The following is a 138,025-nucleotide window of genomic DNA, read 5'->3' as shown; positions in this document are numbered from 1 at the left end:
GAATGAATCCTCAATTAAACCAGGTTAAACAGTTAACCCTTAGTTTGAAAGAATATGTAGTTTGTGTTATGTATGTCTTATGTCATAACCAATTTATAACCAAATGAAGGACATATTCCTACATTGTTTTTATTTTTGTTGGTGGCTCACACTTTGATTGTATGCTCATTTTACAGTGTGGCTTTCACATCACTAAAATACACATGTAGAAGCCATCTTATCTTTCAGCAGCCCAAGTGAAGGTTTTCTCTGGTTACTATCATTTTCACATACTCAACATACAGACAAAATCATTCTGTTTTGCTCTCAAAGTTGTGGGAAACGTGTTTGTTTTTCACAGAGGTATGCATGATTAAAAAATGTTATCTAGCATGTGAGCCATGATAACAGATCTAATCCTCCATAGCTGGCAAGTAAATGCTGACAGTAGGCCTGAAACAGATAAATACATTCTGGTTGTGCTTAATCAGCAAACACAGAGCAGGTCAGATTTCAAATTTATTCCATCCAATGGCACGTTGACGCAAAGTATTATAGATATATTTTTTTATCCTTTGTTACGGATATGGGCTTTGCAATGCCTAAATATCATGGGTAAAAATCAAGAAGGCCCTTAATGAGAATGTTTTAGTCTTTTTATGGTGACTTTGGTTTCATAGGCTTGTATGTGTATCCTAAATGGGTCGGATCACAATCAGATCTTCAGTACAAATGTCAACTTCCATTCCCAAACAACATTCATTCATTTCAACATTTTGCAATAATTCATTTGGAACTAATCATAACCAAAAAGAAGGGGAAATATTTGCAACTGGTGTTTTTTTTATACCTGCAGGGCTTAATTTGTTCAGTGGTGAATCCATATTTCTCTATGACATTTAAAGGAGCTGCATACGCAACAGGACCTCCAGGTAGAACATCAACCTGGAGTGTGGCATGAGGAAGACTGAAGCCAACTTTGCGGCCCTGGGGCCTGAGAATGGAGAGAAGGGTTGGAAGAGGAGAGAATGGAGAGAATGGTAAAGGAGTGAAGGGTTGTGGGAGAATATGATGGAGAGAAGGTAAAGTGGTTGAGGAGGTGGCGATGGTGACAAAAAAACAGCAATAACAACCTGTTTTCCTAACTTTTACAGGAAAACATAGATAAAAGCAATGGTAATGATATAATCGGTTATGGCTTTATCTCCAATGTGTCACATTCCACGGCTGAGTTTTAACAGAATTTGTGTTGCCTTCCTTCTCATTGTGTTGACCTGGGCCATTGAAATGGCCTCCAGTCCAGTGGCTATTACAGATGCAGGACCATAACATTCCACTTAGAAAATGGTTTTATCCAAAGTAATTTACAGTTCAGCGAGTACACATTTTTTATTTAAAGTTGAAATACGTAAATGGGGAAACAGTGCCACAGTTTGTTTTGTTGATGAAACCGAGGAGAGGAGTGACCGGCAGCATAATAAACAAACAAATCGCAGTACATAATTCTGCTTTTCTATCGCATGTGTAATGATGTCCGAGGGGGGAACGAAACACTGTTTGTTGTAGCTTCTTTGTTGTTATAACATCCCAAACAGACGTGGCATTTACACCAAGTATGGATTCCATCTTGAAGTATATGTGATCCCTACGGGGATTGAAACCACTACCTTGAGCTTTCTAGAGCCACTCTCTTGCCAACTATCAACTCAAGCCACTGAAAACAGGCTACTGTACAGTACAGTGTAGAATCTCACTATTTTGATCACTCCCTGGAAATTAATTGTATTTTTGTACCTGTTTGTGCCTGTCCTGTCTTGACTTGCCTAGTTAAATAAAGGTTCAGTTTAAAAAATATGTAAAAGTTGGCTTTGTTAGCACTCCAAGTTGAGTTTATCACTGTTGGGAGAGGCACTAGTTTCAGTTTGTTTTAGGTTGAGATTGACTATTTCTGAGTTAATCTCAGAGCAATCACTGCTTGACTAAACATTGACATGGTTTATCTAAACATATCTAAACAACGTGGTCTCAGGGCAAATAGTTAATTAAATCTGTGGCACTAGGTTACATTATGAATGGAAGCGGTCATACATAGAATATTATCCAAACTATAGAATGTATAGTATCCTACGTTTTACCCGGTCGTACAATAGCATATGAATTGGACGACGAAATGTATCATACGTCTTGGTAGCCAGCAGAAACAACACTTTAGGCTTAGTGTCTTGCTTAGCAGTCATTCAATCTTCTCAGTGTAACAGTTGGGATAATGGGACACTTCGGAGTACAAAGCACTTCTCATCCCTGGATTGAGGTATGTTTTCAGAGCCTTATCTCGCGGCGGCTCTGTGGTGTCTTACTTTAAGCAAACATCCTCTCCGACCCAGTAGTACAGCTTTAAGCAAGCCTAAGGTGTCGGATCTGCTGGGTAACATCTTGGAGGACGTATATTATTCTACAAATTTCTCTGAGACCAGATTGTTTGTTGCACCATAACAACAAAGGAGAATTATGGGGAGAATTTACGTTGGCGGATAATTTACATAGAAAGTTAGAAGAAGTAAAACGACAAAGGGCAGGTGAATTCACGTAGCAGGTTAGGTGAATTGGGTTATATTTAGGATAAGGGGAAGGGTTAGCTAAAATGTTACAGTTGTCACCCGACCTGACTCGAACATGCAAACTTTGGATTGCCAGACAATCATGGATTACACCCACCATCCGTATTACACCCACCCATCCTCACCGACCAATCTCCTTACTCTTGTTTCTGTCAAAAGTAACTAGATCATTAGTAGGTATCATACATCCTGGAGGTGCTGAGAAATACACTACATGACCAAAGGTGGACACCATCTTGTCGAACATCTCATTCAAAAATCATGGGCATTAATTTGGGATTGGTTCCCCCTTTGCTATTATAACATCCTCCGATCTCAACAAACCATTTCTGTATGGACTTCGCTTTGTGCTTTGGGATCATGAGTGGTGCAGCGGTCTAAAGCACTGCTGCAGAGAAACATACAGTGATTGTTTCTATTTTTACCTACATTGTAGAATAATAGTGAAGACATCAAAACTATGAAACCACATTAATTCATTTAAACCATCTCTCCTCTACTGTAGTAACAACAGATCCCTCCACATGCCCATGTTTAGAATTGAAGAAGTGGTCAGAAGTGAGTCTTAAGTGTTTTGGATCAAATAAATGTTTGTATTTTTGATTATTTGAATGCTCCAAAACATTCATTACATGTTACTTAGATGAGATGAAGGTGCCATCCATCCCAATTCAACAATCCTAAACTGGTCCAATATGTCCATGACTAGATCTACCATTTTGCATACACCACCATACCATGAGACACCCATGTCTTCATCACTGGGAAATATAAACGGTTGAGTTTGATATGATCTAAAAGCTTACAAAGTGTTTTCAAACTATTTGATTATTTATTGAAAAAAAATCTCAAATCTAAAAAGAACCTTTAACGTCGATGATCGAAAAAACTCGTAAACTCTAATATTTTTTCATATTCACATATGTTGTGTCAATTTCACACGTCATTTTGTATTGTGCCCACTATCTGTTGAGACACAACATGCTCTGGAATTTCAATCATAAAAATAGAATTCATAGAATGGACCTACCCCAGCTGGCACATTTGTCCTTGGAAGTACAGTACCTGTATTTGGTTGTGTGAATGAAGCCATTTTCCTGACTAAACATTCTGAGATTGGAAGTGAAAATGTTGCCTGTTTTAGGAACTTACAATTTTTGGTTGCAGTGAGGTTCTGAGAACGTTTTAATATGGTTCCCTGAATGCTCTCCTGGGAGGTTATATATTGACGTTCCGAGAACGGAAAATGTAGGTTATTTGAAGGTTTTTTAATGACTCCCCTAAAACTTTCACTGAAAGTTTCAATAATATTTTTCATAACACTTCTAGCTTATTTAAATGTCATTCCCATTTTAGAACATTTATCAGCCAGAACATGACACCCACCCTGTATTCAAGAACGCGTTGTGTCTTATCCGACGGCGGGCACAATACTAAAACCTTAGAGGACGTAAAATGGAATCTATGCTATAGCAGATACGAATATGAAACAAATTGGAGTTTTAAGATAATTGACGATAAAAAGTTTTTTTTTAAAAACTTTATTCCCACGAATGATCAAATAGTTTGACAACCCTGTTTGTAAGCTTTTAAGTGATAAATCTCAACCCATTACATTTTCCAGTGATGAAGACATGGACGTCTCATGTCTTAATTTCTTGTTATTTTTTAAAATGTCGGTTAATGTGTATATTGTTGTTGTATTGCTAGATTTTGCTGCACCGTTGGAGCTAGAAACATAAGCATTTCGCTGCACCTGTGATAACATCTATATAACTGTGTACATGACCAATAAACAAAACAAAAACAAATATTATTGTATAGTGGGGTATGCAATATGGGTCAACTTTGAGAACCTGTATCTCTTGAATGTTTTGGCATGCAGGTCCAAAAAGTAATTTTCTGAGAATTTCTACAATTAACAAAGGTTTTGTTCAAATCAATACGGTTGCTGTCAAAACGTGATTGAAATCAAATGCATTTACCCGTATGATTTACTGTACATGTCATTGGTTCCACTGGATTATATAGCAATGTGGTGAAGTGTGAACAACAGAGCAACTAGCAAAGTTTGCCGAAGTGTGAAAAACAAACAACTTTCTCTCCTGCTACTCTCCTCTCTTCATCTTCGTCCATCACACACACACACACGCGCACACACACGCACACACGCGCACACACACACACACACACACACACACACACACACACACACACACACACACACACACACACACACACACACAAGGAAGGAACACAAGCATTTCGCGACACCCGCAATAACATCTTCTAAATATGTTCATACAACCAATACAGTTTGATTTGATGTGATGTGTCACATTTCCCATTGACAGTAAAATGACTCTAAAAGGCAACTGATCTATCGAATCCTTTGAACGATCAACTGATCAGTTTCCTCTTGGGACCATGGGCGCTGATATCCACACCAGTCGTGTTGTGTCAACTTCTCTCACCTCTCTGAGCTGCCCTGTCACACCAAGAGGAAACGTTTAGGCTGTGGGGGCAGGGAGGGCCAGGAGACTCTGTCACCTCGGTTACACCACACAAAGTGCAAAACCTTCCAACCCAAACACCTCAAAGGGCTCCATGGGATCCAATGAGGCTGTTTCAGGAGTTGTTTGGTTTGGCGGTTCCCACCTAATGACAGCCCTACCAGCTTTTTGCCCTGCTTTTGTCTTGGGGACAAGCCTGGCAATTACCATGTTGAGTGCACACCAACCTCCTGTAAAAGGCTATAGGATCAAATCAAATCAAATCAAACTTTATTTATCACATGCTCCGAATACATCAAGTGTAGACTTTACCTGTGAAACAAGTGTAGACTTTACCTGTGAAACAAGTGTAGACTTTACCTGTGAAACAAGTGTAGACTTTACCTGTGAAACAAGTGTATATTTTACCTGTGAATTGCTTACTTACAAGCCCTTATCCAACAGCACAGTTCAAGAAGAAGAAAATATTTACCAAGTAGGCTAAAATAAAAAGTAGTAATAAGAAGTAACACAACAAGAATAACAATAATGAGGCTATATACAGGAGGCACTGGTGCCGAGTCAGTGTGCAGGGGTACAGGTTAGTTGAGGTAATTTGTGTATGTGGGTGGGGGTGATATGACTATGCATAGATAATAAACGGTGAATGTAAATTGTCCGGTGACGATTTTATTAATTGTTCAGCAGTATTAAGGCTTGGGGGTAGAAGCTGTTGAGGAGCCTTTTAATCCTAGACTTGGCGCTCCGGTACCGCTTGCTGTGCGGTAGCAGAGAAAACAGTCCATAACTTGGGTGACTGCAGTCTTTGACAATTTTATGGGCTTTGCTCTGACACCGCCTATTGTATAGGTCCTGGATGGCAGGAAGCTTGACCCCAGTGATGTACTGGGCCGTTCGCACTACCCTCTGTAGCGTCTTATGGTCAGATGCCGAGTAGTTGCCATACCAGGCGGTGATGCAACCAGTCCGGATGCTCTCGATGGTGCAGCTGTAGAACCTTTTGAGGATCTGGGGACCCATGCCAAATCTTTTCAGTCTCCTGAGGGGGAAAAGGTTTTGTTGTGCATCTTCACGACTGTCTTGATATGTTTGGAACATGATAGTTTGTTGGTGATGTGGACACCAAGGAACTTGAAACTCTCAACCCGCTTCTCTGCAGCCCCGTCAATGTTAATGGGGGCCTGTTCGGCCCTCCTTTTCCTGTAGTCCACGATCAGCTCCTTTGACTCACATTGAGGGAGAGGTTGTTGTCCTGGCACCATACTGCCAGTTCTCTGACCTCCTCCCTATAGGCCGCCTCATCTTTGTCAGTGATCAGGCCTACCACTGTCGTGTCGTCAGCAAACTTAATGATGGTTTTGGAGTCGTGTTTGACCACGCAGTCGTGGGTGAACAGGGAATACAGGAGGGGAGTAAGTTCACACCCCTGAGGGGCCCCAGTGTTAAGGAGCAGCGTGGCAGATGTGTTGTTGCCTAGGGCAGTGTGGATTGCGATTGAGATTGCGTCATCTGTGGATCCTAATCAATGTAACATATGACATGACTTTTATACCACCTCAAGGGACCTGAGCTTCTAAATCATCTAACCTGAGAAAATCTGATCATCTTGCTTATAATAAAACAGGGAGTTACAGGCTATGGACAGTGAAATCAGAATAAAACAGGGAGTTACAGGCCATGGACAGTGAAATGAGAATAAGGGAGATAATCAACATGATTACTATCACATTGATTTATTTGGGAGTTATATCAGCACATATAGGATAGTGGACCCTACGTGGTCTTGTCAAGGGGTGTGAAGCATCAAAAGTCACATGGAATCAGGTGATAAATTGTGGTATTTACAGGTGCAGAAGGTAAGCTGAAACGTTGGAATATGGAACTATCGAATATAAGAAGTGGACGAACACGAACATGAACATTCAATAATAATCAACAATAATCTAAGTGGCCAATTCACTGAACCTAGCTGCTTCTAAGGCAGATTGCCTTCAAACTAGGCAGAGCGCCAATAACTTTGACAGTGTCAATAATTCATCACACAGCTGAGGTTAAGAGAGCCTTGGGACAATATGTCACTCCTGCCTAAACTCTCCTGGAATGAACAACCCGAACAGGTTAAATGCCCAACCCCTAACACTGGGATAATCCTAAATGCACCTTCCCAGTAAACAATTCTTGGGAGAGAAAACGTTTTTGTAATTTTACCCGTAATGTTCCCCTGATGTTTGAGCGTCCAGTTTTCCTTTAGTTATAGGAACATGACATGTATGTCAGCAAAAACCTCCTGAGAACCTATTTAGCATGTTTTGGCGTTCGAGTCAGGAGAACATTCCATCAATGTCAAACAGAACAAACCCAGAACGTTGGTTACCATGTTCTCAGAATAGCCCATATTAGTGTTCTAGACACGTTTCATGTGGCATTGCAAGAACACGAACGTGTCGAATGACGTTTAAAACACAGGAAGATGTGTCATGGTCCCCTGGAGGTCTTTTCAATTAGCGAAGGTACATAAAAAGGGCGTCCTCCATGTGCATTAAACAAATGCCTTGTTTGCTAAGTTATCTAACTGTATTGTACATTGCTCTTTGTTACCTTTTTTAAATTTGTATATCTCCATTAGCACAGTATACATTATCCCAACTGTGTACAACAAATCCCATTGTTATGGCAGAGACAATCTTTTTATAATCTCTTTATAATTATTTATTTTTTCTATTGTGTTATTGACTGTATGTTAGTTTATTCCATGTGTAACTCTGTGTTGTTGTTTGTGTCGCACTGCTTTGCTTTATCTTGGCCAGGTCGCAGTTGTAAATGAGAACTTGTTCTCAACTAGCTTACCTGGTTAAATAAAGGTGAAATAAAATATATAGATCTTTTTTAAAATGTCCATCCCATCTAATACCTCCCACACCGAGACAATACTACAAGCAGTCTTCAACTGGGGATATTTAGCCTACCTGAAAACAGGAAAAAATACACCATTGTATTGCAGTCTCATTATTTGTGTATCAACCATAGATTAATGTATCCTACCCCTCTAGTATTGTTCTTATGAATGGCTGCAGGATATGGTTTACAAACAGTATTGTTGGATTACAGGTTATACTGTCAAATGGGAGGAAATGCTGGCCTGGGTCCTTGGCTGCTGCTCTCCTGAGGAGATTGCGTTGGGAGGGAGTGACACTAAGAAGTGTGATTTTGGGTTGAATATACCAACTGATTGAGTATACCAACTGCTGATATTAGGCAATGGTTCACAAACGTGTTTTGAGCTGTCTGGTGACTAGCCAGTATTTCTAAACAATTTATATTTAGCCAACCCAGTCCGGATCGACTGCCAGCCACTGAACAAGACACTTAAAGTGGTTAAAGTGGTGACTAAAATCTCCAACACCTAATCACAACTAATTAGGTTAATATCGGGTTAACATGTCATGAGATGCGTAAACACACATTTATCACTTTTATGTTGGCCACTGCAGCCACTTCCCAGTATTGTGTCCTTGGCGCTCCAGCTACTGTAGGGGGGACACAATGTATGAACAGGCTCACCAAGGGTTAATAGTAGTACCTACCTCAGTGCTGTGGAACCGTGGGAGTTCAGACTCCTATAGCTGCTCTGGTTCTGTTTTGGGCTGCGCAATCACATAAAGGAAGTTAGTGGGAGCCAGTCACATGGGACAGCTTCCTTCTTTTGTTTACTGGAAGATTGTATCAACCTTTGTGGCTCCTGGATGCTGTCCTGTCACACCATGCCTGCTGCCCCATATTATGCCCCTGCATTTCTCTGTCCATCGTCACCCTCTGTCCCTCTCCCGTCACCCTCTGTCCCTCTCCCGTCACCCTCTGTCCCTCTCCCTAAGCTCTCATAAGACTCCTCTCCCTTCACACTGCATTCTTGGTCCCAGCACTTCTCCATGTCAACGCTAATGAATGTATATTTTCAGTTGCTCATGTCTGAAATACAAGCTTGGTTGAGGTTGAGGTTAATGTTGCTATATGGTTGTTTCATCATGAACAATATGAACGTGTAGAGTGTGGTATCCAAAGGGAGTCACTGCTAAGTGAGAAAGGTGATTTCTCTTTCATCTGAGAAATGTGTCAGAGTAAGGACACTAATAAGCAGAAGAGTGCCTCTCCCACTGACCATGGTTCCCAGGAAGTGAGAGCACCATTCCCTTTGTTACCTCAATTAAGTGATAATGCTCGAGAAGCCGGTGTTTGGAGGATATATTGGCACGGGTGTTGTTAGGTCCGAGCCGAAGTCGAAGGCCAGCAAACTGTGCCAATATATCATCCAAACACCGGCTTCGAGGATATTATCACTTTTATGCAATGGGTTACCAATAAAATAGAATGGGTTACCAACATATTCAAATAATTGTCATTAAAAACTTTATTTTGATTAATTTATTCACACTATTTCATCCTTCCACAAGATATAGTCCCGGCACAAGTCTAGGGTTGCTTCCCAAGCCGGCTGGTCGTTCTATCCGTTCGGTTGCCAGAGACGTGACCCAGACGTTCAGTCTTTTTGTGCTGAATCTGTGGACACGACCCAGTTGTTCGTTCTAAATGTTCCATTTCCGTATTGGCTGGCAATGTTTTTATCCCTTGGTTGCTAGTTAGCCAACTACGGCTAATTTACAGTCACATCAAACAGTGCAGCCAGAATAACAACAGTAGTGGCATTTGCATTTGTTTAAGCTGTTTTCTAGTGACATAAATCTGGTTACATCCGTAACAATGAACTAATGAGGCGAGAATTTCGCCTAGCATAGAAAATGTGCTCTCTCATTAAGACACTGTTGTTCAGAGGAGCTAGCCAACAACACAGCTAACACAATCACTCCAAACTGAAGCAGGGAAGACTGCAAACAAGCTGCACTTCGTTTAGTTTGACCTTTTTTCAATTGACATTTCTTTGTATATATCCATAAAAATGATGCCAGTTGATAAACACTACCTGCCTGTCTGTTTCATCCCGACTCCCGACATGTTCATTACTATGGGACAGCTGGAGATCGAATTTGAATATTGAAACAATGTTGCAAATGTCGGAGAGACAGACAGCAGGGTTTATACAAATCTCCGCTGTTGAAAACGAAATGTTAGTCGAAAAGAAATCTGAGATAATGTCCAGATACTTTTTATTGTGGAGATCAACTTCATAAATTGCCTGGCTGGGCTGATGAGACAGTGGATTGCACAGTCAGATGGAACAGAGTAAAAAGGCTTTTTAAAGTCATATATTTAGCCGGTGGTAACTTGTGGTATAGACACGGGTTGGAAAGCAGATTTACCCAATCAGCATTCAGGATTAGAACCATCCGTTGTATAACAGTCAATAATTACTGGGATTTTATTCTCACAGTTCTCACCTCACGATACCAGCGTTTTACCTGTGTGTTCTTTCAACTGCTGGGGTGGCAGGGTAGCCTAGTGGTTAGCATCACAAACTAGTGGTTAGAGCGTAGGACAAGTAACCAAAAGGTTGCAAGTTCAAATCCCCGAGCTGACAAGGTACAAATCTGTCATTCTGCCCCTGAACAGGCAGTTAAGCCACTGCTCCTAGGCCATCATTGAAAATAAGAATTTGTTCTTGCCTAGTTAAATACAGGTATAAAAAAAAATGTATATTACAGCATCAAAATATGACAAGTTAAAACAACAAAAATATGTTTAAGTCATTTTTCCGACTGTCTCTATGAAATCAGATTATATAAAATGTTTTTCAGATTCAGGTTTATTTCATTTTCATTGCACATACTGTTTAAAATAAATCTGCTGAGGAAGGATTCTGTATTTGCTGAAGAAGTGTTCTCAAGGTTTTGACTTTCCCTGTGTTGGTCGGATGCGCTCTGTCCGAGACTCTAAATTCCCTCCCTTGAGCCCTAGATAACAGATATATTTCACAGGGTAAAGTTTGGCTTCCCAACATCCTATTAAAGCCACTGTGTGAGGTGCAGCCAGGAAAAATTGGCGAATTTATTGAGTTTGGGAAACATGTGGCCTTTTCTTCACAAGGATATCCCCTAGGACATGGTTTCTCCCCAGTACTTTATCCATATTTCCTTTTCTATCTAGTTCTCTCTTTCACTCCCTCTCTCCCCATCTTTCTTTCTCTCACTTATCCTTTACTTCCCTGCTTGCTGAGCCTTGCTCCCCCAGTCTCTATCTAGCATATATATATATATACATATATATATATATATATATATATATATATATATATATATATATATATATATACAGTTGAAATCGGAAGTTTACATACACATTGGCCAATTCCTGACATTGAATCCTAGTAAAAAAGTCCCTGTCTTAGGTCAGTTAGGATCACCACTTTATTTTAAGAATGTGAAATGCCAGAATAATAGTAGAGAGAATTATTTATTTCAGCTTTTATTTCTTTCATCACATTCCCAGTGGGTCAGACGGTTACATACACTCAATTAGTACTTGCTAGCATTGCATTTAAATTGTTTAACTTGGGTCAAACGTTTCAGGAATCCTTCCACAAGCTTCCCACAATAAGTTGGGTGAATTTTGGCCCATTCCTCCTAACAGAGCTGATGTAACTGAGTCAGGTTTGTAGGCCTCCTTGCTCGCACACGCTTTTCCAGTTCTGCCCACACATTTTATATAGGATTGAGGTCAGGGCTTTGTGATGGCCACTCCAATACCTTGACTTTGTTATCCTTAAGCCATTTTGCCACAACTTTGGAAGTATGCTTGGGGTCATTGTCCATTTAGAAGACCCATTTGCGACCAAGCTTTAACTTTCTGACTGATGTCTTGAGATGTTGCTCCCAAGGATGAACCAGACTTGTGGAGGTCTACATTTGTTTTCTGAGGTCTTGGCTGATTTCCCCATGATGTCAAGCAAAGAGGCACTGCACTTGAAGGTAGGCCTTGAAATACATCCACTGGTACACCTACAATTGATTCAAATGATGTCAGTTAGCCTATCAGAAGCTTTTAAAGCCATGACATAATTTTCTGGAATTTTCAAGCTGTTTAAAGGCACAGTCAACTTAGTGTATGTAAACTTCTGACCCACTGAAATTACAGTGAATTTTAAGTGAAATAATGTGTCTGTTAATAACACTACACACACTAAGTTGACTGTGCCTTTAAAAAGCTTGGCCAAATGCACCAAAAGCGTTGTCTTGGCTGTTTGCTTAGGGCCGTTTTACTGTTGGAAGGGGAACCTCTGCCCCAGTCTGAGGTCCTGAGTGCTCTGAAGCAGGTGTTCATTAAGGATCTCGCTGTACTTAGCTTGATTCATCTTTCCCTCGATCCTGACTAGCCTCCCAATCCCTGCCACTGAAAAACATCCCCACAGCATGATGCTGCCACCACCGTGCCTCACCGTAGGGATGCTGCCAGGTTTCCTCCAGACGCGACCCTTGGCATTCAGGCCAAAGAGTTCAATATTGGTTTCATTAGACAAGAGAATCTTGTTTTTTCATGGTCTGAGAGTCCTTTAGGTGCCTTTTGGCAAACTCCAAGTGCTGTCCTCCCTTTTACTGAGGAGTGGCTTCCGTCTGTCCACTCTACCATAAAGGCTTGATTGGTTGAGTGCTGCAGAGATGGTTGTCCTTCTGAAAGGTTCTCCCATCTCCACAGAGGAACTCTGGAGCTCTGTCAGAGTGACCATTGGGTTCTTGGTCACCTCCCTGGCCAATATCCTTCTCCCCCGATTGCTCAGTTTGGCCGGGCAGCCAGCTATAGGAAGAGTCTTGGTGGTTCCAAACTTCTTCCATTTTAGAAGGATGGAGGCCACTGTGTTCTTGGGGACCTTCAACGCTGCAGAAGTGCTTTGGTACCCTTCCCCGATCTGTGACTCGACACGATCCTCTCTCAGAGCTCTACGGATTATTCCTTCGACCTCATGGCTTGTTTTTTGCTCTGACATGCACTGTCAACTGTGGGACCTTATATAGACAGGTGTGTGCCTTTCTAAATCATGTCCAATCATTTGAATTTACCACAGGTGGACTCCAATCCAGTTGTAGAAACATCTCAAGGATGATAAATGGAAACAGAATGCACCTGAGTCTCATAGCAAAGGGTCTGAATACTTATGTAAATAAGGTATTTCTAAAAACCTGTTTTCGCCTTGTCATTATGGGGTATTGTGTGTAAATTGCTGAGGATATTTTTGTATTTAATTCATTTTAGAATAAGGCTGTAACGTAACAGAATGTGGAAAAAGTCAAGGGGTCTGAATACTTTCAAAAGGCACCGTATATTATCGCCTGTCCTCCTCTGCTGTAGGTCTACAGTATCAGGCAGAAATGTTATGTTCCACACCCATTTCTTGGGCCATGAGTCAAGAGGTCCTCACAGATTTATTTTTTTACTACTTTTACTTCCCATAAAATGTAAAAATAGATTGAGCTCACATCCATCTCAAAATATGTACTTTCTCAACACTAAATGATACTTTGCACTGGTGACACTAGAGGAACTTTCTCTCAAACATAACTCATCTCCCTGAAGATTATCCAAAGATCTCCCATAAGGCTACCCAAATTGGAAAACGAGTGCACCATTTTCACATTATGGTCCCTGAGGTGTTGTTTACCAGCCAATGAGCCAAGAGAACTGGTGGTCCAGGAAATGGCTCAACAAAAGACTTCCAGGGGTATGGGAGTATCTGTCTGCCCATGCAGCTCAGTATTCTGTGTCATGATGAGGTAATTCACCCAAATTGACAATATTCTGACTTATTGCACCACCTCCTCCAGGCCAATCTGAATTCCAGTTAGGAGAGTCACCTTTTCCTAGAAACACTCCTCCTCATTCTTTTCACTTTAGTGGCTTACTAATATCCTCCCTTTATGGATATATGGCCGTGCATAGTGCAATCAAACATTTATCTTATCATTACTTCAGGATAAAATCCCGCATATATTTTCAACATCAACTTCTGCAATTTTTATACTAGAAGATGAGAGATCCTGAGTTTGATATTCCTTCATAGGGTATGCTGATGTAGTCACGATTAGAGTGTTGTTAGAGGCTAAGGATCACTGATCAGCAGGACAGACTGTCTCCAAGCCCCATGGAATTCTGGGTAAATATCTGCGGACCAGTCATGGGAATGAAATACATGTCAAGTCTCAGAGCGGGGACAGTAGCACTGGCACCAACACAGCAAGGCCACAACTGTGTGTGAGTGAGGGACTTTCCTTCTTTCTCTCTTTCTTTCATTCTTCCTTTACCTTCTCTCTCAATATTTGCAGCAAAACAATCGACTTAAGACTGATGGATTCTGGTTGTTTTAGCAAAATATAGTGTTACATCAAGTGTTTTTTTTACAAGACTGAATAGTCGTGTATGCCTCAATTGTGTGTGTGTGTGTGTGTGTGTGTGCGTGCGTGCGTGCGTGCGTGTGTGTGTGTGTGTGATCTAATGTTTGTTTGGGGAGAGGGAAGGAAGGGTGAGGAAGATTAGTACTCTCCTATGAGCGCTGTGTAATGTCGGTATGTGAGCACTGAGTACTATGGTAGTAGATTGTGACACTCTGGCTTAGAAAGAGACTTGTAGATCAGTGTTGTGCTAGCTGGACAATGGACCACCAGAGGGTTTTTACTACACATTGAAGACAGCATGTACATATCTTCCTTTCTTCCATAGCCAGGTTCCTTCACTTCTTGTGCTAAAAGTCCCTGTTATCATGTGGTCCTATTCTGCAGCTCACATAGAGAGCCCGCCCAGATCAACAATATCCATATTTGACCTTACAAATGTTTTTTCATACTGTCCTCTCTCTCTCCTTCCCCTCTCTCTCTAAACCTCCGTTAGGCAAAATGTTCCATATAATATGGTACCATCAACACTAAATCACCTCCAACTTCCTCCTCTCACTAACTTCAGAATTTCTTCGATGTGTCCTGAATGCCTAACATGTGAAAAACAGTTATTTAAGGCAAGTTTCAGCTCAAGCCCTCATGCTTTTCACAGGGTTTTCAGATGTCCACCCCCTACTCTCTCCAAACAATGCCACATTTAAGAGTCAACACATTTCAGACCTATTTTGTTTGTGTCTGGCACAAACTATTGTCCTATTCATGATATGACTACTTCTACATAGTGGGAAACACACAGAGTAACAGGGAGGAAATAAGTCTGCAACGACGATCTGTGAGAAAGAAGGAGAAACAAAAGGTTGATTGCACCTTGGGCGTTATACCGTGATCACACACAAATGGGACGATTGTAAAATGTAATCAACGGCCTGATAAAGTGCACATCGGACAAGTGAAGTCTAAAGAGGCCATCAGCAGTTAACGATAACAAAGCTTCTCTCCGCCATTGGTTACGCAAAGAAGCTGAGGGATGGGGGCTGGAGAAATGTAACCACTCTCAAATCATAGACAGAGCTAAGGACTGACCATGCATGATATCAAAACTACAGTTTCAACCATGTTTTGAGGCTATGTAATGTTTGTTTATTTTTTACTTTGTTTACTTGTTTGGATTAAAACAAGTTTATATTTTGGGTTATTATGACAGTTGAACTCAGCTCACGAGGCATTTATATGTTATATTGTATTCCAGAATCAATGGGTGCATGTCATTAATTTATTAATTTAAAGTCCAAATATACATAGTAGCTACTGTATATTTCCCCTTTAAGTGCAGTGCAGTTCTTCAGTACTTTATTTCAACTTGCTTTGGATGATAAAATGTCCCTGTTATCATGAGGTCCTATTCTGCAGCTCACATAGAGAGACCGTCCTGGGATCAACAATATCTCTGATTTATTGCATGCATTCGCAACAGCCTTGCATGAGTTTACTAGTTCTTTATGTTGCCTATGAATGCATAATAAAAGCAGTATTCTAAGGATTTTGATTGATGTGCGGTGAACACTTTTTTTTACGATATCTGACGAAGATCTCAAATATGTCTCCCTGGTGTATGGGGGTTCTTTCGTCTCTTCCTCAAAACTCAAACCTGGCACATTGCCATTTTAAAGGTCCAATGCATCTATTTTATCTCAATGTCAAATCATTTCTGGGGAACAATTAAGTACCTTACTGTGATAAATGAAGAAAAATAGCTTCTTAGCAAAGAGCAATTTCTCAAGCAAGAATTTTGCTATAACTGTCTGGGAGTGGTCTGATTGGGGAGAGGGAAACTGAAAACTAGCTGTTATTGGCAGAGAGGTTTGGAACTCTCTTTCTTATTGCTCTTTAACTAATTTACCCCATCGTGATGTCACCATGGAAGGCCAAAACTTCCATGATGCACCCCGACCCAAAAGGCAGTGAGAATCTAAGGATATATGGCTTTCTTTAGCCAACTTCAGCAGTGCTCTGAGGATGCTCCACCCTTTCTGATCTTTTGGTGTGTTCAATGGTACTGTACTGTGAGTATTTAACTTATGCACTATGTAGCAGCCTCCTTGGGGTGGAGATGATCTTTGACTGTACATTATCGTCCCAGTAATAATGTAGTGTATGTGTCCTCAAGAGGTTTATTAGAATAACATTGAAAATATCTATTTGTACAAATGTTATTTTGGGAAAGTAGAGCTTTTGCATATGCACAATTGATGCTTTGTATCATGGCATCTGTGTCCAGTGTCTTCTATAGTCTTTTGTGTATCTGTCATTTATGGGCAACAGAATATCTAATTTGGTACTGCTGTTTTATTCTGTCAACATTGACCATTTTAAAGCCCTACTGTTTATGGAACTTAAACAATTAGAATTGTTTCACAATGTGTTGGTTTGTTAGACCCAAATGAACTGACTTATTCTAACTTGACATACCTCTGGTCAGAACATGGCATGTTCATAGACACAAACAGTGTCTCCTTCCTGTCGTGTTCCATTCATACCAGTGTCCCATCAGGTCAGAGGTAGAAATCACTTCTCCCAGCGTTCTGTGCAACAGGAAATGGCCTCCTATTCCCAGGCCGGGCGTGGGGCGGAGAATCAGCATTGCCACAGGATGATGTTACACTCACTGTAGTAGGGGAGAACCAGGATGAACGTAACACTTTTAGTTTTTTCCCTAATTACTCAGCGATCAATAGCGATAGAGACTCCATATTTTATTAGTTGTGATTTCATTTCAGGGGAAATAAGTTGAAATTAAATAGACCGAGAACAGAACTACCACAACCTTACTTTTGTACTTGCCAGCAGGACAGGAGTAACAGCCTTGGGGCGGGAGTAACGGCTAGCGAGAAGCGCACAATATCTGTCTTATCTCCTTGTTTCTGGTTTGTAATGCTTGTTACTTTCAACAAATGTACTATCAGCCATCATTTCATGTATCGAGTTAAATAATTGATGCTTTTGGTTCATACATAAATGTATGAAAATGAGCCATGAGTCAACAGCGCAATGTTGCACAACCACAATATTTAGCCTTATGAATATTAATCAGACTAAAATGGATGACATAATAGCTGTATTAACCATCATTTTCTCATCTCACTTTAATGGGAATGTAGTAGGAGATGTTTTTCACCATTTTCTTTAACTATTCATGCTTAATTCGACCAATCAGGTGCGCTCCAGCTGCCCTTGTCAAGCGCACTCTTGGTGTCTTGATAGAATAAACATCTTTATTCACTTCACAAACTCATCTTGTCTCTCACATTTCCATGGCTTGACATAAGGTAATAAGGACCCCCAGAATTATAAAGATATTTTATAATTACGTATTTTAACCACTTAACTGCCGATGAAAGCTCATGTGAGAAGCTGATCCATCAAGTGAATTGATTAAGTCATAATTCGAATGATGTCATATATCATTTTCAAACATTCAGTCACTTGTTGATATTTTGCTAGCATTATAAAAGCAATGTGAACTAGAGGAGACAACGGCCTGTGCTGAAACATTCATTTCCATTATATTCCAGGTCATCAGTTTACATTGTGTTACTTTCCCCCCAACCGTCTCTCCTGTGACTTCTCCCAGACTAAAACCCAGAGCTAGCATGACACTTGAAGCCTGTGCTGTCATTTAGTCACTAGATGGGATAAGAAAATTACATATGTTTGGAACCTTATTAAACAACAACTGCGAAACATGGCTGGACTGGGCTGTTTTTTTTTTTGCAGGTAGGTCATCCTCCGCGTTATGAACATGCTGACTTCACTACGTCATTCCAGCTTCTGTGATATCTGAGAAAATGGGCTTGTATAGTACTTTCGTCGCGGCTTTCCCCTTCCCCTTTCAGTAGAGGGATATCAGTAAGACTTGCAAGCTTTGGTTCTGAGGGTGGAAATGTGCTATAATGGGGAGAGGGATGACTAGTCTTTCCTAAAGCACTGTGTTCATTTGGTTCATAATTAAATGACAATAAAAACGTAATACTATACCTCACGCTCTCTGACTATACTGTATGTACTTAAAGCTGAGCAGAAAAGAGGTGCACTACTCTCACTCGTGAAGAGAATTACAGAATCTCCCATATGTGTTCAATTGGGTTGAGATCTGATGAGTGAGACGTCCATGGCATATGGTTTACATCATTTTCATCAAACCATTCAGTAACCACTCGCGCCCTGTGGATCGGTGCATTGTCATCCTATGGGGGCATAGCCATGGTAGCCAAAATTATGGCCTGTCCAGCATTTTTACACATGACCCTAAGCATGGTGGAATGCTCATTGCTTAATTAACTCGGGAACCACACCTGCTTTCAAAACACTACAGTATGTGTCCCTCATTTACTCAAGTGTTTCCATTATTTTGGCAGTTACCTGACCTTGTTGATAGATATACCTGTCCCTGAGATCTGGATGTTCTCCTCTCACCCAGGACAGGTAACTGCTGCCTTGATCTTTCTATCTCTGAGAAATCTCAGCCGGACTCCCATTTTCACTTACCTGACATCTGCCATCCTGTGTCGTCTCAGCAAACGGTTTACAGCCCCAACACAAAGGGAAAGAGCTGGAGGGCATTAGGACTTTGTTTACCATTTAACCCGATATCTCTTCTTCTTTCTCGATCAGCACAATTCTGCGGGTTCTGTAACATCGCCACATTCCACATACAGTCAGAAGCCTGGGAAACAGTTCCAGAGTGGAGAAAATAATATTTACATTTCTATTTACAGTTTTATTTCCCCACAAATGTCCGCTGTGACCTCGCACAAAGAGTTTTGGGTTACTCTCCTTTATGAGGCTCTGCCAAAAATGTGTGTTTGTTTGTTTAAGTGCTGGGTGTGCCATGTTGCAGTAGACCAGATTGAAGCCTTCACACTGTTTTGAGTTACTTTCATTTGGCTGGTATATTGGTAGAAGAGAGTGAACATATGTTCTAGTTTGAGCGAAGAAAGATAAGTCATGCTAGTTTTGTCAACCTGCGCTGTGACTGCCTCAGGTCTCAACATGTTGCATGGAATCTTCTATACTGAAAACTATAAACACCGAATTAGGACACATTTTGCATAACAGAAATTCAAGAAAATAGTGTCAGTTATTCTTTGACTCATTAAGTCCACCCAGGGAATGGAGTAAGTCTGCAAATTCAAAGTTCCCTCGACAGTTACTTGACTATGTTTAACAGTAAAGATAGGCCTATACATGTAGTATACCTGCTTTTCCTTTAGAAGACACTTATTTGCTGACCATATGATCAGACCGTCCTTACCTCCTCCATTGCGGCTCCTAATAATTTCAGTTTCAGGGAGCCATACTGCTAGGCCTGCCAGCCGGCCATTCAGAGCCGCTGAGTTATACAGTACTGGCTGGCAGGGCAGGTCAGGGTCGCCATGTGTTTGTCCCCCAGGCACCCTCCCAGTGTCCCCAGACAGGCACCAGTGCTCCAGTGTTTGACCGGCCATCCATGTGGACATGTGCTGGACAAGCGCTCCCGACAGTGAGACCGTAACACTGGGAAGAACTCACCCGTGCGTCTGCCTATCTAGTCCCTGGGAAACAAAGATCCGTTTGTACTTTTGGACTCATGGACTACTCATTACCCCAGCGCAATGCTCCTCCAAAGACAACCTCCACCCTTTTGCCGGCCTGTTTGGTTGTGTCCTTTCATTCATTGCCACCACATTCAGCTCCTCTCCTAATTTGTGATTTGTGCTTTGAATGGATGGAGGGTCAGGGGTGCAGAGAGAGGCAGAGACAGGCCAGGGAGATGGTCCCTCATTTGGGACTGAACGGCTGCCAATCTCCCAGCTGCCTTTGCTCAACTGGAGGATTACAAAAGAGAGACTGACTCCCGCCTTCTTCTGGTGCTCTTCCTGTAAGTCCCCCTGTTTAAGATCTGTGTCAATTAGCCTCCCTGGTAGTGTGTGCGTGTGACAATAGCAAGTCCATCAGCCTTGCTCACCTGTTCCTCATACATGAGAGGGTAACAACTGGTTACTGATTCCCCAGCCTTTCTCCCTCCCAAATGCCCCCCTCTGTCTGTCAAAGCTTCTGCTCTGGGGATCTGTGGTGTAATTTATCTCACCACACTCTGTGTCACACACCCCTTCATTTGTCACGGAGCTTATGGAATGGCCTGCTATTAAATTCTAGTACTTTCCTATGGTTTCCATGTGTGTAGAATTGAGCTGTACAATAATGCTTGATGATTCATCAAATTCTACATTAAAGCTCAATATGAAAAAAGACCCCATGAGAAAGCGACAAAAGCATTCTTACTTAATTTGTCAATCATCCAATAAATAGTTTGCATAGTCAATTTACACACAGCTCTGACACGCACACTTACCCCAACAGACATGCCACCAGGGGTCTTTTCAAAGTCCCCAAATCCAGAACAAATTCAAGAAAGCATACAGTATTATATAGAGCCCTTATTTCATGAAACTTCCTTCCATCTCATATTGATCAAATAAACAGCAAACCTGGTCTCAAAAAAACAGATAAAGCAACACCTCGCGGCACAACGCCTCTCTCCTATTTGACCTAGATAGTTTGTGTGTATGCATTGATACTGTATGTAGTTCTGTCCTTGAGCTGTTCTTGTCTATTGATGTTCTCTATTATGTCATGTTTCATGTTTTCATGTTTACATGTGTGGACCCCAGGAAGAGTAGCTGCTGCTTTTGCAACAGCTAATGGGGATCCTAATAAAATACCAAAATACCAAATACTAAGTATCATCCTCCACGAGTGAATCTCACTATATCTTTATATTCCCATCGTGGACACTTTCCCATCAGTCTCTATCAGTTGAGCAGTGGATCTCGTGAGCATTCTTGTCCTTGAGTAGCATCTGAATGAACACATTGTTCTCTGTGTGATCAAGTGTAAATGTGCAATTGACTCTTGGCCATGAACGATAGAATCTACGGAAATATTCATGTTTTCCCCTGATTGAGTTTGCCTTGCCAAGTGGAAGTCGCATGCTGATGTCATTACATGTAGTTGGACAATAAGGAAACAGGGCAATAAAACATACAGTACGAGGTCAACAAGATTGCCGTCTCCAATACTACAATCATAGCTATTTGCAGGAAATGATATTATAGGTTCCATTAAAAATGGATCGCTTTCCTAGTCCATTATAATGTATTAGATATCTCAGATGATCAAATTGTATTTGTCCAGCTCAACCCATTATGTAAACGTTAATGTGCTTGTTATACTTCACACTGTTTTCTTTATTCAGTGCAAACAACATATTTAGACCCAGACCTGTCCAAAATACATACCCCAAATCTCTCTCACTCGCCATCTGTCCAACACATCAGAATGACATGAATGAGTGGCATGTAAACCAAGCAGGAGAAAAGTCGCCACATGTTACCAGTCATGTAATTCCACCGATTACACTCTCCACTGTCCTCTCCACTCTGTGACTGCTCTGTACATTCCAGAGGATACATTTCACTGATTTAGAATCAGTTCATGGGGTTGACTGGTGCAGTCCAGAGACCACGTGCCTCCCTCACAGCACTGACAGGCCCTATTGAGGCATCTCAGGTATTTCCTTGATTATTCTCTTCTCTGTTGTTTGGGCGCATGCTATATTTGTGAAATCTGAGTTATGTGGAGTATTTCGTCATGTGTCTGTCTGTTCATTTGATGTGGGCTGATATGTTATCTTATATTGTTATAGTGTGTCAACTGTGTTATCTTATACCCTTATAGTGTGTCAACTGTACCATATAACTTGTTATAGAGACACAACTTACATGGATCAACTTCAGAAGTGACCTTCGCTTGTTCATGCCTCTCAAAAACAAAGCCTGCTTTTGAGAATTGACCCCAATGAGCACAATGGGGTTTGGGACTTCAGCAGTTCAGTCAGACCAGAATCAAACTGATTTAGGCTACACATTTATTTCATTGAAATGATCCTGACCTTTCACAAAAAAACAAAGCCAAATCTTGACCCATAGACATGACTTTTTTTCCTGTCGTATTTTTTTGAATAGCCTTTATTTGACCATTTTCTTCTAACATACTGTATACATATAATTCCTCTCTGTAAAGACAGGCACACATAGGTGCTGGAACCAACAGCATGTAATGCAACGCAGTAAATAAGACAGAGACTGGACTGGAAGTAGTGGAATATGGAGTAGCTGCCTGGCTGTGAGAGTGTGAAGGAAGGCCTGCTGTGAAGTTGTGAACTTTAGGAGCAGCGGCCTGGCTCTGCCCAGTGGCTGGCAGACACACACATGCTGCAGACAGCTGCAACTCACACGTACAGATCTGTGCCAGTGACATCTCTGCTGCCTTTTTGTGGTAAATAGCATTGCCAACAGCTGCAACACGCTGAACTGATGTTTTGAAGTAATGTGTGACAGTCAATGATACAGTAACCAACAGTGTGTGGTGCATGTACAGTACCAGTCAAACATTTGGACACATTCAAGGGTTTTTATTTATTTGTACTATTTTCTACATTGTAGAATAATAGTGAAGACATCAAAACTATGAAATAACACATATGGAATCACAAAGTAAACAAAAAAGTGTTAAACAAAATTAGATTATTCAAAGTAGCCACCCTTTGCCTTGATGACAGCTTTGCACACTCTTGGCATTTTCTCAACCAGCTTCATGAGGTAGTCACCTGGAATGCATTTCAATGAACAGGTGTGCCTTGTTAAAAGTTAATTTGTGGAATTTCTTTCCTTCTTAATGCGTTTTAGCCAGCCAAACCTGTAGATTGAAATTCATTCCAGGTGACCACCTCATGAAGCTGGTTGAGAGAATGCCAAGGCAAAGGGTTGCTACTTTTTAAAATATATTTTGATTTGTTTAACCCTTTTTGGTGACTACATGATTTCATATGTGTTATTTCATAGTTGTGATGTTTGCAGTATTATTCTACAATGAAGAATACTTGCTAAGACTGTGATATGTGGTTGTCTCACCCAGCTACTTTGGGCTCCTGAGTGGCACAGCGGTCTAAGGCACTGCAAACTCAGTACTTGAGGTGTCACTACAGGCACCCTGGTTTCAATCCAGTCTGTATCACAACTGGCCATGATTGGGAGTACCATAGGGCGGCGCACAATTGGCCCAGCGTCATCTGGGTTTGGCCGGTGTAGGCCGTCTTCGAAAATAAGAATTTGTTCTTAACTGACTTGCCTAGTTAAATAAAGGTTTAAAAAAAGGTATATACATCTTAAGATGAATTTGCAAGTTGCTCTGGATAAGATTGTGTGCTCGGCTAAATGACTAATACTGTTTGTAAATGTAAAATGTAAGAATGTTTTCCTGCAACATATCCAGACAGAATGGTGTATTTTACAGCTAGAGAGAAGGGGAGAATATAAACTAGTGTATATGGGTTAAAAGTCTAACTGTTGTGTCCTCACCTTTGGTCTATCCAAACTGTTCCCTTTCAATTGCTACCATGATCATGCATCTGCTTTTCAAATTTCGTCTGTAAGAAACATTTCCATTTAGCCCTATCCACGTAGGCCAATTCTGACGAGTGTAAATGGTGAAGTAGCATGGCTGTGTTAAAAGCTCCCCCAGTACTTGATCCCTAGAGGAATGAAAGAGTCAGTGGGAAACAGCCATCTGTCCCACCAGGTGTTCTGCTGAGATCAATGGGAGATGAAAGGGCTCTATAACTTGACAATTATCACCTACGACCACTGGGGACTATCAGGAGAAATGACCCATATGCTCCTCTCAGCCTCTCACAGGCCGCTATCAGGCGTCGGGTCCTCCTCCGCGACATCACTTTCCAATGATATCCTCACATGGCGATTACATAGAAGTCATCAGGTTGATGGGAAATGGGTAAGAAGACAAGAGGAGGGTGAGATGGACCACAGAGAGGAGAGAGAGAGAGAGATGGGGACAGGGAAGGGGGTGGGGGAGGCAGCAAGGTTCCCATGCCCCAGGGGCCCCAGGGGAGTAGTGATGGCAGATGTGTCGTCTGGGGTCCAGCTCAGGCCTCCTGCTCTGGGGATGGAAGTTTGCAATCTGGGCTGAGACCAGAGGATGACAAGAGACTGTCATCCATCACCCTCAGAAGACCTTGCTCTATAAATACATAAACAGAAGATCCAGAGCAGCGTCTTATAGAACACCACTCACTCGGGGCTCATCCACAGTTTGGCATCTTGTCTCCGAGAGTTTAAACATTTTTTTTACTAGGAGGTCACCACAAATCCCAGGTCAAGATGTCATCTAGTTTGTTAATGTATCATACTATTTCGGGTAGCTTAAGAAAAAGAGAGAAATATCTCAGTCTTGACCAAAAACTCTAGTGTCTCACCATGAAAATAACTTATGAAGTAAAATCAGCTCAATGGAAAGGCCAGGAGTCAGAGCTGAGGGATGGAAGGGAGAGAGGGAGAGAGAGATACAGGGGAGGAAGGATCCTTCCAGAGCCTCACAGAGCCAGTTTTCCAGGAGGCTGTCAGCATGAGACAGCTGTGAGGAGAGGCATTTATCTCCTAATGCACTGTATTATAGAGTCCTTGGAAAAAGCCTCGTCTCTGTGAGGGTGGATGAAGAAGATCCGGAGCGGATCCCTACTTTAAATAGATTAGGACTGCCAGCAGTCACACATCTGCAGCCCTCATTATCTCCCTTTGAAGCCCCATGAGTGGCTGTCGACACCGATCAAATATGGCAAGTGGTGCAGCCGGGCCGGGCTGCTGCTGTGCCAGGGAAATCATACAGGGTTTGAATATCTGCAGGTGACCGTCTTTGAGGCATCCTTTCTTCTCAAGCCCCTGATGATTTGTAAATAAACATCTGAAAGCGCTGATAAGTAGATCGCTTGGTTTCTCCCTTTGGAATTACAAAAAAAGGAGGTGTGGAAAACAACACAAATTAAGCAAGGACTTCCTGTGGATGATTAACAACTGTGGATTATTCAATGACAATAGGATCAGGAATAGCAGCACAGGAAATTACCTCAGAGGCCTAGAATAATGGGAGAATCTAAACTGCATTTCCTTGACTCCTCGCGTCCCATCTCCTCACCCTCTTCTTAAAACCCATTGGATGAGAAGGTCAGACGGGAGGGATCTTGGACCTTCTCATCCAATGGGTTTTTAGGAGGAGAGGAGAGAGGATGTGAGGAATCTCCCAATGTCTGGAGAATTCACTTGAACTCACTTCAGAATATATTTTTCACGTGGTTAAATGTAATGGGGAAGAAATCTAGATATATCTACAAGGGACAGAGTTTTTCCAGATCATGTGATCTGACCAGACTAAACTTCGGACCCTAGGGTCAGGTCACAGCCTATTGATATATAATGTGTATTATTAGAACTTCACCATTTGCCCAATTGACTCTGAACTTTATTAACCGAATCACGTTTTGACACCTGAAATTGAAAGAGTAAGGTTTTACCTATTGGCCCCTCTTCTTGGAGGAGACTGCTCCTCGTTCGGCCTACTAGGATCTCGGTTAATGTGCATCTCTGAGGGAGGTCAACAAACCTATTGGGAATGAATGACTAACTACGAGGTAGATCAATCAGGCTGGATAAGTCTTTCTTTTTCCACGCCACTGGTCTTCTCAATGAGCTGTGAAACAGACAGATACAGCACATGAGAGGAGGTGGATTGCATTGTTAACACTATGACACTTACACTCACTTGGCTGTAAATAACCCCATTCGTAAGCTCATCGAGATCATTTGTACAAGTGTCTTGAGACAAAACCAATTCGTCAGGAGACATTTCAAAAGTCTGAGGATTCTCTGTGTGTTGAAAATTCATCTATTGTGTTCCCAGAAAGCTGTATTTTCTTTGTTGCTATTTAGAGGCAAGACATTAAACCCTACCCCCTACAGCAGGACTTCCATCCCTATGGCTCCTTGGGGAGTACACATCCCTGACACACACACACGAGAGAGAGAGAGAGAGAGAGAGAGAGAGAGAGAGAGAGAGAGAGAGAGAGAGAGAGAGAGAGAGAGAGAGAGAGAACATCCTTCCTCTAACTAACCAACCCCCCCACCATTCACATAATATAATAACACAATACGGACACAAATAACTCTGAAACAAAACAAGACAGGTCAAAGTATTAACAAGCTGTTATCTCCCAGTAGACCGACCAAACTGATACCATTGTTGTTAGTTTGGGTTTGGTACCACACCCTCGCCCACACGAAGCCATGCAAGCGAGATCTCCAGGCATAGCTGGAGGACAGGGCACTGACTGAGAGACAAAGGGCAGCTTTCCACCACTGTTTGGCCTCCTCTCATGGTGCTGCCTCCTGGTCAATAGTGTAGGAAAGGCATCCTCATTAAGAGAACCACTGCCCCCTAATGGGGAGAATAGCACATACACTGCCTTCAGAAAATATTCACAACTACTTTTCCCACATTTTGTTATGTTTACAGCCTGAATAAAACATGCATTAAATTGAGATTTTGTGTCACTGATTTACATACAATACCCCATAATGTCAAAGTGGAATTTTGTTTGAAGAACATTTTAGAAATTAATACAAATGTAAAAGCGGAAATGTCTTCAGTCATTATAGGTAAGTATTCTTTGCCTTTGTTATGGCAAGCCTAAATAAATTCAGAAACAAAAAACACCCAGTCACTAAAAAAGATACAGGCATCCTTCCTAACTCAGTTGCCGGAGAGGAAGGAAAATGCTCAGGGATTTCACCAATCACCATCTACAGGGCGATCCTGTAGAGGGTGGTTGTAATGTGAGAAAACTGAGGATGGATCAACAACATTCAATTACTCCACTATACTAACCTAAATGACAGAGTGAAAAGGAAGCTTGCACAGAATAAAAAATATTCCAAAACATGCATCCTGTTTGCAACATGGCACTTCATCTAACACAACACATCACTGAGTACCACTCTTCATATTTTCAGCCATGGTGGTGGCTGCATCAGGTTATGGGTATGCTTGTCATTGGCAAGGACTAGGCAGTTTTTTTTAGAATAAAAAGAAACGAAATACAGCTAAGCACAGGCTAAATTTAGCAGGACAGTAACCTAAAACACTAGGCCAAATCCACACTGGAGTTGCTTACCAAGACTACATTGAATGTTCCTGAGTGGCCGAGTTACAGTTTTGACTTAAATCGACTTGAACATTTATGGCAAGAGTGGAAAATGACTGTTTAGCAATGAGCAACTTGACAGAGCTTGAAGAATTTTTAAAAGAATAATAGGCTAATATTGTTCAACCCAGGTGTGGAAAGTTCTTAGAGGCTTACCCAGAAAGACTCACTGCTGTAATCAATGCCAGGGGTGCTTCTACAAAGTATTGTAAATTAGATACTATTTCTGTATTTCATTTTCAATAGATTTGCAGAAATTCTAAAACCATGTTTTCACTTTGTCATTATGGGGTATTGTGTGTAGATGAGTGAAAAATAATCATATTTAAAACATTTTGAATTCAGGCTGTAACAACAAAATGTGAAATAAGTCAAGGGGTATGAATACTTTCTGAAGGCACTGTATCAGGGCTGACTCAAGCAGGTCAACTAGGACAGTACATCAGCATAGGGGCAAGGGGTTGCAGGGCACAAGGTGAATGTGTCATGTTGGTATGAATGATTTGGGAGACAGGCACAGGAATGCGTAATAGGGTTTTTTATTCAGCCCAACTTACGGCGTGCCGTGTAAAGGCATGGGGACGAAGACCAAACAAACACTAAACAAAACACAGGTTGGAAACTCAAAACAAAAGGGCGAGGAGTACCTCGAATAATGATTATCACACGGGACGAGACCCGTAATCATCTGCGCAATCCACAAGGGCACGAAAGCCCAAACACACAGCACAGGTACTCACACTGTAATGCCCGGGGTGTAGTGGAGGAAGGAGTCAGACGCAGGAGACAGAGAGTTTATAGTAGCGCTACTTCTTTATTCACCAACCTGGTGAAAACAGACGCCACTCAAAACAAATGCCCCAAATACACAGGGGAACTAAACAGTCCCAAAAACAACTCACGTACACGAACAACCGTGACTTACAGGCGTGTATAATGAGTACACATAGAACAATCCCGCACACCCAGCAGGTGGGCCGGCTGGCTAATAAAGCCCAACTAATAAACCTAAGAAGGAGTCGTGACACACATGCACCAACAGACATTGGAACAATAATCAACAGCCCACAGGAAACAAAAGGGCACACTTATACAAGTACTAATCAGTGGGAATAAGGGACAGGTGTGGGTAATGAAAGTTCCGGAGGGGTCTGTGACAGAATGTAACAAAAAGGTCACAGCACAGCATTCGTATTGGTTCAATGTTCATGTGACAACATTTTAACTACAAGAATTGAACATCCAAACTGTCAAGTTTTCATCCCAACTATAGTAACAAATTTAAAGATGGATGCACTATGCATAAATCGCTCCGCCATTTCCTGGTTGCAAAAATTCTAATAGTGTGCATATGTTTATGTGACAAAACAAGCAAGTATAGTGTAGAGCAGGTATTGCCAAACTGGGGTACGCGCAGCGCAATGCCATCGGGGGTACACCAAATAAAAATGTGATTCACATTTTAAAAAATAAACTAAAATAAAAACGAGGCTATGCATTTAGGTGAGGTTTTTTTCTCGCCCGAGTAGCCTCGTTTCACTGCCAAAAATACTATTAAACCATCTAGTGTTCAGCGAAATAACAACACAATGTCAAATACAGGTAATCTAGTCAAAGAATTAACATCCAATCACATTAACCGTTACTCTCTCATGGGAAACCTTCACTCTTGCGCAGAAATTTAGAAACGAAACATGACAATTTGAAAAGTAAGCCACGGGAGATTTTTGAGCGAGAATAAATACGACTTTTGGGTAGTAAGACGTATAAAAGCAACAGATACCATTAATAAGAAGGGGCTAGAAGCATCTTATAGGGTGAGCTACCGAATGGCTAGGACAGGCACGTCCCATACTATTGTGGAGGACTTAATTCTTCCTGCTGCCGTGGATATGGCTGGGACAATGCTGGGGGAAAAGGCCCAAAAAACTTTACAGACAATGCCTTCATCAAACAACACTGTTTCACGGCACATCAGTGACATGGCAGGAGATGTTTTGAAACAATTACTGCTTCGCATACAAGCCAGTGAATTACATGCATTACAGCTGGATGAGTCAACAGACGTTACGTTTATGGGGGGTCAATTAAGGAAGACCTCTTCTGCAAACCATTAGAAACCAGAACAACAGGGGAGGCTATTTTTTAAGTATTGGACAGCTTTGTGACATCAAATGGACTTTGGTGGTCAAGATCTGTTGGTATCTGTACTGATGGCGCAAAAGCCATGACAGTGGAGTGGTAATGCAGTTGCTCTCTACCCCGCTTGGGTACACTGCAGCATCCACCGAGAGGCTCTTGCTGCCAAGGGAATGCCTGACAGCTTGAAAAATGTTTTGGACACAGTGAAAATGGTTAACTTTCTTAAAGCAAGGCCCCTGAACTCTCATGTATTTTCTGTATTATGCAAATGATATGGGCAGCGACCATGTAACGCTTTTACAACATACAGAAGTACGCTGGTTATCAAGGGGCAAAGTATTGACACGTTGTTTTTAATTGAGAGACGAGCTTAAAGTTTTCTTTGCTGACCATCATGTTCACTTGTCTGACCGCTTGCATGATAATAAGTTTCTCACACGACTGACCTTTCTGGGTGATGTTTTTTCTCGCCTGAATGATCTGAATCTCGGATTACAGGGACTCTCCGCAACTATATTCAATGTGCGGAACATAATTGAGGCTATGATTAAGAAGTTGGAGCTCTTTTCTGTCAATACAACCCAACATTATGTTATGTGCATCCTTTCAAGCACACCTTTCTCTGAGTCATTCACAATTTTCGATGAACAACTAAGATTTTTTTCAAGTAAGATGGCTAAATAAAGAGCAAAATGATTGATTATTATTATATTATTATTTGTGCCCTGGTCTTATAAGAGCTCTTTGTCACTTCTCACGAGCCGGGTTGTGACAAACTCACACTCATTCTTATGTTTAATAAATAAATGTATTGTATAGTGTGTTTGTGGTAGGCTTACAATGATGGTGCGCTGACCCTGGTGCTAGACGGGGGTACGCAGTTGGAGGTTGAATGTTTGAAGGGGTACGGGACTATAAAAAGTTTGGGAACCACTGTTGTAGAGAATCATTGAACCATCTAAACCCCTGTGAAAAATATTTTCCATAACCAAAAATAATGTACTTTCAGCTATTTGAAGCTAGTGTACAAAACCGAAAGTAAAAGACGCAAAAACAAAACTTAAAAACGGGAAGCATAGAAATAGCTGACATAGAACAGATCTACCACATCAATTTGCTTTCAATGAGAATGACAGATCTGTAAAACACATTTCTATGTGACTTCTGTAAGGTCTCCCAAAAAGTTGCATAATGCAGCTATATCAATATTTTCTTAGTATGGATGATCAGTTATTGTAGAGTGGAGCCGCTGGTTGTTTAGTTTTGTAAGGGTGCTGGCTACAATTATTCATCAGTACCTGATAAGATAAGACTAATAACAAAAGGGAATTTGAAAAATGTTTTGTGTAAGAACAAGCTTCAGAAATAAAAGAGGGGCGTGTCCAAGAGGGTTGTTTGCTTCCAGTGCCCTGGCCTACAAATGACTCTAGCTTTCTCTCAAGTCTAACAGCTAACAATCAAAATATCCTCACCTTTCAATTGTTCTCACAGTGAGTGTTTAGCCCTGTGAGGTGGGCTGGCAAGCACATGATGCATCCTGGTTTCTGGGTAGGCTACACACTCACTCCGCCTGCCTGCAGCTGTGTCAACAACACAGTAAGCTGGGAGACTCCCTAACTGCAGACAGACATCTTCTATTAATCTGCAAATGGAGTCTCAGAGAAGCAACATGATTACAAACATAGCTGTAGAAATGTGCATAACATATTATTTCATATATCATAACATGAAATACCTGATTTGATTGACCCTTATGAATTGTGAGTATGTACTGCATGGAAATCCAATAATAACACGTCATGAATTGTGAGTATGTACTGCATGGAAATCCAATAATAACACGTCATGAATTGTGAGTATGTACTGCATGGAAATCCAATAATAACACGTTATGAATTGTGAGTATGTACTGCATGGAAATCCAATAATAACACCTTATGAATTGTGCCTTTGTAGCTCATGATTATGTTGTTACAACGTTTTTAGTTTTTCTACAACTTGTTTTGAAAAATGCAATCATATCACTAGGTCTTGAATAAAAACTTCAACATGTTTCATTTAATGTCATTAGAATATACAGAATAAAGTGCTTTGTGTTAAACCATTAGCCATCTATGATCACTTCTTCATTCCTGGTGATCTCAGCTCCTTGGCTCCAGTGATCAAAGAGTGGAGACTTTTAATTGTGAAACATCCTGCCGGTGCGCTCCACTAAGTCCTCCACTGTAAGTCACCATGTGGAACTAATCTCTGTAGCCCTTACTAAAGCGTTTGGCCACAGCAGAACAGGGGTCAAAGATGACCAGAGGTTGGCAGGGTCCCACCCATAGAGATATAACCAAAGATGACCAGAGGTTGGCAGGGTCCCACCCATAGAGATATAACCAAAGATGACCAGAGGTTGGCAGGGTCCCACCCATAGAGATATAACCAAAGATGACCAGAGGTTGGCAGGGTCCCACCCATAGAGATATAACCAAAGATGACCAGAGGTTGGCAGGGACCCACCCATAGAGATATAACCAAAGATGACCAGAGGTTGGCAGGGTCCCACCCATAGAGATATAACCAAAGATGGTGGATACAGGCAATGCTACCAAATACTAATTGAGTGTATGTAAACTTCTGACCCACTGGGAATGTGAGGAAAGAAATCAAATCTGAAATCGATCATTCTCTCTACTGCAAGTGGTGATCCTAACTGATCTAAGACAGGGAATTTTACTAGGATTAAATGTCAGGAGTTTAAATGTATTTGGCTAAGGTGTATGTAAACTTCAGACTTCAACTGTACATCCACAGGTACACCTCCAATTGACTCAAACGATGTCAATTAGCCTATCAGAAGCTTCTAAAGCCAGGACATAAGGTATTTTCCAAGCTATTTAAAGACACAGTCAACTTAGTGTATGTAACTTCTGACCCACTGGAATTGTGATACAGTGAATTATAAGTGAAATAATCTGTCTGTAAACAATTGTTGGGAAAATGACTTGTGTCATGCACAAAGTAGATGTCCTAACCGTTTGTTAACAAGAAATGTGTGGAGTGGTTGAAAAATGAGTTTTAATGACTCCAACGTAAGTGTATGTAAACTTTCGACTTCAACTGTACTTTAAATGTGTTCAAAACCATGTGATTTGAAAAATAACTATTCTTATATTAACACAAAACCATTTGTTTTGTCAGTAGAAAGCATCGCACACACACTGTGCAATCTGTAGATCTAATCGTGTTCCCCTCACTCTCCAATAACAAATAACAGACACAGACACCTTAAAGGCAGCAGTGTGTGTGTGTGTGTGTGTGTGTGTGTGTGTGTGTGTGTGTGTGTGTGTGTGTGTGTGTGTGTGTGTGTGTGTGTGTGTGTGTGTGTGTGTGTGTGTGTGTGTGTGTGTGTGTGTGTGTGTGTGTGTGTGTGTGTGTGTGTGCGCGCGTGCGTGAGTGAGAGTGAGTGAGAGTGAGAGTGTGAGAGAGAGAGAGTGTTTATGTGTCTGAGTCAGAGTGCTGTCACCATGGCTGGTTATGGCAGTTTGGCCAGCCCAGTGCCCGAGGCTCTAACGTGCGCCTGTTGTCTTTCTGCTGGAGATGCTATCATGTGTGATTAGTGTACAGGGTCTTTGCTGGCACATGCTCTCTCTGAGAGCACACACACACAAACACACACACACGCACGCACACACACACACACAAACACACGCACATACACACACACACACACACACAAACACACGCACACACACAATACTCCTGAGGCCTGCACCTGCTCCTCTCTTTGCCCAGTGTAAACAGAGTAGGGGCAGAGCCAGAGTGAGGAGGGGAGTGGGGGGATGGATAATGGGATGAAGCAATACAGGCAAATTCAAGTTGAGGTTCACTGGGGGCCCCTTTAATTTAAATAATATCTGAACAGTAAATGCTAATTAAATATTACACCCTCGAATTTGAGGTAGGAGTAATTTAATTTAAGAAGCCAAGTTTAGGTGTTGATGAGTTTGAGAGTTGGTGATTTTGGGTGGAGCAGTGTTCATGCCAGGTGAGCCGTAGACCTGCCTGGATCATTCCGACGCAAATTGGGAATGGGAACATGGAATGAAGCAAGCAGGGAATCTGAGTGGATTACACAAAGCAAAAACATCCCCTCTGAGGGAGATATGTCACAGTGATTGAGTATAGGGATCTCTAACCTGTGCCTCCACAGCTCACGAACCCTATACTTTCCTAAAGACACCATCATATACTACACATTGCCTGACGGTTTGTTTCCAACAAACTTCCAATAAGCAACGATGTTGTTTTTCTCCCTGTTTTGACCCCCTTTTGGTGATATAAATGATAATGTTCCTTGCCCACTCGATGTGCGTGCACAGACATGGCCCAACCTACCCTCAGAAAAACCTACCCTCATGAAAACCTACCCTCAGAAAAACCTACCCTCATGAAAATATGGTGGATATTGGATATGGATATAATCAAAATCAGCAGGCTGTGTTTTGGTTTTGATTGGCTGGTAAGGCAGTGTTAAGTGACACAGAGCTCTAAATTAGACCTGCAGAGTTCTCACTGTTTTGAAAGGAATACCTTCGGAAGGGAACACAACTTTGTTGTGACAAAGTCAACTGTATATCAACTGTCCCTTTGGGTTCAACAAAACAAAACGTAAATGCGTTTCTATTCAAAACAAATTGTTGATAAGCTGGTTTTCACAAGGTTCGGCTGCTATTCTCATCCACAGGGCTCAACAAAATGGTTCTAACGTTGTAGTGTAATAGAGCACAGAGTTTTTTCCTGACCATGTGAGCTGACCTGACTTTTCCTGGGAAAACTCTCAGCCCGTAACTAGGGCCTTCATGTTCAGGACTATTGTAGGAAGTAGAGATCTCCAATACACACACCTCCATTCAGACACCCAACACCTCACTGCGATATTTGAACTGGTCACAAGGTAAATATCATCCAACAACATTCCCTCTGGATATTTTAACATGCTCCATTCACAAGGGTCTACCTTGCAAAGGTATTTGCAAAGCAATGTGGTTGGACAGGTTGGATTTCATGGGTTTGATTGATTTCAGTGGTCCTGTCAGAAGTGTGTAGTCCTATACACGTATGGTGTCACATTATAGGGGTCATATCTGTTTTGAACACAATTCATGTAGGATACTCTCAAGATGAGGTTTCTTTTGTAAAAGCCCATATGTCTGACTACTAATGTCACACTGTCCAAGTTCATACACATACAGTAAGTATTACATGATTCAGAAGTGTGTCTCTTTACTTCTGGTCAAAGCCCAGCCAGTCTCACCACTCAAACTCCATTATAACATTTAATTTGATAAAACGATTCAACAATACTGGGCCCCAGTCCCACACTGGTCTAGAGTTATTAAGCATATGTCTCATTTTCCATTTCAGTCCACTAATACTATAAGAAGTGCATACAAAAGCACTATTTTCAGCCCTGGAGCGCTTCTCTTCTTAAAGTCTAATGAGGGGATCAAATATAACTGACACCGAGAGAAGACAAAGAGAGCGTGGCCCTATGTGAAGGATGGGGAGAGGGAGAACAATAACGAGGGCAATGTGCCGTGACTGCAGAGGTAGGAGCACTGAATACAGATTGGCCTGTAATGAGGGATTAAACCGGGATTACGGGCCTTCATTAAGATGTTTCTGATCCTCATTAGACTGAATATCATATCAGCGCATCGATTCCCGCTCGCTCTGCCCTCTCAAGAGAGAGAGCGAGAGCGAGAGCGAGAGAGAGAGAGAGCGAGAGCGAGAAAGAGAGAGAGAGAGAGAGAGAGAGAGAGAGAGAGAGAGAGAGAGAGAGAGAGAGACCATTACACTGCTGTACAATAGAGAAGTTTAATGAACAACTTTGTCCTTTTCTCACCCTTAAACGGATGGAATGTAGTGGGTGTGTTTGTGTGTCTGTATGACCACTGATGTATTTACTGCACTGCTCTGTTATTGTTTTTTATCATGAGAAACGGGTAAAAAGGAACTGTACATTCTGGCCAAGATAGAAACGACATCAAGTGGCCAAAGTCAATGTTTACACCGCATGTCAACTTTGAATAGGAGTCAAGCAAATGCTGCTAATGCTAACATTACCAAAGAATCCAAACCATTCTGCCGAGGTTTACTACATGGCACTACAGACACAATGTTTGAAATTCCAATTAGTATCGTCACAGTCTAAACTATGGTTCCAGACAAAAATATTTTGATTCCAAAATCTATACAAGATCTACAATATGATTCAAAGAGTGGATCCACAGTTCCAATGTTTTATCAGGGAAGGTCGATCAGTTGTCTCTTGGTGAGGGGCGACACAGTATATGCTCACATACCAGTGCATACAGTGACAAGAAAAGTATGTGAACGTTTTGGAATTAACTGGATTTCTGCATAAATTGGTCATCAAATCTGATCTGATCTTCATCTAAGTCACAACAATAGACAAACAGTCTGCTTAATCTAATAACACAAATGATTGTAATTTAAACATTTAAACATTCAGTGTAGGTTGGAAAAAGTGTGAAACCCTAGGCTAATGACTTCTCCAAAAGCTAATTGGGGTCAGGAGTCAGCTAACCTGGAGTCCAATCAATGAGACGAGATTGGAGATGTTGGTTAGCGCTGCCTTGCCCAATAAAAAACACTCACAAAATTTGAGTTTGCTATTCACAAGAAGCTTTGCCTGATGTGAACCATGCCTTGAACAAAAGAGATCTCAGAAGACCCAAGATTAAGAATAGTTTACTTGCATAATGCTGGAAAGGATTACAAAAGTATCTCTAAAAGCTTTGATGTTCATCAGTCCACGGTAAGACAAACTGTCTATAAATGGAGAAAGTTCAGCGCTGTTGCTACTCTCCCTAGGAGTGGCCGTCCTGCAAAGATGACTGCAAGAGCACAGAGCAGAATGCTCAATGAGGTTAAGAAGAATCCTAGAGTGTCAGCTGAAGACTTACAGAAATCTCTGGAACATGCTAACATCTCTGTTGACGAGTCTACAAGACATAAAACACTAAACAAGAATGGTGTTCATGGGAGGACACCACGGAAGAAGACACTGCTGTCCAAAAAAACAGTGCAAAAGTGCACCTGGATGTTCCACAGAGCAACTGGCAAAATATTCTGTAGACAGATGAAACTACAGTTGAGTTGTTTGGAAGGAACACACAATACTATGTGTGGAGATAAAAAGGCACAGCACACCAAGATCAAAAACTCATCCCAACTGTAAACTATGGTGGAGGGAGGGAGCATCATGGTTTGGGGCTGCTTTACTGCCTCAGGGCCTGGACAGCCTGTTATCATCGATGGGAAAATGAATTCCCAAGTTTATCAAGACATTTTGCAGGAGAATGTTAGGCTATCTGTCCACCAATTGAAACTCAACATAAATTGGTTGATGCAACAGAACAACGACCCAAAACACTGAAGTAAATCAACAACAGAATGGCTTCAACAGACGAAAATACACCTTCTGGAGTGGCCCATTAAGAGTCCTGACCTCAACCCGATTGAGATGCTGTGGCATGACCTCGAGAGAACAGTTCAAACCAGACATCCCAAGAATATTACTGAACTGAAACAGTTTTGTAAAGAGGAATAGTCCAAAATTCCTCCTGACCGTTGTGCAGGTCTGATCCGCAACTACAGAAAACGTTTGGTTGAGGTTATTGCTGCCAAAGGAGGGTCAACCAGTTATTAAATCCAGGGGTTAAATACATACTTTTCCCACCCTGCACTGTGAGTGTTAACACTGTATGTTCAATAAAGACATGAACACGTATAGTTGTTTGTATGTTATTAGTTTAAGCAGACTGTGTTTGTCTGTTGTTGTGACCTAGATGAAGATCAGATCAAATTTTATGACCAATTTATTCAGAAATCCAGGTATTTCCAAAGGGTTCACCTACTTTTTTCTTGCCACTGTACATATACAGCATACAGAAGATTCAGACATTGTGGAAAACCTTTTCCGTGAGCAGACCCTGATTACTTTTTCATGGTTAAACTGCATACGTGTCCCTTGAGCTTCCAGATCATTTTTTATTCCCACGCCTAACCTAGAGTCTTGTTGCAACATGCAGCTGCCAGTTTCACCAGGGCTCTCTATATAGCAGCTCTGTAAAATGGGTCGGAAACACTGGGAGAGAGAGGCATGTCTGAACACAGTCCTATTTGGGAGACCTTTGGGTCCACACCAACAGGCTATGTGTAAGTGGTATTCTCAAACATGTTTGAACTGTGCAAGGATCATTCTCAGTAGGGGAGATGAGGTAGCCTGGTCCCCAGATCTTTAGTGTATATATAATAAGCTCTGGTACAGATGATCCAGAAGTTCATAATCATGGAGTGACATCATTGGGAGGCTTTTTAGTCTTACAGTCATGAAAGAACATTGTTTACAGTGAACAGATGCCCTGGATTATGGAACCCTCTCTAGTCAAGATTCCCAGGTCCTCTCTAACCTAGCCATCTCGCTTTCAACTGTAGGAGGGAGCCATAAAAGGTGACGATGTCAAACACGAGCTGAGTTGCATGAAGCCAGCTGCAGCATCCATCTGCTCTCTACCAGGGGGAGACTCAATGTCAGAGCGCTTGCTGGGATTTCAGATAAAGCACTGTGATTCAATCACAGGAGAACACTTCTGTGCTGCAGGATCATTGAGCCAATAAACATTTTAAACATGAGCAAACACAGGAACTTAGCAGTTCTCAAACAGCTCAGAAAACGGCCTTTGTATTTAATCTGGGTAAATAGCCTCGTCGACCACATGCTGAATAATCATGGCCTCAACAGTCTGCAAACCTGCTCTCTTCACTCTACCCACTATTTCATTGGAAATGGGATATGCGAATGTGTGTAGATGACGCACAAGTCAATAATTGAGCTAAATCAGATGTATTTCATGTTATTGTGAATCAAGTAGCCACACTTGCTGCACTTACAGTACACATCCCTATAATGACACCTTCTGGTTAAAAGTGCAATTGCAAAGGTCGTCTCTGGCTGCAACAAATTTTACTTAATTAATAATGTATTCAACTTTCTATAACGCTTTTCATTACAGAATCTCAAAGCGCTTACTGGGAAAAATAAACAACAATAAGTCATTTAAAAAATAAATATAGGCTACAGTAGCTATGTGTGAATACATTGAACAAACAGACAAGTCTATTTGGATTTATTTTATTGTAAATTAAAAAAAGATACATAATCTATATTTTACGAGGGGGTTGACTGAGACCAAGGTCTCTTTTACAGATGAGCCCTGAATGAAATAATTAACAGAAAATACACACATCAAAATATAAATACAAAATGCGAGCAGAAAGAAAAATTTGGTCATAAAAAACAACAACACATTCATCAGTAATAAGGTCTTTAATAACCAGCTTTCTGAATTCCCCTAGAGGCACCACAACATCACGTTTAAGAACATTCTGAAGATTGTTCACTCAAAGCTGACGTACCTAACAGTAGAGACCAAAGGAGTTTCCAGAGTCAACCATCCCTGAGACCGGGTGTGGTAACTCAAACGTATTTGACTAAGGTGTATGTAAACTTCCGACTTCCCAACTGTAGGTTGATACACTGCTATGCTTCCATTTATAAAGAGTTCCACTGTACCTAACATCTTTACTAAACTTTAGACATATGAGTTACCACACCCAGTCAAGTTTACATACACCTTAGCCAAATACATTTAAACACAGTTTTTCACAATTCCTGACATTTAATCCGAATACAAATTCCTTATCTTAGGTCAGTTAGGAACACCACTTTATTTTAAGAATGTGAAATGTAGTAGAGGGAATGATTTATTTCAGCTTTTATTTCTTTCCTCACATTCCCAGTGGGTCAGAAGTTTACATACACTCAATTAGTATTTGCTAGTAATGCCTTGAAATTGTTTAACTTGGGTCAAACATTTCAGGTAGCCTTCCACAAGCTTCCCACAATACGATGGGTGAATTTGATCCCATTCCTCCTGACACAGCTGGTGTAACTGAGTCAGGTTTGTAAGGCCTCCTTGCTTTCACACACTTTTTTCAGTTCTGCCCACACATTTTCTATGGGATTGAGGTCAGGGTTTTGTGATGGCCACTCCAATACCTTGACTTTGTTGTCCTTAAGCCATTTTGCCACAACTTTGGAAGTATGCTTGGGGTCATTGTCCATTTGGAAGACCCATTTGCAACCAAGCTTTAACTTCCTGACTGATGTCTTGAGATGTTGCTTCAATATATCCACAGAATTTTCCTCCTCATGATGCAATCTATTTTGTGAAGGGCACCAGTCTCTCCTGCAGCAAATCACCCCCACAACATGATGTTGTCACCCCCCTGCTTCACGGTTGGGATGGTGTTCTTCGGCTTGCAAGCCTCCCCCTTTTTCCTCCAAACATAACGATGGTCATTATGGCCCAACAGTTCTATTTTTGTTTCATCAGACCAGAGGACATTTCTCCAAAAAGTACGATCTTTGTCCCCATGCTCAGTTGCAAACCATAGTCTGGCTTTTTTATTGCGGTTTTGGAGCAGTGGCTTCCTCCTTGCTGAGCGGAGTGGAAATTGCTCCCAATGATGAACCAGACTTGTGGAGGTCTACAATTGTTTTTCTGATGTCTTGACTTTTTTTTTTTGTTGATTTTCCCGTGATGTCAAGCAAAGAGGCACTGAGTTTGAAGGTAGGCCTTGAAATACATCCACAGGTACACCTCCAATTGACTCAAATGAGGTCAATTAGCCTATCAGAAGCTTATAAATCCATGACATAATTTTCTGGAATTTTCCAAGCTGTTTAAAGGCACAGTCCAGTTAGTGTATGTAAACGTCTGACCCACTGGAATTGTGATACAGTGACTGTCTGTAAACAATTGGCTTTCATAGAACTAGACTGCTCAACCAGCGAGCTGTGGACTGCCATTTCTGTTTTACCCTTAGCTCTGATGGTTTTCCAAAATATATATATTTTAAAGTTGTAGTTAATATTGTGTTGATTATTTTCTTGTATGTGAATTGTGTAAAATAATTCAGCATCGGCTGCCATTGATACTTTGTAATGTCGAATTAATGTGAAATAAACCATTTTTAGAGCATTCTTGTCCATTTTAATATTTTACATCCTAATTTTACGAGCGACCTATTTATGTACAGTAAACTCATGACATGAGATCAGGGTGGCTCGCATAGTTGTACGACTACTATTACTAGTTACCAGTAGGTGGCGCTACAATGCAAGCAACGTGTGTTTTGTTTTCTCTTTTGCGGTCTCGAAGATGGTGAACGACGAAATGGGTAGAGTGGAATCGGTCAGAGTGGCAATGAGCGGTATGATGTTGATATCGTGAGTGTCGAAAGCGCAAAAGGAGAAAGCTCTGTGGCTCTACAAGATGTTGACGTATGACGTGGAAAGCTGTGATTTTCAGAGTAGGGCTCCGGATAAAGGTGTCATCACGTGTCTCGTTTGACATAGAGGCTGTGGGGTTAAGGGATAACGTCCCAGGAGTGGTAGACGCACGTCGCTTGAATTAAATGATGGATGGAAAGAAGGAGCAAAGCCTATCGGTTTGATTAAGTGGTTCACCCGATTTATGTCAAACGTGGAAATGTGAGGTATGCGGTGACAACATATGTACAGTACAGAAGCCGCTGCAGTGTTACAATTCTAACAAATTTGGACACGTGGCAAGTGTTTGTCGAAGTAATAAATACTGTATGTAGCAGTTGAAGAGTCCGATGAAGCATGTTGTTATTGTGATGGGAATCACTTTCCGGATGTGCCAATGAGATTGCAGTAGCTAGGATCAGGGCTATCCAGCAGGTCGCCTATGTGGAGGCGGTGAAAATAGCTGAAGGAGTGAGTAGAGATGAAATGGTAGTGGATGGCCCACAGTCTGCAGTGAATGCCATGCAGGAGACGGATCCCGACACACTAACAGTGAAGAAGGTGGACTTAGTTGCGTTTTATAGCGCAAGTGATAAATTGCACTAGTCAAATGAATACACAAATCTAAGTTATACATCATTGTGAAGGCGGCAAATATATTTCTGGATCTCCAGGACTATACAGCCGAAATGTTACAGGTAGTACTGAATGAAGAGGTTCAATGAGCCTGTGTAGGAATCTGAAATCCGACCGAAGGAGTAGTGTTTTTGGTAATTAGTTCTGAATTAGTTTTTGGGGTATTTTTTTACTGCCCCTTACAGTAGGTGGCGGCAATACACATTATGAATGTAGTCTGCCAATAAACATCAACGAAGAAGAAAAACCATGTCAAGTGATCATAGAGAAGTGGAAAGTTTGGTTTAGCGTTGGGAGCTAAACTAAAAATAGCTAGCTAGTTAACGTTACCTCTAACGATATTCTCACAATGTTGTAATGGACGAAACTTGATTTCGCTTTTCCCCAGGTATCTAACGTTGATTAGATGTAGTGTCATGTCTAATGCATTTGTCTTTCCCAGACTGCCATATTCCTAGCGTTCTGTCATAGGTTAGAATATTAGCTAGCAGAGCTAGCGGCTACAACGTTTCACCGGTGCGTTTCTGCTAGCTATCTAGCGAATGTTATGTGAATTTGAATGCTATATAGCTAATGTTAGCAGCTTACTATGCGCCCTATCTTTTCTAGCAGCACATGTTTACGATGATGGAGCTAACTAGCTAGCATTATCGTAAACGTGCTAGCTAGTTAGCTTTACATGTCATCACAGTAGTTAGCCATTTATCATCCAGTTAACATTACTGCTAACTGAGCTGTTAAATATACAAGTAACTAAGGTTTATTATTTTGTCTGTGGAGTTCTCTCTTCCAGTAATTTAGCTAGTTAACATGAGCCAACCATATGTGCAGCTAACTTAGTCGGGCTAATCAATTCGCGTCATTGCTTGTGTAAGATAAGTAACATAGCAAGTGTCTAGCTAGCTAGTGTAACAATCATACATATAATTAGAAATATTGTCAATCCATTCTCATTAATAGTACAGTAGCTATAATTGTTTTCTAGATGACCTTCCATGCCATGGTACTGACAGACATCTGACAGAAGGTGCAGCCTGGCATGAGGATGACTGAGGATGGGGAGGACAGCAGCCCCTCTCAGCCTGATGGAGTGTTACCTCGTGGAGCTCCTGGTGGGAAGGATCCAGGAGTTAGCAGTGACAAGAGGCCAGTGAACCCCTCTACAGAGGACAACAATCCCACCAAGCTCATCGACACCCTGCAATTCCCTCAGGATGTACAAGACCAAAGCAACAAGACCAGTCTCTACCAGCCACGACCGCCCCTGCTGCCCAAGCCTCCTGCACTGTCGAAGGGAGGGAAGAGCGGTTCGATGGAGGAGGTGAGAAGCAGAAGACTTAAGCACAGCCAGGAGAGTCTGACTGACCCAGCTGAGACTGGTTCCTCCACAGACTCTCTTAAGGAGGACTCGACAGTTACAGGTGTGTTCACCTTGAGCGGTGCTGCCACCTTAAGGAACGGACAGGGCTCCATCGTTGGACCCCTCTTAACTCCTACAGGGTCTCCTGTCTTCAGAGCCAGGGGCCAGAGCCTCTCCGAGTATGAGAGGAGGCCCCACGACCACCACGGTGACCCAGCGGAGCAGCGGGGGAGGCCCTTTAAGGTACGCCTCTCTCCCTTACAGCCATCGGGTCCACTTCCTGCTCTGGAGCAGACCTTGGCGTCGGAGTCCTTAAGGACGGCTAATCGGATTGACAGGGATTGCGTGGATTATGGCATTGTGCCGGGGAGAGCTGGGCCTGAGAGGCTGCACCTGCACAGGAACTTGAGCGACAGCCGGCTTCTGGATAACATGGTGTTGGACAACACCTCTGTCAACTCCATGAAGTCCACCTTCAGCGTGTTGAACCCCATCAGACCCAGGGACGTCAGGAACAGGTAGGACTACACGCCTCTCACTCGTGATATCCTCTCCAGATTACTGACCAGATACGTCCTGCAGAAGCCTTCTCTACCTGTATTGGATACCATACCGGTATCAGAGTGCTATAAGTCTTGATAGCTTTCTAAAGGCATTGAAACTGTAATAGATGGTCTAAATACAGTGTATAAAGTATCCGTTGACTGTTTGATGCAGCTCCAAAATGAAGATGGGCTTAAGTGATGCTCCATCTCATTGATAAAATCATATACTTCCTGCGATGTGGAACATGACATCTCATGGTAAGACTTGAGGTGGGCCTTGAGTTAAAATTGATTCTGCATGAACTACAGATGGGCATTTGAGCTATTGTAACTTATTGTGAGCAGTCACGTTCACCATCAGTGAATTGTAACCAAGAAGACTGTGCTGTAATTATTACCGTGCCACATCTGCAGCTAAGGGCATTAGCATTGGTGTGTGTGCTCTAGCAACACTGGCTGCTTTAATGAAGGCCTCACAGGCTTATGGTATGTAAGTGCTCACTCTGACAGAGGTAATTGTCAGGTGGGAGTGTGTGAATCAGCATAGCTTTTGCCACCATTTGGGGTGCAAAGATGGGTCTCAATACACATGTTGTACCTCAGCAAGGAGCTGTTCAAGGAATCGGGGGATTTATCTGAAATGTTTCAGACAACTATCAGCTATGGAAGAAGCCTATGTTTTGAAATGTGCCTCAGCGCCAATAATATCCAGCGTTCTTTGAATTGTGTGTGTATTCTACTTAATTTGTATAATGGAGCCTACCAGACATTTGAAATGGGTTTGGTTCAAAGTAGCCAAGAATACGAACTGTTTGTTAGAGCAAGCAGGGAAAACCGTGCTGCTTTACCTCCGGTTATGAAGTGTTCATTTCCTCATTGTGTTCCAGGAGTTTTCTGGAGGGCAGCGTGCTGGGCAGTGGTGCCCTTCTGGGCGCTGAGGAGCTGGACCGCTATTTCCCAGAGAGGAGAGTTGGCATCTACATAGCCACATGGAACATGCATGGAGAGAAGGTGGGACCACTCCTACTGTTCAACATTAGACCTAGAGCCTGAATATCTGTACGCAAGTTCTACACTCTCTTTGATAAAACATTTTTTTAAATGACCGCTTCCGTATCATTTTCAGGGACTTCCAAACAACCTAGATGATCTGTTGCTCCCGACAGACTCTGAATTTGCACAAGACTTTTACATCATCGGAGTCCAGGAGGGATGTCCAGACCGGTATAGGACGACTGTGTATGAGAGCAGTTTGCATTATATCAATCGTGTCTTCAGCACTCTATGCTGATATTTTGTGTGTGTGTGTATGTGTGTGTCACAGGAGGGAATGGGAGATCCGTCTTCAGGAGACTCTGGGGCCGTACTACGTCATGCTCTACGCAGCCTCCCACGGGGTTCTCTACCTCACTGTGTTCGTCAGGAGGGACCTCATTTGGTTCTGCTCAGGTCCGTCCCAAATGGCACTACTACAAGTTGTCGGGTTTTTTTTCAGAGGAGAGTGAATCAGTCCTTTCCCATCAACAAATCTCAGAAGGTTGTCTCTAATTAAAATGTTGTAAGAGAGGTAACATTGTAAGGTGATCTCTCTGGCTACCCACTGCACATTTGATGTGTACAGTACGTGATCTGATTTGGCCCCTGTAACCATCGCATCTCCTCCTAACAGAAGTGGAGCATGCCACGGTCACAACACGCATCATGTCTCAGATTAAAACCAAAGGAGCCGTGGGGATCGGCTTCACCTTCTTTGGCACTTCCTTCCTCTTCATCACCTCCCATTTTACCTGTGAGTGACACCTCTGTTGTTCAGGAGGTGATGCTATTGCATGTGAATGTAAACAGGAAGTGGAAAGCCTTTTGGATACAGTCGCACTGCTAACTAGGTGATTTAATAAATGTCCTTATGTTCCAGCTGGAGATTCCAGAGTGTACGAGAGGATTCTGGACTACAACAAGATCGTTGAAGCGCTTGCTCTGCCTAAAGTTCTTCCAGACACCAACCCTTACCGCTCCACATCCTGTAAGTACTCTTAAAGACCAGAGCTGTTTATTGCAGTACTACTACTATATTGAAGTACTGCTGTCACATCTGGAAGAGCATCCTAATTATGTGAGGAGAAATGCTGTAGTTTCCCTCATGCAACAAGTGCTCAATAAGTACATTGTTAATGTTACTGATAATGACTATGTCTTTCAGCGGATGTGACAACACGGTTTGATGAGGTTTTTTGGTTTGGGGACTTTAACTTCCGCCTGAGTAAAGACCGTGTGGAGGTAGAGGCCCTTCTAAACCAGAACCAGGGTGTGGACATGGGTCCTCTTCTCCACCATGACCAACTCTCCAAGGAAATGAAGGATGGTACGTCTACATGGAACAACACCATTCTAACACTAGAGGTTTAGGCAAATAGTACATGTATTAGATTGTGGATGATATCTCAATGTATTGTTACCACGCTCACTGTGACAGATACTTGACAATAGAGTACAAATGTGTTATGCTCTGTTCTAGGTTCCATCTTTAAAGGCTTCCAGGAAGCAGTGATTCAGTTCCTCCCCACCTACAAATTTGACGTTGGCTGTGACGTGTATGACACCACCTCTAAGCAGAGAACTCCCTCATACACAGTACGTGTCACCGTCAGCGATACCCTGTGTCATTCATACAAGCAGGCCTCTTTGCTTTATTTTATTGGCTTGTTTTAAACACACACACACACAAAAAAATGAATGTTTTATTTGACTGTTCCTCTGTGTGCTCTAGGACAGAATACTGTTCAGGAACAGGCAGGTGGGTGACATCAAAGTGATAAAGTACACCAGCTGTTCAATGATCAAGACGTCAGACCACCGGCCTGTCATCGGCATGTTCCAGGTCAAACTCCGTCCTGGAAGAGACAAGTGAGTCCCACCCCTGCCTCTCTTAGCTGTTTACAGCAGCAAGCTATTTGCAGCTTTCAGCTCCAACACCATTAACCTTTCTCGTAGTAATAGGTGTCCAAAAGTGCGGTCAACGAAAAGCTCAAGATTTACAACAGTTGGTTAACCCTCTTTATTTGTTGTTCACTGTCTGGCGTGTTTCTCAGTATTCCTCTGGGAGCGGGCCAGTTTGACAGGAGTCTGTACCTGGAGGGCATCAGGAGGAGGATCACCAGAGAGCTGAAGAAGAGGGAAGCCACAAAGGACCAGGGCAGCAGCACTATCTGCTCCATCTCCTGAACCTGGACCAGAATCAATCTGACCCAGCCATGAGGGACCAAAGGGAACCAGTCTTGTTTCCACTTCCAGCCCAGTCTGTGGGAGAATCTGTTGGTTTTGTCCGAGGCCTTTCATCCTCGCCTGCTTTTGAAAAAAGGTCAAAGGTAATCGAGGAGAGGAAACGTAGAAACAAATGTGCTTGTATGAAATGACTTTCGTTCTCCACTTGTGTGTCATCAGGCAAATTATGTTGACGGGTAGAATCCCCAAATAAATGTGTAAATAGATACACATTTAGCTAGTTGTGCGAGACATTTTCAAGATAAAAGTAGCGTATAGTTTTTAAATGTGTGCATACTTTTCTCCTTTGAGAAAACAACAGCTGATTCAAAAGGGGTGTGGTGGATATTAAAACACTAGCCCAGGATACTATTGTGTAACCTCTGCTGAAGTAAGTAATGAGCAGACTCCTCCGTTCGCCTACTAACGAATTGACACTCTCCTCGACCACTTATCGCTTTCTGGGTCAGGGAGGAGAGGACGGACTTTTGCCCAATTGAGAATCTCCCTGTGAGTCATGGAAGTCACGTAGGCTGATCCATGAGCGCCCCCTACTGAGAGGCTGTTGGAACTGTCACTCATGTGGTTTGGGGGGGGCTGACGGGCTGTTCTCGAAGGCAGGGACCTTGAGTTCAGACAGACTCCAGTCTGCAGACTCGGCAGTAAACTGGTCTATTTATACAGACCTATAAACAAGACTGAACTGGGGAACCTGACATTGAAGATAGAAAGGTAATCAGTCACCCGTGTGTGCTGGTTGGCTGATGTTGCTCTGAGCATACTGTACTTAATACGTTCTTTTTTTTTGTTTTATTTTGTACATTTATTTAACAAGCCAGGTTGATATGGTCCATATGTAATGTCACTTTTTACTTGGTGTAACCTGTATTCAAAGGCCTTGTCAATGCATTTTCATCAAACAGCTCTTAAGCAGTATAAAGCACTTTCTCTGATACACCAAACTTTTGGGGTGTTCTTGGATTTCCTCCAGTAAAGAAACAACTGACCCATGATTTCACAGAAATTGACTTATCCCTATCAAATTTAAGGGGAATTTCAGTTGATTGATGTTGCTTGATGAACATACATTTCTTGCAAGTATGGTGCTTATTGAATTAAGGCATGGTGGCTTTTCTGGCATTGTATAAAAAACATGTGATTGATATTTGTGAAATATCTTGCTTATTAACATATTGTTTAATATCTCGCATAATGGCTACAGAACCATCCTTTGCAATGGTGATGTGGATCGTGTTGGAGCGGTTGAACTCTGGTTCATTGCCTTAATGTCATCTGTCGTAACTAAATTAAATACACTCATGTAACTTAATCCCCCAAAAATTACTTTCCATGTACTGTATTGTGCTAACGAGGGGAAGAGGATTCATTGCATGGAGATCAATGGTTCTGGTGTAATGGTGAATCATGAGTTGTCATTCACTTTAACGCTCAGGGCAAGTGCCTGTGATCTTGTTTGTGATTTTTCTCAGGACTCCATATCTGTGGGTCTTTAATAACATGATTTGTGATGTAACATCACATAAGCTGTTTGGAATGTTATTTCTGTTTTATTTTTGAGATTGTGAAACAAATGTTTTCTTCTGTCATCTGAAGTGGACATTAAATATCCCTCAAAGAAGGGTGGTATAATTGCTTTATAAATGCTAGTTCATGGCAATAATTCTTAATTTACCAGAAACAAATCTCCAATTGGGCTGAATACAGATACACATATGGGTCATCACATTCACTATTTTCACTTTCAAGGACGCAGAGAAACCTTGGTTTGAAATTAAATTTAAGATTGTGGCAGTATTCTGAAACAAAGTGAAAAAGCTAAATACATGATTACAATGTAGAGAAGACACATACCACTATATAGCGATATAGTTTTGGAAATGAGAAATAAATGTAAAGATTTCTCTGGCACCTGAAAGGATATCAGCTCTCACACACACACACAGTATGATATACATTGAGTGTACAACACATTAGGAACACCTGCTCTTTCCATGACATACTGCCCAGGTGAAAGCTACTATCACCTGTTAAATCTGCTTCAATCAGTCTGGAGATGAAGGGGACAGGTTGAAGTATTTTTAAGCCTTGAGACATGGATTGAGTATGTGTGCCATTCAGAGGGCGAATGAGCAAGACAAAATATTTAAGTGCCTTTGAACGGGGTATGGTAGTAGGTGCCAGGTGTATCGGGTTGAGTGTGTCAAAAACTGGCACGCTGCTGGGTTTTCCAAGCTCAACAGTTTCCCGTGTATCAAGAATGGTTCACCACTCAAAAGACATCCAGCCAAGTTGACAATTGTGGAAAGCATTGGAGTCAACATGGGGCCAGCATCCCTGTGGAACACTTTCAACACCTTGTAGGGGGGTGAAACTCAATAGGATGGTGTTCTTAATATTGTGTACACTCTGTATACACAGATGTCAAAACAGTGATATAGTGGGTTGAATGAAAGAATATAGCTTAGAATACTGACAATACTATAACTACACAGCATCATACAGTAGGTCTAATTTCAGTCTGGATAAATGGAAATCAATGTGTACCTATCTTCAAGAAACAGCCTCAATGTTGGTGACACTAATCCAAACGTCTCATTATCTCTGCTGTACACAGGTGACCAACTCAGCCATATGTGTAAGGGACATTTTGACAGAAGTGCTTGCAGTTAGTCAGATACGTCTCTCTTAGTATTGTCACCGCCTGCTGAAGATGACAAGGCCTTGGGTAAGACTCCAGCCTCTGAAATGTCATTAAAAAGTGTCTGTCAAATTTAAGGAAGTATCTGTGTTAAATGTGCAAACATCAGTGTAGTAGGACATTGCTAGGACATTCACACATAGTGTAGTCCAGGGCCCGGTTTTCCAAAAGTATCTTCAGGCTAAATTAATCTTTAGAGCCTTTGTAGGAGCATTGTTAAATCTCTGAGCAGTTTCCCAAAACCCTTGTTACTGAAGTTGTATTTGAAAACGCACATTATTTACCGACTGCCTCGGACCACTCGTAGAACTAAGTGCGTCATTAGATGCTGTTTGTTTTGCCCTCCACGTCACTTCATGAACAGAATCAAGATGTTCATCTGTCTGTGACCACCGATGACCTCAGCAGCGCAGCCTTTCTGTTGATCCTATCACTATATCGACATGCTCCAACGATGGACTTCGCAAACGTTCTCTCGGTGTGGTGTTTTGGGAAACGGCTGTTACAGGAACGACGCATCGTTAACAACACTCATATGCCGAAGGTCCATCGCTGTCGGGCAACCGGGGCCAGGCCTGTTTGCTATCCAACAGAAGGCCGGGAAACAGAGAATCACAACCCTTTATTTTCCTTTTTACCATGAAGGTAATTTGTAGGTCTCCCTCTACAGATCCAGCAATGTAACTCTTGAGCCATATTCATTCACACATACTTGGAATTAAACCCAAAAGCATGCAAACCATCCCAGCCAACATGGGTCAGGTGGGATAGTGAACAGGAAATTAAAACTTCCCTCTGGCAAGAAAGTGTAGACACTCCAGGTAAGCACAAAAAAAAAATGTTTTAAAAAAATCACCTCACTCAAAAATGTTCTTTTACAGTTGGAGATCCAAACATTAATCCTCTCCCAGTGCTTAGCACAGCTCCATTGAGAACATTTTTGTACCAACACCTCATTCAAGGGTTTTTCTTTTCACTATTTTCTACAATGTAGAATTATAGTGAAGACATCAAAACTATGAAATAACACATATGGAATCACGTAGTAACCAACAAAAATATAGCCACCCTTTGCCTTGACAGCTTTGCACATACTCTCAACCAACTTCATGAAGTAGTCACCTGAAATGCATTTCAATTAACAGGTGTGCCTTAAAAAGTACATTTGTGGAATCTTTTCCTTCTTAATGCATTTGAGCTAATCAGTTGTGTTGTGACAAGGTAGGGGGGTATACAGAAGACAGCCCTATTTGGTAAAAGACCAAGTCCATATTATGGCACAAACAGTTCAATTAAGCAAAGAGAAACAACAGTCCATTACAACTGGCTCTCATGAGGACCGCCACAGGAAAGGAAGACCCAGAGTTACCTCTGCTGCAGAGGTTAAGTTCATTAGTTACCAGCCTCAGAAATTGCAGCCCAAATAAATGCTTCAGAGTTCAAGTAACAGACATCAACTGTTCAGAGAAGACTGCGTGAATCAGGCCTTCATGGTCAAATTGCTTCAAATAAACCACTACTAAAAGGACACCAATAAGAAGAAGAGACTTGCTTGGGCCAAGAAACTCGAGCAATGGACATTAGACCGGTGTAAATTTGTCCTTTGGTCTGGAGTCCTAATTTGAGATTTTTGGTTCCTACTGCCGTGTCTTTGTGACACACCGTGTGGGTGAACGGATGATCTCCGCATGTGTGGTTCCCATCTTGAAACATGGAGGAGGTGTGATTGTGTGGGGGTGCTTTGCTGGTGACACGGTCTATGATTTATTTAGAATTCAAGGCACACTTAACCAGCACGGCTACCACAGTATTTTGCAGCAATACACCATCCCATCTGATTTGGGCTTACTGGGACTATCATTTGTTTTTAAACAGGACAATGACCCAACACACCTCCAGGCTGTGTAAGGGCTATTTTACCAAGGAGAGTGATGAGTGCTGCACCTGGCCTCCACAATCCCCCGACCTCAACCAAATTGAGATGGTTTGGGATGAGTCGGACCGCAGAGTGAAGGAAAAGCAGCCAACAAGTGCTCAGCATATGTGGGAACTCCTTCCAGACTGTTGGAAAAGCATTCCAGGTGAAGCTGGTTGAGAGAATGCCAAGAGTGTGCAAAGCAGTCTTCCAGGCAGAGAGTGGCTATATGTTTTTCACACTTTTTGGGTTATTACATGATTCCATATGTTTTACTTAATAGTTTGTCTTCACTATTATTCTGCAATGTAGAAAACATTTTAAATAAAGAAAAACCCTTGAATGAGTAGGTGTTCTAAAACGTTTGACCGGTAGTGTAGGTCAGTGTCCAGTATATATATATACATTGATGTCAGGGTAAACACAGGGAGGTCTATCGGAAGAGGCGGTACATGCGAGGCAGGCGTCCGTCCTTGCTGGACAGGGCAGCTTGGATGTGCTCATAGGAGGGCATCTCAGTCAAGTCTCCTAGCGCTGCTACTGCTGGCTTGCTGCGCAGCATCTTCGTTGTGACCCTCTTGATATCACTTGCTGTAATGTTACCTGGAAAGAGAAGTGAGTGAAAAGTCAGCATAAAGAACTACGGATCTGCCATGACAGTCATGATTTGTCATTTCCCTGCAGGTTGTCGGACACCAATGTTTCATTCTGGGTTTGAGGATATCAATATCCACTATTATGACCCAGGGCACTACTACTCACTGATGAGGTCACACAGCTCGTGTGGCAGCTTCCTCTTCCCTGTGGCTAGAACCTGTCGGCCGACATCTTCAAAGATAACCGGCCGCGACTCCAGGTTCATCATCAGCATGGACTTGAGCTGCGTCTTCGCTCTCGCCAACTCCATCTGAGCACAGAAAGAGAGATGCAACGTTTGGAAGTTCAAAGAGAGAGTTCCAAGTTCAGAAATCTTTGTCATTTTAAAAGCCTTACCTCTCCTGCTGTCCCAGCCATCTGAATAAACTCTCTGGTTATAATCTCCACCATTTCCCGAACCTTGACAAAGCAAGATGTTGTAATCAACAACTTTAGAATGGCAGCACTTTCACAACGTCAAAAGAACACACATCATACAAAAGTCAAATGCAGGGGTGCCAGATAACCTTTAGGCTATTGGGCCAGTAACATAAGGATTCTAACTAGCAATCTGAGCCGACAAGGTGCAAAATCTGTCAATGTGCCCTTGAGAAAGGCACTTAACCCTAATTGCGCCAGGGTCGCCATTGATAATGACAGACCCTGGCCCCACTCTCCGAGGGTGTCTCAGAGAGTTGGGATGTGCAAAAAAAAAAACACTTCCAATTCTCACACCCTCAATGGCCAGTTTATTAGGTACACCACTCCATTCACAAAAATGGGTCGCTCCTACAAACAGTCACGTGGCCATGGGTTGCTATATAAAGCAGTCAGAGCCCAGCATTGAGGAATTCAGTTACTGTTCAATTGAATGCTAGACGGGCAGAACGAGTGACCTAAGACACTGAGTGTGGTATGATTGTTGGTGCCAGCCGCGCCAGTTCAAGCATTTCAGAAACGGCCAGCCTCCTGGGCTTTTCATGCACAACACTGTCTAGGGTTTACCAAGAATGGTACGACAAAACAAACATCCAGTCAGCGGAAATCCTGTCGGCGAAAACAGCTTGTTGAGAGGCCAAATGAGAATGGCGGGCCACCAACAGGCAAATAACGCCGCATTTCAACATTAGTGTACAGAACAGTATCTCGGAACGCACAACTCGTCAGTCCTTGTCTATTGCAGCAGACAACCACACCAGGTTCCACTCCTAAAGCAGCTCCAGTGGGCACACAATCACCAACACTGGACAATTGAGTGGAAAAATATTGCCTAGGCCAACAAATTTCAGTTGCTTGCTGTTGAGTCATGCTGATGGCAGTCAGGATTTGGCGTAAGCAGTACATGTCCATGGCCCCAGCCTGGTGGCGGTGGTGTAATGTGGGAAATGTTTTCCTGGCACACGTTAGGTCCCTTGATACCAATTGAGCAACTTGTCCATGCCCAGTTGAATTCCGGCTGTTCTGGAGGCAAATGGGGGACCGACACAAAACTAGATGGGTATACATTATAAACTGGCCACTGAGTGCATGTAAATGTGTGAAATTTGACATATATAAGCCACCACCAAATTATTCTTTTAAAAGACATAACAAAAATGTTTTATTTTTAACAGATATTATATTCCGAGCATATGGCAGCTTAGTATTAGCCCTTTAAACTACAGTGTAAAGTCCTGCCCCTCCTGAATCTCCTCTCCCTACCTGTCTGGGGTCTGCACTGGCATGGATACACAGCAGGCCGCTGTCCTCGTAACTGTGATGGTATGAGGTGGCATTGTACATCCAATGATGCCTGTAGATTTTTTTCAATTAATTTTAAAAATATACAATCGTAATTACTTTCATTAGAATTGAGAAGGATGTATCCTGCTTACCTGTTGAGCACGTTCAGGTAAAGCCGAGTGAACATGCCTTTCCCAGGACCCCCCGCTGAGAAGGACCCGCCTCCACCCATCATCATGTTGAGGACGGCAAATGGGATGAAGTCCTCCTCCTGTATCACAATATATGTATAATAACATCCAGATACAGGATAGCCTAGATAGAGCCTGAGACAGTTCAAGCAAGTGGGCGGGAGATCCTCCACACCAACCAATCACAGTGAGCACCCACCAGGAACGAGCAGCTCTCCAGGCCAATCATGATGTGGGTGAGCTCAGGGATGGGAGTGGGGCCAAGGCTCACATCTGACATATCCTTATCCATCTGAGAGGATCAAAACAGAGATTTACATTCTGATTTAGTAAAACAAACAAGGAAAAAGGAAGGAAAGGAAAAAAATCTTCCTGCTCTTACCCTTACGATTCCACCAGTGTACTGTGCCACAGACAGGTCGACATTGGTAGGCGTACTGGCTCCCCATACTGGCTTCACATCCAGCAGATATTTCCTGGCACAGGCCACCAGTTGTTCATGTTCGATACCCACACCGGCTAGCACCATACGCTCTGGGCAGTAGTAGCTCCGCAGGTACGTATGTAGCAGCTTCTTGTCAATCTTCTCCACGTTGTCTACTGGACAGAAGCGAGGCAACCCAACAGTGTTCCCCCGATATGCTGCCTAGTTTACAGAGTAAGTGTTGTGAAACGTTATGCATCATCATACGAATTTGTCCAAAAATGGCGCAATTGATCTAGGCTCACTGCAGAGGTGGGGCCAAAGTAAATTAGTAACGGTGCAACAAGAGACGTCGTGCAGCTCAAGAATAATTTCTGAGTATCAATCAATAGCACGACTCACTGCGTGGATCATCTCTGTCAGTAAAGGTTCAGGGTCAGGCCTCATGTTCAGATCCTCCAGCTCAAAGCGCACTGCCATCCTAGTCATCTCAATCTCCTCATCTAGTAACCAGAAGCAGAGCCATCCCTGAAGAAAATATACTCCCACAAAAACGTTTACTAGTCTTACTTTCGTAGACAATTCAATTAAGTCAACATTTTCCCCAAATCATTGAAGGAGACATCAAACATGATGACAGACAGACCTGTCACTCAGAGTGTTGACTCACCTAGCAGGCGTGGCTGCAATACAGCATCAGAGAGCAGGCTGACTACCGTGTCCAGTCCCTTCACCTCGGCAGAGACGGCATACATGGTGGTGTCTCTGTGAATAAAACCTTAGGCGTCACACAAACTGACTGAAAAGCTTCATCCCCTTCCAAAGCAGTACAACACTGAAAGGGATAAAGAGTACCATGACTATAGTTCCTATACCTTTCCGGCAGGCAGAGAGAAAACATACTGTGCCTGGACATTGAAGCAAAAAGGAAATGATTCATACCTGGACGTTTGGCAGTCACAGATCCCTCCATGTTTTTCAAGTGTGAGAAGAATTTCGTCTTTACTGCCATACTGGGCTGTGGACTGAAGACGCACAGACACGTACATTCATCGTTTCCCATAAACAAAAACATGGCCATCAATTTGCTTATGCTACAACAGTGACAAGACTGAGGCAAAACGGTGGAACATCTCTTGCACAAGCCGTCTCAAAGCAGATGACACTTACAGAAAAGGCCAGTTTCTCCAAAAAGTGTGCAATTCCACTGGGGTATTTTGTCTCATGTCTGGATCCTGAATTCACTAAAACTGGAAGGAGAGAAGAAGCAAATCATTTGTTCATACTTTATTGATTATGCAGCAATGGAGACTTTCTGAAATAGAATAAGAACATATCAATTATATTCAACTTACTTCCAACAGTGCAGAATTGACCAAACTTGTTTTGAGATGCTACTTTAAGGCCATTTTCCAAAGTAGTGATTTTAGTCTCGCATTGCTCATGCCCGTCAACAGACGCAAACACTGGTTTAGGGATCCCTGGTAACGGTGCAGAGAGTGAGATATTTGGATATCTACTGCCACTGCTGTACTTTCTATATACTGCAATTCCAAACCTGTAAATGCAAAGATGTAAGGTTTAAATGTGCCTAACTAAATCAGACTGTAATCTCAGACTTCTGCAATCCAGTCTGAATTAAAGGACTGCAAAAACATAAAATGTCTTTACAAGCCAAAATGATGAACCACATTACATTTGAACTTACTCTTGTAGTTATTTTATTCAGGCAGAAATGTAAGAAAAATATTCACAGGAAAGTATAATGTACCTGATTTTTTTTTAAACGTCAGTACTGCCGTTGAGATTACGATAACCTGACACATGCGCAAAACCATGTAAACACCTGCAAAACTTCAGTTTTGTGCCTTTAACTAGGCATACATTACACAAAAAACAAAACATCTTCACATCTTGGGAGCACCAACATTATGCAAATTGTCAGCATAATCTTATCATCCTGAAGTCTGCGACTGGTGTGCTCATATTACACACATTTGCTCACATTGCCTCCTGTCTAGACCCATCCCGGTTGTATACATTTCCAGATGAGTCGTGGTGCCTGTGGCTTTAAGAAGTGTCATCATTACCCCTTCTTTGTGGTTGTAGCCAAGCAACAGAGGACAAATTGCACAAATCGCATTGTAGAAAAGATACGACGCAAAATATCTAGCATGTCAGAATGATGTTTATCTGGACCTAAAATGCGGATCGGGAGAGCGAAAGACCCATAATCGCACGTCTTTCTCCCGCTCCCATTCTGCGACCTAAAACGTTTTAATTGTCGCCTACAATTATACAATTCACCTGCAATCCCAGAAATGTGTTGTGGATCCCAAGTAGTTTAAAATCATGTAATGTCCAGCTTTAGTTGATAAGCGGACAAATCGCTATAGACAATAGACAAATCGCTATTCCACCCGAATAAGGACGAAATGGTCAGACAAACAGAGTAAATTCAAATGAGATGTATTCAACATTCTGACTTGTAGAGACCGTTTGGCGTTTTAGACCATATATATTAGAGACGAGTGAGGAAACAAATGTCACACCAGGATTAGAAAGAGGCCAGGTTTAGGTTAGTTTATGGATTGCAGCAATCAACAACAGCATGTCTTGACAGTCAGGGGAACGGAAGTCACACCTAAGTACCAGATTCACCTTTCCACATGTTCTAGGTAGCACCTAGCCCAATATATATATACTCTTAAGGAGCCTAACGTTACCGTTAGTCCATAACAGCCAAATACTCAATCTAAACGCCAATCGATTCTCAATTGCGGTACAGTAGAAAGATACAGCCCTTTACTTTCATCACATCAAAACAATATCAAATGTAAAATATACACTTGCTGTATACTGTTCTAACAGGTTTTAGTACTGTTGTAGCCGGCAGGACAATGTTATGTGTAAATGCTAGGGATGTGCATCATTCCCTTTAAAGACCACTCAAAACTAATATATGCGATTCAGTTTGATTAGAGAACTAATCAATGCGATTTGGTCCGATGACCTAACATTTGTTACATTAAGGCTGTGAAAGGAAGGAAAATCATTACAAACTCCAGCCACTCAAGCCACAGACTACTCTCAGTTTCTGCATGGCAAGCGGTACATCAAGTCTGACACCAACAGGCTCCTGAACAGCTTCTATCACCAAGCCATAAGTCTGCTAAATAGCTAACACGTGACATTAAAGCTTGAAACTTAAACCATTTTTTCATTCTAAATTAGAATCTGCTGCTCATGAGCTGGGCCTCTGCTTTGGATCTGTCTGCGCTGACTGTGCAAGTGTAAATGATAATATATACAGTTGAAGTCGGAGGTTTACATACTCCTAGGTTGGAGTCAATAAAACTAGTTTTTCAACCACTCCACAAATGTCTTGAAAACAAACTATCGTTTTGGCAAGTTGGATAGGACATCTACTTTGTGCATGACAAGTCATTTTTCCAACAATTGTGTACAGACAGATTATTTCTCTGCATCACAATTCCAGTGGGTCAGAAGTTTACATACACTAAATTGACTGTGCCTTTAAACAGCTTGGAAAATACCAGAAAATGATGTCATGGCTTTAGAAGCTTTTGATACAAACAATAGTACGCAAGTATAAACACCATGGGACCACGCAGTTGGTATACCGCTCAGGAAGGAGACGCGTTCTGTCTCCTAGAAATGAACGCACTTTGGTGCGAAAAGTGCAAACCAATCCCAGAACAACAGCAAAGGACCTTGTGAAGATGCTGAAGGAAACAGGTACAAAAGTATCTATATCCACAGTAAAATGAGTCCTATATCAACATAACCTGAAAGACCACTCAGCAAGGAAGAAGCCACTGCTCCAAAACTGCCATAAAAAAGCCAGACTACGGTTTGCAACTGCATATGGGGACAAAGATCGTACATTTTGGAGAAATGTCTTCTGGTCTGATGAAACAAAAATATAACTGTTTCGCAATAATGAACATCGTTATGTTTGGAGGAAAAAGGGGGCGGCTTGTAAGTTGAAGAACACCATCCCAACCGTGAAGCACGGGGGTGGCAGCATCATGTTGTGGGGGTGCTTTGCTGCAGGAGGGACTGGTGCACTTCACAAAATAGACGGCATCATGTGGATATATTGAAGCAACATCTCAAGACATCAGTCAGGAAGTTAAAGCTTGGTCACAAATAGGTCTTCCAAATGGACAATGACCCCAAGCATACTTCAAAGTTGTGGCAAAATGGCTTAAGGACAACAAAGTCAAGGTATTGGAGTGGCCATCACAAAGCCCTGACCTCAATCCTATGGAAAATTTGTGGGCAGAACTGAAAAAGCGTGTATCGAGCAAGGAGGCCTACAAACCTGACTCAGTTACACCAGCTCTGTCTGGAGGAATGGGCCAAAATTCACCCAACTTATTGTGGGAAATTTGTGGAAGGCTACCCAAAACGTGTGACCAAAGTTAAACAATTTAAAGGCAATGCTAGCTAATACCTATTGAGTGTATGTAAACTTCTGACCCACTGGGAATGTGATGAAAGAAATAAAAGCTGACATAAATCATTCTCTACTATTATTCTGACATTTCACATTCTTAAAATAAAGTGGTGATCCTAACTGACCTCAGACAGGGAATTTGTACTCAGATTAAATGTCAGGAATTGTGAAAAGCTGAGTATAAATGTATTTGGCTAAGGTGTATGTAAACTTCTGACTTCAACTGTATATATGGTGTATGTATGTGTGTGTGTGAATGTTGCATGTTTATGGTGTATGTACAATGTAGGCACATGGGCCATGAGGGAGACTTGGCATCTACCACCTAACTACCAATATCAGATTTGGGGAGGGGGGTGCAATGTAGCCTGTTTTTTGTCCCCCCCACTTCAGAAATAACCGTCGCCCACTAATTAACATATCATTTTTGCAGATTAACTGTTTGGGCTAGTAACGCATCAATTTTTTAGTTTACAAATTAGCTATGACATCTCCAACGAATATAAAGCCCAACTTCGGATTTCACCCCACCTCAAAATCGAATGGTTTTGACCGTTTGGAAGTTTAGGGAGCTCCTTTTCTCCTGCTTTGGCCATGCAGTGTGCCTTGCAAAGTGATTGCTGGCGTCGTTATGAAATGATCAACTATATACCTGTATATCTTTACACTGATTGTTTAAATCAGTGCGCAGTTTGACTAGGATAGTAATATTGCCTGGAGTTGATCTTGTTCAGCATGCAAAACAAATGTCAACAGTTACATGCTTAGTTCTACACTGGAGGTGCCACAAAATATGAGGTGTTTTTGAAAGGTAGAAAGAAAGTAATGAGCTAAATGTTTTAGATCTGCTATTCATAAAGTTCGAAACGATTATCTGACCGATGCATGCAACATTTGGATCGGTTGGGGTCCGTGGACCAGTTGTATCTTAAAGACGCTGCATGGTCAATCCGTTGTCTGCATTGGCCGTACAGTGATGTGGCCTCTGCAGAAGTCAGGGCATTCATACTTGTTGTGTTTTGCAGTCTTGCGCTTTGCAGAGCTGTTGTAAAGGAATTTGTCAAGGGAGTTAGTGTTTATACAGGACCTCCCGCCCTCACCTACCGTCAACCAATCAAGTCAATGCAGACCTATACGGAGCTCTCTACATTGTTACAAAAACAATTGAGAGGCCCACTGCGATGTGGTACGGAGTTCAATTTGGCCTCTGAAGGCTCCCCAATTGCATCACACCATCCATACGGTGGGCTATTCCTTGGGTGCTGAAATCCATCGTTTTTGATAACTTCCTTTTATGTGATATCAGAGCTCCAGTCAGCCCACACTAGTCTCCCCTCAACTCCATCATAGAGTTGTGTTGAGATATTTGGAGACTATATGTATGCCCCTTTTTCCATAAACATAGAGATGGAATTCTCAGCTTACCGAGTGGCACAGAGGTCTAAGGCACTGCATCACAGTGCTTGAGGTGTCACTACAGACCCGGGTTCGTTCCCAGGCTGTCTCACAACCGGACGTGACCGAGAGTCCCATAGGCCGGCGCACTATTGGCCCAGCATCATCCGGGTTCGGGGAGGTTTTGGCCATCGCACTCTAGCGACTCATGACTTGACCTTCATATATCACAAAACTGGGGGTGAAATACACAAAATAATAAACTTAAAAATAAAATGTAATTCTCATCGAAAGTAACTCTAAGAAGCTGTATATGTTTTGTGTGTGCGATTTCTATGCTTCCTGTTCTTACTTTCGTTTATGCATCTTTTACTATTGGTTTTGTACACCAGCTTCAAACACCTGAAAATACAATATTTTTGGTTATGGAAAATATTTCAGTGGTTAAGATGGTCCAATGATTCTCTACACTATACTTGATTGTTTTGTTAGATTAACTGAACATAGGCGAACTATTAGAATTTTGCAATCAGGAAATAACCGAGCAATTATAGTGGACCTTTAAAACTTCCCCGACCAGAAGATACTATCCCCGACCAGAAGATACTATTGTCAATAGACTCTAAAGGTAGTAGTTAGCTTATAAAAAAAGAGCTAGGTAGCACCATATGCTAACTATTGATGATGCCAAAGTGTGTTTGTCCAGAAATCCAAGTTGCCAGTGACAGTGTACGTCAGCTACCTAGTTTGCTAAAGAGGAAATCACGACTGTACTCGTATGCATATAACGCCACTGTCAATAATGCTATTCGTTCGCAGCCGACTGCATATTAAAAATATAGCTTTCCACAACTTTGTTTTGTTTGACTTAATCTATCAGTAACACGGATTGCTTGCGCGCTAGCTGATCACAAAAATACATATTTCAGTAAAGTCAATTCAAATGCTTTAGGATACACGTGAATATAAAATATTACGGTATTTTATTTTTGCAAGTACTAAACTGTGAATATTACCTCTGAACACGGCCCCAACTTCTACAATGCGACATGTGCGCCGCCATCTTGAATTCTCTGTGACCACTAATTCAACCGGATGCTATTTCAAAACACTTTATTTTCCTTCTTATTCTTCTTCCTCCTTGTCTTTTTCTTCGATGAGGTTTAACGGCTGTTGGCATACAATAAATGTTGCTTTACCGCCATCTACTAGACTGGAGTACAAATCCCTTATACTTTGCTTGGAAAAAAATAATACAGAAAATCATCAAACACAAAACATCAAACACAAAAAATAACACCACCATTCTTAATTGTTCTTAATTGACTTGCCTTGTTAATATAAAACATTTAGTCCTACCTCAGGCCAACAACCTGAAAGGAAGGGACACCACCACACCCTATAACTCACACACCCAAATACCTCTCCCCAAATACCTCTCTGCAGGTGCCACCACAACCTCAATTATCCCTGCAGTACAGTTGATAACCATTGTTATAAATGCTACAAATTCAAACTTACTGAAACATATATCACCAGGATTTTTAGTAGATCTGTACCAGTATGGTGAACCCTTGGATTTAATAACTGGTTGACCCTCCTTTGACAGCAATAACTTCAAACAAATGTGTTCTGTAGTTGCGGATTAGACCTGCACAACAGTCAGGAGGAATTTTGAACCATTCCTCTTTACAAAACTGTTTCAGTTCAGCAATATTCTTGGGATGTCTGGTGTGAACTGTTCTCTTGAGGTCATGCCATGCCATCTCAAATGGGTTGAGGTCAGGACTCTGACTGGGCCACTCTAGAAGGCATATTTTCTTCTGTTGAAGCCATTCTGTTGTTGATTTACTTCTGTGTTTTGTGTCGTTGTCCTGTTGCATCACCCAACTTCTGTTGACCTTCAATTGGCAGACAGAGAGCCTAACATTCTCTTGCAAAATGTCTTGATAGACTGGGGAATTCATTTTTCCGTCGATGATAGCAAGCTGTCCAGACCCTGAGGCAGCAAAGCAGCCCCAAATCATGATGCTCCACCATACTTTACAGTTGGGATGATGTTTTGATGTTTGTCTGCTGTGCCTTTTTTTCCCACACATAGTGTTGTGTGTTCCTTCCAAACAACTCAGCTGTAGTTTAATCTGTCCACAGAATATTTTTCCAGTAGCGCTGTGGAACATCCAGGTGCACTTTTGCAAACTTCAGACGTGCAGCAAAGTTTTTTTAGACATCAGTGACTTCTTCCGTGGTGTCCTCCCATGAACACCATTCTTGTTTTACTGTTTTACGTATTGTAGACTCGTCAACAGAGATGTCAGCATGTTTCCGAGATTTCTGTAAGTCTTTAGCTGTCACGCTAGGATTCTTCTTAACCTCATTGAGCATTCTGCGCTGTGCTCTTGCAGTCATCTTTGCAGGACGGCCACTCCTAGGGAGAGTAGCAACAGCGCTGAACTTTCTCCATTTATAGACAGTTTGTCTTACCATGGACTGATGAACATCAAAGCTTTTAGAGATACTTTTGTAACCCCTTCCAGCTTTATGCAATTCAACAATTCTTCATCTTAGGTCTTCTGAGATCTCTTTTGTTCAAGGCATGGCTCACATCAGGCAATGCTTCTTGTGAATAGCAAACTCAAATTTTGTGAGTGTGAGTGTGAGTGTTTTTTATAGGGCAAGGCAGCGCTAACCAACATCTCCAATGTTCTCATTGATTGGACTCCAGGTTAGCTGACTCCTGACCCCAATTAGCTTTTGGAGAATTCATTAGCCTAGGGTTTCACACTTTTTCCAACCTACACCCTGAATGTTTAAATTATGTATTCAATATAAACAAGAAAAATACAATACTTTGTGTGTTATTAGTTTAAGCACACTATGTGCAACTCTATTTGCAAATATGTGCAACATAGTTCAGGCAGTAGGAAGCTTTCTCATCCATTTATATGCAGATTATACAGTCTTATAAATGTTCTACAATAAAGCTTTCTTAGTGTCCAACAAGCTTTCTCTACCCTTATCCTTGTTCTGAACACCTCCAAAACAAAGGTCATGTGGTTTGGTAGGAAGAATACCCCTCTAGATACTTCAGTCCCCTCCAGGTTCTGTGGTAAGTCTCGCCAAGTTTAGTGGAATTGCTCCTCATCACAAAAATATGTCTCTGGTTAGATCTACCCACATGAAAAAATAGTATAGTGTATACAATGGTAGGAATGTTTTTTCATCGGACTATACTGTAGTATTCACTGTAGTATACTGTAGAATTTACAGTTAACTACAGTATAAATACTGTAGTAAAAAAATAGTACTATATACTACAGTAATTACTGTAGTGTTTTTGCGGACTGTAGTAAGTTATACTGTAGTTTTTACTGTAGGGTTTTTGCAGACTCTAGTACACTGTAGAATTTACTGTAGTGTTTTGGGGGACATTACTGTAGTATTTACTAAAGGGTTTTTGTTTTATTCTCCAGTAGGAAACCTACTGGAGAAATACTAAATGAGCACATTTTCCTTAACCTGTAGGTAGGTAGGTAGGTAGGTAGGTAGTGTAGTTTTCTCACTTATGGGTGGCGCAAATTGGGATGTAGTGGAGGGGAATGGGCAGGGTATATGCAAATTAAATACTGTAGTATTTACTATAGTTAAAAAAAATTGAGGACAATTGTTGTTGTGGACTATATTAATAATGTAGTATTTACTATAGTATTCTACAGTATATTACAACATTCTTTACAAAGTACTACACACTATGAAGGGATACTACAGCATAGTACAGTATACAACAGTTTACTCCAGAATTATATAGTATTTTATAGTAAACTAGTATTTTTTATATGTGGGTAACTACTGTCCCAGGCGTTGCAGACTTGGGCTGAATCCATCTGGGTTTCTCTGGTTTCCTGGAATGTGATAGGTTCACTGTTCACAGCCGATTGGTTCACCTTTGTGGTGGACTTTATGAAGTCAATGTCATTAGGAAACAGAAAAGCATCTCCCTAGCCTAGATTAGTGATGCAGAACGGTACAATTGATCTCTGAGAGTTGCCAATGGCTGCCCACCACTGCTGGACCTCAAATAATGGTTTGACCTAGAAATAGGCAATTCTGCCATTTACACATGCTTTTATCACATGTTGGAGCAGCTGAGCCGTTTATCAGAACAGTTGCTGCAGTAAGGGTATTCAGACATTCTTGACAAAGCAATGAAACATTGAGCTGATTTTGCCAGACAGAATTGCTATTAGCCTATCTTTCGCTATTATGGCCTTGAGGGAGACAACACTGCTCACTGTGCAGGTGGCTGTGATGTTCTGGGTGGTCTGTACGTTTCCAAGCATTGGCTCTGGCTATGAGCTCCAGGATACCATCCACGCTCTGAAAGAGGAGAATGTCCACCTTCACCACCGTCTGGAGAATCTCACCCGCGCTCTCCGCGAACTGAAGCATCTTCTCTTGGATCACTCAAGAGGTGAGCACTTTAACTTAACAAACTACATGATTGTACAGTAGGTGTGTTGTTCCCACATTTAATATTATGTTCCAATTAAATTCCATTCCACACAGACACTGGAGGACAGCATAAAAGTGATTCACTGCATACCTGGAATGAATGGACACAACATGGTAAGATCATATTTACATGATACAAAATGAATTCTATGTATTCACTACTACACCTGTACCAATCTCCTCAATCTTCCTGGTTATCCAGGTATCAGTCCTGAGACACGTCACACGTTGGAGCAGGCTTTCTGCTGGCCTGATCTCCACGGAGCTGCAAGTCCTATCTTCAAAGTACCTGCTCTCTTCCTTTTTACTCCAATCATTGTCTGGCTGAGCCCTCTGCTTTTCTGACTTCTGAACTCGAGAATACAGAAATCACTATTGTTTAAGCCTGGTCCCAGATCTGTTTGTGCTGTCTCACCAACTCGGCCAACTCCTATGGTCCTTTTCACACGCATGACAATGACCAAAGGAGTATGCAAGACAGCACAAACAGATCTGGGACCAGGCTAACATTGTGTCTTCTAAAATGATAGCTAGGCATAATTGCATGTCCTGTGCATCACAATTCTTGCACCTGACCTGTAGCCTGTTTCTTTTGAATGTCATGCTTTTAACAAGGATCTGTTCCATATTACAGTTTATTGTGATTTTCAGTACAAACACTGAATTTAACTGTGGCTGTAAAACTTAACATTACAATAATAATAGCAACAACTGAAGACCTTCATCCCTTGGTACTTAAAAAAACCCATTAAAAACCTGTCAAATCAAAACATCTAGCTAGTTTGCAGATCTGGCCCCGAGAGACACGGCAGTGAGTAGGTATACTTTGAATTAATTTATTGTTAGACATATTTGAATAAAAAGTCATTTAAAGCTGATGGTTTGTGTACCAATCAATATATGTATGTAGTAATAGTACTGCACGTTTTTGTAGGGTAAGTTATTGCTCAGTAGTGTCTGCCTGCTGGTCCACATGGCTTGATTAGAGAGCCGAGAGCTGAGGGTTTGAATGACACCACTCGACACACCCACACCCTGTCAATGTCGAGGAAAGTCCCTTCATCGCTCACATTATCATTATCTCACAACAAGCCCTCTCACTGGGAAGGTACATCAATGCATTAAAAAAACAAGACAAACAAAGTTCTTATAATATTTGTTTTACTGTGGTTGTTGGTAAATGCATTTACATTATCGTGCAAGAGCTGCAGAAGTTCATTCACAGAATACATATTCCTAGCTCTGGAGACAATTTGGTCTCAGTAAATCAATGACTCATCTTAGTACATTGCATTTCAATTACATTATTATTGCATTATTGAGGCTTCTGAGTAGAGTTATATTTACAATTAACCAATGACCACACCCCCCCCCCATTTACATTTTATATAGTACTTTTTATTCAACTTTATCACATCAGAAACAAATGTAAATGCTTAGCGTCTAGGCAGGTATCGAGTTGCACACCTCCTTTGGTGAATTTCTGTGTTTGATGTCCAGACCTGACAATATCACGTGCCAACTAAATGAGTCTTTGTCCGGTTAATTAAAATCACCCTCCTTGCATAGATTATAAATCGGGCCTATTTGTACTTTCATTTCCATTTTATTGCGCTGAATTGATTGGGGGAAATAAGTCCATTTACATTTGCAAAGACTTACTACAGGTCGACTGAAGTGAGGATAATAGCCATGCCTTTGGATGTGCTAAACAGTGCTACTATGGCCTCAATTCCATGAAGATGAGACCATAGTGTTTAGCCTATCTGCTTTTCTCCCTAACATAGGAAGAAGAAAACTGCTTCTCCGTTTATTCTTACATTGATGCGTCCTCAACCTTAATTGACAACCAGATTTAATTGGTTCAGTCAAGGCAATCACAATCACCTTATTTTCTATGAACATAGGATATGTGTCTCATCAACATCTTACGTGACACAATGGTGTTGTTATCAATTGTTTGATAAAGTGTTCATTTCTGTTTCTCCTTATCTACGACAGCACATTATTTCCAATGACAAAAACTGGCACAATACTGGTTTAGTGTTGCCTTGCAGTCATTCTCATTAGCCTCATTTAAGGCAGAAAAGTCCAGACAGCAATTTCCATGATGCACAGTCCATTAACAGATCCACTTCTATAGATTGAAAGCTATCATAGAACTGCTGGTTTTAGTCACTCAGGCACAGGCAACTCTTTTGAGTTATTACAGTACATTTACAATTTTGTCTTCATACTGTGTGTCCCATATTGTTCATTGATAGTACTTTCAAATTGTGCATTTTGGTATATTAACTAAATCAAACACGTTCATCATTCGTAGTGTTGAAAAGCTACCAGTAGTTTACCAAAGTTACCCGAATCTTCAGTAATTTAGGTAATTAACAGAAAATCTAGGGCAATCTATCGTAACTTTGGTCATTTATCTTTGAATAACTTTTCAAAATTATCCATGAGTTTCTAGTAGACAGACCATATGGTTCAAGAGAAAATAGCTGATTAATGAAAAAGCATCTAATCAACAATAGCATTATTTTTTAATTAACTCTACAACTCTTCCAACTATTGACTTTTTTCATAACTGCCACCAGTTTGACGCCGAAACAATAACAATAAAGGATATTTCATTCTGAAACCCTCATATTAAACACCAATGTTATTCACTGAGTTGATGGTTTGTATTTAAGATCATGTTTTACAGCTTTGTCATTCATTATTTAATTTTTTAAATCATCTTATTTAATGATTTCATATATCGTACATGTGATAAGGCCACATAGAGGGCCAGAGATAATGACAGACACCTGTGGTCATCTGAAGTACCCAAAAGGTCCACTAGATGTCTTGTGAGAGGTTACATAAAATCCTTGAGATATTCCTCAATTCTGATCGTTTAATGGAAAATGTCAACAATTGTCAGTAATATACCCTCACTTTGCAACCCTAACCATTAGTGATATTTAATATGAACTTTCATTATCTGTACATACCTTTTTTCACAACGCAGTGCTCCTTCATCTGGAAAAACAATAGAAACATAATACTTTGTATTGTATTAGGATAATAAGCTTGTTATAGTACTGTTGGAAGTGGCTATGAATGGATTATGCTCTGCTCTGCTCCACTGTGTGTGTGTGTGTGTATTTGTGTGTGTGCGTTTGGGTGTGTGTGTGTGTGTGCGTGTGTGTGTGCGCGTATCTGATGCGTGCATGTGAGCGTGGCTTGTCCTTTCCACCTGAAACCTAAGCATATGCAGCGGACGAACGGAGGGTCTGCATGGACCAGAGAGAGCTGGAGAGATCTACTGGCTGAAGGTACAGTGTCTTACTTTATACATCATGATACTGTGTTTCATCATTCTATAACTTGCAAATAAAGAGCCTAAGCAAAGGTTGTCTTGTAATTTTAGCAATTTTGCTACAATAGGAAACATTTACATGCATTCTGCATTTCATGCTTTCATTTGTTTGAATAGTAGTTTTTAGCAATAGTGTTAGTTCCAGTTCCAATAGTGCCCCGATAGTTCTAGTTCCAGTTACATTAGTGCTCCAATAGTTCTAGTTTGAGTAACAATAGTGCTCCAATAGTGTTAGTTTCACTTACAATAGTGTTCCAATAGTGTTAGTTTCAGTAACAATAGTGCACCAATAGTGCTAGTTCCAGTTCCAATAGTGCTCCAATAGTGTTAGTTTCAGTTCCAATAATGCTAGTTCCAGTTACAATAGTGCTCCAACAGTGCTCCAATAGTGCTCCAATAGTGCTAGTTTCACTTACAATAGTGTTCCAAGAGTGTTAGTTCCAGTTCCAATAGTGCTACAATAGTGTTCGTTCCAGTTCCAATAATGCTACAATAGTGCTAGTTCCAGTTCCAATAGTGCTACAATAGTGTTAGTTCCAGTTACAATAGTGCTCCAATAGTGATTGTTCCAGTTACAATAGTGCTCCAATAGTGCTAGTTCCAGTTCCAATAGTGCCCCAATAGTGATTGTTCCAGTTCCAATAGTGTTCCCATAGTGCTAGTTCCAGTTACAATAGTGCTCCAATAGTGCTAGTTCCAGTTACAATAGTGCTCCAATAGTGCTCCAATAGTGCTAGTTCCAGTTACAATAGTGCCCCAATAGTGCTTGTTCCAGTTCCAATAGTGCTCCCATAGTGCTAGTTTCAGTTACAATAGTGCTCCAATAGTGCTAGTTCCAGTTCCAATAGTGTTCCAATAGTGCTCCAATCGTGTTAGTTCCAGTTCCAATAGTGCTACAATAGCGCTAGTTCCAGTTCCAATAGTGCTACAATAGTGCTAGTTCCAGTTACAATAGTGCTCCAATAGTGCTAGTTCCAGTTACAATAGTGCTCCAGTAGTGCAAGAATAGTGCTCTAATAGTGTTAGTGCTTCTACACCTGCATTGCTTGCTGTTTGGGGTTTTAGGCTGGGTTTCTGTACAGCACTTTGAGATATCAGCTGATGTACGAAGGGCTATATAAATACATTTGATTTGATTTGATTTGATTTAGTTCCAGTTCCAATAGTGTTCCAATAGTGTTAGTTCCAATTCCAATAGTGCTCCAATAGTGCTAGTTCCAGTTCCAATAGTGTTCCAATAGTGTTCCAATAGTGTTAGTTCCAGTTCCAATAGTGCTCCAATAGTGCTAGTTCCAATAGTGTTCCAATAGTGCTCCAATAGTGCCAGTTCCAGTTCCAATAGTGCTAGTTCCAGTTCCAATAGTGCTAGTTCCAGTTCCAATAGTGCTCCAATAGTGCTAGTTCCAGTTCCAATTGTGCTAGTACCAGTTCCAATAGTGCTCCAATAGTACTAGTTCCAGTTACAATAGTGCTCCAATAGTGCTAGTTCCAGTTCCAATAGTGCTCCAATAGTGCTTGTTCCAGTTCCAATAGTGCTCCAATGTTTTATTTATTTTATTTGACCTTTATTTAACTAGGCAAGTCAGTTAAGAACAAATTCCTATTTTCAATGATGGCCTAGGAACAGTGAGTTAACTGCCTGTTCAGGGGCAGAACGACAGATTTGTACCTTGTCAGCGCGGGAATTTGAACATGCAACCTTTCGGTTACTAGTCCAACGCTCTAACCACTAGGCTACCCTGCCGCCCTGGCAGTTACAATAGTGCTCCAATAGTGCTAGAATAGTGCTAGTTCCAGTTCCAATAGTGTTCCAAGAGTGCTCCAATAGTGCTCCAATAGTGCTAGTTCCAGTTACAATAGTTCTCCAATAGTGCTAGTTCCAGTTCCAATAGTGTTCCAAGAGTGCTCCAATAGTGCTCCAATAGTGCTAGTTCCAGTTACAATAGTGCTACAATAGTGCTCCAATAGTGTTAGTGTCACTTACAATATTGCTCCAATAGTGCTAGAATAGTGCTAGTTCCAGTTACAATAGTGCTCCAATAGTGCTAGTTCCAGTTCCAATAGTGCCCCAATAGTGATTGTTCCAGTTCCAATAGTGTTCCCATAGTGCTAGTTCCAGTTCCAATAGTGCTCCAATGGTGCTAGTTCCAGTTACAATAGTGCTCCAATAGTGCTAGTTCCAGTTACAATAGTGCTCCAATAGTGCTCCAATAGTGCTAGTTCCAGTTACAATACTGCCTCAATAGTGCTTGTTCCAGTTCCAATAGTGCTCCCATAGTGCTAGTTCCAGTTACAATAGTGCTCCAATAGTGCTAGTTCCAGTTCCAATAGTGTTCCAATAGTGCTCCAATAGTGTTAGTTCCAGTTCCAATAGTGCTCCAATCGTGTTAGTTCCAGTTCCAATAGTGCTACAATAGCGCTAGTTCCAGTTCCAATAATGCTACAATAGTGCTAGTTCCAGTTACAATAGTGCTCCAATAGTGCTAGTTCCAGTTACAATAGTGCTCCAGTAGTGCAAGAATAGTGCTCTAATAGTGTTAGTGCTTCTACACCTGCATTGCTTGCTGTTTGGGGTTTTAGGCTGGGTTTCTGTACAGCACTTTGAGATATCAGCTGATGTACGAAGGGCTATATAAATACATTTGATTTGATTTGATTTGATTTAGTTCCAGTTCCAATAGTGTTAGTTCCAATTCCAATAGTGCTCCAATAGTGCTAGTTCCAGTTCCAATAGTGTTCCAATAGTGTTCCAATAGTGTTAGTTCCAGTTCCAATAGTGCTCCAATAGTGCTAGTTCCAATAGTGTTCCAATAGTGCTCCAATAGTGCCAGTTCCAGTTCCAATAGTGCTCCAATAGTGCTAGCTCCAGTTACAATAGTGCTCCAATAGTGCTAGAATAGTGCTAGTTCCAGTTCCAATAGTGTTCCAAGAGTGCTCCAATAGTGCTCCAATAGTGCTAGTTCCAGTTACAATAGTGCTACAATAGTGCTCCAATAGTGTTAGTGTCACTTACAATATTGCTCCAATAGTGCTAGAATAGTGCTAGTTCCAGTTACAATAGTGCTCCAATAGTGCTAGTTCCAGTTCCAATAGTGCCCCAATAGTGATTGTTCCAGTTCCAATAGTGTTCCCATAGTGCTAGTTCCAGTTCCAATAGTGCTCCAATGGTGCTAGTTCCAGTTACAATAGTGCTCCAATAGTGCTAGTTCCAGTTACAATAGTGCTCCAATAGTGCTCCAATAGTGCTAGTTCCAGTTACAATACTGCCTCAATAGTGCTTGTTCCAGTTCCAATAGTGCTCCCATAGTGCTAGTTCCAGTTACAATAGTGCTCCAATAGTGCTAGTTCCAGTTCCAATAGTGTTCCAATAGTGCTCCAATAGTGTTAGTTCCAGTTCCAATAGTGCTCCAATCGTGTTAGTTCCAGTTCCAATAGTGCTACAATAGCGCTAGTTCCAGTTCCAATAATGCTACAATAGTGCTAGTTCCAGTTACAATAGTGCTCCAATAGTGCTAGTTCCAGTTACAATAGTGCTCCAGTAGTGCAAGAATAGTGCTCTAATAGTGTTAGTGCTTCTACACCTGCATTGCTTGCTGTTTGGGGTTTTAGGCTGGGTTTCTGTACAGCACTTTGAGATATCAGCTGATGTACGAAGGGCTATATAAATACATTTGATTTGATTTGATTTGATTTAGTTCCAGTTCCAATAGTGTTAGTTCCAATTCCAATAGTGCTCCAATAGTGCTAGTTCCAGTTCCAATAGTGTTCCAATAGTGTTCCAATAGTGTTAGTTCCAGTTCCAATAGTGCTCCAATAGTGCTAGTTCCAATAGTGTTCCAATAGTGCTCCAATAGTGCCAGTTCCAGTTCCAATAGTGCTCCAATAGTGCTAGTTCCAGTTCCAATAGTGCTCCAATAGTGCTAGTTCCAGTTCCAATAGTGCTAGTTCCAGTTCCAATAGTGCTCCAATAGTGCTAGTTCCAGTTCCAATAGTGCTAGTACCAGTTCCAATAGTGCTCCAATAGTACTAGTTCCAGTTACAATAGTGCTACAATAGTGCTAGTTCCAGTTCCAATAGTGCTCCAATAGTGCTTGTTCCAGTTCCAATAGTGCTCCAATGTTTTATTTATTTTATTTGACCTTTATTTAACTAGGCAAGTCAGTTAAGAACAAATTCCTATTTTCAATGATGGCCTAGGAACAGTGGGTTAACTGCCTGTTCAGTGGCAGAACGACAGATTTGTACCTTGTCAGCGCGGGAATTTGAACATGCAACCTTTCGGTTACTAGTCCAACGCTCTAACCACTAGGCTACCCTGCCGCCCTGGCAGTTCCAATAGTGCTCCAATAGTGCTAGCTCCAGTTACAATAGTGCTCCAATAGTGCTAGAATAGTGCTAGTTCCAGTTCCAATAGTGTTCCAAGAGTGCTCCAATAGTGCTCCAATAGTGCTAGTTCCAGTTACAATAGTGCTACAATAGTGCTCCAATAGTGCTAGTTCCAGTTACAATAGTGCTCCAATAGTGATAGAATAGTGCTAGTTCCAGTTACAATAGTTCTCCAATAGTGCTAGTTCCAGTTCCAATAGTGTTCCAAGAGTGCTCCAATAGTGCTCCAATAGTGCTAGTTCCAGTTACAATAGTGCTACAATAGTGCTCCAATAGTGCTAGTTCCAGTTACAATAGTGCTCCAATAGTGTTAGTGTCACTTACAATATTGCTCCAATAGTGCTAGAATGGTGTTAGTTCCAGTTCCAATAGTGCTCCAATAGTGCTAGTTCCAATAGTGTTCCAATAGTGCTCCAATAGTGCCAGTTCCAGTTCCAATAGTGCTCCAATAGTGCTAGTTCCAGTTCCAATAGTGCTCCAATAGTGCTAGTTCCAGTTCCAATAGTGCTAGTTCCAGTTCCAATAGTGCTCCAATAGTGCTAGTTCCAGTTCCAATAGTGCTAGTACCAGTTCCAATAGTGCTCCAATAGTACTAGTTCCAGTTACAATAGTGCTCCAATAGTGCTAGTTCCAGTTCCAATAGTGCTCCAATAGTGCTTGTTCCAGTTCCAATAGTGCTCCAATGTTTTATTTATTTTATTTGACCTTTATTTAACTAGGCAAGTCAGTTAAGAACAAATTCCTATTTTCAATGATGGCCTAGGAACAGTGGGTTAACTGCCTGTTCAGGGGCAGAACGACAGATTTGTACCTTGTCAGCGCGGGAATTTGAACATGCAGTTCCAATAGTGCTCCAATAGTGCTAGCTCCAGTTACAATAGTGCTCCAATAGTGCTAGAATAGTGCTAGTTCCAGTTCCAATAGTGTTCCAAGAGTGCTCCAATAGTGCTCCAATAGTGCTAGTTCCAGTTACAATAGTGCTACAATAGTGCTCCAATAGTGCTAGTTCCAGTTACAATAGTGCTCCAATAGTGATAGAATAGTGCTAGTTCCAGTTACAATAGTTCTCCAATAGTGCTAGTTCCAGTTCCAATAGTGTTCCAAGAGTGCTCCAATAGTGCTCCAATAGTGCTAGTTCCAGTTACAATAGTGCTACAATAGTGCTCCAATAGTGTTAGTGTCACTTACAATATTGCTCCAATAGTGCTAGAATGGTGCTAGTTCCAGTTACAATAGTGCTCCAATAGTGCTAGTTCCAGTTCCAATAGTGCCCCAATAGTGATTGTTCCAGTTCCAATAGTGTTCCCATAGTGCTAGCTCCAGTTACAATAGTGCTCCAATAGTGCTAGAATAGTGCTAGTTCCAGTTCCAATAGTGTTCCAAGAGTGCTCCAATAGTGCTCCAATAGTGCTAGTTCCAGTTACAATAGTGCTACAATAGTGCTCCAATAGTGCTAGTTCCAGTTACAATAGTGCTCCAATAGTGATAGAATAGTGCTAGTTCCAGTTACAATAGTTCTCCAATAGTGCTAGTTCCAGTTACAATAGTGCTACAATAGTGCTCCAATAGTGTTAGTGTCACTTACAATATTGCTCCAATAGTGCTAGAATGGTGCTAGTTCCAGTTACAATAGTGCTCCAAGAGTGTTAGTTTCACTTACAATAGTTCTCCAATAGTGTTAGTTCCAGTTACAATAGTGCTCCACTAGTGTTAGTTTCACTTACAATAGTGCTCCAATAGTGTTAGTTTCACTTACAATAGTGCTCCAATAGTGCTAGAATGGTGCTAGTTCCAGTTACAATAGTGCTCTAAGAGTGTTAGTTTCACTTACAATAGTTCTCCAATAGTGTTAGTTCCAGTTACAATAGTGCTCCAATAGTGTTAGTTTCACTTACAATAGTGCTCCAATAGTGTTAGTTTCACTTACAATAGTGCTCCAATAGTGCTATAATGGTGCTAGTTCCAGTTACAATAGTGCTCCAAGAGTGTTAGTTTCACTTACGATAGTGCTCCAATCGTGTTAGTTCCACTTACAATAGTGCTCCAATAGTGCTAGAATGGTGCTAGTTCCAGTTAGTTCCAGTTACAATAGTGCTCCAATAGTGTTAGTTCCAGTTACAATAGTGTGTGTCACTTACAATATTGCTCCAATAGTGCTAGAATGGTGCTAGTTCCAGTTACAGTTTCACTTACAATAGTTCTCCAATAGTGTTAGTTCCAGTTTAGAATAGTGCTAGTGCTCCAATAGTGTAGTTCAGTTACAATAGTGCTCCAATAAGTGTTAGTTCCAGTTACAATAGTTCTCCATAGTGCTAGTTCCAGTTACAATAGTGCAATAGTTCTCCAATAGTGTTAGTTCCAGTTACAATAGTCCAATAGTGTTAGTTACAATAGTGCTCCAATAGTGCAATAGTTGTTACTCCAATAGTGCTCCAATAGTGCTCCAATAGTGCTAGTTGCAGTAACCTTCAAATATATTGTAATATTACAGTGGGTGTGCGTTTCTGGTAATTAAGTTTCATATCAATTTGTAAATGTTGCAGTGGCCTTTTACAATAACAAACATTGATTTCATGTATCTTTGTATGTTTACATCATTACACATAAATAATGTAATTTCAGGAACAAATTGATAGCATTTTGATACTTTAGGAGCCTGTCTCATTGGAGTATTATTATTTATGTTTTGTACAAAAGCTGCTGACAAATAACACATGTCTGTAAAGGCAAAATATCTGAAAACAAAAAAAACAAAGAAACAGACAGAGAATACACAGATGTAGGATATTATTTTGATCACCCTGTTGCAGGAGAACGTTTAAAACTAGTGGTGTAGTTGAGGTTTAAAAAGCCTTCTGAAGTTTGTAATTTCCACTTTGGAATACAAAATATCCATGAACCACATTTTCTGTTGCTGCTGTAGCAAACTGGCTCAATTTAAGATCCTACATCTGTAAGTGCTTGAGTGAGAGATGAAGTAAAATCTTAATGACTTGCTAAACTGCTTGCTAGGTAAATGGCCTGTTGTTAGGTTAAAGAAAACACACACCCCCAGGCTCTCAACAGATAGCTGTTAGTGTGCCCACCTGCTGGCTTGCTACCCACGCCAGATGAGTCCAGGCCCTAAAGTGCCCATTCACATGACTACTAGTAGGTACTTCCACTGCCAGTTGGAGGCCATGGCCATGGGACCACTTTCACTATCACAGTTCTTAAGTAATCTGTGTTCTTTCTGCCTGTAGTTTTACACTGACATTTGTGTCAAATTTTCAGGCATTTACTTCAAATATTTACGTTTAATGGAAATTGAAGTGCATGCTTTCAGTTGTCTGAGGTGACTTTTTTATGTCAATTTTGTTGTTTCGTGTTATACAGATATTCCGTGAAGGAGTAGATGACCATTGATACAATCTGAGGTGAATTTGTCATTCAATTATTGTGATTTGAACTATTTCCACATAGTTTCACTATAGCTGCTCACGCCACGGAGAACAACATACTTCAGACATCTCCTTACCCCATGCAATATGAACCTATACCCTAACCCTGCATCACAGCAGAGTAAATGCAGTGTCTTTTTTGTTGTTGTCAATTTATCATTATCACATGTAACTAATCTACTTTTATATGCATGTCCAGCATGAGGATTTGAAAGCTTCTTGAGATAAAATACACTACATTCCCCCTCTTCAATCCTGTAATGTTTACAAGTGTGAAACACACACCTCTATGAGCACAAGCTGTGTCATATTACATAGTCATTCTATCCTTACATGGCCAAGTTGAGCTTAGCATGAGCATGAAAGCCCATGTGATCAGACAGGCAGCCTTCTTCCAGGGGGGCTGATGATAACTGATCTTCACAGTACAAAGCTCTGCAGGCCTTTTCATGTCACCTACATTGAGTGGAGGGGCTGCTGCTGCTGAGCTGGAGGATAAAGTGGCTGGCCCATTGAAGAGAGTAAAGAGGCCAGTAGCAAACAATGCTCCACTGCCATTGCGGTGCCACTGAAATCACAACCAAAATAGGAATTAGAGAGAGAGAGAGAGAGAGAGAGCACAAGAGAGAGAGAGAGAGATCTAGTGAGAGAGTGCTAGAGATAGAGAGATCTAGTGAGAGAGCGAGCTAGAGAAAGAGAGAGATAGAGAGAGAGAGAAATAGAGAGAGAGAGAGAGAGAGAGAGAGAGAGAGAGAGAGAGAGAGAGAGAGAGAGAGAGATGGAGGAGAGAGATGGGGGAGTGGTGCTAAGTGAGCTCTTTCATATATTGCATGGAGCATTTAGAAAATGCATGCACACATGCACATGCACAAGAGAACTGCAACAGTGCAACAAGATTGGCAACCCCCTTTGGATGCAAAATAATACTATGAATGTTATTAGTTACACACTATAATAAATCCACAATCAGACAAATAATTACAAACAACATAGGGAAATTGTAAAATAATCCCCGCTAGGCCCATGATTAAACTGGTCAAACAATCAAGCTACCTTTTTCAAATCTACTCATATAATCTCTGATTCACCGCATAAAATGAATATGATATGTGATGGTCGCACTGTTTTTCAGGACACACACACTCCTGTTCCCATGGACAAGCCTCTCTGGACTTCAGCGTCAGGTGGAGCCCTGCAGTAGGATGCTGGGGTCTATGTCTGTCTGTGGTCCCCCTGCTGTGGCCTCTCACCTTTGGCTGCTCATTTTCTCCTGCTCTCTTCACAGTCAACCAGCCCTGTCTGACCTTGGTGAGTGAGAGGCAAACTGAATACAGTGAATACCATGCACGGTATGTATGCTTTCGCCTTTGTTGCTGTTATTGCAGTTTGATGTCAAAGAGTGGAGCCAAATTTGGTCATGCAAATGCTGTTGCCAAATTATTGCACACTTATTGTATAGACTGGTTGCTGCACAATGATTGCATAATACTGGTGATTATTTATTTTTTGGGTCATATCATTAATCACATTTACAGAACAGACTATACATTTTCATGAGCGATATAGGACCACACTTTATGACCTGCAACACTAATACTACGAGTTATTTGTGTATCAATGAAATGCTGATACTGTCATGATTTCTGCTATGATCGAGACTAGTTTTCTAAATAGTCCCCATGCTAATTTCCAGACCTCATGTATACATGTGACAAAAGGCCTGAAAAAAAATCCCTGCTCCAGCTTCATCTGTCTCCTAGCAACACGCAGCTTCACAAACATTGTTATCTGATTATCAAGGTTCTCAGATAAATTGACAGTTTGGGAACCTTCACTCATTAGTTCTTTTGTAAATTCATATATGAATGTGAATCATCTTCTGTTGTTTTATTCTGTAGAGTAATAACTCAAAACAATACTCACTTTCACTGGCTACTTCACTGTCAATGATTGCAGCTAATGTTTTGAAGTAAAGTATTCATATTACATACAGCATCTAGCCATTTGGGTGCCTAACTGGTGCATTAATCAGCTCTGTGTCCTTTCACACGACAAGTTACTGACAAGCAGAGACTGACTGGGTCTCATGTGTTACTTAACCTACAGTATAGGATCTTAGCTTTTAGCCGGTTGGTATCTTGAGGAATAGACACTGCCTGGAACGCAGTTTTACCAATCAGCATTCAGGATTAGACTCTGTTAAGTGAAGCCTCAGAATTAGTATGTCAATTTGCTGCCTGTTCGCTCTCTCTCTCTCTCTCTCTGGTTTGTGTCTCACACTTCTGTCTGTGGTCAGTGTTCTCCACCCGCCCAGAGGATAGTGCTGGTGTGCTGGGTGCTCCCCTCACACTACACTGTGCAGTGTCTGACTCCAGCCGCCAGGGGGCACTGCCTGTTCGATGGGAAAGGGCCAGCGGAGAGGCAGCAGCATTGAGTCCTGGTCCTGACAAAGGGATCCACCAAGTGGCCAATGGATCTCTGTTCTTCCTCCAGCTGAGAGAGGGGGACCTGGGGAGATATGTCTGTAGTGCAGGCATTGGAGACAAACACATCAGGACTGTTGTCCAAGTGATGGAAGCTGGTTTGTTGGCCTTCTCACCTCTTGTGCATGCCTCTGCTGAAGCAATACAATGCATTTACATTTGCTTTAGTACACAGAACATATTTGGCTTGTATGTGATGTATGTTTCAGAAATGAGAAAAGCATAGATACATTTGATCCTTTGTTTGACACTGTGTGTGTAGAGCTGGAGGCAGTGTTCTTTAGTCCTCAGTCTCAGACGGTCAGTGAGGGTCAGGCAGTGTTCCTCCAGTGTGTCTCAGGGAACAGCTCACCCCCTGCACACATCACCTGGCTCAAAGACAACACACTCTTCACCAAAGGCACTCAGATGCAGGTATTGAATGCATTAGTCTGTGCATGGATTTGATTGCATGTCTTTTTTTTGTGTCTTTGTATATGTGGATATTTGATTGTGTATGGCTGTGTGTATGTCTAAATGCACAATATGTTACTCCAGGGCCAATATGGAGGGGGTAATCAGAGGAAGACCTCAGGCACTCTGCACCTCTCTAATGTCTTAATAGAGGACGAAGGGGAATACGTCTGTGTCACACACAACGCCTTAGTGAACAGCAGCCTGGAGAGCAAAGCAGCTACACTCACTGTACGAGGTGAGACAATGCACAGCCTCTTCCCTACTCCCTGCTTACCCCCTCTCTCTGCCCTGTCTTCTTAGAACAGCATGAATGACGGAACTAGAGTTGTTGCCAGTCTTTTTCTGTTTTAGCCAGCTCCTGTATCAATCTACACTGCCTTCAGAAAGTATTCATACCCCTTGACTCATTCCACATTTTATTGTGTTACAGCCTGAATTAAAAATAGATTTTGTTCTCACCCATCTACACTCAATACCCCATAACGACAAAGTGAAAACATGTTTTAATATCTAGTCTACTAAACTATATGGAAATGTTTTAAGAAGGTCATACCTAGAACCATTTAACTATTTGATTCTGAATTCTGAAGTTTAAAAAAAAAGATATACTTTTTTTGCGGGATAAACAATTGTTTTTGTCCTTACTGCTATTAGCCCATAGAAAAGCAAGGAACAACAGATAGTCCCAAAAACAAATCAAAAGGAAGTTTGTTCTGAAGAGGCTGTCCTATATCTTAGAGATATAAGAATGATCAGGAAACATTTGTTTTCGTTTTTTTCTTGTGTAATTAACCCCGTATTCTTAGCACTGAACAGTCTCCATGTACATATACTTCCATACATTTTTTTAAACTGGTACCGGGGGACCTTCAGATGAGTCTTGTGAGGCCTGTGGCAAAACAACCGACATGTACGTGTTTGTGAGTCTCAGAGGGGTCATAGTGTGCAGCCCAAATTGTTCGGACGCTACAGACAGAAGTTGGCAGATCAGCGGTACCGACTTCAGACGAGTCCCAAGACCCTTGTGCGGGTCGGAGAACCAAACAGAGAACCCCATCGTGTTCGGGATAGTCTCGTATTTTCATAGAGTGGTAATTTGTAGACCAGAATACTTTGTAGGCTAAACCGTTTGGAGGCTACAGGGAATTTTTGTGAGAAGACCGATTTTCGGGATGTCTCATGGTCAAATCAAAGTGTATTGGTCACATGCACATATTTAGCAGATGTTATTGCGTGTGTAGTGAAATGCTTGTAATAAAGTATGTAAACATTATTAAAGTGACTAGTGTTCCATTATTAAAATGACCAGCTTTGATGCACCAGGCCGTGGCTCGGTTGGTTGATGTCCTTGATGATCCTTTTAACCTGCCTGTGACATCGGGTGCTGTAGGTGTCCTGGAGGGCAGGCAGTGTGCCCCCAGTAATGCGTTAGGCAGACCGCACCACCCACTGGAGAGCCCTGCGGTTTGCGGGTGGTGCAGTTGCCGTACCAGGCGGTGATGCAGCCATACAGGATACTCTCAATTGTGCATCTGTAAACGTTTGTGAGAGTCTTTGACACCCTAGACCCACTCCAATTTGCTTACCGCCCAAATAGGTCCACAGACGATGCAATCTCAACCACACTGCACACTGCCCTAACCCACCTGGACAAGAGGAATACCTATGTGAGAATGCTGTTCATCGACTACAGCTCGGCATTCAACACCATAGTACCCTCCAAGCTCGTCATCAAGCTCGAGACCCTGGGTCTCGACCCCGCCCTGTGCAACTGGGTACTGGACTTCCTGACGGGCCGCCCCCAGGTGGTGAGGGTAGGCAACAACATCTCCTCCCCGCTGATCCTCAACACGGGGGCCCCACAAGGGTGCGTTCTGAGCCCTCTCCTGTACTCCCTGTTCACCCACGACTGCGTGGCCACGCACGCCTCCAACTCAATCATCAAGTTTGCGGACGACACAACAGTGGTAGGCTTGATTACCAACAACGACGAGACGGCCTACAGGGAGGAGGTGAGGGCCCTCGGAGTGTGGTGTCAGGAAAATAACTTCACACTCAACGTCAACAAAACTAAGGAGATGATTGTGGACTTCAGGAAACAGCAGAGGGAACACCCCCCTATCCACATCGATGGAACAGTAGTGGAGAGGGTAGCAAGTTTTAAGTTCCTCGGCATACACATCACAGACAAACTTAATTGGTCCACTCACACTGACAGCGTCGTGAAGAAGGCGCAGCAGCGCCTCATCAACCTCAGGAGGCTGAAGAAATTCGGCTTGTCACCAAAAGCACTCACAAACTTCTACAGATGCACAATCGAGAGCATCCTGGCGGGCTGTATCACCGCCTGGTACGGCAACTGCTCCGCCCTCAACCGTAAGGCTCTCCAGAGGGTAGTGAGGTCTGCACAACGCATCACCGGGGGCAAACTACCTGCCCTCCAGGACACCTACACCACCCGATGTTACAGGAAGGCCATAAAGATCATCAAGGACATCAACCACCCGAACCACTGCCTGTTCACCCCGCTATCATCCAGAAGCCGAGGTCAGTACAGGTGCATCAAAGCTGGGACCGAGAGACTGAAAAACAGCTTCTATCTCAAGGCCATCAGACTGTTAAACAGCCACCACTAACATTGAGTGGCTGCTGCCAACACACTGTCATTAACACTGACCCAACTCCAGCCACTTTAATAATGGGAATTGATGGGAAATGATGTAAATATATCACTAGCCACTTTAAACAATGCTACCTTATATAATGTTACTTACCCTACATTATTCATCTCATATGCATACGTATATACTGTACTCTACATCATCGACTGCATCCTTATGTAATACAATGTATCACTAGCCACTTTAACTATGCCACTTTGTTTACTTTGTCTACATACTCATCTCATATGTATATACTGTACTCGATACCATCTACTGTATGCTGCTCTGTACCATCACTCATTCATATATCCTTATGTACATATTCTTTATCCCCTTACACTGTGTATAAGACAGTAGTTTTGGAATTGTTAGTTAGATTACTTGTTGGTTATCACTGCATTGTCGGAACTAGAAGCACAAGCATTTCGCTACACTCGCATTAACATCTGCTAACCATGTGTATGTGACAAATACAATTTGATTTGATTTGATTTGATTTGAAGTCTATGGTAGGTGAAGCTAAGCCTTATCTCAGTTCACTGGTCACGATAACAACACCCACCCTTAGCTGGCGCTCCAGCAGGTGTATCTCACTGATCATCCCCAAACACCTCATTTGGCGGCCTTTCCTTCCAGTTCTCTGATTTCAGTGACTGGAACAAATTGTAAAAATCTCTGAAGTTGGAGACTTTTATTTCCCTCACCAACTTTAAACATCAACTATCTGAGCAGCTAACCGATCACTGCAGCTGTACATAGTCCATCTGTAAATAGCCCACCCAATCTACCTACCTCATCTCCATACTGATTTTATTTGATTTACTTTTCTGCTCTTTTGCACACCAGTATCTCTACTTGCACATCATCATCTGCTCATTTATCACTCCAGTGTTAGTCTGCTAAATTGTAATTATTCGCTCCTATGGCCTATTTATTGCCTACCTCCTCATGCTTTTCCACACACTGTATATAGACTTTCTTTTCTATACTGTGTCATTGACTTGTTTGTGTTATTGGCTTGTTTATTGTTTACTCCATGTGTAACTCTGTGTTGTTGTGTGTGTCACACTGCTTTGCTTTATCTTGGCCAGGTCGCAGTTGCAAATGAGAACTTGTTCTCAACTAGCCTACCTGGTTAAATAAAGGTGAAATAAAAATCTTGAAACAAGTGGGGACAGCAGACTGGGATTGGGAGAGATTGAATATGCCCGTAAACACTCCAGCCCGCTGGTCTGCGCATGCTCTGAGGACGTGGCAATGGACACCTTCTGGGACGGCAGCCTTGCGAGGGTTAACATGCTGGCAAACACCGCTCTTGCTCTGTCACCTTTCCCCGCAGATGGGGAGTGCAATATCGGCAGATGCGGAGGATTGAGACACATCCAATACAAACATATCTCTAGCTTAAACTGACATGGGGATTGTTTTATTATGCTAATTTGATTTCCATGGGGGCGTGGACATCGACTCTAGTCTTTTTTTTCACCATTGGCCTCATGGGGAAATACCTGAGCGTTTTCCTTCCTCTCCGGCAACTGAGTTAGGAAGGACGCCTGTATCTTTGTAGTGACTGGGTGTATTGATGCACCGTCCAAAGTGTAATTGATCATTTTACCATGCTCAAAGCCATATTACATTTTTTTACCCATCTACCAATAGGTGCTCTTCTTCATATGGCATTCAAAAAACTCCCTGGTCTTTGTGGTTGAATCTGTGATATTCACTGCTTGAGTTGGTTACAGAGATGAAGTAGTAATTCATAAATCACGTTAAAGAGTATTATTGCACACATAGTCCATTCCAATTATTATGTGGCTTGCTAAGCGCATTTTTACTCTAGAAGTTATTTAGGCTTGACATAACAAAGGGGTTGAATACTTATTGGCTCAAGACATAACAGCTTTTCATTTTCAATTAATTTGTGAAAATATCTAAAAACAGAATTCCACGTTGACATTATAGGGTATTGTGTGTAGGCTGTAACACAACAACGTGTGGAACAAGTCAAGGTGTTAATAATTTCCAAAGGCACTGTATATCTGCTGTCCTCTGCTGTACTGCTGTACTGCTGTACTCTGCTGTACTGCTGTATTGCTGTACTGCTGTACTCTGCTGTACTGCGTGGCGAAGCACAACACCAACTCCATCTTCAAGTTGACACCACAGTTGTAGTCCTCATCACTGACATGGAGTCCACCTACAGGGAGGAGGTCAGAGACCTGACAGTGTGAGGCCAAAACAACAACTTCTGCTTCAATGTCAGCGAAACGAAGGAGTTGATTGTCGACTTCAGGAAGCAGGGAGGAGGACATGCCTCGATCAACATCGACGAGGCTGTAGTGCAAAGAGTCAGCAGCTTCAGGTTCCTCGGCGTCATATCACCGAGAAGATCACATGGACTGACAACACCACAGCCCTGGTCAAGAATGCGCAACAGCACCTCTACTTTCTCCGACAGCTCTGCAAATTATACCCTGTTACGGAAACTGCTCTGTTCACAACCACGAAGCCCTTCAGCAGGTGGTAAAGACAGCCCAGTACATCACTGGAGCCGTGCTCCTTACAGTCTGGCATACGGTACCAGAGCATCGGGTCCTGTACCTCCAGGCTCAGAGACAGTTTTTACCTACAAGCCATCAGACTACTGAACTCTTGAACATGGACTGACCGTAGGCACAACAACAGTCTCTTGCACTGACTCCCTGCACCTTAACCAGTTAAATGCAACTAAATGTAATTTATAATGTCATCTAAGTAATCCCCAAAAGTAATTATTTATCATGAGAGGGCCATAAACAATAACTAGTAATGCTGCATACTCAAAGAAAGATTAAAATCTCACCTTTTTGGAGAAAATGTTTATACATTGAGGTGTAGTCACTTTTTAGGACACTCAAGTATTTTTAGGAAGCTCAAGTACACCGTAGAAATATGATACAAATATAAAATATTGTATATGATATATCTCCTCCTATTCAACTAAACTGTATGAATTGTCACGACTTCGGAAGTCGGTCCTTCTCCTTGTTCGGGCGGGTGGTCACCAACCTTCTAGCCAACCTTCTTCTTTTTCATTTTCCATGGGTTTTGTCTTGTCTTCCTTCACACCTGGTTCCAATCCCATCAATCACATGTTGTGTATTTAACCCTCTGTTTCCCCTCATGTCCTCGTTGGAGATTGTTTTATTGTATGTTATGTGCAAGTCATGTGTCGGTGTGCGACAGGTTTTGTACCCACTTATATTATTTTTTGTATATTTTGGTTTTTGGAGTTTCATGAGCGCTTATTAAACAACTCATACATTTATACCAAGTTCGTTTTCCTGCGCCTGACTTCCCTGCCACCGACACGCACCCATTTTACATTTTTTAAATTTTATTTATCCGTTATTTTACCAGGTAAGTTGACTGAGAACATGTTCTCATTTGCAGCAACGACCTGGGGAATAGTTACAGGGGAGAGGAGGGGGATTAATGAGCCAATTGTAAACTGGGGATTATTAGGTGACCATGATGGTTTGAGGGCCAGATTGGGAATTTAACCAGGACACTGGGGTTAACACCCCTACTCTTACGATAAGTGCCATGGGATCTTTAATGACCTCAGAGAGTCAGGACACCCGTTTAACGTCCCATCCGAAAGACGGCACCCTACACAGGGCAGTGTCAATCACTGCCCTGGGGAATTGGGATATTTTTTAGACCAGAGGAAAGAGAGCCCCCTACTGGCCCTCCAACACCACTTCCAGCACCATCTGGTCTCCCATCCAGGAACTGACCAGGACCAACCCTGCTTAGCTTCAGAAGCAAGCCAGCAGTGGTATGCAGGGTGGTATACATGAATAAGGCTTGAAATGACTTATATGCTTTCTAAATATAGCATAATCAAATTATTAAATGACTAACAATAAGATTTCACCTTCCTTATAACTGTATAATGCCTATTTGTATGTTTAGTGTTTGAGAAAATGTGCATATTTTCTAAAGGTCTCTCTTGATCAACGTCTCACAGAGCTCTAGCTTGGCTTGCTGAACTCGTTAGGAACTCGTTGTTTTTGTTTAATATTAACAGATTAATGGCTAATGAATCAATTTCTGAATGTGCTTCTGTGATGAAACCACTCTCTCCTGCTGAGCTACGAGTTGATGGACATTCAGAAGTGCAAATGAAATGGTAGGAGGGACATCCCAGCTTCAGGTCACACAGGCTCAGAAAAAGTACTCCTGGAACTACACACTACTGCCTAATTCTCACTTGAAACATTGTGTTTGTGTTTAATTGGCTAAATTATACATTCTGTTAACATTATGACACCAAAGTGATCTGTTCATGAATTTTGTAGTCTATGACATTTACATATGATCATTTTTCACTAAGTAGTTGGGTGTAGTGAACTACTATTTCAAAGTAACTTTAGTTAAGTAAGCTCCATTTTTCTTAAGGGTCGTTTTAGTGTAGCTTAACTTCTTTCAGTGTGGAATAATTGGTAGCTTGGTAAACTATATTTTCAGAGTAGCTTCCCCAACACTGACAGGAAGCCACTGTAGAGTGTTGAGACACACCCCCATGTTTATCTGTTGAACATTACACAGGAAGTGCCCCCCCCCCCCCCCCCCCCCACACACACACACACATGTACTGTATCTATTGCTCTGCAGGAGTCCCTACAGGGCTGCAGATCACTCAGGGCCCTGACAACCTCACCATCGCCATGCAGACAGAGGTCTCCATGTGCTGTGCTGCCCAAGGTTTCCCAGCTCCCACAGTGCAATGGTTCAAAGACAGCCATCTCCTGGTGAACAGCTCCTGCTTGAGTTTGCAGAACAAGGGACAGCTGCTTGTGTTCAAGTGAGGCAATCTTGAGGACACTATGACATTATCATTATTTTTTTATTTATCTTTAAATCCAATGTAAAAAGCATCTGTGCTCCTCATTCCCAGGAATGTGTCTGAGGAAGATGAGGGTTCCTACCACTGTGAGGCCAGGAATGAGAGGGAGACTGTCAGATCTCAGCCTGCCTATCTCCTCCCAGCAGGTACTGTATACCATGCTCTGGTTGTTATTATTCCAACCTAAATATCAATACTATCACCTTAATTGACATACAGTACCTCTCCCTCTCCGCAGAGATGGAATGGAACTTTGTCCTGCAGCCCACTAACCAGACAGTGAGGGTGGGAGACTCTGTTACTCTGGTCTGCAGACCCCCCTACAGCAGGCCTCCAGCCACGGTGTCCTGGTTCAAGAACAACCGCCTCCTCACTCCCAAGACACACTTCACTGTTGGGCCTAATGGAGACCTCATCTTCCAAAGGTGTGTGTGTGTGTGTGTGTGTGTGTGTGTGTGTGTGTGTGTGTGTGTGTGTGTGTGTGTGTGTGTGTGTGTGTGTGTGTGTGTGTGTGTATGACTATGTTAATGTATCATATGATGGTAGCCATCCAGTAACAGACAGTGTAAGCCATTTTTAACTGCTTGTTTCTCCAGTGCCCATGACACAGACAGGGGAGTGTACTTCTGCAGAGCGTCCAACATCCACCTGTACAGATCTGTGACCTCTAGAACAGCCAGACTGACCGTTCTCGGTAAGACATCACACTTGACGTAGGTTTATTATTCACTAGCCTTGCGTCTGTATAGGAGATATTATATTCTGTGTCTGTATAGGATATATTATATTCTGTGTCTGTATAGGAGATATTATATTCTGTGTCTGTATAGGAGATATTATATTCTGTGTCTGTATAGGAGATATTATATTCTGTGTCTTTATTGGAGATATTATATTCTGTGTCTGTATAGGAGATATTATATTCTGTGTCTGTATAGGAGATATTATATTCTGTGTCTTTATTGGAGATATTATATTCTGTGTCTGTATAGGAGATATTATATTTTGTGTCTGTATAGGAGATATTGATAAAGCATGTTTACATTCAGTACGCATATACAATTGCAATCATCATCTGAGACACCGTCCATTGTCTGAGATATATTGATACAGAAGTAAGAAGTTCAGCCTACTCTTCCTCCTCCCCCTGATCCCCTATTGTCCTGCCAGCTCCTCCCTCGGTGAGGCTGTGGCCCCCAGTGGTGATGGTCCCTGTGGGGGCCCAGGTGGTATTCCACTGCCAGGTTTGGGGACATCCCCTTCCCTCCATCGTCTGGTCCAAACAGGGACGCTCTATGCAGACTGGTGGAAAGATCTCTGTGGGGTATGTTCAGTGTAACAGAAGTGGTTCTGTGAGGTTTTAGCTCAGTGGGCCAACACAGTCTTGTGTTACTGTACACTAGAAAACATTTTTGATGTCATCAACCAATATTTTGTCAGGAACCTTTAGCTTGACAAGGACAGGAGACCACTTCCCTTTCTGTGATAATGACCGACCAACTTCTCTGTTCTCAGGGTGAGAAACGCTACCCTCTACATCCTGTCTGTCAGGAGCTATGACGAGGGGACTTACACCTGTGCAGCCTCTAACACTGTGGGGCATGACCGGAGCACAGCTACTTTACGTGTCGCTGGTAACTTCCCTCACCCAGTACAGTACACACATTCTGTTTGATGTTAAACTATAGTACTGCATGGCTCATGCATTTCTGGATGCAAAATAGAGCAGACTAATGTAGAGACACAGGAGAGGAGTTCTTCTTTGGTTGATAGTTAATCCATGAGGTGCTCTTTGATCATGGTATTAAATACTATAGAACAAAAATAAGTTGATGCTGGGTAGTGAACGATGCCTGAAAAGCCTTTGTGCAAAACAAACTTCCAGAAGTAATCAAGGCACTCTAATGTAGTGGAAAAGTGTAAAAGCCTTTATTGTTTTAATTTAAAAAACACTAACGTGTTTTGGCTACAACAGCCTTCATCAGGGGGGCAAAGAATAGTGGTGGACAAATGTGTGTATCCCAACTCTAACAGGAAGTGACTCAATTTATTACCATATGTACACTGAATAAAAATTGAAACGCAACATGTAAAGTGTTGATCCTATGTTTCATGAGCTGAAATCAAAGATCCCAGAAATGTTCCATATGCACTAAAAGCGTATTTCTCTCAAATGTTGTGCACAAATTTGTTTACATCTCTGTTGGTGACCATTTCTCTTTTGCCAAGATAATCCATCCACCTGACAGGTGTGGCATATCAAAAAGCTGATTAAACAGCATGGTCATTACACAGGTGCACCTTATGCTGGGGACAATAAAAGGCCACTCTTAAATGTGCAGTTTTGTCACACAACACAATGCCACAGATGTCTCAAGTTTTGAGGGAGTGTGCAATTAGCATGTTGACTGAAAGAATGTCCACCAAAGCTGTTCTCAGAGAATTTAATGTTAATTTCTCTACCATAAGCCACCTCCAACGTTGTTTTAGAGAATTTAGCAGTACGTCCCACCGGCCTCACAACCACAGACCACGTGTATGGGCGAGCGATTTGCTGATGTCAATGCTGTGAACAAAGTGCACCATGGTGGCGGTGGGGTTATGGTATAGGCATGCATAAGCGACGGGCAATGTTCACAGTTGCGTTTTATCAATGACAAATTGAATGCACAAAAATACCGTAATGACCCATTGTGAGGCCCATTTAATTTAAGGTACTGTATCTGTGACCAACAGATGCATATCTGTATTCCCAGTCATGTGAAATCCATAGATTAGGGCCCAATGAATTTATTTAAATTGACCGATTTCCTCATATGAACTGGAACTCAGTAATATCAATAAAATTGTTGCATGTTGCGTTTATATTTTTATTCAGTATGATGAAGTAAAACAAACTTGATCATTGGCCGAGGTATGGACAACAAAGTTAACTTGATCAACATTACCTGGAAGTGAAGCTCAGGCATGTGATTAAGGTGTTTATTACCTGAATTAAGACTGTACTTAATTCTGAGACGATGATAAGGATTGTCTGATGTGGTGCTCCCTCCCCCTTCCTCTCCCTCTCTGCCTCAGTGAGCCCCATCATAGTGTCCTTCGTTGGGGCCGTGAGCAGCTCAGAAGGGTCCTCTGTGGTCCTGCCATGCAGAGCAGTGGGGGACCTCCCCATCAGGTACACCTGGACCAGAGGACACTCTCAGACCTCTATCACCCCAACCCTGAAGAGGCATGTAGATGGTGAGCCAGTCACATTTAAAACGTACACCTGCTCAGAAAGAAAAACAAGCACATTCCCCTATAGAGTAAAAGCCCTTTCTACTTTTATACAGTAAAAGCCCTTTCTACTTTTATGGAGTAAAAGCCCTTTCTACTTTTATAGAGGCAAAGCCCTTTCTACTTTTATAGAGGCAAAGCCCTTTCTACTTTTATAGAGGCAAAGCCCTTTCTACTTTTATAGAGTAAAAGCCCTTTCTACTTTTATAGAGTAAAAGCCCTTTCTACTTTTATAGAGTAAAAGCCCTTTCTACTTTTATAGAGGCAAAGCCCTTTCTACTTTTATAGAGTAAAAGCCCTTTCTACTTTTATAGAGTAAAAGCCCTTTCTACTTTTATAGAGGCAAAGCCCTTTCTACTTTTATAGAGGCAAAGCCCTTTCTACTTTTATAGAGGCAAAGCCCTTTCTACTTTTATAGAGGCAAAGCCCTTTCTACTTTTATAGAGGCAAAGCCCTTTCTACTTTTATAGAGGCAAAGCCCTTTCTACTTTTATAGAGGCAAAGCCCTTTCTACTTTTATAGAGGCAAAGCCCTTTCTACTTTTATAGAGTAAAAGCCCTTTCTACTTTTATAGAGGCAAAGCCCTTTCTACTTTTATAGAGGCAAAGCCCTTTCTACTTTTATAGAGTAAAAGCCCTTTCTACTTTTATAGAGTAAAAGCCCTTTCTACTTTTATAGAGGCAAAGCCCTTTCTACTTTTATAGAGGCAAAGCCCTTTCTACTTTTATAGAGGCAAAGCCCTTTCTACTTTTATAGAGGCAAAGCCCTTTCTACTTTTATAGAGTAAAAGCCCTTTCTACTTTTATAGAGTAAAAGCCCTTTCTACTTTTATAGAGGCAAAGCCCTTTCTACTTTTATAGAGGCAAAGCCCTTTCTACTTTTATAGAGTAAAAGCCCTTTCTACTTTTATAGAGGCAAAGCCCTTTCTACTTTTATAGAGTAAAAGCCCTTTCTACTTTTATAGAGTAAAAGCCCTTTCTACTTTTATAGAGTAAAAGCCCTTTCTACTTTTATAGAGTAAAAGCCCTTTCTACTTTTATAGAGGCAAAGCCCTTTCTACTTTTATAGAGGCAAAGCCCTTTCTACTTTTATAGAGTAAAAGCCCTTTCTACTTTTATAGAGGCAAAGCCCTTTCTACTTTTATAGAGGCAAAGCCCTTTCTACTTTTATAGAGGTAAAGCCCTTTCTACTTTTATAGAGTAAAAGCCATTTCTACTTTTATAGAGTAAAAGCCCTTTCTACTTTTATAGAGGCAAAGCCCTTTCTACTTTTATAGAGGCAAAGCCCTTTCTACTTTTATAGAGTAAAGCCCTTTCTACTTTTATAGAGTAAAAGCCCTTTCTACTTTTATAGAGGCAAAGCCCTTTCTACTTTTATAGAGGCAAAGCCCTTTCTACTTTTATAGAGTAAAAGCCTTTTCTACTTTTATAGAGGCAAAGCCCTTTCTACTTTTATAGAGGCAAAGCCCTTTCTACTTTTATAGAGTAAAAGCCCTTTCTACTTTTATAGAGTAAAAGCCCTTTCTACTTTTATAGAGTAAAAGCCCTTTCTACTTTTATAGAGGCAAAGCCCTTTCTACTTTCATAGAGGCAAAGCCCTTTCTACTTTTATAGAGGCAAAGCCCTTTCTACTTTTATAGAGTAAAAGCCCTTTCTACTTTTATAGAGGCAAAGCCCTTTCTACTTTTATAGAGGCAAAGCCCTTTCTACTTTTATAGAGGCAAAGCCCTTTCTACTTTTATAGAGGCAAAGCCCTTTCTACTTTTATAGAGGCAAAGCCCTTTCTACTTTTATAGAGGCAAAGCCCTTTCTACTTTTATAGAGGCAAAGCCCTTTCTACTTCTATGGCGGCAAAGCCCTTTCTACTTTTATAGAGTAAAAGCCCTTTCTACTTTTATAGAGTAAAAGCCCTTTCTACTTTTATAGAGTAAAAGCACTTTCTACTTTTATAGAGGTAAAGCCCTTTCTACTTTTATAGAGGTAAAGCCCTTTCTACTTTTATAGAGTAAAAGCCCTTTCTACTTTTATAGAGTAAAAGCCCTTTCTACTTTTATAGAGGCAAAGCCCTTTCTACTTTTATAGAGGCAAAGCCCTTTCTACTTTTATAGAGGCAAAGCCCTTTCTACTTTTATAGAGGCAAAGCCCTTTCTACTTTTATAGAGGCAAAGCCCTTTCTACTTTTATAGAGGCAAAGCCCTTTCTACTTTTATAGAGGCAAAGCCCTTTCTACTTCTATGGCGGCAAAGCCCTTTCTACTTCTATGGCGGCAAAGCCCTTTCAACTTCTATAGAGGCAAGGCCATTTCTACTTAAGTAGAAGAGGTCAGATTAGTGAAAGCAACATGTTGAAGCTCTCCTTAGCTTTTCAGTGGTCTGAACAGCTTCTGCAATATTGGTTAGGGGAATGTGCTACAGGCTAGGGGTTATTGTTGTACCTGGCTATAAAGGCTGTTGTTGCAATGTTCATTAAGTGTTTGGTGAATGTGTGACTTTGTGCTTTCACGTGTGTGCAGATGAGGGGGCTCTGCATATCTCCAGGGTTCAGTTGTCTGATGCAGGGGACTACCACTGTGCAGCTGAGAACAGAGCAGGACAACAGCAGAGAAGAACCACCCTCACCATCTCTGGTATTATCCATGTCTTCATGATATCTACAGTGGAATACACACACACAAACACACACACACACACACTGTCAACCTATCTATCCTCATCATTATCTCCTCTATCTAAAGCTGAAGATGACCCGGCTGACAGAGACAAGCAGCATAGACAGATTGCGTCTGCAGTGAGTAATAACTGAGGTTGATGTGAAAGTCTCTAACGCTTGTTTGCTGATTTGTTTACCATTGTTGAACATCGTGAGTCACAGCTTTGTTGCGATCTCCAGTCTTTCAGTGGTTCAGTTGGTATGCCTTTCTGACAATGTCATATTTCATGAATCTGACAAACATCTTCCCACAAATGGCAGGTTCCAAACACTGAAGCAGAGCAGAGAATTCCTCTGTCCAGTAACGTCCTGAGTCTAGCTCAGCGTTCTGAGATGACCCAATTACAGGCAGGAAGTACAGGTGTGTATAGCCCAAAACTTAAATCATAGTATGCTATGCATGCGAATCCTTGTACGAACTACCTTTTTCAGTATTTACAAGGCTGAGGCAATATTGTAATGTGTTATGTTATGTAATATGCATGTGTTGGGGTTCGTTTTCCTTGTTCATCATTGACTCATTGGTGAAATTAGCATTATGACAATATATTTAATTAAATAATTCAAAACCCTTTATTAATGCAATTGCAGACAGAAGTTGACAACAGAAACATAACGCATGTCTCCGAGTGAGTTCTGCATCGAAGAAAAGTTCCCAAGTTATTTGATTAAACCTGAAGTCCAGCCCTAGTGATGTCACTGCCTACGTCATTATCTTCTACTCCTGAGACCAAAACCATGCCTACTCAACACTAAACACAAAACCTCTTGTTTATATAGCTATCTAAAATCTTAGAAGTAAATGTCCAAGTTGATTTATAGTGGAATGTCTGACTAATCTCTTATCTCTTACACTCCCCTGCAGAGTTCTGTCTTCACAGTCACACATTTCTCAGACAGTTTCTTCATAAGAGGCAGTGAGCCTAGAAAAGTACTGTGGAAACAACCTCCTAATGTATATATATATTGTTAATCTGTCACGTTCTGACCTTAGTTCCTTTTTTATGTCTCTATTTTAGTTTGGTCAGGGCGTGAGTTGGGGTGGGCATTCTATGTTTTTGATCTGTTTTCTTTTGTATTTCTGCTTTTGGCCTGGTATGGTTCCCAATCAGAGGCAGCTGTCAATCGTTGTCTCTGATTGAGAACCATACTTAGTCAGCCTGTTTTCCCACTATGATTTGTGGGTAGTTGTTTTCTGTCTCTGTGTCTGCACCAGACAGAACACTACAATGAATACAATAGTATTCCTACCATAGTATACAGTATAGTATTTTTCATGTGGGCTTTGGTGCAATTTTCACAAGTATGTGGTACATTGTCACAACACTAAGCACAAAAATCAAAACAGATCATCAAAATGGCTTGTGTGAATTATAAGTGAAATAATCTGTCTGTAAACAATTGTTGGAAAAATGACTTGTGTCATGCACAAAGTAGATGTCCTAACCGACTTGCCAAAACTATAGTTTGTTTACAAGAAATCTGTGGAGTGATTGAAAAACTAGTTTTAATGACTCCATCCTTAGTGTATGTAAACTTACGACTATATTTAAGCAATATAGACAATATACCACGGCTAAGAGCTGTTCTTAGGCACGAAGCAACCAGATTGCCAGGATACAACCCTTAGCCGTCGTATATTGGCCATATACCACAAACCCGGAGGTGCCTTATTGCTATTATAAACTGGTTACCAACAAAACATGTTTTGTTATACCTGTGGTACAGTATATGCCCTATTGTACCATTGCTTTCAGACAATCAGCATTCAGGGATTGAACCACCCGGTTTATAAAAACAATATCTTCCCTCATTATCTGAATTTCATTGATATATTGTAAGATGATGAATCTCAAGCAGAGAGACCAGCGATACTGTATAAGTTGAGAAGTCATGAAGAAAAGGTGGTCTTGTACAATGTTGCATGAGGCATAAATTGCATACAGCACTGTATTATATTTTTACAGTGGCCAACTGCTTTACAATACCCCATACTGTGTTGGATCTTGTCTAGCCATCTTGTCTGAAGACTTTATTGTGTGTTATCCTCGATGATTTTATTCATGTGCATGTATTGGCTTTTAAGTTTTATGTGTGCTTGTTTTTTTTAAATGGTCAAATTAATAAACTAAACTAAACTAAACTGATCCACAAGATCTCACGGTTTGACTAATTTGACTTCAGATTCTGACGTTTGTCAACGTTTCTCCGAACTGCAAATTTCGAAGTTGCTCCAAACGTTTCGAGGTGTTTTGGACACCCTGGGTTTTCTCCTCCTGCTGCAGCTGCACCCCACATTGTTTAGGCATTCATTCCAAACGGTTCATTTAACAGTTAAGGTTTGGGACATTACAAGTGTTATCAGTTTAGAGCTTTGTACTTAGAGAATATACCACTGACAAATATGATAAAGTGATTGACTATTGTGCCTAGAAACCCACAGGAAGCAGTGGTATTCTTGTTTTTTTGACTAGCATGCATTGTTTTGTTTGACACCACTCTTTTCATTCTTTTCTAGTTTCATTCCAAGCATCTCAAAGAGACTTGAGCAACGACATCACCCACGTGTCTGCCCCTGACACTTTACGACTGCTCTCGTCTCTCAAGAAGACAGCTTTAGGACTAGCAGGTCTCAGCGGAGGACAGACAGGATTGCTGGTACTACCGGACCAGGCCTCGGCCAAACCAACCCAGCCCACAATCACACAGATCCAGCTTCCAGTGCAACAACCCCCACATCCACCTCTATATCAACCCTTAGACCTACTAAGCCAGCCTTCAGTAACTCATAGAGTCGCCTCACTTACCCAGCTTCCAATAATACATACCCAGCCAACATTAGCACATAATCCACCCCCAGAGACACAACGGCAGGTTTTAGTCCCACATAGCCAATCTCAATTAACACAGTCCGTATCCCAAAGCATCCACAACCAGCCATCAGTCATGCATATCCAGCATCAAGTCTCTGACCAACCAATTAAGCCACTAAAGCCCATCACCATTATTACCCAGTCTCTGGTCCCACGCCCGCAACCTTCTCCAGACTCTCCCACTCACCTTTCAAACCCCTCTACCCAGAGTCCTGAATGTCTTACCCAGCCCAGAGAACCTGTGACGCAGTCTCTACTCATGCAAACCCTGCATCCTTCTGACTCAATCACTCAAACTCACCATCCTGTAACGCAAAGTTATCCTTCATATTCACATTTACAGCATCCTAGCCCTGTCACCCTATTTTCAGTCACACAAATCCAGCCTGAACCTACACAAACTCAGCCTGAACCTACACAAACCCAGCCTGAACCTACACAAACTCAGCCTGAACCTACACAAACTCAGCCTGAAACTACACAAACTCAGCCTGAACCTACACAAACTCAGCCTGAACCTACACAAACCCAGCTTGAACCTACACAAACTCAGCCTGAACCTACACAAACTCAGCCTGAACCTACACAAACTCAGCCTGAAACTACACAAACTCAGCCTGAACCTACACAAACTCAGCCTGAACCTACACAAACCCAGCCTGAACCTACACAAACCCAGCTTGAACCTACACAAACTCAGCCTGAAACTACACAAACCCAGCCTGAACCCACACAAACTCAGCCTGAACCTACACAAACTCAGCCTGAAACTACACAAACTCAGCCTGAAACTACACTAACTCAGCCTGAACCGACACAAACCCAGCTTGAACCTACACAAACCCAGCCTGAACCTACACAAGCCCAACCTGAACCTACACAAACCCAACCCCAACCTACACAAACCCAGCCTGAACCTACACAAACCCAGCCTAAACCTACACAAACCCATCCTCTACCAAAAACTCAGCCTGAAACTACACAAACTCAGCCTGAACCTACACAAACCCAGCCTAAACCTACACAAACCCAGCCTGAACCTACACAAGCCCAAGCTGAACCTACACAAACCCAACCTGAACCTACACAAGCCCAACCTGAACCTACACAAACTCAGCCTGAACCTACAGAAGCCCAACATGAACCTACACAAACCCAGCCTGAACTTACACAAACCCAGCCTAAATCTCAACGAACCCAGCCTACACATCTCCTGACCCAGCCTTCAGTCTCAATCACACATGCTCCTGACCTGAGCACCACACCCCCCACCCCTGACCCCAAAGGCCCTAGTGCCCCATGGACCTCCACACCAGACCTCCTGCAGCAGAACATGAGTCAGCCCGCTAAGCCAGTTCATCCAGCCAAACCAACCAGGCACAATGACACAGAGCCCACAGAGTGGCTGAAGAGGAACACTTCTCAGTCCCCCATCAGGACCAGTGAGGACCCCAGGTAGGGCACCATGTGGTACAGTGGCAAGAGGTGGGAGACGGAGTTGACCTTTATTTTGAAATCATCCCAGTTATCTACTTACAGCATAGATAGTTTTTACTGTATCTGCCAGTGATGGAAAAAGTACCCCATTGCCATACTTGAGTACAAGTAAAGATACCTTAATAGAAAAGGGAAAGTCACCCAGTAAAATAATACTTGAATAAAAGTCTAAAAGTATTTGGTTTTAAATATACTTAAGTATCAAAAGTAATGTAATTGCAAAAATATACTTATGTATCAAAAGTAAAAGTATAAATCTTTTCAAATTCCTTATATAAAGGACATCATTTACAGGCAAAGCATGTGTTTAAGTGAGTCCGCCAAATCAGAGACAGTAGGGATGAATTAGACAATTTATCTGTCCTGCTAACCATTAAAAATGTAACGAGTACTTTTGGGTGCCAGGAAAATAATTTTCTTTAGGAATGTAGTGAAGAAAAAGAAAAAGTAGTCAAAAATATAAATAGTAAATTACAGATACCCCCAAAAAACTACTTAAGTAGTACTTTCCAGTATTTTTACTTAAGTACTTTATACCACTGGTATCTGCTTACAGTGTGCATGCATTCTTTGCAAAGCAAAATATACAGTAATACTCAATGTTTTGAGTGATTATGTGCTATGTGGACAATGGTGAATAGGGGGAATGCAACAGTAAGGCTTAATCAAGAAATAGCTTTCTGTGAATCTGAGGGGTTGTATCAGGATCTACGAGATCATTTACCACTTCATATATGGGGCTCACAGGCTTAAACTGCTGACATGACTCCAGATAAAACTCTGCAACCACCACAGCTGCTATCACACTTGGGGATCTATTCAATTTGCATCACGGGAGTTCAGCTTTACGGCGTGACTTAAATTTACAGGCAATTTTCCTGCTTTTAGCGGAGACTGCATTCACGGTACATGCTGCATATCTAGGCTCAATCTGAAATTGCCTTTACATTCCTGTTGCGGAATCTGTAACTCTTCAGTAATACAGACCGAATAGAACCTTTGATCTTGCTTAAATATTTGCACAGTTGAGACATACATGTGGGTGTATTATTCTGTTGGCTGTAATGACTGACGTTTTTACACAACGAGGCCATGAGTTTGTTTTACTCCTAATTCTTTTGATTGGATAATGTTGAAAGAGAAATGTACATCACAACTGAACGTCCTAATATCCAAAGTCTGTCTTTTACCTATTGTATTTGGAGGTACTTCGACTAAATGCTGCATTTGGACATAATTATGATCACCATTAAGAGTGACAACAATGGAACAATCTTTCTCTTGCTCTCTGTCTCACTCCCTCTCTCCCCCAGAGTAAAGCCTCCTCCTCCATGGCTCCCAGTGCTGGAGAAACATGACATCCCCATCGTGGTGGGAGTGGGTGTGTCTCTGGCCTTCATCTTCATCACCATGGCCTTCTACTCCCTGGTCCAGAAGAAAGAGCCTGCCCCCGCTATTAGAGGTCAGTGGACTGACCAGCTCAATCTCTGCTGGATCTCAACCCTAATGCCTATTGTTTATCATACTGTTTTCATGGTTCAAATTACTCATGGTCAGGACACTTGTAAAAAACCAGGGCACCGCCTATTAAATGTGAACACCCCTGCAATCATTAAAAATCTTAACAACCAGAAATGGCAAGATTCTGACAGTTATTTGAACCCTGGGCATTGGGTTAGAAAAGGGGAAGTATACTGAGCAAAACTTTAAACGCAACATGCAAACTGTTGTTCCAAAGTTTCATGAGCTGAAATAAAAGATCTCCGAAATTTTCCATACTCACAAAAAGCTTATTTCTCTCAAATTTTGCGTGCAAATTTGTTTACATCCATGTTAGTGAGCATTTCTCCTTTTCCAAGATAATGCATCCACCTGACAGGTGTGGCATATCAAGAAGCTGATTAAACAGCATGATCATTACACAGGTTCAATTGGCATGCTGACTGCAGGAATGTCTACTAGAGCTGTGGCCAGAGAATTAATGTTCATTTCTCTACCATAAGCCGCCTCCATCGTCATTTTAGAGAATTTGGCAGTACGCCCAATCGGCCTCACAACCGCAGATCACATGTAACCAGGACCTCCACATCCAACTTCTTCACCTGCGGGATTGTCTGAGACCAGCCACCTGGACAGCTGATGAAACTAAGGAGTATTTCTGTCTGTAATAAAGCCCTTTTAAGGTGAAAAACTCATTCTGATTGGGCTGGGCCTGGCTCCCCTTAGGGTGAGCCTGGCTCCCAAGTGGGTGGGTCAATGCCCTCATGGTTAGTCAAGGTAATTGAGGTAATATGTAGGTAGAGTTAAGACATGTAGGTAGAGTTATTAAAGTGACTATGCATAGATAATTACAGAGAGTAGCAGCAGTGTAAAGAGGGGGGCAATGCAAATAGTCTGGGTAGCCATTTGATTAGATGTTCAGTAGTCTTATGGCTTGTGGGTAGAAGCTGTTTAGAAGACTCTTGGACCTACACTTGGCACTCCGGTACAGCTTGCCATGCGGTAGCAGAGAGAACAATCTATGACTAGGGTGGCTGGAGTCTTTGACAATTTTTTGGGCCTTACTCTGACACCACCCTGTATAGAGTTCCTGGATGGCAGGAAGCTTGGCCCCAGTAATGTACCCTCTGTAGTGCCTTGCGGTCGGAGGCCAAGCAGTTGCAATACCAGGCAGTGATGCAACCAGTCAGGATGCTCTCGATAGTGCAGCTGTAGAACCTTTAGAGGATCTGAGGACCCATGCCAAATCTTTTCATTCTCCTGAGGGGGAATACGTTTTATCGTGCCCTCTTCACGACTGTCTTGGTGTGCTTGGACCATGTTAGTTTGTCGGTGATGTGGACACCAAGGAACTTGAAGCTCTCAACCTGCTCCACTACAGCACTGTCGATGAGAATGCGGGTGTGCTCGGTCCTCCTTTTCCTGTAGTCCACAATCATCTCCTTTGTCTTGATCACGTTGAGAGAGAGGTTGTTGTCCTGGCACCACACAACCAGGTCTCTGACCTCCTCCCTATAGGCTGTCTCGTCGTTGTTGGTGATCAGGCCTAACACTGTTGTGTCATTGGCAAACTTAATGATGGTGTTGGAGTCGTGCCTGGCTCTGCAGTCATGAGTGAACAGGGAGTACAGGAGGGGACTGAGCACTCACCCCTGGGTGGCCCCTGTGTTGAGTATCAGCGTGGCCGATGTGTTGTTACCTACCCTTACCACCTGGGGGCGGCCCGTCAGGAAGTCCAGGATCCATTTGCAGAGGAAGGTGTTTAGTCTCAGGGTCCTTAGCTTAGTGATGAGCTTTGAGGGCACTATGGTGTTGAATGCTGAGCTGTAGTCAATGAATATCATTCTCACACAGGTGTTCCTTTTGTCCAGGTGGGAAAGGGCAGTGTGGAGTGCATTAGAGATTGCACCATTTGTGGATCTCGCTGGGGCGGTATGCAAATTGAGTGGGCCTAGTGTTTCTGGGATGATGGTATTGATGTGAGCCATGACAAGCCTTTCAAAGCACTTCATGGCTACAGACATGCCTGCTACGGGTCAGTAGTCATTTAGGAGGTTACCTTAGTGTTCTTGGGCACAGGGACTATGGTGGTCTGCTTGAAACATGTTGGTATTACAGACTCAGACAGGGAGAGGATGAAAATGTCAGTGAAGACACTTGCCAGTTGGTCAGCGCATGATCGGAGTACACGTCCTGGTAATTCGTCTCAGCCCTGCGGCCTTGTGAATGTTGACCCGTCGAAAGGTCTCACTCCCATCGGCTGCAGAGAGCGTGATCCCACAGTCGTCCGGAACAGCTGATGCTCTCATGCATGTTTCAGTGTTACTAGCCTCGAAGCAAGCATGAAAGTAATTTAGCTTGTCTGGTAGGCTCGTGTCACTGGGCAACTCTCTGCTGTGCTTTCCTTTGTAGTCTGTAATAGTTTGCAAGCCCTGCCACATCCGACGAGCGTGGGAGCCGGTGTAGTACGATTCGATCTTAGTCCTGTATTGACGCTTTGCCTGTTTGATGGTTTGGTTACATTTAACTGTAACTCAGTAAAGTTGTGGAAATTGTTGCATGTTGCGTTTATATCTTTGTTCAGTATATTAATTGATCTTATTGAATCCCATTAGCCTTGTCTTCCACAGTTCCCAGGAACCTGGGAGTCCCCTTCAGACATGCTGAACGTCTGGCCACTGGGAGGACTTATGAGAACAGGTGATTGTTGTTGGCACTATTATTATGTTTGTTGTTCTTCTTGTTGTTGACGATATCTCTATGAAAATAGGAATGTACTTTCCCTAATGGCTAATGTACAGTATATGTATCCTCGGTTCTGGAAGGGCGTTTGAGGATGATGATTTGGTGGCTGTGATTGAACAAAGCCCCGACACGTCAGATACACGTACCAGGCCCCCTGCCCCCAGCCCAGTCACTGTGATGATAGACCCTGCCTTTGATGAGACTCAGGAGACACAGCCTCGCCCCCCGTCCTCTTCAGAACACTCAGTCATAGCAGAGACCTACCCTGAGGCAATCGAATACACACAGGTCAGTATATATGTGTGTGTGTGGTGTGTGCGTGTGTATGCATGTGTGTGTGTGTGTGTGTGTGTGTGTAAAATCATGTCCAACATTTCCCACACACTGCCATGCCAAGATATTACAAATTCGGGAGTAGCAGCTGTCTGGATCCTTTCCACCTCAGGTTGACCCCTTCCTGGATGAAGAGAAAGACTGCAGCCTGTCTCACCCCAGCATCCAGCTGCAGTGTGTGGAGGACTGGGGGGGTGGAGGAGTATACGGACAATGTCAGGGCCAGGACTTTCTCTCTGAGACCCCCGCTCTCACTCCTTCACCTTTCCGCTCCCTGTCTCCCTCCCCTCCTCCTGTGCGTGAGGAAAGCCTGCGCTCCTCCCTGACACTCCAGACCACTGAGCCCTGTGCCACGCCCATCCACCACAGCGTCAGCATCTCCCACGGTAACGCCCCCCTCCTCCTCTCCCACTGCGTCTCCCTAGGCCTCACCACCGTCGCCGTTGATGTTCACTTCTACCCAGCAGCTCTTGCGTCAGCCACCGCTGCCCTGGCGACCGTGACAGCCGCCACACAGGTTAATGCTACCGCCGCTGCTGCTCCAGGGCCCCAGCTCAGCTCTCGATTGGCACAAGGTCAGGAGCATGACCAATCGGCTCCCAGCATGTGCCAGAGTAAGTAACTAGATAGAGGGAATGCCGGATGGAGAATTGGTTCCAACCCAGATGTTGCCATTAGTCTCCACTTTGGACAGCTTGGCTGGATTGTTGGTTGTCTTCACGTGTCTCTCTGTGTTTATCAGCCTGTTTCCTCTGCCTTGATCTGACACTGGTGTGGAGAATGTGTTTGTGTTGGAACCATACACTGAAGACTATAGGACAACATCCTAAATGGTCTACACATACTGTACCACAGTCAGCTATAAACACGTCAACTACATAATGTCAATGTATTCTGTTTCTGTCCTTCATAAAGAAAAGTCATAGGAGATTTTAATTATTGATCATGTATATTATGGCTTCATTGTGTATTACAAATGTCAGTTACACAATGATGCTTGAGGCCTAAAATAATGCATTTATAGGAAGCAAAAACTAGAATATGTATAACTGCTTTCATAATATTCTTTTACATGCCAATGTTTCTCTGCCTTGACTGAATATATAGCTCATTATATTTATATATACACTATAAACTCATTTGTGTCAAATACATTTTCTCAGTTGAATATTCTACAATGAAAAAGCCAAGGAGAAAACAGCTGTGTACAAAATATTGCAATCTGTTACTTTACACTTCCTAATTAGGTAATACACAACCTCTCTCTGTTGCACCATAAACCGACTGTTACTTCTGTGCTGAAACCAAAGGAAGGTGACGACAGGGCTTAATTTACTGTAAGTCCCAATTGAGACCCAGCTGACCTGAAATTTCATTTATCTGGATCAGTTCACTTTATGATCAGTGAAATGTCTATAATTTTCATGAATGTCCCTTTCCTTTGCTACTGCCATGAATTCATTACTCTTAAATGAATGTGTTAAACTGAAAATTATATTTTTTCCCCCTGTATTTCTCATCTTTTTTGTTTCAATAACATGTCCAGTATCAATTGTTGCTAACAAAAGTTAATGTCATTTTTAAAAATTTTATCTTACATATTTATATTTGAGTGTATTAAATCAGTGAACTTATTACCTTTGTATGGGTGATAAAATGCCAACAAAAAAATATAAAAAGTTCTAACATTCACATACTGTGATAATTATTTTAAGTACTGTATCAAATGCATTTTTATTTACTCAACAATGGACACAAATAAACAGGGAAATAATACTGCTGTATTTGTTTTTGTTTGGTGGCTTCTGCAAAAATACAGTTACATCAATTATCTTAGCTAGATCACTATAGATGTACTGTAATGTAGACCTAAATCAATGTCAAATAAACCTTATTACAGAGTGGATGGTTCCGGATGGATCCCACTTTCTCATACATAGGGCAGTCACTGAGCTAAGCAAGACCACCTTTTCCTATTGTGCACCGGAGGCATGGAACCAGTGGAGGCTCCTCAGAGGAGGACAGGGAGGACCATCCTCCTCAGTGAATTTCATAAAAATTGAAATGGATTACTTTTTAAAAATGTTGCACTTTTTTAGATAAAACTATACTAAATATATTCACATCACCAAATAATTGATTAAAATGTTTTGCAATGAAGGTTTACAGTAGCCTCAACAGCACCCTGTAGGGTAGCACCATGGTGTAGCCGAAGGACAATTCGTTTGGTTGACTTCAATACAAAACTTAGAAGACGCATGGTTCTTACCCCCTTCCATAGTCTTACACAGTAATTATGAGATCTTCTGGAGGACTACCTCCAACCTATCAGAGATCTTGCAGCATGAACTGACATTAATCTAGTACTGAAAGCATAAGCTACAGCTGGCTAGCACTGCAGTGCATAAAATGTGGTGAGTAGTTGATTCAAAGAGAGAGAAAGACAATAGTTGAACAGTTTGGAACAAATTCATTTCTTTAAAAATGGAGACGCGAGAGAGAGAAATATTTTTAAAAATTCACGTTCACTTTCACTTAGCCAGCTCTAGCTATGGCTATCCAACACGGGAGCGCTTCCAAGCCAAGGTAAGCTTTTGGTTTTATTAATTTATTGCCACCGGGGCCCGCTGGTGTAACTGCTAAACTACTTGCTTATTGTACAATGTACGTCATGATTGTAGCGGGTTAACAGAGTTATTTCTGGTAGCTAGTTTGACTATGGCATTAGCTAATATGGTGACAATGATGTAGGCTGTGTGTAGCATTTAGCGGTTATGATTCAAAGGTTTTTTCGCCTGGTCACAGGCAGATGATGGGTTGTGCAAACAAGTCCACAAGCAAAGGACAAAGGTGAGAGGAGGAGAGTGCGTAGAGGCAAGAAGGAATTATACAACGAGCAAAATGATCATGCTGTTTGTTGGTGGCTGCCATGAAAGTGAACTGTGAATGGCAAACAGACCGAAACTGGGATAAACATAACTCGTTTGCTTTTGTTGCACTAATGATTACACCCTAGATCAGCGAGATGCAGGCAAGAGTGTGCAAGGCAGTATTGAACGTGTCACTGTCTGTCACCATGATCCATGAAACATCCCTTTTTCAGGACCCTGTCTTTCAAAGATAATTTGTAAAAATCCAAATAACTTCACAGATCTTCATTGGAAAGGGTTTAAACACCGTTTCCCATGCTTGTTCAATGAAGCATAAACAATTAATGAACATGCACCTGTGGAACGGTCGTTAAGACACTAAAAGCTTACAGACGGTAGGCAATTAAGGTCACAGTTAGGACACTAAAGAGGCCTTTCTACTGACTCTGAAAAACACCAAAAGAAAGATGCCCAGGATCCCTGCTCATCTGTGTGAACGTGACTTAGGCATGCTGAAAGGAGGCATGAGGACTGCAGATGTGACCAGGGTAATAAATTGCAATGTCTGTACTGTGAGAAGCTTAAGACAGCACTACAGGGAGACAGGACGGACAGCTGATCGTCTTCGCAGTGGCAGACCACGTGTAACAACACCTGCACAGGATCGGTACATCTGAACATCACACCTGCTGGAAAGGTACACGATGGCGACAACAACTGCCCGAGTTACACCAGGAACACACAATCCCATCATCAGTGCTCAGACTGTCCGCAATAGGCTAAGAAAGGCTGGACTGAGGGCTTGTAGGCCTGTTGTAAGGCAGGTCCTCACCAGACAATGTTGCCTATGGGCACAAACCCACCGTAACTGGACCAGACAATACTGGAAAAAAAGTGCTCTTCACTGACGAGTCGCGGTTTTGTCTCACCAGGGGTGATGGTCGGGTTCGCGTTTATCGTCGAAGGAATGAGCGTTACACCGAGACCTGTACACTGGAGCGGGATCGATTTGGAGGTGGAGCGTATGTCATGGTCATCAGACTGAGCTTGTTGTCATTGCAGGAAATCTCAACGCTGTGCGTTACAGGGAAGACATCCTCCTCCCTCATGTGGTACCCTTCCTGCAGGCTCATCCTGACATGACCATCCAGCATGACAATGCCACCAGCCATACTGCTCATTCTGTGCGTGATTTCCAGCAAGACAGGAATGTCAGTGTTCTGCCATGGCCAGCAAAGAGCCCGAATCTCAATCCCATTGAGCACGTCTAGAACCTGTTGGATCAGAGGGTGAGGGCTAGGGCCATTCCCCCCATAAATGTCTGGGTACTTGCAGGTGCCTTGGTGGAAGAGTGTGGTAACATCTCACAGCAAGAACTGTCAAATCTGGTGCAGTTCCTGAGGTAGAGATGCACTGCAGTACTTAATGTAGCTGGTGGCCACACCAGATACTGACTGTTACTTTTGATTTGATTTTGACCCCCCCTTTGTTCAGGGACACATTATTCCATTTCTGTTAGTCACGTCTGTGAAACTTGTTCAGTTTATGTCTCAGTTGTTTAATCTTATGTTCATACAAATATTTACATATGTTAAGTTTGCCGAAAATAAACGCAGTTGACAGTGAGAGGATGTTTCTTTTTTTGCCGAGTTTACTAGTGCCCCTTAGCGAGTTTAAAACTCTGGGCCAAAACTCTGTAGAGGAAGAGGGTAAATGTTTTCTGGAGGCCGGATGTGCGCTTACTGACATGTTGTGGTTTTTGTATTGTAAATTGTGTAATGTATTGACTACTGCTGTCTCAACGGGTTTTTGTTCTCTCGTGTAATTGCATAGCCTATAGCAATGCTGCGCAACACGAGCTCATGGGATCTCATTGTTTGATTAGATTTGCCATTACCTTTGCATTGATGTTAGCGTGATTAGACAGACAAGAGTACTGAGTACCAGGCAGTTAGCAAGTTTGATAGGCTAATAATGACCATCAGCAGCATCAGAGCTTGGAGAAGCCTAATTACCGTGACTAATGTGGAATTTGACTGCCTTCATGACTCGTGACCGCGGTGTGGCAATAATACAGTCACTGCACAGCACAACATGCAATTACCTATCTGTCCATGAGAAATTCCATCATTTGATGTTTTGCTGATGGTGGGACTTGATCCAGCAGAAACCTTTCGGTTACTATCCCAACGCTCTAACCACTAGGCTACCTGCCACCCAGGTGGGTTGATATACAGAAAGACCAAGTCCATGTTATGGCAAGAACAGCGCAAATAAGCAAAGAGAAACGACAGTCCGTCATTACTTTAAGACATGAAGGTCAGTCAATCCGGAACATATCAAAAACTTTGAACATTTCCTCAAGTGCATTCGCAAAAACCATCAAGCGCTATGATGAAACTGGCTCTCATGAGGACCGCCACAGGAAAGGAAGACCCAGAGTTACCGCTGCTGCAGAGGATAAGTTCATTAGAGTTAACTGCACCTCAGATTGCAGCCCAAATAAATGCTTCAGAGAGTTCAAGTAACAGACATCTCAACATCAACTGTTCAGAGGAGACTGCGTGAATAAGGCCTTTATGGTCAAATTGCTGCAAAGAAACCACTACTAAAGGACACCAATAAGAAGAAGAGACTTGCTTGAGCCAAGAAACACGAGCAATGGACATTAGACCAGTGGAAATCTGTCCTTTGGTCTGATGAGTCCAAATGTAAGATTTTTGGTACCAACCGCCGTGGCTTTCTGAGAGGCAGAGTAGGTGAACGGATGATCTTCGCATGTGTGGTTCCCACCGTGAAGCATGGAGGAGGTATGATGGTGTGGGGGTGCTTTGCTGGTGACAGTGTTAGTGATTTATTTAGAATTCAAGGCACACTTAACCAGCATGGCTACCACGGCATTCTGCAGCGATATGCCATCCCATCTGGTTGGCACTTAATGGGACAATCATTTGTTTTTCAACAGGACAATGAGCCAAAACACACCTCCAGGTTGTGTTAGGGCTATTTGACCAAGGAGTGATGAGTGCTGCATCAGATAACCTGGCCTCCACAATCACCAGACCTCAACCCAATTGAGATGTATTTTTGTCATTTAACCTTTATTTAAACAGGGAAAGCCAATTTGGGATGAGTTGGACCGCAGAGTGAAGGGAAAGCAGCCATCAAGTGCTCAGCATCCTTCAAGACTGTTGGAAAAGCATTCCAGGTGAAGCTGGTTGAGAGAATGCCAAGAGTGTGCAAAGCTGTCATCAAGGCCATGTCATGTGTCATGTGGACCCCAGGAAGAGTAGCTGCTTCTTTTGCAACAGAATGGGGATCCTAATAAAATACCAATACCAAGGCAAAGGGTGGCTACTTTGAAGAATCTCAAATATAATATACATTTTGAGTTGTTTAAAACTTATTTTGGTTACTACATGATTCCATATGTGTTTTTTCATAGTTGTGAAGTCTTCACTATTATTCTACAATGTAGAAAATAGTAAAAATAATGCAAAAGAGTGGGTGAGCCAAACTTTTGGTACTATATACAAATCTTTATTAAAAATAAAAAAGTTTGGCCTTATTGCTATTCGCCAATACAAAAACGCATTGAATAACAAATTCACTACATGGGGAGGACTCGGTTGTTCCAAGAAATAAAGGGAAAGGGGAGTTTGTTCGGAAGTGTTTGTCCTATATCTGAGAGATAAGAAAGATCAGGAAACATTTGTAAAAAATATTTTACAATTATTCAACCTCTTATTTTTGGCACTATACAGTCTCCATATATACACTTCCGTTAATTTTGTCATCTGGTACCGGGGGACCTTCAGACGAGTCCTGAGGCCTGTGGTCATCCTAAAGCAAAACGTGAGAGTCTTACCTTTGCATAGAGGGGTCATAATAGTTTGTACAGTAGGTCAAACCCTTTAGACACTACAGAGGACTTTGTGAGAAGACTGCTCATGGTTTGACCAACACCGCTCTAGCTCTGTCACAGATGCAGTGGATTGAGACTCATCCAATACAACAACAAAAAGATATCGGTAGCTTTAATTGACTGATTTTCTGGGAATTATTTTATTATGGGGATTATATTTCCACTGGGGTGCGGACATTGACCTTAGGGGGTTCATTAACTCCGAAACCACACTGCTTTCAACATACTTGTATTCCTCATTTATTCAAGCGTTTCCTTGTCACCTGGACATAAGCAACATGGGAATGATTCATAAATGCAGCCTATGCATTGTAAATGTAGTATACAGTATAGGCATTGTAGGTGGAAATCGGCACTACGGTAAGACCATAAAAAAAACTAACGTAACCATGGATACAGTAATCACAATGGCTTACAGTTCAGTGGACTGTTTCCTTGGCGGCTCCTCCTGCCCGGCTGGAGGGACATTGAAGGCTACGTATGGACACCAATTAGTGTTCAGACACACCAGTCTCTCCAGCGAGGCCGAATTGACTATATCAAAGCCTGTCTGGCCTCCGAATGTGCTGGGCTTCCAGTACTCAGGGGAACAGATGGGGTTACCCAGAAGGCCTTTCAGGGAGAACGGAGCCCCCATCTCCACCATGCTCTCACCAAATATGGCATTGGGGCGTGTCTTCTCCAGCATGATGGCGGGGTAGAACTCCAGCGCATCGATGTCACCATAGAGCTCCTCCAGCTCCCTGGCTATCTCCTCCTCACCTGGAGGACAATAGAAAATATCATTATTGTCCCAGAAGGGCAATTCGGTTGCAGCAAACTACACAGATAGGGCACATTTAAAGTAAATGAATACAAATACAATACAGAAGAGTAAAAGAGTTCATTAGAAACACATGAACAAGTTAAAGAGGAGACTGGTTTGAGATGAAAGGACAACAAAGACTGCAGTTGGCTTCTTAAGAGGCTGACCCACGTCAGGATGATGCTGAATGACAGCTGCTTTGAGAGAACGTTGTTACTTCCCATATTTTCAATTTGCATAAGGGGCAAAAACACGGTGACAGAGTGATGCTGAGACTGATTTGTTACTTTAAAATGTATGCCAAGCAAAACTAATCGTTGCAAAGTTAAACAAGCCATACAACTCGATGCACAAGGAGGTTCTGCACGGTTCTTCAAGTAAATGTGTTTTTATAAAATGTTCAGTGGAAATGGTTAAGTCCTCCTTGTGCATCGAGTTCTATGGCTTGTTCAACGATTAGTTTTGCTTGGCATACATTTTAAAGTAACAAATCAGTCTCAGCATCACTCTGTCACCGTGTAATTTCCCATGAGCATATATAGAAATATGTGGTCTTCAAATTTTTTTTTTTTAAGTGATGTGTAACAGACGTTAAGCTACTTTGCATAGACAGTACCTCTTTCCATAGAAGCCTTTTGTGGTGCCGGCATTTCCAATCTCTAAAATATATGTGGTCTTACCAGTGAAGTCAGAGAAAGATGTGTAGGGCTTCAGGTTGAACCTCTTCCTGTACTCGTTGAAGGGTTGGAGACGCAGAGTCCTGGACTCTTCAATAACCCCCTCGGCCACATTGGTCACCACTGGGTGGATGTTCCGACCTCCTCCTATCTGAGAAACAGGATTCAAATCAGACAGACCCCATTGTAGGCAATGGTGTACACTACACTAAGGGCTCGATTCAATCTGCTTCGTGGAAATTCAGCTTTACATTGTGATTGTAATTTTTAAAAAGGCAATATTCCCGCTTTATCAGAGACTGCATTCCGGTAAATGCTCCTTATGTCGGCTCAATCAGAAATTACCTTTACGTTTCTATCGCGGAATCTGTAACGATTCAGCTTTCCGGATTGAATAGAGGCCTACATCTGAAAGGATCAAACAGGCACCCCCCTGTATAAATATAGGATGCATGAGAACAAAATGGAAAAAAAGTCATTCAAATAAATGACCCACCTATGAAGGGCCCGAAATGTGTTACTCCATATACACCTTACATATGCACTTGAATATTTTGTCTTGCCTATTCACCCTCAATGGCACACATACACAGATAGCAAGTTTCTACTCGCTAATACTGCATAGATAGCTGCTGCTCTGCTGACAAAGATTGATATCAATAAGCCACAGAGAAAAATATTTACAGACGACAGATAGCATCTTGTTTAAGCCTTCAGTCATGATCTATCACAGCTTCTAATCAACAGAAAACCGCTCTGTAGTTGATTCTGTAGATACGGAACGCAGAGCACTAACAAGTTTGCAGGGCTGTGGTGACAGTTACAACATGTGCTATTTTACTGCTCACGATTATGGACTTCACACCAAGTAGTGTCAAATTTACAATCAGGCTACTCAATCTTGCCTTATTTGCCCTGTCCCAACCTCACCCTCCCTTTCTCCATCTCTCTTACACAACGTCTGCCTTGCTCAAAATAAGAAGTACCAGAACACACAAATCAGTCCAATGTGTCCATTTGAATTCAAGTCACTCACCAGGTGACGTGGGCCTATAACCAGGGCTCGGTTCTAGGCCCTCTTCTCGCTATACACCAAGTCACTCGGCTGCGTCATATCCTCGCATGGTCTCGCTTATCATTGCTATGCGGATGACACTCAACTACTTTTCTCCTTTTCCCCCCTTCTGACACTCAGGTGGCGACACGCATCTCCGCGTGCCTGGCAGATACCTCAGCTTCGATGACAGCTTACCAACTCAAGCTCAACCGCAACAAGACGGAGCTACTCTTCCTCCCGGGAAAGGCCTGTCCGCTCCAAGACCTCGCCATCACGGTTGACAACTCCACGGTGTCCCCCTACTAGTGTGTAAACTACCTTGGCATGACCCTTGACAACCCCCTGTCGTTCGCTGCAAATATCAAAGCAGTGACTCGCTCCTGCAGGTTCATGCTCTACAACATCCATAGAGTTCTCCCAAGTCACCCCGCTCCTCCACACACTCCACTGGCTCACTACAAGACCATGGTAATTACCTACGGAGCAGTAAGAGGAACTGACTCTCCCAACATTCAGGCTCTGCTTAATCCCTACACCCCGACCTGAGTTCTCCCTTCTGCTAGGTCTGGGCTCTTGGTCCTCCCACCCCTACGGCAGAGCAGCTCCCGCTCAGCCCAGTCTAAGCACTTCTCTGTCCTGGCACCCCAATGGTGGAACCAGCTTCCTTCCCTCTGAAGCTAGGACACCAGAGTCCCTTGCCCATCTTCTGAAAACATCTGAAACCCTACATCTTCAAAGAGAATCTTAAATCATCCCACAGCAACACCACCACCTCCTCACCCCCCCAAAAAAGACTTGTGTGAACTAACACTCGCACTTGACTCCTTTCCCCCTTACTAGCTCTGACTTTGCTGATAGCTACTTTATTGAGGAAAAATGTACTTACTATGACTGTGATATGTGTTTGTCCCACCTAGCTATCTTAAGATAGTTTTTTGTCATTTTTGCAGACAAAGATTTTAAATTCAGGAAGTGATTTCAAAGAAATAGCTTCTCCTTGTCAGTTTATTGAGAACTCTTTGAAAATAAGTGCCATATTGGCATTGACACCAACCGACTTATGTATGGTATGACAACATTATGGAGACCAGGGTTTACCATTACAACACTGCATATGAAATCCCGTAGTCACCACACACACCATACCTGTCCAGCACACTGGCGGGAGAAAGCGTCCACCAGTTTCTCCACCCCGTAGTGTGTGACGATGGAGGTGTTGAAGATGAACTGGGAGTAGGGCACCACGTCTCCGTCTATGTGGAAGCTGTCTGGCATCAGGGGGTGCCAGTGGTACAGCTGTTTGAACTCCACAGCGATGCGGTTCCTGTACTGGAACGTGGACTTGAAGAGCAGGACTGGGTCAAACTTCAGATCCAACAGGTAGCCACTCAGGTGCTGCACGTACTCCTCGATCACTATCCGGATGGTCTCACCTGGAATATAAACTAAATATGGATCTACACCCAAGAAAATACATTTTGGGGAGAATCTACTGGAGAAGTGTGTTGATTCTTATTGCCCCCAACTATTCACACAACCAAGCAGGGACAGCTCTAATCTTTTGGGGGCCCTAAGCGAGATTTGGTTGGGGACCTCCTGAAGGTCAGGGGCCCCGGTCGGTATTCGGCCATGATAACTACAAGTTTAGATAGCTGGGAATAATAACATAACAATCTAAAAATTGTTAGCTGAAATGGCTAATTGAGTGACTGTCAATGACTGACAAAACAAGAGAAAAATTGCTGATGCACAAGCAAATTTCGAACTTGCACCTACTATTCTAAATCGCAACAGTAAGTTGAGACCCCGCTAGGGGGCCCTAAGCAACCCAGCACATGAAAACATTTCCTAGAAATGTATATTCTGCCTAAAGCACTTAAGTGTCTAAATTGGGCAATCTCTGGTGGTATGAAAGGCTAGAGAGAGATCCCTGTCCAGTCAAGTATGTACTTACCTATTACGATGAGCCTGGCGGTCTGGAAGAGCTGCTCGTCCCCCCAGGTGGGGTGCTCTGCCTTCAGGATGTCACAGACGCGGTTGTGTTCTCTCAGCCACAGGGTGGCATACATGGTGAGGCCTGGCAACAGCCCAAACACCTCCTGCCCGATGGCCATACGCTGCCCCACGGGAGTCTCTTGAGGGTATCTCATATTCACCTCCGCCTCAGCCACCGTAGGAGGGTACACCTCACCTTTAACCACCTGGAAGAGAAGATAGTATTAGCCCTTAAGAGCTTTACTGATCCATTAGCACAATGTAGTAACTTGTGAGCATAATGGAATAATGGAAAAACTTATGTGGGGTCCCTTTTGGGTTTTTGTGGAAAAGCGATGTCAAAAGGTCTTGAGCAGTGGAAAAAAGGGTCATGACCCCAACATATTGGAAACACTACTGTAAATAATGATTACATTTACATTTACATTTAAGTCATTTAGCAGACGCTCTTATCCAGAGCGACTTACAAATTGGTGCGTTCACCTTAAGACATCCAGTGGAACAGCCACTTTACAATAGTGCATCTAAATCATTATAATCAAATGATTATCTGAACTCCACCCATACAGTGCCTTCAGAAAGAATTCAGAACATTAGACTTTTTCCATATTTTGTTACGTTACAGCCTAAAATGGATGAAATAAAAAAATCCTCAATCTTCACACAATAACCCATAATGAAAAAAAGAAAATAGGTTTAGAAAGGTTTGCAAATGTATTAAAAATATCTTATTTACATAAGTATTCAGACCCTTTGCTATGAGACTCGAAATTGAGCTCAAGTGCATCCACTGTGTTAACAACCCTCCAGGCAAGCTTCAATGCCATAAAACTCTCCTTCCGTGGCCTCCAATTGCTCTTAAATACAAGTAAAACTAAATGCATGCTCTTCAACCGATCGCTACCTGCACCTACCCCTGTCCAAATTCACTACTCTGGACGGCTCTGACTTAGAATACGTGGACAACTACAAATACTTAGGTGTCTGGTTAGACTGTAAACTCTCCTTCCAGACCCATATCAAACATCTCCAATCCAAAGTTAAATCTAAAATTGGCTTCCTATTTCGCAACAAAGCATCCTTCACTCATGCTGCCAAACATACCCTTGTAAAACTGACCATCCTACCAATCCTCGACTTTGGCGATGTCATTTACAAAATAGCCTCCAATACCCTACTCAACAAATTGGATGCAGTCTATCACAGTGCAATCCGTTTTGTCACCAAAGCCCCATATACTACCCACCATTGCGACCTGTACGCTCTCGTTGGCTGGCCCTCGCTTCATACTCGTCGCCAAACCCACTGGCTCCATGTCATCTACAAGACCCTGCTAGGTAAAGTCCCCCCTTATCTCAGCTCGCTGGTCACCATAGCATCTCCCACCTGTAGCACGCTCCAGCAGGTATATCTCTCTAGTCACCCCCAAAACCAATTATTTTTTGGGCCGCCTCTCCTTCCAGTTCTCTGCTGCCAATGACTGGAACGAACTACAAAAATCTCTGAAACTGGAAACACTTATCTCCCTCACTAGCTTTAAGCACCAACTCTCAGAGCAGCTCACAGATTACTGCACCTGTACATAGCCCACCTATAATTTAGCCCAAACAACTACCTCTTTCCCAACTGTATTTAATTGATTTATTTATTTTGCTCCTTTGCACCCCATTCTTTTTATTTCTACTTTGCACATTCTTCCATTGCAAATCTACCATTCCAGTGTTTTACTTGCTATATTGTATTTACTTTGCCACCATGGCCTTTTTTGCCTTTACCTCCCTTCTCACCTCATTTGCTCACATTGTATATAGACTTGTTTATACTGTATTATTGACTGTATGTTTGTTTTACTCCATGTGTAACTCTGTGTCGTTGTATCTGTCGAACTGCTTTGCTTTATCTTGGCCAGGTCGCAATTGTAAATGAGAACTTGCTCTCAACTTGCCTACCTGGTTAAATAAAGGTGAAAAAAATCCTGTTTCCAGTGATCATCCTTGAGATGTTTCTGTGACTTAGAGTCCACCTGTGGTAAATTCTACTGATTGGACATGATTTGGAAAGACACACACCTGTCTATATAAGCTCCCACAATTGACAGTGCACGTAGGAGCAAAAACCAAGCCACGAGGTCGTAGGAATTGTCTGTAGAGTTCCGAGACAGGATTGCACCGAGGTAGAGATCTGGGGAAGGGTACCAAAACATTTCTGCAGCATTGAAGGACACCAAGAACACAGGGGCCTCCTCTATTCTTAAATGGAAGAAGTTTGGAACAAACCAAGACTCTGTCCGGGCGGCCAGCTCTAGGAAAACTGAGCAATCAGGGGAGAAGGGTCTTGGTCAGGGAGGTGACCAAGAACCTGATGGTCACTGACAGAGCTCCTCTATAGTAGAGTTGCCAGGCGGAAGCCACTCCTCAGAAAAAGGCACATGACAGCCCGCTTGAGAGTTTGCCAAAAGGTACCTGAAGACTATCAGACCATGAGAAACAAGTTTCTCTTGTCTGATGAAACCAAGATTGAACTCTTTGGCCTGACTGCCAAGCGTCACATCTGGAGGAAACCTGGCACCATCCCTACAGTGAAGCGTGGTCATCATGCTTTAGGGATGTTTTTCAGCAGCAGGGACTGGGAGACTAGTCGGGATTGAAGCAAAGCTGAATGGAGCAATGTACAGAGAGATCCTTGATGAAAACCTGCTCGAGAGCAGCACAGCAGACTGGGGCGAAGGTTCACCTTCCAACAGGACAACGACCCCAGACACACAGCCAAGACAACGCAGGAGTGTCTTCGGGACAAGTCTCTGAATGTCTTTGAGTGGCCCAGCCAGAGCTCGGACTTGAACCCGATCAAACATCACTGGAACGACCTGAAAATAGATTTGCAGCAACGCTTCCCATCCAACCTGACAGAGCTTGAGAGGATCTGCAGAGAAGAATGGGAGAAACTCCCCAAATACAGGTGTGCCAAGCTTGTAGCATCATACCAAAGAAGACTCAAGGCTGTAAGTACTTAGTTATTAAGGGTCTGAATACTTATGTAAATGTGATATTTCCAATTTTATTATTTATTTTTTTAAAAATGATTTAAAAAATAGCAAACAATAGCAAATATAGCACATTTCTAAAAAAACAAACTTTGATTTGTCATTATGGGGTATTGTGTGTAGAGGGATAAGGAAAAAACTATTTAAATCCATTTTAGAATAAGGCTGTAAACTGGAAAAAGTCAAGGGTGTCTGAATACTTTAAGGCACTGTAAATAACCAACAGTTGCTCAGTCATCTCATCTTGAGTTTCACATGAGTTTCACACTGCCAAAAGAGACAATCAATGGGGTTCTTACAACACAACCTCTCCCTGACTTTGAACCAACACCTTTGCCAAAAACAGATACCATTCCCTAACGTCCTTCTTTGGAGTCGAATTCAGCTTATTCAACAGATAAAGAAAATGGGCCTCATGGGTGTACTTCTTTATCCTGACATGAGTCAGGATCTCTGGTCACTCAAATGATCCACTAACTGGCACCTGGTTGCTGAACAATGACTATGCTGTTACCTGCTACCTTTGTGCGGTGGTGGGAGAAGTACTCAATTGTCATACTTGTGTAAAAGTAAAGATACTTTTAGACTTCCTTACTTGCCGACTTTCACTTTTACCTTAATAGAAAATGACTAAAGTATCTGGTTTTATATATACTGAAGTATTAAAAGCAAATGTAATTGCAAACAACCATTTCACAGTCCTTACATTAAGCAAACCAGAGGACACAATTTTCTGGATATTTTAAGTTATGGATAGTCTCAAATACTCAGACTGAATTTACAAACTAAGCATTTGTGTTTAGTGAGTCCACCAGATCAGCAGCCTGGATGTAACATAGTAAATGTAAATTTGATATGGTTACATATGACAGATGGTTACTTAAGGCAACGTGAACATCTACGTGAACGAATCTCAGACAACTTTAGCATTTTTGCAACTTTCAATTACTTTGCTACTCTGCAATTACTTCATGTTAGCTATCCCTTCCACTAACCCTTTAAACTAACTCCTAAACCTTAACCCCTACACTATCTAATTTGTAACATACTGTACATTTAGAAAATTGGTAACATAATACGAATTGCAATTCGTAACCTATCATACGAAATGGGTGATAGACATTAATGATTTGGAAATGTGAAGTTCACATTTCCAAATCTTGGCTTGCTTGTATGACATCATAGCAGTATTTATTATAATCCTCAACTTCAAATATTTCAAAACACACTGAGTCCTCAATTTACAGAACCTCCCTCCCCCAGAGAACAAAAAAACATGCAAAAGCTGCCCAATTAGCGGGAGGGAAAGAGGCATATTCTTGTCGCACGAGGTGCTCAAGTTCAGAATGGCAGTCAGTCAAAATCCATACAGAGCTGTGAAGCGCAGAGCCAGACCTCTTGATGTCATGTAACTGTACAGCCACGGCGTTCCTATGTAGGTGTTTATCCGTGCCCAAATCTGCCATTTTAAACCTGTATATAGAAGAGCAAATCCGTTTTGAGATTTTTCTTTAAATGCAATTTATGTTGATTCCACCTTTTTTGGGATATATTTAACCACATTAGTATGAAAAGGGTTGGAAAGGGTTAAAAGTGTAAAGGGTTGAAAGCACATGTACCACAGAGTGGACCTCAGAGCGGACCTCAGAGCGGACCTCAGAGCGGACCTCAGAGCGGACCGTGTCTACAGTAACATTCCAGTGGAGACGTGTCCATGCTTTCTCATAGCCGGAGTGGAGTTAAGCATTCCTCCACATACCTGATATTTCATCTTTCCGTCTTTAAGAAGCCGGAGGTTCAGTTGACGCACCAGATTATCTCCGTAGACATTGCCGGCATCCACCTGGTTAGAGATTAATAACATGAGATTAACATGAAATATGAGATAAAAATAAAAAAAAGATTCACATTCGTGAGACAAGATGCATGCAAGAGCCATAGATGAATATGACTCCCATGTATCTCGCAGAGCGTGCAAGATTTGGTTCCAGCAAATGAACAAGATTATATTGCGGCTGTTGGAATAGTATGGAGAGAAAAAAAGTATGGAAAAAGTGCTGTAAAATCGCTCCGGATAAGAGCATCTGCTAAAATGACTAAAAAGGTCAAGGAAAAAGTCCTCTAAGGATTGGAGTTGTCCACCTCTTCCTAACACCTAAATACATCACTTACCGGTCATCCTCCCCTAAACATAATAGAATAAATACAATCATTCTATCAAATTGAATAATATAACATACAGTGCATTCGGAAAGTATTCAGACACCTTGACTTTCTTACGTTACAGCCTTATTCTAAAATGGATTTAAAAATATATAAATTATTTCTGGATTTCTTTTTCTCATTTTGTCTGTCATAGTTGAAGTGTACCTATGATGAAAATTAAAGGCCTCTCATCTTTTTAAGTGGGATAACTTGCGCAATTGGTGGCTGACTAAATACTTTTTTGCCCCAGTAAGTATTCAGACCCTAAACTCAGTACTTTGTTGAAGCCCCTTTGGCAGCAATTAGAGCCTCAAGTCTCCTTGGGTATGACGCTACAAGCTTGGCACACTTGTATTTGGGGAATTTCTCCCTTTCTTCTCTGCAGATCCTCTCAAACTCTGTCTGGATGGATGGCGAGCGTCGCTGCACAGCTATTTAAGTCCGAGCTCTGGCTGACCCACTCACGGACATTCAGAGAATTGTCCTGAAGTCACCCCGGTGTTGTCTTGGCTGTCTGCTTAGGGTCGTTGTCCTGTTGGAAGGTGAACAGTCACCCCAGTCTGAGGTCCTGAGTGCTCTGGAGCAGGTTATCATCAAGGATCTCTCTGCACTTTGCTCCGTTCATCTTTCGCTCAATCATGACTAGTCTCCCAGTCCCTGCTGCCGAAAAACATCCCCACAGCATGATGCTGCCACCACGCTTCACCGTAGGGATGGTGCCAGGTTTCCTCCAGTTGTGATGCTTGGCACTAATCTTGTTTCTCATGGTCTGAGTCCTTTAGGTGCCTTTTGGCAATCTCCAAGCAGGCTGTCATGTGCCTTTTACTGAGGAGTGGCTTCCGTCTGGCCACTCTACCATAAATGCCTGATTGGTGGAGTGCTGCAGAGATGGTTGTCGTGGAAGGTTCTCTCATCTCCACAGAAGAACTCTGGAGCCCTGTCAGAGTGACCATCGGGTTCTTGGTCACCTCCCTGACCAAGGCCCTTCTCCCCCGATTGCTCAGTTTGGCCAGCTCTAGGAAGCGTCTTGGTGGTTCCAAACTTCTTCCATTTAAGAATGGAGGCCACTGGGACCTTCAATACTGCAAAACAAATGTGGTAGCCTTCCCCAGATCTGTGCCTTGACACAATCCTGTCTTGGGGGCTCTATGGACAAACCTTCGACCTCATGGCTTGGTTTTTGCACTGACATGTACTGTCAACTGTGGGAATTTATATAGGTGTGTGCCTTTCCAAGTCCAATCAATTGAATTTACCACAGGTGGACTCCAATCAAGTTGTAGAAACATCTCAAGGATGATCAATGGAAACAGGATGTACCTGAGCTCAATTTCAAGTCTCATAGCAAAGGTTCTGAATACTTATGTGAATACGGTGTTGGAATCGGCTAAATTTTGAACATTGAGATATTAAATAAATGATAGAGACGAAGCCTTGAATAGAAAGAATCTGTAGCAACTCAGAAGGCTTTGGAATGTGTTTGATGGAGGAGAGGAGAGCGATGTGTTGATATAGGGAAGACAGAAGGATATTTGTGGATTAGGTGAAGGAGGGGTTGAGGTCAGGAGGTGAGGGGTGAGGTCAGTTCCCCTTAAGGGAGTAATCAGGGTTTGTCATCCTGTTACCCTCTTTATTAGCTTCCTGTGGAGCCATAAACTGTAAGGAGGACGAGTGTCTTAAGTAGGATGTATATAACTGATGGAAAGACATGTTTTGCTGTCCGATTACAGCTGTACAGAACCTTTGGGAATGATTCAACTTGGTTTACTCTGAAAAATAAGAATGTAACAGACAGCGCTGCGAGCAGGGTTCACCACGACTTAGAGTCGAGCCATGGAGTCCAGATTAGAGGAGCAGAGCTGGCAACAAACAAAAAGGTAGGCCAAGTTCCTATATCTGTTTCCAATCATTTTGACATCTTGGGGAGATGAGAATTGTTGGCTGAACTAATTATGGGATACAGACCTGGAGAGCCTAAGTTTAATTATATAGGCCCATTGTGTGACGACCGGTCATAGCTTTGTGGTATATGCTAGTACAATATAAGTTCAAGAGTAAGTCCCGAGCAGAATAGATCTGTGAGGGTAAGTCTCATGAGTCCCGAGCAGGATAGTTCCTGTGGAGGGTAGAATCTCATAGATAAAGTCCCGAGCATAAGCCTGTGGAGGGTAAAATCTAATAGAGAGAGGGGAAGTCCTGAACAGGGTAATCCTGTGGAAGATAAAACCGTGTAACGGTATATAGGCCCGTAAGAAGGGCAAAAGGTCGAGTGGCAGTGGCTGTGAGCGCGCAGGGTGTGAGTGAGTGTGTGAAAAAGGTTGGTTTATGCCCTATGGTGAGAGGGCGCGATGAGAGATGTGGGTTATCAATAGTGATATTTGAGGAAGTACTGGAATAGGACATAAGATCCTGTCCGTATTCTCCAGTAATAAATTCGCAGACGCTATGGTATTGGTACTAATAGAAGGTATTAAGTGCCGTGACCAATTAATTATTATCTGTGCTATCTTAGAAAATAGAAGGTGTGTATTGTAGACGGGAGTGAAGAATGAAGAATGCTAAAATACCCTAAAATACCCTGAACAAAATTAACTTTATTTTTATATGGTATGATGGTTATGGAGAATCATGGGGAAAAGGAGACCAGTGAATCGTTAGACTCGGTGGAGAGATACTATCGCCGTGTTGTGGGATTTATTGGAAGGAGTCTTTTCAATTCAGTTAAAATGGGTATGAAGGAGAATGAAATGTTTTGAAGAGGTATTTAAATGGTTTCCGGAGGACAGGGAAAGAAAGGGAGAGGAAACATTTTAATGGTGTCGAAAGCCTTGAATAATAAAAATCCCTAATGAAGAATGATCAACTTCATTAGGAATTAAATAGAAGGGGGGTTTCATTATAAAATCCAAGAGAAACACTGTTCTCTATCCAAATTGTACCATTACTTTAGGAGATTATTATTATGTCTGTAGGGAGTTATAAAGAGCTGTAATTCTAAATAGTTCATTTTTGATTTAACATGTTTTTTTAAATCATGTGTTTGAAAGGGGTAAATGACCAGTTCCCTGAGGTCCTGGTCTTCGGGGTTCTTATACAGTGGTACTGTGTTCAGGCTGCATATAGAAAGGGAAATATATGTTAATAAGGGATGACAGTAACTTCCAATGGAGGGTGAAATATGTATTGCCATCTTCATGATCTGGTAACCATCCTAGAGGTCGCCAATAGAATAAAGGGAGCAGGGACTCATTTAGAAAATGTTTATTTGTATTTTTTTTTAGCAGTAACATTGTTATGCTTTTTGACATTTGCCTTCGAGATGGTATAAAGGAAAGGTTAATGTCATAATTCGTCATATATTCAATGTTTGTCTAATTTACTGAAACAGAAATGTAATGAACTTAACTGTTGTTATGATCTGTGTTTATTTTTTTAGGTTTTCATGGAAGGTGATGTCAGATTGTGTTTCAATGCATTGTAGAAATGATTTGACCATAGACGGTGTGTGGTAACCTCACGACCCTGCCTAAACGGCTGAAGAAAAAGCGACGAAGGCGTGCTATAAGAGACAGTGACTTTTACCGCTCCTATCTGAGTCCGAGCCATAAAACAGGACCGGGTTGCTGAGAGCGCGTGTGGAGTGAGTGTAGAGAGAGAGAGAAGCTCAGCTGAGAGACTCGTGTGCGTGGGAGAAACTGAAGTATCTATTTGGATATTAAAAATCGGGACATTATCAAGGGCCATGAAATGTGACAGGCAAAAGTGACATGTGCCGTTGGGGAAATGAACTGTAAACGATATCCGAAGAAGACACGCTAGAATGATGAGTGGCGAAGGAAGGAAGGGTGGGGTATACGCCCTGCTAACTATTTAAACTGAAAATGCATTGAGATCCTGATCTTTCTTTACCAGGCCACTCATGACAGGAAAACAGGGGGGAAAGGGGGGGGCTGTAAATGAGAAGAGTTATGGCCGGCAATAAAAGGTGCTTTATAAATGTGTTCTAACAGGGATGTATTGTGGGGAGTTGATCAACTGGAATTTGAGCCATAGTCTCAAAGTAAGCACTGAGGTCAGTCATTCTACATTCGGGTTGGATAAGTTCTATAATGTTTCCGTTGTGATTGGAATACTGAGAGAGAGAATGGATCAAGCAGGATGAGGGGCCGGGCCGCTGCTAACATTTATGTGGCCGAAAGGGTTTGAAGAAACTTCTCTAAGTGTCATCGTGAGGGGAGGTCATTTGTGTGGGAGACTCACTGGATGACAGCTTGGGACAACCATGAAAGTTGGTTTTTGTTTTACCCTCTATTCAGAGTTGATATGTTATGTCGCATCAACGAGTGGTGCAAAGTCATTAAAACTTGTACTTTGTTTCCCTTTTCTTTTCAAGTTAATATGTTTTTGGGTTTTGTGGAACATGAGGGTGTTTCATTGTTCCAGAGGAGGGAAGGATGTATATTGACTAAATTGATTTGAGAATGTGTTGGTAGGTTTGTAAATGTAGAAAATGCATTTGGAGTATAGTGTGTTGTGAGTTAGACGTAATGATAGAGGAGTATCATTCCCAGAGACTGAATATTGTTACAGGAGATAGCTGCTCTCCTTCTATGAGCTAACTGTACACAATATGGGGATTTAATTGAACGTTACACATACCCAGATCATGGTGAAAGTAGAAGAGACAGTGTTGTTATATCAGACACCATTTTCAACTTTCAGTAATGAGTTTGTCACAGAAGGCAAATCAAATCAAATGTATTTATAAAGCCCTTCGTACATCAGCTGATATCTCAAAGTGCTGTACAGAAACCCAGCCTAAAACCCCAAACAGCAAGCAATGCAGGTGTAGAAGCACCTGCACTAACACTTGAAAGAATAGCTACAGATCCCTGTATACAGGAGGCCACATCGCCAGAAGGACTAGCAACAGATCCCTGTATACAGGAGGCCACATCGCCAGAAGGACTAGCAACAGATCCCTGTATACAGGAGGCCACATCGCCAGAAGGACTAGCAACAGATCCCTGTATACAGGAGGCCACATCGCCAGAAGGACTAGCAACAGATCCCTGTATACAGGAGGCCACATCGCCAGAAGGACTAGCAACAGACTACAGGAGGCCTACATCGCCAGAAGGATGCAGAAGGACTAGCAACAGATCCCTGTATACAGGAGGCCACATCGCCAGAAGGACTAGCTACAGATCCCCAGAAGGACTAGCTACAGATCCCTGTATACAGGAGGCCACATCGCCAGAAGGGAAGTTTGCTGTGATAATAGCAGCACATCTCCTGCAGAGTGTGATTAAGAAACATGTGACTCAGAGTTTTGTACGGTTGGAAACTCTTCCAACGCCACTAATCTCGCCCCCATTTCTGACAGCTAATAAACACTAGACATACCTCCCAGTAGATTGGGGCCGAACCACAGTAAATGGTACATGTCAGAAGGTGGCTGCTTATCAACCGTTGGGGCCCAAAGTTTACACTGTAACAAAGGTGTTTACAAACGGGTGGGGGGGCCTTGGGATGAGAGATGTGTACCTAACTTGAGCACAGGGTTGTATTATCCGCAGTGGAAATGTTGGTGACTAGAGACCAAGGGATATAATGAGAAACAGGTAGGGGGTATCTGAAAGTTCAGTCCTAGACTTATCAGTAAAACACGAAGACAATAGGAGAGCAGGAGACAAATTACGGGCAATAGCTAGTCTCACAGCAGTCCCTGTAGGGACAGTAACAGAAAAAGCAGTAGCAGAAGCGTAGAATGCTATATTGATAGCATGGAATTGGACAACTGCGCAAATGAGGGGTATTGTGAGACTATAGTCACGGGCCATGTTGGAAGTAGCTATGGTTACATTTGTAGCATTGTTGGGATATCAGTTTATGACGACTCATGTCACATGGATTGGTTACTGGTAACTAGGGGACCGATGGGAGGCCAGGGGATGATGTTATTCAAATATCACAAATTATGTTGTCAGGAAATAACCCATGTGTTGCAGTGTGCATATCCTCAGGTGGAACCAAGATATAACCAAGGGCACGGGCTGAATTCTGGAGATTGAGTGTACGTCAAGAGACACCAAGGGGGGTGTTGGAGCAGCATTGACTTGAGACACACTACTTTGAACAGTACCTGCAGTGGTTAAGATCGTCATGTCTCTCCTTGGTGGGGGGGGTGCATAGTTCTCATGTGAAGTGAGGTCCAACAGCATAATGGGTGAGTGAAGACACCATGACACAGGAAGCGGAGCGAGAGAGAGAGACTAGATTCCACTGTAAGATATACAGATGGGTTGGGTCTGGGAACTACTAAAAACATCATAGTTGGTTTGGGGTTTAGCTGCTTTATGGGTTAATGCATCATATGATAGAGGGGTAATTGTACTGTGAACAAAATGTTGAAGGCATTGATGTGAAAGCAGATGCAGTGCCGAGTTCCCTCAAATCCAAATCAAATCCAATTTTATTTGTCACATACACATGGTTAGCAGATGTTAATGCGAGTGTAGCGAAATGCTTGTGCTTCTAGTTCCGACAATGCAGTAATAACCAACGAGTAATTTAGCTAACAATTCCAACACTACTACCTTATACACACAAGTGTTAAGGGATAAAGAATATGTACATAAAGATATATGAATGAGTGATGGTACAGAGCGGCATGGGCAAGATGCAGTAGATGGTATTGAGTACAGTATATACATATGAGATGAGTATGTAAACAAAGTGGCATAGTTTAAAGTGGCTAGTGATACATGTATTACATAAAGATGCAGTAGATGATATAGAGTACAGTATATACGTATACATATGAGATAAATAATGTAGGGTATGTAAACATTATATTAAGTAGCATTGTTTAAAGTGGCTAGTGATATATTTGACATCAATTCCCATTATTAAAGTGGCTGGAGTTGAGTCAGTGTGTTGGCAGCAGCCATTCAATTTTAGTGGTGGCTGTTTAACAGTCTGATGGCCTTGAGATAGAGGATGTAACGTGGATTAGGGATATGCACTTGCGCATCAGGTGTTTGTGCCAATCAGGTGAAATGGAGAAGATGGGGAACAAAGTGAAAATGACATGGGAACACTTCTCGGAACCTGGGGCCTAAAGGGGAAGACTGGGTGAAAGCATGAGGAAGCTTTTTAGAGCTTCCCTTTTTGTGGAACCCAGCATGAAATGATCTTGGAGGGATAGAGTCAGGTGAAGAGACAGTGAGAATTGTCATGGTTTCAGACTTTGGTTTTCATGCATATATAAATATGTATATCACATTGTTAATACTGTTATGTTTTATGTTTTTTTTGTTTCAGTTTTTGTTTTTTATAAATTTGCTAATTTTTCTAAAAACCTATTTTGGCTTCGTCATTATGGGGTATTGTGTGTAGATTGATCATTTATTTAATCAATTTTAGAATAAGGCAGGAACAAAATGTGGAAAAGGTCAAGGGGTCTGAATACTTTCCAAATGCACTGTATAACATAGTGTACAGTACAGGGAGTGCCAAGTAACTCACCCCATGCCCCAGAGCCCTGGTAAAGCCCAAGCCCATACTGTTTCGGGTCTTGAAGAACTGATGGGTGAAGTGCTGAGCGAAGAAAGCAAACATTAGGTTGGTTCCCCTTGGATCCCGCCTGAATTGCCTCCTCAGAAGAAACTTCTCCACCACCAGCTTTGGGTCTGGGAGGACAGACTTTCCTGGAGAAAAGAGAGTAACGAAAGTATGTTAGCTATGCATGTTGCAGTTGGGAAGATTTATTTCACTGGGTAATCTCCAGTAAAGTCTTTGTGGGATGCCTTCATCCTATTTTCTAATAGGAACTTTGGATGCCCTCCATCTCACCTTTGGTACCCATAGGGGTGGGGCAGTCTTCTGGCACAGGGGGTAGGATACGGGTGTAATAGGAAACATTGGAGTAGGCCTCCCAGCTGAGGTATCCATACTTGGAGTTGAAGGTAGGAGGACTCGGAATAAGGTTGGATCTGACTTTGGGAGGGAGAAAACATAATTGTTTGACACATTGATCATTATAGCCCTAAAGTTTTACTGAAAATGCAATAACAATGTTAGGAGGAAATACAACCCATGGGATAGGTGTGTGTGTGTGTGTGTGTGTGTGTGTGTGTGGTTGTACTATCCTTGTGGGGACCAGAAGTCCTCACAAGCAGTGGAGGCTCCTCAGAGGAGGACCATCCTCCTCAGTGAATTAAAAAAATGTTTTAATTGTGAAACATTTAAATTGATCCATTTTAGATAAAGCTACACTAAATGTAATCACATCACTAAATAACTGATTAAAAACACACTATTTTGCAAAGAAGGTCTGCAGTAGCCTCAACAGTACTCTGTAGGGTAGCACCATTGTGTATCCGGAGCTCAGTTAGCTTCTGTACTCCTTTGGGTACATTGACTTCAATACAAAACCTTGGAGGCACATGATTTTCACGCCCTTCCATAGACTTAGACAGTAATTATGACAACTTCCGGAGGACATCCTTCAGAATATCAGAACTCTTGCCGCATGAACTGACATGTTGTCCACCCAATCAAAGGATCAGAGAATGAATGAATCTAGTACTGAAAGCATACGCTACAACAAGCTAACACTGCAGTGGATAAAATGTGGTGAGTAGTTTACTCAAAGAGAGAGACTATAGTTGAACAGTTTAACAAATTAATTTATTCCAAAATGAAGGAGAAGCAAGAGAGACAGAGATTGAAAGTTTTAAAAAACAAATGACACTTACCTAGCAAATGCAGCTAGCTAGTTTAGCATACTGAAACACCCTGCTCAAACAGAGGTATGCTATGTAAGCTAGCTGGCTATGACTTTCCAACACAACACCGGAACTCTTCCAAGTCAAGGTAAGCTTTTGGTATTATTAATTTATTGCCACTGGGACCCGCCGGTGTAACTGCTTACTGACTGTACACTGTAAAATGACTGCATGATTGTAGCCGATTTACTAACACGTTAGTTCTATTAGCTATACTGACTATGACTTTACTCAGGCTAATATGGTGACAACGATGTAGACTGTGTGTAGCGGTTTGGCTTGGAAAAGTTGTTTTTGCCTGGTCACATACAGCTGATGTGTTGCGCATTGAAGTCCACAAGCAAAGGGAAGAGGTGAGAGAAGGAGAGCACATAGGACGTGGCTGCCATGAAAGTGAACTGTGTTTACGAGTGATCAGGGGTGTACTCATTCGGCCGATTCTGTTAAAAAACGGAAGCAAGCGGAATAAACATACCTGAATTTGTCCAATAGAAACTATTGTTTGCAACTGTTGAACTAATGATTACGCCCTGTATCAACTAGATGCAGGCAAGAGTGTGCAAGGTGGTGTTAAATGTCAATGTCTGTCCATATGTCACTGCCTGTCACAAATTTGTCTGTGGACCTGTGTGCACCTACATTGCAAACTTTCATTCATAGGCTAGATTGATGATGAGTACATGGAAAATGTGAGTATCATGTAGTAGCCTAAACCTATCGCTGTTACATTGAACTGGGTTGTTGGAATAAGAATGAGTCATCTTAGAAATAAGGCCATGCTCATGAAAAAAAAATTGGCCTCCCTCATCATACTGACCACCACTGCTCACAAGGATAGTAAAACAAGGAAAATTCAAACATGTCGCCATTCCCCACAATGAAAAGGCTATTTTAGGCTTAGGGGTTAGGTTTAGGGTTAGATTTAGGGGTTGGGGAAAATAGGATTTTGAAAAGGAAAATCAATTGTTTGGTCCCCACAAGGATAGCAAAACAAGTGTGTGTGTGTCACATTTTAGATGAAGAGATGTCACTTCTCTCTCTCATACCGCAGAACCCAGATAATCAGTTTTTAAAACTGCAACTTCCAGCAGAGTTAAGACATTCTCAACTTTGAAGAAACTTCCAATTTCAGTGAGTTGAAGAAACTTTCAATTGAAATTAAGAAACATTATTAACGTTCAGTTTAAGACCATGACTCAATCCAAAGCACATTATAAAGCAGTACAGTAGACGCCCCCTTTAAGGACAATTTCTTCGCCGTTCACGGAGATTGCACTCACGGTAAAAGCTACGGATGTCGGCTCAAGCAGAAATGACCTTTAAAAAAGGGCAATGCCGTCTAGTGCCACGCACTATAACACACCATGGGTTGAATCCCATATAAAACGAAGAAACGTTCAGTTAAAGAAACACGCAGACTGAAAAATATGATTTAATTCATTTGAAGTGTAGCTTGATTTGGAAAGCCTCAAGCAAAACATTTGAGGGATGAAAGTATCAATGTGATGTAACTGAAAAAGCAATTCACATTATAGTACATAATATCAAAAAACTATACTTTAACTTTGTCTTTCACATGCAAAGCAAAATAAACCTGTGGGCTCGATCATTATTATTTGACACACAAGTCAGTTTTTGCATTTTAGCCAGGGGTTGGAACCAAAATTATTTTCCAAAATGTTTTTCATTTTGTTCCAGTGTTCCGACCAGTTCTGAACCGGTTCAAATAAAACAAGAAAAAAGAAAAAAGAAATATATATATATCGAAATTAAATTACTTCACCAATCAGTCTGGATAGAGCAGCTTGCTATGGTGGCGGCAAGCTATAATAGTTCTGTCGGGCGCGAGATGCGACTGAAATTAAAACTGTCTGCAGTTCTAGCGAGTTAGATGGAAGAACTCAGAGAATGGTGATGACACCATGGGTCAATGTGTGTTATCCAAACATTTACATGGGGAGAACATAACAGACAAACCATGAAGCAAATGGACACAAGTTGTAAGCAAACTATCCAATGAGTGCATTGGTAGGGAAGGGAAACTCTTCTCTTAAAGTAACACCATAAGAGTAGATATGAATATGTACAGTACGGGTCTGAGTAGTGATAATGGGATAAGGATTCAATTCTAGAAGCACTTTGGAGAGCATTTATGCATTTTCAACTGTTACAACAGCACAATGGATCCATGCATACATTTCTATCATCATAGCATGTTTCACCTGGATGTAAAGCACTGTACACGTTATGGTACTAAGTTAGCCCTTCCACCACTTATACACAGCGCCCACTATAGCAACCATTTTGTGCCAGAATGCTCATGGCTGCATTGAATGTCAGGCGACTAACCTGTGAGCACCACCCTCATGAGCCAGTCCCGCATGAAGGTCCTGTTGATGAGGTTCCACAGCCAGTGGAAGTGTGTGAGGATGTAGTGGACCACGTCAGGGCTCGGCTTCAGCTGCTGGTGGACTCTCGTCCAGAACTCAGCTAAAACACAGAGAGAGAAGACAAACAGCACACTGTAATTAAAAATGGAAAAAAATTGAGTCATTTCAACTAATCATTATTAAGTAACTGGTTCCACAGCCTTTTAATTTTACATTACTCAACTTTTCAGTCAAAGTGTTACCTGAACTTAAAATGTATAGTTGGCCCAAACTTAGCTCCAACTTGAGAAAACTTAGGCAAAAATGCAGTCAACTTAAAAATGTGTTTGCTCAACTTGTCTCATATATGTTCATTCAACTAGACATTATTATTTGGGCAGCTTCACAAAAAAAAAAAAAAAAAAAAAAAGTTGTGGAACTAAACACACGGTGCTTTTCGGTCACACACTGTGCTTTTTCTTTTCATCTTGTTACAAATCCTTCTGCACATGAGGAAAGGATAACAATGTTTTGATAAACTAGAGAGGAAAATTGAAACTATAACTTGAATCAGAAGAATGTAGAAGCAAAACACTGAACTTACGGATAGTGCAATTCTGTCCATAGAAGCCGGTGCGAGTGCAGTCACATTCATAGCGGTCAATGCCAAACCTGACACACACACCCCAGTTCTGACAGGGGTAATAGCAACAGGGATTCACTGCAAATTATAAAACATACACATGTCAATTAAAGTATAGTTTAGGCACTGAGCTTTTCCTGACCATGTGACCTTACCAGGAATAGCAGAGTTTTTCCTAGTAGCGTACATACTTTTTCCTGATCAGCACAGTGCCTCATTGTCATAAATTTGCCAGCTACAGTAAAGACTGCCAAGACACAATAGAGGGTGTCCATTTGTCCAATGTCTCTCTAGCTTGGGTGCCAGCCTGAAAACTGTGCTTATAGCATCAGTGGAACAATAATCTCAGGCTGGAACTTGATGTGTTGCTCCCTTTAGTTTGATGAGGTAGGGAAGACATTTATTACAGTAACTATGTGACATTATCTGACGAGGACACTCACCGGAACCACAGCTTAATTACCTCGGAGCATGGTATCTTAGTCAGGTACAAATCAAAACTCAAGATGTGTGCACAACCTAACCTACTATTGTCACACACATCTCCCACTGGTAGCAATGCAAAATTGCATTTACAGTAGGTTAAATCATCTCAAATTAAGATTCGGCCTAGAATAAACTAGCAAACTAGGAAAGAAGAGGGTTGGGACTACTGAGAGTCTGACTGGGGTCAGAGGGCTGTGGTAACAGAAACGTCTGCTGCCATGAGACAAGCAAGATGCCAACTCTCACATCCTTGGCCCTGCCATCTCTATCATGTTACGGCTTCCTGTCCTTCCCTCACAGACAGACACACATCCATTGAGATGATCATAAATAGCATTTATCATTTTCAAAATGAAGAGTGGATGTATGAATGGCAGTAGTTCAGCAAACCCTTCCTAATTGAGCAGGATTCTTCAGTCATGTCCTTTAGATAACTGGAGTCTTTCAGTCTCTTTCTGCCAAGAGGAAACTCTGTCTTCATGATAGGAGACAAAACCCTATACTGTGCTAGTAGTCAACACATTCAACTGACAGCACAGATATTGGCGTGAATATTTATAATATAAATGTGTATTAACACCATGGTGTCCCCCCCCACAACCCTTTAAAATGACCAAATAGTGGAAGTTAAAGATATGTACAATTAGGGCTTTCAATGTATTTGTACAAATAAATTGCATGATCCTTCTTGCTTATTTCAAACTAGCTTCCTCCACTTGCAAATATGTTTACTTGTGTCATCCGTGTTGCCATACAAACAAATATGTTTGGATGCCTGTTCATTGGAGCTTCATATTGTAATGAAACAGCAGGTCTCGAACCCTCAACCTTCGAGCCCGAGGTCCGGCGCGCTATCGACTGCAAAAGCATGCTCGTGCGGCAGAGTCGATATCCGCGCTTATAAACCCAGGGTCGTTACACTATTAATTAAACTTTGGAAAATGTAAAAGACACAATGTGCTCTTTCGAGATGTTTTGGATATTCTTTTCAGCAGTTTTAAATAACTGTATACATCTCATATAATCCAGTTGATAGAATTTCAACATATTGATACTAGATAATAATGACACTATAGTTCAGGGATGGGCAACGTTGATGGGGTTGGGGACACAAAAAAATCTGAACTCATGATGAGCCTCAGTGGCTAGAAGGTCTGTGTACCCATATCCATAAAGGATTCCCGAGCCTTTAGTCAGAGTCAGCCATTCCACCTGTTGCCCATCGCTTCAAGTTGCCCGCCCCTGCTATAGGTTTTAAAATATTAAACACCTACCAACAGTACTGGCGTCTTCCACCTCCTCCCCGCGACATGTTGGTAACCTTTGCAGCAGGATACATGCCCAGACGCATACGACGCACTCTTAAAACACAATTATTAACGTGAATGAATGATCAAACCTAAAATGATGTGAAGGTTTGGTGCCATTGGTAAAAACAAAAAAAAGAATTGTCAAAAACTCACCTCTCATTGTAAGATTTACTGCATAAGCACCTTCAGCGGGAGCGTCTTCCCAATACAGCAGTGCAAAAATAATATATGCTGCACTCATGAAGAAATACTCATAACCAATACGATGTATTTCCTTCCTGGAAGCTGTTTAGATACAATCTAAAAACTAGTCCACACAGAATTGCATACGTGAAAGTTCATTTCGTTAGGGGCGAAAAAATTGGTAAGCAACCTCCCCATCTCCTGGTTCACTTCTATACAACACATGGGACTGCTTCATCTTCTTCTTCTTTGGGATTGGGTTTGCGGATCGCATCCAACTTTGAGGTGTTTACACCGCCACCTACTGTACTGGAGTGTGAGGCCAGTCACAGCCTACTTAAATTACTTTCCGGTAATACAGAATTGGGGAAAATGACAATTATCCTGCCAACTATTAGCCCTGACAACAACAACAAAAAACACCCCTCCATTACCCCCATTTAATAACCCTTCTAATTATTCTCAAGGCGAACGGTCTGGGAAGACAGAATCACATTTGACTTGATGCAGTTGCGCATATAAGAGGCAAAGGAAGAGGCTCCACTCCCTTCAAAATATTTCTACAAGAGAAGACAACGATAAGCAGAACAAGTGGAGATGTTTTGTTTTATTGGTATTTGTTAAGTGAGGGGTATTTGATCGAATATAAGTTACGTAATGTTTAGGTTACAAATGTACTGATATGAGTGGACGCATGTGGCTTCTCTGCAACTTTGAGAAAATGATTTCATATCGGAGTTGTGTCTGCTGTGCACATACGTATCTGCCCTCTGATTGACTAGAATGTTCCGCCTTTTCAACAACGACTCCGGAGAGGAAGAGGCGGAGCGAGAGTGTCCCTTCCCGTCAAAATCTGTCCACGCGGGAATACAGCTATAAACAGGGGCATCATGCACCCCAAAAATCTGAGTGGGAACAAGTATGTGAGGCCACACACATACCTACTGCCAACCACTATATGAAGAAGTTTAAGGAAAACATCAACTCAAATTGCTCCTTTTGTAATGACCACCCAGAAACAGTGTTGCATCTTTTTTGGCATTGTATGCATGTAAGAAATCTGTGGCAAGACATCAGTAGGTTTATAATTGAACACATTAATGAAGATTTTACACTATTGTGGAGAGATGTACTGTTTGGATTCTCTTCTCTGCATACCTGCTCAAATCTGGTTAAACAATTGAAACGAATGTGAGTCTTATTCAGTACATTTAGTTTTCTAAATTCTACCAACCTTGCAAGCAGGCATGCTAGCTAAGATAGTTTTACAAGTTAACTACTCTAACATGATTGATAGCCTGAAATGAAGTCTTGGTAGCTAGTTATGAGGTTGGGAGATTGGGAACCTAATAGAATATATAAATACATATACAGTACCAGTCAAAAGTGTGGACACCTACTCATTCAAGGGTTTTTCTTTGTACTTACTATTTTCTAACTTGAAGAATAATAGTGAAGACATGAAAACTTTGAAATAATACATGTGGAATCATGTAGTGACCAAAAAAGTGTTAAACAAATCCAAATACATTTTAGATGTTAGATTCTTCAAAGAAGCCACTCTTTGCCTTGATGACAGCTTTGCACACTCTTGGCATTCTCTCAACCAGCTTCATGAGGTAGTCACCTGGAATGCATTTCAATTAACAGGTGTGCCTTAAAAGTTCATTTGTGGAAATTATTTTTTTAATGCGTTTGAGCCATTCAGTTGTTTCGTGATAAGGTAGGGTGATATACAGAATATATACCTATTTGGTAAAAGACCAAGTCCATATGATGGCAAGAACAGCTCAAATGAGCAAAGAGAAATAACAGTCCATCGTTAATTTAAGACATGAAGGTCAGTCAATACAGAAGATTTCAGTCGCAAAAACCATCAAGCGCTATGATGAAACTTGCTCCCATGAGGACCGCCACAGGAAAGGAAGACCCAGAGTTACCTCTGCTGCAGAGGATAAGTTAATTAGAGTTAACTGCACCTCAGATCTTAGCCCAAATAAATGCTTCAAAGAGTTCAGTAACAGACACATCTCAAAATCAACTGTTCAGAGGAGACTGCGTGACTCAGGCCTTCATGGTCGAAATGCTGCAAAGAAACCACTACTAAAGGACACTAATAATAAGAAGAGACTTGCATGGGCCAAGAAACACCAGCAATGGACATTAGACCGTTGGAAATCTGTCCTTTGGTCTGATGAGTCCAATTTGAGATTTTTGGTTCCAACTGCCGTGTCTTTGTGAGACGCAGAGTAGGTGAGCGGATGATCTCCGCATGTGTGGTTCCCACCATGAAGCATGGAGGAGATGGTATGATGGTGTGGGGGTGCTTTGCTGGTGAAACTGTCTGTGATTTATTTAGAATTCAAGGCACACTTAACCAGCATGGCTACCACAGCATTCTGCAGCAATTCTCCATCCCATCTGGTTTGCACTTAGTGGGACAATCATTTATTTTCAACAGGACAATAACCCAACACACCTCCAGGCTGTGAAAAGGCTATTTGACCAAAAAGCAGGGTGATGGAAGGCTGCATCAGATAACCTGGCCTCCACAATCACCTGACCTCAACCCAATTGAGATGGCTTGGGATGAGTTGGACCGCAGAGTGAAGGAAATGCAGTCAACAAGTGTTCAGCATATGTGGGAACTCCTTCAAGACTGTTGGAAAAGCATTCTAGGTGAAGCTGGTTGAGAGAATGCCAAGAGTGTGCAAAGCTGCCTTCAAGGCAAAGAATGGCTACTTTGAAGAATATATATTTTGATTTGTTTAAAACTTTTTTTGGTTACTACATGATTCCATATGTGTTATTTCTAGCCTAGTGGTTAGAGCGTTGGACTAGTAACCTGAAGGTTGCAAGATCGAATCCCCGAACTGACAAGGTAAAAATCTGTCGTTCTGCCCCTGAATAAGGCAGTTAACCCTAGGCCGTTATTAAAAATAAGAACTTGTTCTTAACTGACTTGCCTAGTTAAATAAAGGTAAAATTAAACAATTAAAATCTTTTAAAAAATATACAAAAATACAAATAAAGAAAAACCCTTGAGTGAGTAGGTGTGTCCAAACTTTTGACCAGTACTGTATATACATATATATATATATATATATATATGTATGTATGTATGTATGTATGTATGTATGTATGTATGTATGTATATATATTTATATACTATGTATTTCAACACGGCAAATATAAGGGGGCAGACTGATAAGCAGAACGCCTGCCTTCCCGCCTTTGGAACAACGACAAGACTATCTCATCATTATATAGTGTCTCTTGTGCATTCTAAGCACCTTGGGTAGTGTGCAATGTAGCTTACTAGCTCCATCTATTGGTTGTTCTATGAGCATTACCGTTCATTGTGTAGATACTTGATACTAGTATGGATACTTGCTTTTCTTGCAATTGTAATATCCTTGAATGTTGCAAATTACACAACACAAAATTCATCATCATCTTCCTCATTATCGTCATTTTCGTCATCATTGTAAGGTGGCCCAGCAGTAAGGCTTGAAAGGATCGTAACGGAGGCAGCGGAGTCACCATTTAGGGTGTGAATTTACAATACAGGATTTTTTTAAATATTTTTTTTTAAACATTGCACCACACGTTTTGGGATTGAAGGAGGTCATAGGCGAGGAGCTGCACAGAGCTGGAGAAGTCCTTTCCTCTCCAGTCCCCGGTTATGCATTCCGTTATGAATTTCCCACCTTTCAGTTTTCCGCATCCAGTAGTGGGCTGCGATACATCATTTCGGGATGCAGTCTGCCCTAAAAACCCACCCGAAGAAGAACCCTGTATACACCTCATTGGAATCTCCCGCCTCAGTACAAATAATGTATTGGAATTACTTTGACAAAACCGAGAGACTTGTTCAATGTTTGGTTAAGTAAACAACTTTACTTTTGAGTTGTTACTCATAAGTTAAACTTTGGGATAAAGAAATGCCTTTACAGTTAAATATCTGGATATAAAGTGATGAGGTCAGCTCTTCAAACGTTAAATTACCTTTAATTTTGTGTTGTTGACGACATTGCCATGCCAACAAATGTTTTCCTGTGGTGTGACCTTGGAGGGGTGACCTCGAAACCCGGGATGCGTCCCAAATGGCACTCTATTACCTATGGGCTCTGGTAAAAAGTAGTGCACTATATAGGGTGCCATTTAAGACGCTGGCCAGAACACCCCTGGTCAACCTGTGTGTTTAAGCTAATGACATAAATAGCTAATATGAAACATGTATTTATTTGAGATCGTTTATATGTACAGACATATAATGATAAATATGCATAAATATCCCTTGATAAACTCCAATAACCCAATAAAGGGGGAGGTGGTCTTTTTTACTTTAAAAAGCCATCATCAGCATAGTCGGTCTTGGCCATAGAGAATGATTGAGAGAGCGTCTTTATATATGCCCCATTATGGCGTCTGTGAGCGCAAGGGCTGCACCGTTGAGGAAATCTCCATTTTGAAGTTGTCAATTTTCTTCTTCAACAACTTCTATGAAAGTGTGCATACTGCCACCTAGAGTGTGTTGTTTGAACAGGTATAAAGCCAAGGTTGGCAATTTAATGCCACCTACAGTCATGGAACATTTGTTCACGGGTATAATTCATTGCCTGATCCCTCATGATGGCCGTATGGAATCATGTGATCCTTCCTTAACCCATAGGAAGTCCCAACCAGTTGACTACTTTAAAATAGTGGGAGCCCTCAATGGCAATGACTGCCAAAATGGGGTTTTATCCATATAGAGTCCTCTATCTAACTCTATGGTCTTGTTTCAATGGAGCCCAAGCATGAGTGAATCCCAACCCTCTAAGTCTGCCAAATTAATTTGGTATGTTCTGAGGGAGAGAGATATAGAAAGAGAGAGAGAGAGCGAGAGAGTAGGGGAGAGACCAAAAGAGAGGGATAGAAAGGGGGAGGGGTAGCTTTGTCACTCTGCAGCCCAGAGACTGCAGGAGAGAGAGGAGACCCAGCTGGTCCTGTATCCTTCATGTCCAAGAGCCCAAGACTGTGTCAGTAATACATCCACTCTCTTCACCCTCTCCATCAGGGTGAAGATACACATGTTAAGCAGCTTTTCTCTTTTTAGGCTTATCACAAAATTGGGATTTTAAATCTGACCACTGGAGTATTGCGAGCTAAACTAATTGATTTCTAATTAAGCTGTGCCAATACAGTTCTGTGATTATATAGTGCCCACCATAGAATAAGAATGTTTCTATTCTATTCACCTCAGAACAATCAGTCTGAACTTGACTATGTCTGATGTTTCTCCAAATTGAGCTCGCAGCCGCAAAATGACAATCATCTCGTGATGGATATAAAAAGGAATAAAAAAGCACAGGGAACCAATTATCAAATAATAATTTCCCCCTTTTCAAGATGCATGAAAAAAATGCTCGAACCGTATCTGAATAGGGCTATAATCTTGCTATTGGTTAAAATGGCCGCACTGCATTATTTGGCTCATATAAAAGCTCCTATAGGTCTCCCAGGCAGCAGTAATTGAGATCAGATGCGTGATACGTCTCCGACCTGGGCTCTGACTGTGACTGAGTAACCTGGAAGCATTTATTTTATGGAATAGATGTTTAGTTAAGAGCAGCAGCGTAGCTTAATGAGTCTGGACCCAGGCGGCCTGGGCTGGTGATGAATATGATTGGTGAAAGCACTGAAGGCTGGTTCCTGAGTCCTTCCTTCCCCCTGGATCAGGTTTCAGATTAGCAGACTTCCTGTCCAGTTGGTGAACGGAGTGGACTTGACTCTTCAGTTTTAACTGATGGTTTCTGGTGGTGGTAGGGAGCATCATGTATTATCTCAGATGGGGTTTACGACAGAGCCACAATGCACTGGTGCTCTAAGAGGCCCTCCGAATCTCATTTGTAACAACTTTGAGGAGAAGCAGCTGATTCAAAATAAGTTCTTCCCTTTTTGGGGGGGGGGCAGAAGTACCTTGATGGCCCTCTTTGGAGATGTGGTGTGGGATTCCGATAGTGTAGTAGGTGGTCTCCGACTGCATAAGGTGTCCTCTCCCCATTTTGATTCTTTGTGAGTTTGTAATAGGATCAACTTGAGTTTATATAGGTTTACCTGCTTTA

General features: G+C 42.0%; 5 protein-coding genes and 1 long non-coding RNA gene across 11 annotated transcripts; 4 read left to right on the top strand and 2 right to left on the bottom strand.

The window, feature by feature from the left end:
* Positions 1-41,060: 41,060 nt before the first annotated feature.
* LOC115139858 (phosphatidylinositol polyphosphate 5-phosphatase type IV-like) lies at positions 41,061-48,611 on the top strand. Of its 5 annotated transcripts, none has more exons than XM_029677688.2 (11): positions 41,061-41,374; positions 42,769-43,661; positions 44,576-44,699; positions 44,815-44,927; positions 45,013-45,137; positions 45,358-45,477; positions 45,604-45,711; positions 45,889-46,050; positions 46,204-46,319; positions 46,456-46,592; positions 46,778-48,611. In XM_029677688.2, exons 2-11 carry the CDS (start codon positions 42,823-42,825, stop codon positions 46,908-46,910), a joined length of 1,977 nt encoding a protein of 658 aa, XP_029533548.1. In that variant the 5' UTR covers positions 41,061-41,374; positions 42,769-42,822; the 3' UTR covers positions 46,911-48,611. The 5 variants fall into 5 exon arrangements, with proteins under 5 accessions (XP_029533548.1, XP_029533549.1, XP_029533546.1 ...); XM_029677689.2 differs by lacking the exon at positions 41,061-41,374 and adding an exon at positions 41,413-41,845; XM_029677686.2 differs by lacking the exon at positions 41,061-41,374 and adding an exon at positions 41,936-42,171.
* Positions 48,612-50,271: 1,660 nt separating this feature from the next.
* Positions 50,272-61,530, bottom strand: LOC115139857 (mitochondrial-processing peptidase subunit alpha-like). 2 transcript variants are annotated; one of them, XM_029677685.2, is made up of 13 exons: positions 61,451-61,530; positions 55,912-56,114; positions 55,727-55,806; positions 55,499-55,581; positions 55,227-55,321; positions 54,959-55,059; positions 54,515-54,778; positions 54,332-54,424; positions 54,094-54,212; positions 53,921-54,011; positions 52,577-52,639; positions 52,346-52,490; positions 50,272-52,186 (listed from the first exon to the last, which is right to left on the bottom strand). In XM_029677685.2, exons 1-13 carry the CDS (start codon positions 61,495-61,497, stop codon positions 52,017-52,019), a joined length of 1,554 nt encoding a protein of 517 aa, XP_029533545.1. In that variant the 5' UTR covers positions 61,498-61,530; the 3' UTR covers positions 50,272-52,016. The 2 variants fall into 2 exon arrangements, with proteins under 2 accessions (XP_029533545.1, XP_029533543.1); XM_029677683.2 differs by lacking the exons at positions 50,272-52,186; positions 52,346-52,490; positions 52,577-52,639 and adding an exon at positions 52,646-53,680.
* Positions 61,531-64,580: 3,050 nt separating this feature from the next.
* LOC135574612 (uncharacterized) lies at positions 64,581-66,004 on the top strand. Its single transcript, XR_010465481.1, has 3 exons — positions 64,581-64,905; positions 65,001-65,060; positions 65,149-66,004. It is a non-coding gene; the product is annotated as an uncharacterized LOC135574612 (long non-coding RNA).
* Positions 66,005-77,472: 11,468 nt separating this feature from the next.
* On the top strand, positions 77,473-94,754 carry LOC115140664 (peroxidasin-like). The gene is made up of 15 exons (XM_065026995.1): positions 77,473-77,479; positions 78,427-78,711; positions 78,876-79,027; positions 79,151-79,304; positions 86,404-86,581; positions 86,675-86,769; positions 86,862-87,048; positions 87,220-87,317; positions 87,794-87,947; positions 88,139-88,257; positions 89,702-89,863; positions 92,411-92,524; positions 92,633-92,685; positions 92,869-92,968; positions 93,199-94,754. The coding sequence occupies exons 1-15, from the start codon at positions 77,473-77,475 to the stop codon at positions 93,207-93,209; spliced, it is 1,869 nt and encodes a 622-aa protein (XP_064883067.1). The 3' UTR covers positions 93,210-94,754.
* Positions 94,755-100,072: 5,318 nt separating this feature from the next.
* LOC115139856 (uncharacterized) lies at positions 100,073-103,331 on the top strand. The gene is made up of 3 exons (XM_065026550.1): positions 100,073-101,177; positions 101,303-101,510; positions 101,668-103,331. Exons 2-3 carry the CDS (start codon positions 101,400-101,402, stop codon positions 102,175-102,177), a joined length of 621 nt encoding a protein of 206 aa, XP_064882622.1. The 5' UTR covers positions 100,073-101,177; positions 101,303-101,399; the 3' UTR covers positions 102,178-103,331.
* A 5,140-nt stretch (positions 103,332-108,471) lies between these two features.
* On the bottom strand, positions 108,472-132,111 carry LOC115139855 (prostaglandin G/H synthase 1-like). Its single transcript, XM_029677681.2, has 11 exons — positions 131,886-132,111; positions 131,697-131,783; positions 129,898-130,014; positions 129,274-129,414; positions 125,990-126,133; positions 125,663-125,844; positions 117,687-117,770; positions 112,844-113,090; positions 112,036-112,322; positions 109,836-109,983; positions 108,472-109,112 (listed from the first exon to the last, which is right to left on the bottom strand). The coding sequence occupies exons 1-11, from the start codon at positions 131,971-131,973 to the stop codon at positions 108,763-108,765; spliced, it is 1,875 nt and encodes a 624-aa protein (XP_029533541.2). The 5' UTR covers positions 131,974-132,111; the 3' UTR covers positions 108,472-108,762.
* Positions 132,112-138,025: the final 5,914 nt, after the last annotated feature.

This window comes from Oncorhynchus nerka, linkage group LG13, assembly GCF_034236695.1.
Source record: "Oncorhynchus nerka isolate Pitt River linkage group LG13, Oner_Uvic_2.0, whole genome shotgun sequence".
In the NCBI taxonomy this organism is placed as follows: domain Eukaryota; kingdom Metazoa; phylum Chordata; class Actinopteri; order Salmoniformes; family Salmonidae; genus Oncorhynchus; species Oncorhynchus nerka.
The sequence above is the reverse complement of the archived record's forward strand: the minus strand, read 5'-3'. Positions and strand labels throughout refer to the sequence as shown.

Coding starts and splice junctions, on each gene's coding strand:
- LOC115139855 (XM_029677681.2), bottom strand. CDS start 131,973: ATGAGTGCAGCATATATTATTTTTGCACTGCTGTATTGGGAAGACGCT. Junction 131,784..131,885: donor AGTAAATCTTACAATGAGAG/GTGAGTTTTTGA, acceptor TTGTGTTTTAAG/AGTGCGTCGTATGCGTCTGG. Junction 113,091..117,686: donor ACGGAAAGATGAAATATCAG/GTATGTGGAGGA, acceptor CTTCTCTTCCAG/GTGGTTAAAGGTGAGGTGTA.
- LOC115140664 (XM_065026995.1), top strand. Junction 79,028..79,150: donor CCAAAGGCACTCAGATGCAG/GTATTGAATGCA, acceptor ATGTTACTCCAG/GGCCAATATGGAGGGGGTAA. Junction 88,258..89,701: donor AGCTACTTTACGTGTCGCTG/GTAACTTCCCTC, acceptor TCTCTGCCTCAG/TGAGCCCCATCATAGTGTCC.
- LOC115139856 (XM_065026550.1), top strand. CDS start 101,400: ATGATAGACCCTGCCTTTGATGAGACTCAGGAGACACAGCCTCGCCCC. Junction 101,511..101,667: donor AGGCAATCGAATACACACAG/GTCAGTATATAT, acceptor TTTCCACCTCAG/GTTGACCCCTTCCTGGATGA.
- LOC115139858 (XM_029677688.2), top strand. CDS start 42,823: ATGAGGATGACTGAGGATGGGGAGGACAGCAGCCCCTCTCAGCCTGAT. Junction 44,928..45,012: donor GACCGGTATAGGACGACTGT/GTATGAGAGCAG, acceptor TGTGTGTCACAG/GAGGGAATGGGAGATCCGTC. Junction 45,138..45,357: donor CCTCATTTGGTTCTGCTCAG/GTCCGTCCCAAA, acceptor TCCTCCTAACAG/AAGTGGAGCATGCCACGGTC.
- LOC115139857 (XM_029677683.2), bottom strand. CDS start 61,497: ATGGCGGCGCACATGTCGCATTGTAGAAGTTGGGGCCGTGTTCAGAG. Junction 56,115..61,450: donor AGTTGGGGCCGTGTTCAGAG/GTAATATTCACA, acceptor TTGCATTTACAG/GTTTGGAATTGCAGTATATA. Junction 53,681..53,920: donor CCAGTGCAGACCCCAGACAG/GTAGGGAGAGGA, acceptor ATTTGCCTCCAG/AACAGCCGGAATTCAACTGG.